The sequence below is a fragment of the Mesocricetus auratus genome, unplaced genomic scaffold (assembly GCF_017639785.1).
Source record: "Mesocricetus auratus isolate SY011 unplaced genomic scaffold, BCM_Maur_2.0 Super-Scaffold_100028, whole genome shotgun sequence".
Classification (NCBI taxonomy): Eukaryota; Metazoa; Chordata; class Mammalia; order Rodentia; family Cricetidae; genus Mesocricetus; species Mesocricetus auratus.
The window spans coordinates 1,469,098-1,580,791 of record NW_024429209.1 but is presented as its reverse complement, the minus strand read 5'-3'; the positions used below and the strand labels follow the sequence as shown (position 1 = coordinate 1,580,791).

At 40.2% G+C, this 111,694-nt stretch overlaps 2 protein-coding genes and 1 pseudogene across 3 annotated transcripts in view; 1 reads left to right on the top strand and 2 right to left on the bottom strand.

Moving 5' to 3' along the window:
* Dynlrb1 (dynein light chain roadblock-type 1) overlaps positions 1-16,029 on the bottom strand; it is a 19,173-nt gene extending 3,144 nt beyond the window's left edge. Inside the window, exons 1-3 of the mRNA XM_005084637.4 lie at positions 15,887-16,029; positions 8,815-8,890; positions 1,661-1,828 (exon numbers count right to left, since the gene is read on the bottom strand). Coding sequence (XP_005084694.1) covers positions 1,661-1,828; positions 8,815-8,890; positions 15,887-15,889 — 247 coding nt within the window. The 5' untranslated portion in view covers positions 15,890-16,029. The remainder of the gene's footprint in view (positions 1-1,660; positions 1,829-8,814; positions 8,891-15,886) is intronic.
* Positions 16,030-19,151: 3,122 nt separating this feature from the next.
* Positions 19,152-108,325, bottom strand: Itch (itchy E3 ubiquitin protein ligase). Of its 2 annotated transcripts, XM_040732621.1 has the most exons (25): positions 108,203-108,325; positions 103,148-103,224; positions 92,636-92,726; positions 84,749-84,890; positions 80,024-80,148; positions 78,693-78,830; positions 66,840-66,885; positions 60,071-60,228; positions 58,416-58,617; positions 55,504-55,599; positions 53,508-53,682; positions 50,637-50,706; positions 47,830-47,914; positions 46,630-46,758; positions 42,389-42,461; positions 41,396-41,467; positions 38,833-38,921; positions 35,442-35,601; positions 34,494-34,627; positions 34,035-34,175; positions 32,234-32,354; positions 31,575-31,679; positions 26,751-26,847; positions 24,498-24,570; positions 19,152-22,228 (listed from the first exon to the last, which is right to left on the bottom strand). In XM_040732621.1, the coding sequence occupies exons 3-25, from the start codon at positions 92,703-92,705 to the stop codon at positions 22,129-22,131; spliced, it is 2,601 nt and encodes an 866-aa protein (XP_040588555.1). In that variant the 5' UTR covers positions 92,706-92,726; positions 103,148-103,224; positions 108,203-108,325; the 3' UTR covers positions 19,152-22,128. The 2 variants fall into 2 exon arrangements, with proteins under 2 accessions (XP_040588555.1, XP_040588556.1); XM_040732622.1 differs by lacking the exons at positions 103,148-103,224; positions 108,203-108,325 and adding an exon at positions 94,655-94,678.
* On the top strand, positions 68,135-68,397 carry LOC121134487 (annotated as a pseudogene).
* Positions 108,326-111,694: the final 3,369 nt, after the last annotated feature.

Genomic DNA, 111,694 nt, shown 5'->3' with positions numbered 1-111,694 from the left:
GGAATTGCAGCAGTGTGGTAGCTCCAAGAAACACCACTGTTTATGGTTAACGTGTCACACAACCTTTAGCATAACTTGAGTGTGAGTGTGTGAGACATACTGACTGCCAGCCAGGTCACAGCCAGCACGTGTACTCCTTGTACCTCTCCGTATGCTGCCCACGTGAGGGTCTGGCCATTTATCTCCACTGATGAGACTATTGGAACCACTGAGCCCATGAACCCAATGAGATCTCAAGCACCAACCACCCTCAGGGGTGCTGAATGTCCGTGAGTCCCCAAGGACAAACTGGAGGTGCTATTACACTGAGCTAAGACCTGCATGATCAGGACTTCAGACATCTATGGAGCTTTAAGTGGAGAGACACTGTTTACCAAGTGTTTGTCTCCATGACACCGTGTCATCTGTCCTTTATACTGAGTTTCTAGGTGTCCCACTGATTACTAAATGGAAAGATGATTCCCAATACCAGTTTTAGGGACATGGAGCAGGAAAGCTGTCCTGGAGCTCACTTTGTAGACCAGGCTGGCCTCCAACTCAGAGATCCCCCTGCCTCTGCCTCCCAAGTTCTGGAATTAAAGGTGTGCGCCACTACCACCCTGCACTCCAACTCCTAATCATCACTTCCTGCCCTAAGCACCTCTACTCCCAGGATCAGATCCACATAGCTGAGTTTCGAGTTTGAGGCTCCTTCTAAGTTGGACCCAAGACTCATTTCTCACACCCTCCTTCATGGACAAGCTGTTCACAACCCGAGGCACCACCATGTGAGACTTCATGCATGTCCCAGCCATGGCTTGGCTGAAAAGACAGGGAGGGTGGTAACTAAAGAAAAAATAGTCTTGAAGCCGGGCGTTGGTGGCGCACACCTTTAATCCCAGCACTCGGGAGGCAGAGGCAGGTGGATCTCTGTGAGTTCGAGACCAGCCTGGACTACCAAGTGAGTTCCAGGACAGCCTCCAAAGCCACAGAGAAACCCTGTCTCGAAAAACCAAAAAAAAAAAGAAAAAATAGTCTTGTAGAACCTGTCAGTCACTCTAGTCTATGAGTTTGAGTTAGATCAGGCAGAGTAGGAGGCAACCCTATGCTTTCCCCTCTGCAGTTCTCATCCTTCTGGGCTCCTCCAAGAGTGAGCATCTCATTATATTGAGAATGATCCTAAGGTCTAAACACAGGCATATTTGTATTGCCCCGACAAACTTTTCACCGATGAGACAAAACAGCAATCTGTTCCAGTGCTGGTGGGGAGTTGGCTGCATGGGTTGGAAACAGGACTATAAATTCTTTTTCATATACAAATAACTTTTCCACCCCTATGACTCATTTTCCTGGCCCTTAAGATTCAGCTCTAACATCCTGCTTCTGAGAAATCTTTGTTGATTGCCCAGGCAGACCTGATCAACCCTTCCATATCCCAAATTCTTAAGGAATTCTCACCAAGTTGAGAATGATTCAGTGTTAATGTGTCTTTCTCCCTCATGAAGCTACAATTCCCATGTGAGGCCTGCTGAAAATCTGGTGGTGGATACCACCTAGACACTCTTCCCACCCCCACGGCCTACCTTGAAGCTGTGGAGATAATGTGCCACACTTTCCAGATAAGCCACCAGGGAACCTGCTATTGTTCTGAAACTAAACATGGAGGTGCAAGAGCCCTTACCTGGTGCAACCATAATTTCGTTTTTCTTGGAGCGAATTCGAAGGAAGGTTAGGTCATTCTGGGGGTCAATTTCACGCACAGTGCTCCTTGCCTTCAAGATGAAGTTGTGCATGAGGTTGGCATATTGTGTAGTAGTGGGGTTGTCCATGGTGCTCTTGATGGGAATGCCTGTGGGAAGACAAAATGGAAGCCAAGCAATTTATGAGAGCCTCTTTCTATTCAGGGTCTCACCTCACATCCCTATTTCTAGAATATTGGGCTGGCAGTTAACAACCAATGCTACTATTTACAGAAGGCTTGTTATATGATAGGCACAGTGCTGACCTTGTATGCCATTGTAAGGCCCAGAGCCTCTGTGGATGGTATCACCATCTTCATTGGCTACCAGGTAACAGGAGAACTGAATAATGGGGTGACCTGCCTATAGGTACACAAATGATAAGGATTTAAGTGTAGGCTTGGTTCAACTCTATGCTCCTTTCCCAGGACCACCCTGCCTGACTGGGTTCAAGCAATAAAAGGAGAGGTGTGCAACTCTTAAAAGCTTGAACTCAGTCATCACTTGGGAAGCAAAGTCAAGCAGATCCCTGGGTTCAAGGCTGACTAGGGCTACACAGTGAGACCCTGTCTCAAAAAGAAGAGACTGAAAAGGAGGAAGAAAAAGAGGTCAGCTTGTGCCCGATATACCAGACACATTATTGTTCTTAGCGGGGCGGACTTGGTGCTCAGCTGTAACCGTGTATACATGAAGATGCCTCCCCACTCCAGTGGTTTTTTTGTTTGTTTGTTTTTTTGGTTTTTTTTTTTTTTTTTTTTTTTGGTTTTTCGAGACAGGGTTTCTCTGTGGCTTTGGAAGCTGTCCTGGAACTTACTTTGTAGACCAGGCTGGCCTCAAACTCACAGAGATCCGCCTGCCTCTGCCTCCCGAGTGCTGGGATTAAAGGTGTGCACCACCAACGCCCGGCTTCCAGTGGGTTTTTAATCTAAGCAACACTGCTGTCTTTGAAAGAGCCCACTAAGGTGTTGGAGGTATAGTCCAGTGATAGAGTACTTAGTGTGTCTGAGACCTGGGTCCAGTACATAGCACAACACAACAAAATACAGAGTCCATGAAGTAAGACAGTCCCTAGATTCAACATTCCCCTATTGCCAGATGCTTAGGCTAGGATTTACTGGTATAATTACCCAGCCAATGACCATCATTGTGTATCAAGTTTCTTTTTGAAGATTGAACAATTAAATGGACATTACTAGGTGTCCTACTATCATGGAGGTGAGGAATGTGGCCTAATCTGATGACCACATTGGGTCATCAGGTGCCTGGAATTGGCTGTGACCTGTCAGAAGGCTCCATCCAAGAGAAGTCTGGAGGTGACTGTGACACTTAAGAATGTGGTATAAGTAACTCTTCACATCCAAGTAGCAAGACATGGGCCCAGGATTCTGAATCTGGCCAACAAGTGACCAGCTTAGAGATTAGTCAAAGACAGGCATTCAACCTACTTTATTAGGGCACCAGACACATGTGAAGCAGCGGAGCAGGAAAGACTTTTTGTAAGTCAAGTAAAGCCACAAGAATGAGTTACAGTAGTCATTTACCTTTAGGGTGATGATGTGGGGCCTAAGTGCTGTGCTGCTATTTGGGTCCTAGATGGCAACAATGTGCACACCCGAGCCCCATGAGGCCTCTTCACAGCTGCACCTTTCTGAGGGTGATAGTGTGACTGCTACCTACTATAACTGTATAATCTGTCCACAATTGGATGATCCTAGAGGAAGGACCCTCAAGTCTGATGACATCCCAGTACCATGTATTTTGTTCTTTAGAGTAGTTATAATCCCAACACCACATTATTAGGAAAGTAGACATTTTACCCACAGTAAGTTCCCTTGGAGCATGACCTAGTCTCATTTGCTCACTAGCATCTGTAGTTAACATGTTAAGCATCTACTGATGTTGTTATTTTAGTTGCTTCTGGGGTTTATTTACTTTTAGTGGCTCAGGTAACAATGAGTTTGGTTATATATAAAGTAGGCAAATGTAAAGGGGCCAGCAAACTTAACCAATAGTGGCTCACTCAGAGAAAGAGAGAGAGAGAGAGAGAGAGAGAAAGGAGGGAGGGAGGGAGGGAGGGAGGGAGGGAGGGAGGGCAAGAACCAAGATTCAGAAGAATTTCAAACAAGGACAAAAGTCCATACTCCTTACAGATGGCCTATTAGTATTAGGCAACTTCATTCAACCTAGGTACATCACTTAGTCAGCCTGACCCACACCGCCCCTGTTTTTCGGAGCCCCAGGTTTCAATTCAGGCTGTCCTTAGACTCACCATGTAGCTGATGATGACTCTCTTGGGCTACTATCTACCAAGTGCTGGGATTACAGGCTGGTGCTACCATGCCAGGTGCCTGCTTGATCTCTATCTCAACTTTCTTGTCGGTAAAATGGGTTATGGTTTAAAAAATTGCCTACCACAGCTCACCCCCCAACTCTTTGAACCAGGGTCTCATTATATACCTTGACTGACCTACAACTCATAATGTGAACTGGAATAGCTTGGAATTTGCTATGATCCTCCTCTTGAATACAGACATTGCAGATAATACTAGCACAATGGATAAGGATTTTTGCTGCTGCTTTTTCTAAAATATTTATGTTTATGTGCATATTCCTGAGTGTGTGCACATGTGTCTGTGTGTGTGTAATATGCACCGTGTACATGCAGGAGCCTGTGGAGGTTAAAAGAGGGATCAGATCCCCCAGAACCAGAGTTACAGGTGGTTGTAAACTACCATGGGTCCTCTCCAAACAGCAGTAAGTACTCTTAACTGCTGAGCCATCTCTCCAGTCCTAGAACTTAGCTTCTTCAAAGATGAGAATCTGAGTTGGTCTTGGAAGGAGGGTGACACTAGGAACAGTAGAAGGTGCATACTAAGTAGGGGTAAAAACATACCTAAGGTCAAAGAATAAACTTAAATGATGCAAGACTGTCAGCTGTAGCCATCTCAGCAGCCAACTCCTTGGCCTACTCACACCTAGAAGCTGTTTGCAGCCTTGGCACACTGGGGTCTGATGCCCTAGTCTGTCAGCTAGCCACCTGTCTACACAATACAGAGGCCAGAGCTGGGCCTACGAGACTCTGCTGGAGCTCTCCCCACTGTCTTTTGGATAGGTTCTTGAAGCTCTCTCCAAGACTGGCTCCTGATTTCAGGAGGTATTGATACTCCATTCACACATAGCTGTTCAAGTGCAATGGTAACTAGAAACCTACTCTTTCCCACCATGCTATTAGAGTGACATTACCATGATTAGTAATGGAAGGAAAAGGGAAGCAAACGTGTTCAAAGTTTGCTTTTTCCTCTAGTAGGCTATCTCAGAACATATTCGTCAGTGTGGAATTTTCAAATCCAGGCTAATGTTACCACTGGTTGAGCCTTTTCATTTAACAAACACCATTGCCTCCAGTTGAGTGCCTGTGCTGGATGGACAGCAAGAGTTCCAGTAGTGACTCAGACAAGATCTTGCCTTCATGGTCCTTTCACAGCTGAACTGCTGATTCAGCAGCAATGCCTGTCTTGGTAGATACTTACCTTTTCCCAGCCCTAAAGAATGGTTTGTATTATTTTTGTATTTGCTAGCAGGTTAGTTTTAATTTTTGTCTTTTGGCCTTTTTTTGGTAAGGTTTTGTTGTGTTTTTGAGATGGGGTTTTACTGTGTAGTCCTGGCTAGCCTAGTACTTACTACCTGGAACATGTTGGCCTTTAATTCAGAGATTTGCCTGCTTCTGCCACTTGAGTACTGAGGTTAAGGTTGTGTGCCACCATGCCTAGCTTTTTGTTTTAAAATTGAATGATAGCGTCAGCTGGGATTACATGTTGTGTCACCTTACCCACTATATTTGTTGCTAGGAGTTGCACTCAATGTTTCCTGAATGTTAGGCAAGCACTCAATCAACTGAGCTACATCTCTAGTCCCAAGCTGTAGATTTTAAAACAAGAGTTTTAAATGCATGCCAGGCAAGATGTGTCTACTGGTGTTAATAGTGGCATGGAGATTATGGGGATAACCATTTTCTGCTTAGATCTGAGGCCTGCTCCACACAAGGAAATTCATGTTTGGTACTACAAATCTGCTCAAAAATGCATGGTTTGGGAGATTGTAAACCTTAGGTAAGATATTACTATGTTTATTTTGCTAACTGAACATGTTGCCAAACTGCCTTCTAAATATTTGTTTATACCCACAGACTAGTGCTCCTCTCAGCCTTGACCAAAAAAACCTTTCTACAGTGGGCAGCATTGTAGATAACCAGCTTGTCAAGTGCTGAGCATATGTGGCTGTTGAGTGCTCAGGGTACATCAGGGAAGACGGGTAGACAGGATGCGGAGAGCCGGAGCTGTCAAGACTGCTGTGGAATGCCGCCCTCGGGACGTGACATGGCCATTGCACTTACTAGCTCACTACTGCTCTGGTCACCTGCGCAGGTCCAAGCCTTTAAGGGCAGGCAACAACATTCCAGTAGACAGTGCTAGTTAGACTCAGTGGGTTACAAAACAAAAATTTTAAAAGTACATGAGATGTGAGGGGAGATAGTCAGTGGTGTTGGGGGTTGGGGATGGGAAGGACATAGCTGGACATGGGTACAATCAAGACACACTGAACACATGAAATTGTCAATAGATAAAAGACAGACGCACACCTTTAATCCCAGCACTCAGGAGGCAGAGGCAGGCAGATTCTCTGTGAGTTCAGGCCAGTCTGCTCTACCAAGTGAGTTACAGGAAAACCCGGCTACACAGTGAAACCTTGTCTGAAAAACAAAAACAAACAAAAAAGTTTAAAAACAAACAAAATCTCTAAAATGACAAGAGTTGTGGCCCACACCTGGAATCTTACACTAGCACTTGGAAGGTAGAAGAAGCTTACAGATTAAGTTCAAAACCAATTGGGCTACCTGAAACCTTGTCTCCAAACACTGTGTGTATGTGTGTGTGTGTGTGAGAGAGAGAGAGACAGAGAGAGAGAGAGAGAAAGAGAGAGCGAGCAAAGCCAGCGTGGGCTACCTGAAACTCTCTCTCCAAACCCTGTGAGTGATGACTCATGCAAATATGGCAATCTGTGTTTGCTCCCCTGTGTTTGCACATAATGGTGGACTAGTGTGCACATACAACAAATGAAAGCATCAAGAATAAACAATTAGTTTGGGAAACACTGTGGCCTAGAGGCATGAAGCATATGGTGGCTGCCTTCAAACCCAGCAAAGTAACCTGTCTAGGTAAGAACTTTACCTAAGCAAGTGCTGTAGGGGTCAGCAATGAGGGTGACAATGGAGTGTAAGGTACTTTACACTGCTCAGTTTGAGTTAATCTTTACAACCATGTATACAGACATATAGGTTTACAGGTGTAAGTGAATTGCTGAGGCTATCCTTGCAGGCAGGCAGGGAGAAGCAGGACAGAGGCTCAGAAAGCACAGCCTTTGCCATGGTCAGCAGACCACTCAGGTCCACTCACTTAGGTTTATATCCTGGCTCTGCAGACTAGAGAGAGACGGCTCTTCCAGAAGTCCTGGGTTCGAGTCCCAGCACCAACATGGCAGTTCACAACCTTCTGTAACTAGAGTTCTAGGGGATCTAACACTCTCTTCTGGCCTCATGCACTGAACACACATGGTACATACTTATATGCAGGCAAAACCCTCATTCAGAAAATAAAAATAAATCTTAGAAAAGGTCTTGGCTTTGAAATAAGAAGCAATCATTAAATTTCTAAATTCCAATTTCATCACTAAATAGAGACAATAGGTTGCTTGAAAGAATAAAGCACCTGTCCTCAGATTTGGTACAATGCAGGTGTTTTCTGCTAGTTCCCTTCACACACCTCTTGTGCAGGTACAATCACCATCCGCATCTTACTAGCCATTCAAGTAAGCTCATTCCCTAAAAGAGCTCTGGGCACAGAGAAACCAACTGATAATTACCTACAAAAACAGCAGAATTAACACAGATGGACGCACAACACCCATTTAGTGAGCACACAAGAGTAGCAACAACATAGATTAATCAGCACCGCACCTAGTTGGTCATGGTGACTCAAGTTTGTAACCCGAGCAAAGACAGACTCAAGTAGAAGGAATGCCATAAATTCTAGCCGCCCTGGGCTACAAAATGAGTTCTAGGATAGTCCAAACTACAAAGGAAGATACTGCCTCAAAAAATATTAAATAAATTGTACTGGCACTTTTGCTTGAAGGGGCTGAAGGAGAATTTCAGTGGTAAAGTACTTCTTAGTGGGTATGAAGCCTGGGTTCAATTCTTTGTGCTTAAAAAAAAAGTTTTTGCTTAAGTGAAATCTGCAAAACAAAACCTCAAGATAAACATGTTTTAAAAGCGTTAACAACAGTCAGGTGTGATGGAAAACACTTTTTTTTTGTGATTTTTTTTTCTGAGACAGTTGTCCTGGAACTATGTAGCCTAGGCTGGCCTTAAACACAGTGATCCTGGTTCTGACAGTGCACACTTTAATCCCAGCACCCAGAAAGCAAAGGAATCTCTGTGAATTGAGGACAATGAGACTTTATTTCAAAAACAAAAGTAAATGATTGTCACATGAGAAATAGATTTTTCACAAGGGCTGAAAACAGCATGGATTCCTGGCAGCTGTGACCTGTCAGTGCAGTGAAACTGAGAAAAAAAAATTCCTATTTACTAAATTAAGATTTTTTTGTTTTTCGAGATGGGGTTTTTCTCTGTAACTTTGGAGTCTTTCCTGGAACTCGATTTGTAGACCGGACTGGCCTCGAACTCACAGAGATCCTACCTCTGCCTCCCAAGTGCTGGGATTAAAGGTACACTCCACCACCACCTGGCTTAAATTAAGATTTCTATGACAAGTGGTGCATGCCTATAACTCTAGCATGTGAGAGGTGGAAGCAGGAGCATCGTTGAGTGCCAGGACAACTTAGATTACACAGCAAGACCTCTCAAAAGAGAGGGGAGGAAAAAATCCCAAGAATAGTACCAGAACTTTGGAAATGTTTAAGACAAGACTAGAATGAATCTGGTTATGAAGGTACCGAGGACGGGCAATGCCATGTGTGGTGTGGAGCTGTTTTCTGGAGGCCTTCCTGAGTGTAGGCCATGGATTGAGGGGCCTACCTTCTGTGTTCACCACGATGATTCCTTGCACTCCCTTCTGGCTCTGAAGTCTCTTGAGTGTTTCCTCCACCTCTGCCTGCCAGAAAAAGGAGACCAAAATTAGGTCTTTATATCCCAGCAAATGAATGACACATTCATCTAACAAGCAAGTAACACCCAAACATTTGGCACTGCCCCAAAGCTACCCAGGCAAAGACCATGTAGAGTACTCCTTAGGCCCCACTAGCATCTAGAGCTTCAGCCCCAGCTGTGAGGAGCACTGCTCTTTACCCTCCCTGCCTATCAGCTATTTGAGAACAGACTACAAACACTATTTCTGGAGTACAGACACCCGTGACTCACACACATGGTACAGTCCTCTGATTTGAAAAACAAAACAAAACAAAACCCTAAATAGTTTCTAACAGGAAAGAGGCACTTTGTTACTTGTGGCTCAAACATCACAAATGAAAATATTTCAAAGGAGCAAAATAAGTCCACAATAAACCTGGTGACTTAATCTGTCATCCTAGACAGAGTAACATTTGGCATATAGGCACAGAAAATGTGCCTTAGGAAGGAGCTTACTAATTCTGATTATCCAAAAACTGCTCAAGGTAGGATGTCCTAGCACATGGAACTTGCCAACACTGTCTAGACTCTTTGTCATACATGCTTCTAACTTGTCACTTCTAGACTTTACCTTCCCATCTACTCTCCATCTGCACAGTCACATCTCTTGTCTATATTTTTTGTTGTTTTTGAGACAGGGTCTCTACATAGCTCTGGCTTTCCTGGAACTCACTACGTAGTTCAGGCTAGCCTCAAACTCAGAGATTGCCTTCCTCCTGAGTGCTGGGATTAAAGGTGTGCACCACCACATCTGGCTCTCCCCAACCCACTTTAAAAAAGGAAACCAAAATCTTACAAGACTTCTTCTTGAAATCCAATAGTCTTCCAGGCCAACTAAGACATTGCCTCTTCTATGAACCCTATGATCAATGATCTTGCTCCAACTCTTCAAGCCCTTGACTGCTTCTGTGAGATATGTATCAGGTACTGTGTCTAATTACTCAGTCTCCATAGTGGTCAGCAGAGGAGGGCCCATAAACAGAAGCCTAACTGTCCTTCCTCGCCCCATGGCTGGGAACCTGGTCTTGTACACTTTCTCTCAGGGCACCTTCTCCAGAGGTTCAAAATCTAACCAAGCTCCTCAAAAGCAGAGTGTTGGGCCTGGCATGTGTATCTCTGTGAATCCAAGGCCCACCTGATCTACATGTCTTAAAAACAAACAAACAAACAAAAAAACCAGATGGTCTTTAGAAACAGGGGTGCCATTCGCAGAAAGAACTGTTTCCTGTTTCCTGGGGCAAAAGGGCTAGGGCTGGGGGCTCCTGAACAACTGAAGATAGCACAATGGATTGTTTTGTTTTTCTGGAAAGCACAGGCTGACAATCCAGTCACTATCACCCACTTCCTGTAAGAATAGTGCCAGATGCTGCAGGGATGGGCAGAGGCTCCCTCTACAAAGTGGCAAGTAGCCTGATACCTCCAAGATCTAGAACCTGTGTAAAGGGCAGGGCTGGGTCTGTGGAGGACAGTACAATCAGGGTGACATGCATGTCTGAGATCCTGGTCATTTCAGACTTACTGACCTCCTACTACATGCTAGGTGCTGTTCTGGATATGACAGAGAAACATTATAGGTGGGTCCTAGTCACCCTACCGGGAATCCATCCTATGGAAACAACCTCGAAGAACAAAAGGAATGCTACAAGACTTCTGCTGCAGTGCCACCTGCAAAAGCAGACATAGAAGAGAAATGTCCAAGAAAGGGCAAGAAAGGGCAAGAAAGACACCAAACATCCACTGCAAGTGATGTTTCTCATTAGCTGAGAGACTAGGCCATGAAAACACCTCCAAAGTCTGAGATGATATTCCACAAAAACAACTAAGATGCAAAAAGTGTTTTCCATGTGGCTACAACTTCCTAGAAACAAGAAATCTTGAGATTATGAAAACAAAGCCACTTAGAACATGGAATTATAAACTGGATTTATTTTTTCAAGACAGTCATTTTTGCTGGCCATTGTGGGTTCCACCTATAAACACCAGCATTTGAAAGCCAGATGCAGGAAAAAAAATGAATAAACAAACATCTAGTCAGCCAATTGTGCTATAGGTCTGTAATCCCAGCACTTGCAGAGGACCTACATTCAGTTCCCAGCACTCAAATGGCAATTCACAACTACCTGTAACACAAGTCCCATATTCATACTTTTCTGGCATCCTTGGGTACCAGGCACACATGTGATTCTCATACATACAGGCAGGTAAATACAAATGTTAGCTTCATTCCCTGAGAGGTCACTACTATGGGGGCTGTGGAACTCAGTATCGTTGTTTTTCAAGACAGGTTTTTTTTTTTTTTTGTTTTGTTTTGTTTTGCATAGCCCTGGCTGGCCTAGAACTCCCTCTGTAGACCAGGCTGACCTTGAACTCACAGAGATCCACCTGCCTCTGCCTCCCCCTAACATCATACTCAACATCTGACGTCTGGCACCCTCTTCTGGCTTGCAGGCATACATGTAGATAGAACACTATACATAATAATAGGTAACATGTTTATGTGGTGGCTTGAATTAAAATTGGCCCCATGGGCTGTTATGTGTGAATATTTGGCCCCTTGTTGGTGAAACTTTTTCAGGAGTATTTGGATGTATAATCTTATAGGAAGAAGTTTCAAGAGACTCAGGCCGGGGCTAGAAAGATGGCTCAGTGGTTAAGAGCACTGGCTGCTCTTCCAGAGTACCGAGGTTGAATTCCCAGCAAACACATGGCAGCTCACAACTGTCAAGAGATTCAGGCCACTCCTAGTCTCTCTGCCTCCAATTTGCAGGTGAAGACACAAGCTCACAGTTGTTCCTGCTGCCATGCCTGTGCATTGCCATCACGGACTCTAACCCTCTGAAACCATAAGCCCAAATGAAACACTTTGATAAGTTGCTGTAGTTAGTTGAATCCTTGATTTCCACGGTGGTGGACTGTTGGGAAGGATTAAGAGGTGTGAACTTGTTGGATAAAGTGTGTCACTGCAGGCAGCACATGCCAGGCCCTCTGTTTGTCTTGGCATCAGGCCCCTTGGAGCTGTCTGAAATTAAAGGTATCTGTGAACTGCCCAACACAAGTGCTAGTATTCAAAGATTAGTCCTCATGATTAAGCAGCAAGTACTTTTAACTACTAAGTCCATCTCTATCTCCCCCGATTAAGCTAAATCATGTGAAAGAAATGTACTCTATGCAGAGGTGAAGAGGAGACAACGCTATGTGTTCTCTAGATGTGTGTGCATCAATAAAGATCCAGGGCTTGTGGGGTCTGGTGCCACCACGCCTGGTATCTCAGTATCTTAGCGTTTAGGAAAATTGATGAGGTTCAGGCCAATCTGAGCTACACAGTGCACTGAAGGTCTACCCGAGCTACATAAATAAGGTGGCTGTCTCAAAACAAAGGTAGATGACAGAACATATATATGTCCAGCATGCATGAGACCTTGAGTTCTATCTTTAGCATAGCAAAATTTAACAGAAAAATAACTTTAAAAAATCATACAAAATGATTAAGGAAAATAACATGTTCAATGAGAGGTAGAAAATAAATCTAAGATAAATTACAAACACCTAAAAGATCATCATTCCTTGTAAATGAAAAGTTATAACAATGTGGCACTATTTTAATGCTGGTCTCATTAAGGCAAAGCTCTTAAGGTGAATAGCCTCCCAGGGAAGCAATACAATACAGTGTAAGAACTTTAAGGACTGGGTCCTTTTGCCTCCATTTTGAAAATTATCATTATAAGGAAATAATCTAATAAATTTTTAAAAAACCAAGCAAAAATTATGACTTTGACTTAAGAACTGGAAACAACTTAGCTTGTACACCAGAGAAATCATTAGCCAAATTATAGTACAACCATGGCTGGGCATGGTGGTGCACACATTTAATCCCAGCACTCAGGACGCAGAGCTAGTAAAACTTTGTGAGTTCAAGGTTGGCTTGGCCTCTATAGCAAGTTCCTGGACAGCTAGTCCTCCACACTGAGACCCTGTCAACACACACACACATAACACACACTTTACCAACTATTATATAGTAAATAAAAGTAATTTATCATAAAGATGATATAATGACATGATTAAATGCTTTTGGACATTAAATAAGAACCAAACACGAACATCCTGAAAGATACACATGTGACAAAAGAACAGGAAAGGGGGAAAAACAGCTACATAGTGGAGAAAAAAAGAACAAAAAGTGTGCATGATTTTATGTAATTGTGCTAACGAGGAGTTTCCACCAATATACACTATACTGTAGAAACACTGGCATCAATGTCGAAACAAGGGCAGTTTACTACAGCACTGGAGAAGAAACTGTAAAGTAAATGTATACATGGCCATAGGGTACTATGCAGCCTTAAAATGAAGTAGGCTTGGAATAAGTATGAGTGTATGATCCTAGGGTTCAAATCCAATCTCTTGTAATGAGTTTTTGTTGTTGTTGTTGTTGTTGAGACAGGGTTTTTCTGTGTAACAGCCCTGGATGTCTGGGAACTGGCTTTATAGACCAGGCTGATCCTCAAACTCACAGAGATCCACCTGCCTCTGCCTGACTTTTTTCATTAAGACAGGGCCTTACTATGTAGATCAGGCTAGCATTGAACTCAGAGACCCATCTGCCTCTGCTTCCCAAGTGCTGGTAATAAAGATGTGAACTACCATGCCTGGCAAGGGTAGATATTTTTAAGTGAACAGAAGAATAAATGAATGAAAATATATGAATATATGTATATGTCATATATAATTATTATTTTGTAATGATGTCTATATGTGTGTAGGTTTGTACACATGAGTACCTTAGGGCAAACATGCATAAATTGTTCCAGTCTTGTGCAATAAACAGCTTATCTATAAATACAAAAATATTGCTGGGTATAACCAAAATCCTAGCACTTAAGAGGTAGACAAAGGATTGGGAGTTCAAGGTCATCCTTGGTATGGCAAATTGAAGTAGCTTGGGCTATAAAAGGGACAAAATAAAATAGCCCCTACAATACCAAACAAATCCAGAAGGAAACATACCCAACTGTCAACAGTATTTAGCTTGGGAGAGTAAGAAGGCAGCCACATGCACTTCTTAAAGACTGTATATCAGCCGGGCGTTGGTGGCGCCCAGCACTTGGGAGGCAGAAGCAGGTGGATCTCTGTGAGTTCGAGGCCAGCCTGGTCTACAAGAGCTAGTTCCAGGACAGCCTCCAAAGCCACAGAGAAACCCTGTCTCGAAAAACCAAAAAAAAAAAAAAGACTGTATATCACAGTGCTACATGAGTGCATTTGTTAATCTAAGTCTGTAACAATTCTGAGTGCAAACAACAGCACAGTAGTGATTATAGAAAGCTACCACTTCAGTATAAAAACAGGGCACACACATGCTTGTATAAATATACAAGAAACTGGCTGTTCCTCAGGAGACTGAAGCTGGAGTTGGTAATGGATGAGAAACATATTTTCCACTTAGATCCATTTCTTAAAACTGTGAATATACTACTAAAATTTTAAATTATGTATTGTGTGTGTGTGTGCGTGCACGCGCGCTAAAGTGTACACATATGTGACATGTAGGAGCCTGCAGAAGCCAGAAGAGAGTATTACATCTGGAATTGGAGTTGCAGACCACTGTAAGCCGACATGTGGGTGCTGGGAACTGAACCCGTCTTTGGCAAGAACAACAAATGCTCTTAATGGCTGAGCCCATCTTTCCAGCACCTTATTAAAAGGTTTTACAGTTAGTGTTGTGAAGACAGCAATACTGTTTGGGATGATGTGGAGACATTACGGCATAACGAGTAATGTAGAACCCCCAATTGAATAGTTGGTGACGGCTCCAGCAAATAAAAACAATAAGCAATGTGCCTAAGTAGTTGCCTCTAGGTCAATGGTTCTCAACCTTCCTAATGTTTCAACCTTTTAATACAGTTCTCATGTTGTGTGACCCCCCAACCACAAAATTATTTTCATTGCTACTTCATAACTAATGTTGCTACTGTTATGAACTGTAATGCGGATATCTGATATGCGACCTCAAAGGGTCTCAACCCACAGGTTGAGAAACGTGCTCTAAGTGATGTCTTTCTGTTTTCCTTCTCGGTTTCCTGCGTATTTAATAGTTTTCTGGGAGATGAAGAGATGGCTCAGTACTTAAAAAGCATTGAACGCTTTCCCAAAAGACCCTAATTTGACTCCCAGCACCCAATATGGTGGCTCACAGTCACCGGTCAATCCAGTTCCAAAGGATCCGACCCCTTCTTATGCATCTGCCAGCTCCAGACACCCTAATGGCGCAGAGACATATACATGCAGGCAAAACAATTATTCATACACATAAAACTAAACAAAGTTTCTATGACAGTTTTTGTTTTGCGACAGGGACTCGTGTCAGCTCAGGCTGGCCTTGGAGTGCAAATCTCAGCCTTCCCAGAGCTGGGGCCCAGTTCAGGAGTGCACCATCATGCCAGTCCTAAGATTGAGGTTTGCTTTAACTCTGGAAACGGCCTTTTAACTAATTACTACCGTGAGGATGGAAAGCACCACTCTGTAAAGGTGGGCAGACGGCTTTGGAATCCCGCAGGGTGGACCCGCCAGTCCCTGACCGCACACCAAACTGAGCCCGCGGGCGGCAGTCAAGCTGGGGTCCCAGACGACGGCCTCTGGACTCCAAGTGTGAAGACGGAGGGGGGAAGCGCCTACGGTGCCTGCAGTCTACAGGACCCCAGGAAACCTCCAGGCTGGCTGGGGTCGCCCAACAATGCTAGGCTACCGGCGAACGAGAGGGCGGGCCTCCGGGGCGGCCCCTCAACAGACCGGCTTCCGGTCGAGGGCCTGTGGCATCCGGTCGCTCGGCCTCGGCCGGGACCAGAGGCCCACACTGCGGGTCCCGTGAGGCGACGCCCAGCGCCCGGGACCCTGGCTGGAGAAGGACGCGCGCCTCTCGCGGGGTGGCCGCCGCCGCCGCGGCCCTGGGTGGACGGACACTCACCATCTCGGACCGATCCAGCAGCTCCGAGTCGCCGACGCCCAGCGAGTTCCCCGCCCTTCTGAGCCTGCGCACGGTTCTTTACCGAGACGGACAGCTCGGGCAGCCTATCAGGAGCCAGTGGGGGATGAGGCGGGCTGACGTGAGTCAGCGGGGCAGGGACTCTTCCCTAGGAAAGGCGAGAGCTGCTGTGGAGAATTCCTCTCCAGCTGTGCGGAAGAGGCACCGGGTCGCCAGGTCTGTTTTCAATATTCAACCGAGGTCCCTGGGCGGAGGCCGACCGTTGCTGAAACTCCCTTTGGCCCAGACTGATGCAGAGATAAAAACCCAAATGAGCTGAGAACACGGGCAGCCCCGAAGTTGTGCGTCTCAGGAGCAAGCTCTGGGGTAAACTGGACAGGACTGCCCTGCGCGTGTAAGATTTAGGATTGCGGACTCCCCGCACTCCTGTGTTTCTTTGGAGAATATTCTTGACATCTCTGCCTTACTATTAATCCACCTGTAAAATGGGACCCATTTCCCTCCAGAGTCTTGTCTTGTCCTCTGCCTCTTTAAGTTTACTCTTGCAGGTTTCTAGAATCTTAGGTTAAAACACTGGCATGTAGTGATGATCCTGGAGTCAGGTTCTGATCCCTTCATGAACTCAGATAACAATCAAATGTCTCAAACAAAAGGTTAACTGTCACAAAAGGTAGCATACAAAAGTCAGTTAAAAGTCTAGATGCAAGCAAGGGAGAGCTGTCCCTTCTAGGCATCTGACACATGGCATGCATCATGGGCAGAGAAGAGATGCCCTCCCCGTCAACCCAACCATCAAGGCCTGAGACAGGGAGACAGTCCCTTCCCCTCACTAGCTTCAACACTTAGGAGAGTGGCCCCGTCGCACCAGCTGCAGCACTTAGGAGAGTGGCCCCTTCACCTGGTCTGGGCAACACAGAAGAACTGGCCCTGATGATGGTCCAAGTTGGGGCATGAAAGTAGAACTTGCCCCACCCCTAGCTCACTGCTTCAAGGGTGAATTAGCCAGGGCAATGCTGGAGAGCCCACCCTGGTGGTGAGGCCCGGGAGAACTGGTGGTCAGACCAACCCTGCAGCTGCCCAGAACCAGAACCAGGGTTAGGACTTAGCTGGAGCACGTAAAGGGACCTGATCTGCAGACCCAAAGCTGTGGGATCTCCACAACACAGGGCAACAACAGGTATCCAAGAAGACTCCCAGTAAGGGTCAGCATTGATAGTGTAGTGGAAACCAGAGGCCTGGAACCAAACCAGTGACTGCAATGAACACTTGCCAAGTAAAGATACACAGACAAAGGGGTTTACTGTGTGTCACACTGTGGCTTCCAGGATGAGATTTTTAATTTTTTCCTTTTCGTTTTGTTAGGAAGTGCTCTTGCCTAAAGCCACCCTTGGCTGAGCAAACAACAGACCTCCTAACAACCAGGGTCTAGGAGGGGTCTGTAGTTTCTGCTCACTTTCTGAAGTTTCCCTCTGCTGGTTCAGGTTTTAAAAGAAGACACAACCGTCCTCTGTCTTCTTTCATAAAACAGTTGTGTGGTTTTATGCTGAGGGTGTGTGTGTGGAGGCCGGAGCACAATCTGTGGGATTCATTCGTTCTGTCTGCCTTTTCCATGGCTCCAAGTTGAAATCAGGGTTGTGTGGCAACTATCTTTACCCAAAGGCAGTTTGCCAAACTTATCCGTGTTTTTCTAAACATTTTGTCTGTATATATGTGGGCTTCTGCAAGCCACAAGACAAGCCTGTGGCAGACAGAGAGGACAATTTTGGGGAATAATTCTCTCCTCACACTCAGTTGCCCTGTGATTAATCTCAGATCTGTAGGCTTGCTTGGAGGCAAGTCCTCTACCCTCAATCATTTCACCAAAGCTCACGTCTGAATTTTTCTTTTTGTGGGGAGGTTTTCGAGGCAGGGTTTCTCTGTGGTTTTGGAGGCTGTCCTGGAACTAGCTCTTGTAGACCAGGCTGGTCTTGAACTCACAGAGATCCCACTGCCTCTGCCTCCCTTGTGCTGGGATTAAAGGCGTGTGCCACTAACACCTGGCTCACACTTGGATTTCTAATGAGGTATTCTTAAGTGGGCGAGGAGGCAGACTTGTGGAGAATGGTCAGTCTTTTTTAGGAAAAAAAAAAAAGATTGATTTATGAATGTTTTAACCTTGTGGGCAGTGGTGGCAGAGGCAGGTGGATCTCTGTGAGTTCGAGGCCAGCCTGGTCTACAGATTGAGTTCCAGGAGATCCAGAGCTGCTACACAGAGAAATCCTATCTTGAAAAAAATCAACAATCAATAAATGAATGTTTAACTAGCATGTATGCATGTAAGTGCACCATGTGCACACCTAGTCTCATGGAGGTCAGAAGAAAGTCTCAGATCTCTTTGAACTAGAGTTGTAGGTGACAGGAAGCTGCACTGGAGTCTGAATTTTGATCCTGTGGTAAAGTAGTAAGCACCTTTTCTTTTTTCTTTTTTTGGTTTTTCAAGACAGGATTTTTCTCTGTGTAGTCCCAGCTGGCCTCAAACTCAGATCCACCACTGGGATGCAAGCACTCTTAACCACTGAGCTTATCTCTCCAGCTGGTTGGTTTTTGTTTGTTTCTAAGACAAGGCATATAATCCCGCTGTCTTGGAACTCATAGAGGTTGCTAGTTTCTACCTCTCCAGTGCGGGAATTAAAGGCACGAACCACCAAGTCTGGCTCCTCCTTAAAAACTTACTGGCAGTTTCATGCACAGATACAGTGCAGTCTGCTCACACCCATCCCACCCTCTCCATCCCACTGTCATGTCTTAAGTGTTTGCTTTGTGACCCAATGGTTTGAACCAGAACCTTGTGTGTTGTCATGAGTGTGACACTACCCACCGTAACTCAGCCGTGGGTGTGTTTTGTCTTTTTTGAGACAGAGTCTCAATGGACCTGGAGTTTATCTAGTCAGCTGGGCTGTCTAGCTGGCCAGAGGCTTGCAGAATCTGCCTGTCTTTGCTGTCCTAGTGCTGCACACCACTGCTCCAGGCCTCCATCATGCTTGTGCAGCAAGCACTTTACTGACTGAGCCCTCTTCCTCAGACCACTTCTGCTGCAGGAAGAGGCAATTCAGATGGAGGCCTCTGTGACCTTGCAGATGGCCTCACCCAGCTGTATCTGAGGAGCAGATCTGCATTTCCTACACACAGCCAGGCTGTCAACATGCAACTCAATAAAAGGCTTTCCTATATGCCATTTTCCTAACAAAAACCAGGAAAGTGTGCAAAATGAAGGACTCAAAAACTTTAATTTTTATAAACAGTCTTACATCTTTTAAAGGAATCCAAGGGAGACAACCTCCTTCCTGTGATGTGTAGTTACATGAGCATTTTAAATCAGTCTAAGAAAGCGAAGGGACAGGCAAGTATGCCAGTCCCTGGTTGACTTGATGGAAGCATATACAAACACTTGAAAGTCCAAAAGAAAAACAGAAGGGCGTGGTGGCTGGAAATGCCAATGATACCCCACTGAAGTAGTGAAAGAAATTTAGACCACAAACATGAGTTACCCTGAAAACATTTCAGGTAATTTCACCAGGTAAGTAAAAAAGTGACAAGGGCTTGACTGAAACAGTCATTTAGAGTGACACCTGGTAAGCAGATGAGCGGATCCTTTGGTGACAAAAGTACCTGAATTTTAAAGAGTTATTTAAATAACTTCTAAACATAAATGCTTCTAGACCACAGGTCCCTGCTATCAATTGCTCAGTTGGCTTTAAATTACTTCGTCTCATCAAATACCCAAGCCCCTTCCCTATTGACCCTGCTGTGGAACCCACCAAAGAGCAACAGAAAAGGCAAATGCTCACTGTACTGTTTTTATTTCAATGTAACATGCAGTAAGAAAAAAACTTAACAGGATTGATTAGCATTTACAATGCTTACAGAGAAAAAGGTCTTAAAAGCAACTTAGTCTGGATTTAAGAAAAAGCACTAATTAAACACAATAAATCAATTTCCAAATACTCACTTTGAACCAAAATGTGAGAGCATTTGGTAAATATTTATGTCTGCTGTCTAGTTGCATTATTTTATATAATCTCTGATTCTTGGGATATCCAGCCCCATTTTCCTAACACAGCAGGGAAGACATATACATGTGATCAATTAAATTAAAGGAAGAAATGGAGTTGGGAGACCCCAGGGCTGCAAAAATATATACAAGCATTTACCTTTTCCAGAACTAAACATTTCTTCCATAAAAATATTAAATAGCCAAGCCCTATAGAACTAGGGCCAGGACTACTTCAAATATAACTTCTGTATTTTAAAAATATAGGGCAGAAAGCCTTTTGGGTAATATTTATACATTTTCACATAATATCTCTAGGTCCCTAAATGAATCATGAAGCATTATGCAGAATCAACAAAGCCTATTTTCTTACATTATTTCTTAATTTAATCTCATAAATCTCTAGTGGATATGGTAGATGACTACATTTCAGTACAAGAATTTGATCCAATGGGAGGTCTTTGTAGAAGGCTTAGTATTTATAGCCATATATTAAAGTCCAAGCCTATGTAGTAAATGGGTAGTTGGCAGACATTCGCTCTGTAAGACAAAGCAATAGCATATATATTTTTTAACCCTACCAACAAAAAGGCAGAGAGTTCCTACTTAGGAGATAACTAGGGCTTCTAGAGATGATGTATTTCCTGTGGTATACAGGGTAAAAAAGAGGGCTGGGAGAAGCTGGGCTTCCCTTCACTGATGGTTTCTAGATGAGGCAACTCTTCCTCAGTCACGCGAGTCTCCGCTGACCATCAATGGCAGTGTTAGAGTACAGCCGCACAAGTTCAGAATGTTCCAGGGTGAGAACAAGAAGAGCAGCTAGGGACAGAGAACATTTTCTTTCCTATGGAACAGGGGTTTGTCACTCTCTGTGTACTCTTGGCTTCATGCTTCATGTTCATGCTATGCTAACGACATGTGTCCAAAAGTCCCTGCTGGAGTTATAAGGCTGTTTTGGGGATTTGGCTATAATAGGGACTGACATGGCTGAGGCTTCATTTCATTGCTCATGAAGTCTTATCTACGGCAGCAGCCATCCTGACAGTCTAAGCGAAGCCAAGGAAACTGAGTACAGAGAAAGTCAAAGTGCATTCATCAGCTACTAAAGGAGCAGTCTAAAATGAACGAGTCATGAAGAAAAAAGCAAAATCTAATGTTTTTAGGGGTGAGAAAAATATTGCAGATCAGGACCATGTGAGAAGACGGGAACGCCTGCTCCTGTGTGTGGCAGAAGTGTAAAACAGCACAAATGTGCTGTTGGACACTGTCCTTTTGCTGATATTGTCCTGATTTCAAAGACTGCACCACTGACCTTTATTTGGATTAGAAATGTAACTGGGGTGTTGGATTATGATAAAACCATAAAGCTTCTATTTATGTGTAAGACTTAAAAATCAAGAATGATCTTAGATGAATTCAGAAAAATTAATTTTAATTTTAGGTTAACTTCTAAAATGTAAAGGAACCACAGTGCTAATACTGCTTGTAAAGTTTAGTATTTGCAAGGCAATAAAATAATTATAAACTGAAGAGAGGTATGAAGTCATATGTCGGCGGGGACCAAGTTTTTTCCCTGAATTCAATAGACAAAAACTACTTTGTAGAAAGATGTGAGTCCTGCGTCACTTCCAGGAATAACGTGAGAATGACGCACTGATTCATGCTCCAGAGATGAAACCAACAGTCAGGCCAGGCTGAAATGAGAGGGAGAGCACAAGCGACAGTTGCTCAAGTGCCGACGCGGGGCTGAGCTTGCACTGTTGTCGAGCACCTCCTAGCTAGAGGCTTTACCAGGAAGACCTTGTGTATTGCAGCTTTGGAGATGTCCCTGCGTGTCTGCAGAATTTTTACAACAGCCACCAAGAGACCTACTCCCAAGTGGGACCTTGACACCACAGAAAATTGTTGTTAAGGGAACAATCTAGTGGAATAAGACAAGGGAGATTTTATCGCTGTGTTAAATCTCATGTTAAGTAAGTTTCTGACTACTGTTTGTAGATCTGCTTTCTGGAGATGCTGAGTAGAAATCCAGAATCACTGGAAGATAAATCTCAAGGATAACATTAATCTACTTACACTCAGATAGCTCTCTAGTCACAGTCCAAGTTTACAATAAGGTGTGCAACAGGCAGAGAAGGAAGGGGCAGGCACTGTAGATGAGTCCCTGTCCTCTGATGGCCTAAGGTCTCAATAGTTACTCTTGTCCAAATCCTTCTGTTTCTTCAATGGCAAATAACAGCTTTTCCTTCAGTTGCTCGTAGCTCTTGTAGGGTGGGAGGTCCAGGCGGTTAAAACTGAAAATAAGAATTGTTGGCTTAAGGAAAGGAAGGATACAAAGACAGAAGTGGGCAGTGTCCTGCAGCAACAGTGTTCTGACAATGGGGGCTTGAATGAGGGCCTTTGAAGAGCTGCTTTCAACCTTTCCTAGACTCACTCAAGTACCTTCTCTGGTAAACCAGACAGCAACACCCACCCCTGTGGTAGAGTCGGAGCCACACACAGCTCAGTGCCAATGTTCAGCAGACATTCAGCAAATGCTGCCCCAACTACCACTCTAGATCAGTGGTCATCAAACTTACTGTAAATGGCCAAAAAGAAATACTTTTAGGCTTTGCAGGCTATAAAAAGTTTTAGGTGTATCATGTTAGAATAAGAAATGATAGGCCAGGTTTAATCCCAGCACTCAGGAGGCAGAGGCAGGTGGATCTCTATGAGTTTGATGTCACTTGGTTTACACAGTGAGACCCTGTCTCAACATAAATACAAACAAACATAAGAAAACGACTCTCTAATACTTTGCTCTCTCTACATTTCTCTGTTCCAGTCTTCCAGCTTTAAAATTTGTAAGCAGTGTCTTTTTTATTTGTGTTCTTACAGGTGTGAGACAAAAATAAACAATTCCACAAACAAACAAAAAACCCCAAGGAACTATTTACATTATTGTCAAATATAAATTATTTTATTTTTTACGTGTGTGCTTTGTTTACCTGTATATCTACGAACTGCATGTGTGCCTAGTGCCCGTGGAGGCCAAAAGAGTGAATCAGATCTTTTGGATCTGGATTTATAGTTGGTTGTGAGCCATCATGTGGGTGCTGGGAATTGAACCCATGTCCTCTGTAAGAGCACATAGGTCCATAAATAGTTGGACATGATACTCTATGTCTATAATTTCAGTATTTGGGCATTAGAGGCAGGATGAACAGGAATTCAAAGCTAGCCTAGGCTTCATAAGACCTAGTCTCAGAAAACCAAGACACATAAGGAATATGTACAATTATTTTGTGTCAATTAAAAGTAATGGGGAGGCTGGAGCTGTGGCTCAACAAAATGTTAGTCTAACAAAAATGTAAGGTATTGATTTTGTTTCCTAATGCCACACAAAACACACAATCGGTCAAATAAAAGGAAGAAAAAAGTGATATGTCCTATAACACATGATTTGAAGTAAAATAAGTCAGGCAGAGAAGGACCTGATTCTATACTGAGAAAGGACCTGAATTAATCAAAAGTCTTACTAAAGACAAAAAGAATGTTGGTCACCAAGAGCTGAAGAATGCAAGTATGTGTTTAGTGACACATGTCAGTCGACATATGACAGGGATGCCCTCATAACCATGTGAATCCATTTAACAACACTGAACTACATACACCTGGAAAAGGTTAAAATCCAAATGCAATTACCACAAATTGAATTCCAACATGAACTGTATTTGAGGTTAACACTGGTTGCTTTTTAGTTTGGTGCATTTTGGGAAATGAGGTTAAACTGCATTTTAAACCAGAAAACAAGATCTGGGGATATAGCTCTGTTATAGAGGGCTGCCTGGTATGTGAAAGGCTCTGGCTAAGCTCAATTCCCGGTACTGCAAAAAGGAAATCAAAAAGAGCAATAATTCTATTCACATTACTAAGTAGGGCACAAGTATTCTAAAATCCCACGTTAACACTTTAAGAGGCAGGAAGGGCGTGAATGGTAATGGGCACAATGGGAATCATCTTAAGTTGAAGGCAAGGCTCTAAAACAACTTCAGGCAAACCTGTATCACGGATCAAAACGGGTCAATCTGGTGGCTTGTAATCCCAGCACTTGGGAAGTAGCGGCAGGAAGATCAGGTATTCAAGGGCAGCTTGGGCTATGAGATCATGTCTCAGTAAAAGGGGGGGGGGGGTGGGTCTGAGCTATGATTTGGCTCAGGTGACTCACAACATCTGTAAATTACACATGGTGCACATACACTCATGCAGTGACATATACAAAGAAAATTAACCTTTTTTTTTTTTTTTTTTTTTTTGGTTTTTCACGAGACAGGGTTTCTCTGTATTGTTTTGGAGGCTGTCGGTCCAGCCCGGCCTCAAACTCACAGAGATCCGCCTGCCTCTGTCTCCCGAGTGCTGGAGAAAATTAACCATTTTTTAAAAGGGGGGAAGGGAATTTATTTTGTGAGACATAAATTCTGCCTCATAAAACTGTTAAGATATGGAGAAATTATTCAATTTCTAACAAGTAGCCAGAGGCTAAGTTGATAAAAATTTATTTTCTGCATTTCTGATTTTGCTTACCAGGTATGGCTTCTGGGTAACCAATTTTCTTTCCCAACTTTCTCGATGCAGAACTTCTGTGGTCCATTACTCCCTAAAGCACAGTAAAAGCATAAAGAAATTGATTTAAAAATTCTTCAATTATGCATCCCAATTCAGCATCAGCATTGCGATTCAGATTCCCAGACGCATAGACTCGTCCAAACCTACTGTAAGAAAAGAGAGGAAGAGAAAGAGATGGGAAAGAATCTAATTGTAAAAGTAACATACTTGAATTGTTTTGGGTTTTGTTTGGTTTTTTGTTTTGTTTTGTTTTTTCGAGACAGGGTTTCTCTGTATTGTTTGGAGCCTGTCTGGAACTCACTCTGTAGACCAGGCTGACCTCGAACTCACAGAGATCCTCCTGCCTTTGTCTCTCGAGTGCTGGGATTAAAGGCGTGTGCTGGGGCTGGAGAGATGGCTCGTAGGTTAAGAGCCTGGCTGGTCTTCCAGAGGTCCTGAATTCAATTCCCAGCAACCACATGGTGGCTGACAGCCATCTACAATTCAATATGGTGCCCTCTTCTGGTATGTAGGCAGAACACTGTATATGTAATAAATAAATAACTCTTTAAAAAAAAATAAAAAAATAAAGGCGTGCGCCACCACCGCCTGGCACTTGAATTGTTTTTAGGTAGCCTCTAGCTTTTACTCTTACCTGACATTATCCCTTAATTATATAACTTCCATGTAGACTCCTACATTTACAGTTCTATTTTTTAATTTTATTTTTTTATATTTTTAATAATTTAACTTTATTTTATGTGCATGGTGTGAAGGTATCAGATCCCCTAGAACTGGAGTTATGGACAGTTACGGACAGTTGTAAGCTGCCATGTGGGTGCTGGGAATTGAACCCTGGTCTTCCAGAAGAACAGCCAGTGCTCTTAACAATGGAGCCTTCTCTCAAGCACTTGCACATTCCTATTTTTAGTCACTTTTTAAAAAAAATATTTTTAATGATTTATTATTTTTGTGCATTAGTGTTTTGCCTGCATTTATGTCTGCATGAGGGTATCAGATTTTCTGGAACTAGAGCTAGAGACAGTGGTGAGCTGCCATGTGGGTTCTGGGAATTGAACCAGGTTTCCTGGAAGAGCAGCCAGAGCTCTTAACCACTAAGTCACCTCTCCAGCCCCTAAGAAGATATGTTTTGACACTAGTTTACTTACTTTTAGGGACAAAATCCAGGATCTCATGCATGTTCAGCAAGGGCTATACCATCAGCCTGATGCTACACTTTTAAATAAGGTCCATTTTTATTTTTCCTCAAATTGATCTTTTATACTTTAGTTGGCAAGTGTATTACTATCCTACTGGATTTAGCTTATTCCTTTTTCTTTCTTTTTTTTCTTTTTTGTTTTACAAGACAGGCTTCCTCTGTGTAAAACCTGAGTTGTCCTGGAATTCACTCAGTAGACCAGGTTGGCCTTGAACTCACACTTTGCTTCTTTTATTTTGAAGCTGGGTATTATGTAGTTCAGAATGGCCTCAATCATGCTATGTAGCTAAGGTAGTTAAGGATGACTTGACTCCTGATCCTTCTACCTACACTTCCCAAGTTATGGGATTACAGGCATTTGCCAACACATCCAGCTATTTCTCATTTTTTCTATATGCTTTATGATTTTCCAGTGCTTAGAGAAGATTTACTTTCTTAAACTCAAATATATTCTTTAAAAAGGGAACAAGTGGGGCTGAAGAGATGGTTCAGTGGTTAAGAGCACTGGCTGTTCTTCTAAAGGAACAGAGTTCAATTCCCAGTACTGGCATGGTAGCTCACAACTGTAACTCCAGTTCCAAGATATGACACCCTCACACAGGTATACATGCAGGCAAAACAAACACATAAAAAAATAAAAGAAAAAAAAGTAGTCCTCCCCCCACCCAAAAATAGGAACAGGTATTTGTCTATTTAAATATATCTTCTACCATAGCACTTTATCAAACATACATATGGAGGCAGGAGGCTAGGAATTCAGGGTTACCCTTGGCTACATAGTGAATCTGAAGCCAGTCTAGGGGACATGAGACCCTGTCTTAAAAAACAGGGGAAAAAAAAAATACACTGGGGCAAGAACTAAAAAGCCAACTGCAAGTCCACAAAATGCAGGTCCACTGTGGATGGCTAAGAACAAAGACACCTGTCTGTCGCTCCTGATAAGTTGCACACACAGTCATCCAAGGGCAGCAAGGTCAACAGCCTTCTTTACAGAAAAGGACCTTGATACACACCCATGAGGTCAGCAAATCCTCCCACTGGCAATCGGCAGGTTCCAGTAACGAACTGCAGAAGTCTCATCCTCTTCTCGTTATCAATCTCTTTAACAAACTGTTAACATCACATTCAAGGAGAGATGTTAAGTTATGTTATATACAGCTCACTGAACAACAGAGAAAAATGATCACTTCAAATCTTAAATGAACTCGGGATGTCAGCAACACTAGACAGTAAATTTATCCATACCCGTCAAAGCCTCAGCAGCCTCCTTTACTAGACCTCAGGATAGGATCTCTAAAAGCTCTTGGCTCTGTTTTTCTAGGGCAGTCTTTCCTGTTCCCCGGAGACGTGTCTGTCCTACAGCACATTCCTGTGGTTACTCAGGACACAAAACTCTAGTATGAATAAATCTCTTGGTTTCATGAACAAATCAAATAAAGCTTATGAAATGCAACAACCCCTTTCCTCAGTATCTTAAGGTATTTGTAGCCACAAGTAGCCAGACATATAAGGTTTCTAGCAGATGTTTATATCCTGCAGCTTATTTTGGCTGAGCAACATATGTTCTTGTAAGAAGTATGTCCCCTTATTTACTGTCAATTACTTATTTAGTTATTTTTTGAAAAAAGGATCTTATGAGCCAGGTTGTGGTGGCACACACCTTTAATACCAGCACTTGGAAGGCAAAGGCAGGTGGATCTGTGTGAGTTCACAGCCAGTCTGTAGTCCAGGCTGCCCTCAAGCTTGCTATATAGTTGAGACTGTCCTTACACTCCAAAATCACTGTTTTAGCCTCCTAATTATGCTAGGATTATAGGCATGAGCCACCAATCCGGTTTCTTGTTAATTATTTCAGTTCATCTTTGTGTTTCTTTCCTTTTTTTTGGTGGGGGGAGGATTCAAGACAGGGTTTTTGAGTGCCTCTCTGTAGATCAGGCTGTCCTTGAACTCAGATCTGCCTGCCTCTCCCTCCCAAGTGCTGGGATTAAAGTTGTGTGCCACCATGCCCAGCTTCATCTTTGTGTTTCTTAATACGAATTTTGTTACATATATAGAGGACATTTTAAATTCTATTTTAAAAATTGTGTTAAATGACCAGTTAGATGGCTGAGTGGACAAGGTGCTTGGCAACAAGCCTGATGATCAAGTTCAATCCTCAGAAGCCACTTGACAGTTGTTCTCTGAGTCCATATGCAAACCATGCCATATATGTACACACAAAAAACAAACAAATAGATATAATACTTAGGGAAAATATATCTAACAAAATCTGCCCTGTTATTTTTGTGGGGGTATGTATATATATACTTGACATATGAATATGTACATACATGTTCAGATGCAAATGTTTATGTGTGGAGCTGGAAGTCTATCCTAGGTGTCTTCCTCAATGGCTCTCCACCTTATCTTGTGTTATTTTTTCAAACAGTCTCTCATGGAACCTGCAGCTTGTCCTTTCAGCTACACTAGATGGCTGGCACACCTTAGGGATGCTCCTGTCTCTGCCTTCCCAGCTCCGGCATCAAGGTGTATGCTGCTGTGTCCAGCTTTCTTTGATTACAAGCACATTATAGACTCAGCCCTATTCCGAGCTCCCCATGTTAATAATTCTAAGTGTATAATACAGCAGCATTATATACATCCACACTATTAATTAACTATCTTGAGAATTTTTTCACATCCTAAATAAAACTCTCTCCCTATAAAATGTTACCTCAATCCTACATTCTACTTCAATAAATTTATCCACCTAAAGTAGAATAACACATGTGCTTTCTGCATATAGCTTTTCAATTACTGAAAAATTGACACATGCCTATGCACCTGGGAGGTAGAAAGCAGAAGGGTGATAGGTCAGAGCTCATTACATAGACTGGGCTGGCCTGGAACTTACAGTGGTCCTCCAGCTTCCTGAGGATTGAGATTAGAGATGTGTGCCACCAAGCCAGGTCTTAAAACTCGCTTTTTTTCCTCAGGACAGGGAATTGAACCAGGGCCTGTGCACACTAGGCAAGTGCTCTATATCAGAGCTATGTCACCAGCCCCTGATGATTTCTTGAACATCCCTCCCTCAGCCTCAGTGTTTATGATTGGATTTGGGGCCTGGAGCATGTTAAGTCAACTATACCTCCAGCACAAAATTCATGTTTTTCCTGTTTCTGAGACAGATGGCTAAGTAACCTAGGCTTCTCTTGAATTTATAATCCTTCTGTTTTATCCTCTAGGACAGTGGTTCTCAATCTGTGAGCCACAACCCCTTGTTAACCCTTCATCTCCAAAAATACTTACATTACAATTCATAACAGTAGCAAAACTAATTAAGAAATAGCAATGAAAATAGTTTTATGGGGTCACCACAACATGAGGAACTGTATAAAGGGTAGCAGAGTTAGGAAGGTTGAGAACCACTGGGCTAAGACCTGTAATTACAAGCGTGAGATACCATGCCCAGCTCAAAATTCACACTGCTTTACAGCCTTATGCTGAACTACACATCAAAAGTTTCATTCATTTTCAGGGCTAATTTCTATTAATGTACACACCACTTTTTGTTTGCTTATCCATTAAAATGCAGGTAGGTTTATGGTATGGAAATGAATACTTGGTATGGGTATGGTTTTTCATTTATTGATAAAAATCCAAGGTCAATTTTGTGATGTGTATATTTCTCCTCTTGATTAAGTATTGTGCTTATACTGATCTTTTAAAACATAATGCATAATTGAATACAGACTATAGATAGTTACTTATAATAGAATTTTTAGTTAGGTAAGTTAGGTTTACTAGATATACAGAAATATATTTGAGATAGATAGTCTTCAAACCTTTCAAAGACCTTCAGAAAATGGCATTTAAAATGGTTTAGGATTTTTCTTGACAATGAGATATGTCTGCCCCTGGCACACCAATTACGTCTGGGAGGAAGATGGGCATCGAAGAAACTCGTTGTGGAGTTTGCTTTCAACATGGCAAGATTGGCCATTTGGGCAAGAAACTGCTCTTGCCTGGACTGCTGGACTGTTGCTGTATAAACTGGACATGTAGGATCCACAGGAAAGTGACTGCTGAACTCAAACAATCCTTCAGGGTTCCTGCTTCATGGAAGAGTCTACTAGACTTTGTACAGGACACAGAAAAATGACTGACAGATTGCCAATGCAGATGGACAGTTTGAAATCTCCTGCTTTGCTGAGAAGTCTTCTGGACACATTGTGGCCTATGGGCTGAAGATGAATGCCCCAACGTTACAGAGGAACTTCAGGTGACTGTCCAGGTAGCGAGATGTCTCTGTCAATCCTAGTGTTTATATATTGTCCTTCTGTGGTCTTTGATGGAGTTGAAGACAGATAATTATAGTTTTCCTTAGTTATGATAAAAGATAAGCTACATATAGAACTTTGGACTCACAAGGATGGGATGAATCATATTTTCTTTAAATCTTGCTGAATGTTGATAAACAAAATATTTTTAACTGTGTTCTTACTTGATAACTGTTCTGTTATATATAATTTGACTATGTTAAAGTTAAGACCTTTTTTTTTGTTTAGACAGAAAAGAGGAGATGATGGGGAAGTCCTGTGTATATGTCAATAAAGCACTGTTGGCCAATAGGGAAGCAAGATAGGTGGGACTAGGAGTCCAGGAGGACTCTGGGTAGGAGAAACACGGGAGTCACGATGTAGCCCGCCAGAGAAGTAAGATGTCTGGAACTTTTCTCCGATAAGAGAAATACTTAGATTAACAATTATGGGATAAATACTTAAGTCAGAGCTAGTAAGAAACAAGCAAGGCCAACAGCTTCATAATTAATACAGCGTCTTGTGTGTTATTTGGGGACTACAATGCAGCAGAGCCCAGGCGACTGGTGGGGAAAAACCAAAGCTGCTGGTAAGGAAAAGGCTCTCTCTACATAGGTTAACTTTGCCTTTGGGTGAGCTGGAACAACATTGCTATAATTACTGGCATGCAGCAATATCTGCTGCGGTCTCTGGATTTAATTCTTTTCCGGTGAAACCAGTAAATCATGTATGTTAACTGTATATTTAAACTATTCTTGTTTTGTTTGGTTTTTGTTTGTTTTAATTGGGGGGGACTCAATACAAGGTTTGTGTAGCTCTGGCTGCCTTAGAACTCATTCTGTAAACCAGTTGGCCTTAAACTCAGAAATCCATCTGCCTCTGTCTCCTGAGCACTGGGAATGAAGGCATGCATGTGCCACTACTGCTGGGCTCTTGTTTTAAAGACAAGATCTCTTTATTGGCTGAACAGCCCAGACAGCAGGCATTTTTTGAGAGTTCTCCCTATAACCCTAGCCCTGATCTTCTAAATCTGCCATTCAAACATTACATAATTCTTAATGAAGTAGCAATGATAAAAGCCATACTTTATAGTTCCGTAAAATTACAAAATTATTGATGTCAAATATAAATGAATCTTTCTTTTTATAATTTTTTAGACTTACTTATTGTATGTGCAGGAGGGGTTTACCTGCACGTGTGTATGTGGATGGTTGTGAGTCACTGTGTGGGTGCTGGGAACCCTGCAAAAACAGGTGCTCTTTACTAGCGAGCTCTCTCTAACCCTAATGAGTGAGTCACATACTCTGGCATTAACTTGTACTCTGGCAAAGGTACAAGGTAAGTGTTACTCAGTAACAGTCTTCTGAGGATTCTGTAAAAAATCATACTCACTTGTTATAACATATTACTGTAATGCACACACAGCATAAAACAAAAATTCACAGTTTGTTGTGTCACTTATTTTGGTAAATTCTAAAAAAATAAAATAAAATAAAATGTATGCTGTGTCTGTCCATAAAAATAAATTTAGAAACAAACCTGCCAAAACCACATGATTTGTTTGCTTGTCCTAGTGTAGTGACGATAGATGGCATGTCTCTGCCAGTCATTCAAATCAATCTCTTGCATTCCACACAAAAGGACCTATACAAACAAAAAAACAAAAAACAAGTTGTTACTTTAGGTAACCAAAAATGTTTTACATAAATAAGACTAACATGAAACATAGCGATTGAAGCAAACCTCAGTAAGCCCTACACCCTGAGTCCTGTCCATGTGACTCAGACTCCTAGTCTCATGACTCAAGAAGGGCAGCTCCCATGTATGAGGTAACACATTGAGGAAAATGGTTACTGAATTGCAGAAAAACCTAATATCGAGACTTTTTAAACAGAGTTTTTAAAAAATATTATTGACTTATATACATGTATGGATGTCTGTCTACATATGTTTATGCACTTCTAGACAGCCGGGCACCCTCAGATCTGGGAACTGAATTTAGGTCCTCTGGAAGAGCAACAGTGCACACAACAGCTTTTTTCAGGTAATGTTCTTTTTTGTTTCAGTATAAATTAAGGGTGTTTCAAATACCTGTTACCATAAAAAAATACAAATTCCACTAGACAGATGAAAATTGGTTTTAAAATAGATACCCGAGGGCATTTGCTAGTGCGTTGGAGTACAGAAAAACTCATTACCTCTAACTCCTTTGCATCAAAATATTGTAAATATTGCTGGGGAAGAATTTCATTAAAGCCCTCAAAGAAAGCTTGTGTCTGTTCTTCAACACCTCGAGACAATCTCCACTCAGCTACCATCCTGGCAAACAAGAATAGAAATTGTATTAGGAAGTTAAAATTTTAATTTTAAGTTCTGCATATAAAAATAAAAATGTAAATGATATTCTAAAACCCTGAAATATACATAAAAATTAGAGTAACATGAACGCCTTTTTGTAAAAGAGGGTCTCATAACGTAACCCAGGCTGTCCTGTAACTCATTATGCAGCCCAGCCTGGCTTCAAGCTCAAGGCAATCCTCCTGCCTTCGCTTCAGAATGGCTAGGATAACAAGTATGCACTACGATGCCATATTTGAAAATATTTTTTTAGGGAATTACTTTCTTTAAACTCTTCTTTACCAAAAAAAATTGCAGCTTTCAACAGTTAAAATCATATAGAAATTTTACTTTGTTTCAGAATATTTTCTTTAAAAAAAATTTTAACAAGCAAACAAATGTATATATTTTAGGTATCTGAGTTCTTGACAACAACTAACCCAACAATAGAAGCACATATGTGCAAAAGACAGACCATATACTGGTTTAAACAAGTTTCAAAACAGAATGTCATTTTAAAGAATGTTCTCTGACCAAAAATTATCAAGTTAGAAAAACAAGAGAAAAAAAAAGCAATTGGGTCAAGGTGGTTGATTGGCACTTTAAGGACTCACTTTTGTTTTTTGATCTATTTGATCTATTATGAGGCTCCCCCAACACACACACACACACAGAGAGAGAGAGAGAGAGAGACAGAGACACAGGGAGAGAGGCCTAGAGAGAGATAGAGAGAAGCCTAGTGAGCTTTGCTTGTTTCAGACAGGCTCTCTCCTAGTTCAGGCTTGCCTAGAATTTGCTCTATGGACAAAGATGACTTTGAACTTTGTCTCTCTGTCTTGTTAACAAGTGCTAGGACTGCAGATATATACCATGATGCCTGGAACAAGTTAAATCTCTTAGAAAACAAAAAATGATCCTGTGATGGTGGTTCATTCCTTTGATCTCAATCACTCAGGAGGCAGAGGCAGGAGGATCTCTGAGTTTGAAGTTGGCCTGGTCTACAGAGTGAGTTTCAGGAAAACCAGAGCTACACAGAGAAACACTGTCCAGAAAAACCAAAAGTAAAAACAAAAAATGCTAGTAAAAGAGGATATCCATGCTAGGAGTGGTGGTGCTGGCCTTTAATCCCAGCACTGGGAAAGCTGGAGTGGGTAGATTTCCACAAGTTTGAGACCAGCCTGAACTGCAAATAAGGTCCAGGCTAGCCATGGCTACATAGACCCTATCGCAAATAAATAAATAAATAAATGATTCACCATGACTTTCTACTTTTAAAATCCTATTTTAAGGTTGACACTAGAAATGAAAAATAATTGTTTACACAAATGTGTTTACCATAAAAGCAAACAATATTTTAAAACTGTCACCTTTTAACTACTATCAGATAATCATTAACAAAAAGGCTAAACTCTGTCAAAGGAACATTGGCTCATTTTCTAAAAAAGACGAATATTTATTGTGTATATGCCACATGTGTTAGTGTCCAGAGGACAGGAAAGTGTTGATGCCCTGGAGCTCCAGTTCCAGATGGTTGAGAGCAGTCTGAAAAGGGTACTGTGAACAAACTTAGGGTCCTCTGGCAGAGAAGCAAGTACTGTTCACTGTTGAGTCATTCCCCCTAGCACCCCTTTCGTTCCTCCTTTTAGGGATACTGCCTCTTACCTGATGTATTCCTCCTTATTTTCTTCTGTCACAAGAATATTGCCACCATTGGGTTTCAAATCATGACTCTTAATTTCACCTAGAATTTCTTTATCAACAGAGAAGTACATTTCCAAACCACATTCTTCAATATTGTTTTCTCTGCACAAATGAAATTGGCATTATTTGTTATACATACAGATTGATCATAATTCAAAAGTTTTAATTAAATTCACCTTTTGAATTTAAGTAATAAGTCTTAAATTATGACAACAAATTCAAAGAAACAAAATATTATAATCATATTACCTAAGACTTTGGGTACACTTCTATAAAATTATCATACTGAACATGAGAAGATCTGATGTCATATCATTTAAATTCAGTAAAACAATGACATGATTATAAAGTGGAAAACTTTGCTAGCACCATAATGAAAGCACACCGACTGTATTTTAATAAATGTAAAAAGAAACTTACTTAACCCAGATGAGAGAATTGTAAAATTCTGGATCAATAGATTCCAAATCCTTAAGTCCAACTGGTTTGTTCAAGATACGTTTATAGAATGGTAAAGAAAATCCGGTATCTATAAATTTTCCATGGAATAGAGCCTATACAGAAAGGAAGCAATACTGTTTAAGATACCTGTATAAAAGTCATTAAACATCAAAACATTAGATACATTTTCCATTCAAAAAATTGTTGAGGCTGGGCATGGTGGCACATGTCTTTAATAGCACTCCAAGACAAAGGTAGGCAGATCTCAATGAACTGGAGACCAACCTGGTCTACAGAGTGATAGTGAAGCCAGGCAAGGCTATATAGTGAGGCACTCCCTCAAAAACAAAACAAACAAACACATATGTGTGTGCACACACACACGCACAAACAAACACATATACACAGACACACACACACAGAGACGATGAAGACCTCACTTCTCTAAAACCTTTATTGTAAGAGGCTCAGCAGTTGAGAGCACTTGCTGCTCTTCCAGAGGACCAGGTTTAATTCCCAGCACCCTCATGGTGACTCATTATTGTATGTAACTCAGGTACCAGAGGATCTTATTTCCTCTCCTGGCCTCCACAGGCATCAGGCACGTACATGGTGCTCAGACATACACACAGGCAAAAGACCCAGACAGATAAAATAAATAAAATTATAAATTCTGTCACGACGGGTAGAAGTGGCACATGCCTTTATTCCCAGCTCAGGAGGCAGAGGTAGATGGATCCCTATGAGTTCAAGGCCGGCCTGGACTACAGAATGAGTTCTAGGACAGCCAGGGCTATACAGAGAAACCCTGTCTCAAAAAATTAAAAGGAAAATGTGGGGGGGGGGGATTCTCTCACATGATCTGTTATACTACACAAAAATTTAGTATTGCTGAATGAGTAAGTGCAGTTTTGTACCTGTACTTACCATGGCAATAAATCTGCCAATAAATCGGAAATATTTCAGGTGGTCTGGATTGATGTAAGAAGCGGGGTTTATCTGCAGACAGTAGTTATCCTTCCCTGCATATTCAAACAGGCAATACATTGGGTTCAACACTTCATGTGACAAAAGAAAGAACCATTCTCTGAAATCAAAAGAAAACTCAGGATGAAAAGTCTTGTAGGAAACCAAGTCAACAAATCACAAAGCAGCAATACATTAGAGTTGTCAGGAACCTGCCTGCCTCAACTGCAATGCTTTCCTAATTTCTTGTTGGTTTTTCTTGGCTCTGTTCAAACTACATTATGTTACATGGGATATTTATATGCTCTCAAATTTCAAATGATCGGCTGGGCGGTGGTGGCGCACGCCTTTAGTCCCAGCACTCAGGAGGCAGAGGCAGGCGGATCTCTGTGAGTTCGAGGCCGGGCTGGATCGATAGCCTCCTAAACAATACAGAGAAACCCTGTCTCGTAAAAACAAAAACAACAACAACAACAACAACAAAAAATCAAATGATCTTATATATCATTAACTTTAAGGACCCTTACTTGATTGACTATTTTCTACCCTAGCTTTTCAAAGATATTAAAATGTGGAAACTGCTAGTTGATATAATTTTATACAGACAAGTTTAAAAATTACTATTGTCCCAGGTAATTAGAGCAGCTGAATTACAATTCCCAATTCCATCTTCAATTAAGTCTCATTTTCACAGGGAAAATATGTATTCTAGCCACTCATCTATTAGAATAATGCCCTGAGAAGTTTACTCTTGCTGTGACAGAGATGGAAGGATTTGGGGGGTGGGGGGCACAGGCACGTAAATTCAGAAGTCAAAGTTGGTCCTCCTTCTACATTATGTGGGTTCTCGGGACTGAACTCTGGTCAGCAGGTTTGTGCAATAATCATTTCACCAGTCTCCCTGAAGCTCTACTCTAAGTGACTTGAGAACACCAAGATTATGGTCACTGTGTAAAATGGAGGGGCCCATCTGGCCCAGTATACTGTGCCATCAGCATGTATCCTAGACCTCTTGTCCGGTTAGTGCACAACCTTTGGTGAGAATGTGGCAAATGTAAATACTGCTGGGCATTCTTCTGATTATGTCAGTGATTTGGCTGTCTCCAGAATGATCTAAGTGTCTGCAATATTTATTAATTCAGATTACTTCATGTATTTTCAAAGAGTTTAACTGCATTTTAGAATTTATTAAGCTATAAAAAAATTACTCAGGCTAGAGAAGGCTCAGCGGTTAAGCACAGAAACTGCTCTTCCAGAGGACTGGAGTACAGCTCCCAACACCCTATTAGGCAGCTGATATCTGGCTGCAACTCTTGCCCAAGGGATCTGATGCTGTTTTCTGGACTCTTCAAGCACAGCATTCATATGTATAAGCAGCCACCCCACACACCCATACATACATAATTACAAGTAAAATCTTTAAAAAAAAAAAAAGTGACTAGTAAGATGTACTCACCAGTTAGCATACACAAAGATTTATTTAAAAAATTCTTTAAGTCATTAAAAAAACAGTATTTTCAGTCAGGCATGGCGGCTCACGCCTTTAATCCCGGCACTCAAAAGGATCAGGCAGAGACAGGAGGATCTCTGTGAATTCAAGACAATCAGAGCTATCTCTCTACTGGCTGCTCTTTCAGAGGACATGGGTTTGGTTCCCAGTACCCACACGGTGGCTCACAACTGTCTGTAACTCCAGTTCTAGGAAAACAACCCCCTTTTCTGACCTCCAAGGGCACTAGGCAAACACATCATGCAGGCAAAAACTCATGCACATAAAAAATATAAACTGGGTGTTGATGGTGGACACCTTTAATCCCAGCACTCGGGAGGCAGAGGTAGGCAGATCTCTGTGAGTTTGAGACCAGCCTGGTCTACAAGTGCTAATTCCAGGACAGCCTCCAAAGCCACAGAGAAACTCTGTCTCAAAAAACAAAACAAAAAACCTAAAATAAAAAAATAAATATATAAATAAATCTAAAGAATTTAAAAAACAAAACAAAAAACCCAAAATATTTCTACCCTTCATAATAATCCTAGAAATACAGATATTTGCTCAAAATAACTAAAATATTCAAAATATTCAAGCTGTCTTTCTTTAAAATTCTTGCCCTTCCACATTGCTACTGCTTTGTGATTTATTTTTATTTATTTTATGTGAGAAAAGGTCTCGTGTAGCCCAAGCTAAACTTGAACTCTAGATCCTCCCTACTCCTACCTCCAAAGTGCTGGGATTAGTCATGTGCCTAAAATTATTAACTACTTAGTTTTTGTTTGTTTGTTTCTCTGTATTGTTTTAGAGGCTGTCCTGGAACTCGCTCTGTAGACCAGGCCGGCCTCCAATTCACAGAGATCCGTCTGCCTCTGCCTCCTGAGTGCTGGGATTAAAGGCGTGCGCCACCAACACCTGGCACCTACTTAGTTTTAAATATGTATTTCTTTTATTGTTTATTATCATATATGTGCTGTGTGTGTGTGTGTGTGCATGTGGTGGTCACACAACAGTTTTGGGAAGCTAGATTCTCTCCTTCTCTTGTAGGTTTTGGTAACTACACTCAGATTGCCAGGTTGTATAGAAAGCACTTTTATCCCCCGAGCCATCTTATGGCCCTAGTTAATAATTTTTTAATTTTTAATTTTTTGGTTTTTTGAGACAGGGTTTCTTTGTAGCTTTGGAGTCTGTTCAAGAATTTACTCTGTAGAGCAGACTGGCCTGGAACTCACAGAGATCCGCTTGCACCTTCCTCCCCAGTCCTGGGATTAAAGACGTGCACCACTTCTGCCTGGCCCTTGTTTAAAATTTTAAACTGGTGTAATACTGTCGTGGGATGAGCAAAACTATCTCTTGCTCAAGGACGTCGTCTAGAGTCTGAATGAATAGAGTCCAAAATGAATAGAGGAAAACCAAGGCATTCAGCTCTTTTCTCATAGTCCTCTGTGTTCTCAACACTAAGTTAATCCTAGGTAGGAACTGAGTCACCATCAACTTTCTCAGTACCCTAGTGAGGAGGAAATGACTGACACTAGCTACTGGTCAGAAAATGAAAACTTACATCTGGCTACAACTTATGTGCCCTAGATGAAGTCTTTAAAGCCCATCATCTGTAAAATCCTATCCCGTAGGGTTACTCTGAGGACAATGTGAATGATGTAGGTGCCATCAACTAGCAGTTCTTAGAAAATGGGCACTAAGCTAATGTTTGTTGAAATTCTGTAGTTGCAGCATAATAAAGCTACATTAATTTTCTATATGTCATTTCCCTGGAACATTAGATTGAGAAAATAACACTGTGAACAAAGTGTAATGATACCTTTGGAGGAAAGGACTAAGTTCTGAGTATTCATATATCACTACCTTGCTACACCTCCATAATCTAAACCTTCTTCTCCTGGGAAAATCACCCACAAACGTCTTCTCAGATCTTGCGGGCTGAAGCTCATTATCTACAAAAAATAAAGTGAGAGAACTGTAACTGCAATTGTGGAAACATCACTGTCACTTCCCACTTACTCCATTATAGGTAACTTAAATTCCACATGAAATAGAATGTTTACTATCTAATTAACAGTACAGATATAGAAATACATTATAGTAAAGTTTCATATACTTACTATATGCATCTATTTTTATATACGTTATACACTTCTACATGAAACTTACGAGTTGTTCTGTCAATTGTGTAGTGTACAAAGTAACTCTAGGCATGGTCAGGAACTGGGTGTTTTCCTCCCCTTCCTCCAGTAATGTTGGGAAGAACAGTAGGAGTAGTTATATTTCGTTTTGTTTCACAGTCAATCAAAAGATACATATCCTAACTGTCTAAAAGTGGCTGTAGACTCACTTATCTTTGGAAATACACACAGAGGGTGTCTATAAGTCTACAGAAAAACTACTCCTTTGCCTCACCCAATGGGTGGATAACAGTGTCATCTTCAGATGTGAAGTGCAGCAGTGTTACAAAGCTACAGTAGATAGGCCAATCTGTTTCTCCCTCAGTAAAATTATTTAATTACTTCTGCTTAGGAGAATCCCACAGGGGCCTGCAAGGGATACTTCGATATGATGTCTATAATTTCATCACGTGTTAAGAATAAACTGTTAATAAATATCCAAAGAAGATTGGTAAGTTCTCTCAGTTCCCTATAAAAGAGACACAGATACTCAAAACAGCACAGCCAGTTCTAACAAAATGTGGAGTGGTTGTGACTGCATGGTTATGATAAACACCCTACACGTGCCATGAGCTAGGCACTCAGCTACAAACTTGAGAGACATCACAAGGTTACAACTAGTTTGAACAATTCCCTTTACCAAGTGCTAATGAGAAGGGACTTTTTTCTTCTACACATTTCACCATAAACAGTTTTACTATGCTAATAAAAAACACCGTTTAAAGCAATTTTATCCAACATCTACGAAGAAAGCCTGTTGCTAACTTTTAAATTATGTCTTATTTTGATATCAGATTTGTTATCTTTAAGCAACCATGTTTTCTCTTACATTATAACTGCCCATTGATTTGGTATATGTCAAATATAACATGAGTTGTAAAGGTTTTAGCACATCATCATGTCACTGCAAAGCCTTTAGTTGTAAGAGCATGAAAATAAAAGGCTTGTTTAATCACGGTCTGTATCTTGTCACTAAAGCTACTAGAGAGTTATAATTTTAAAAAAAGTGACAAAAGAATAATCATGAGTATGAAGACTAGGAATGAGTAAACGCTGGGCTGAGGATGGCCATGGAGGCTTACATCAGGCCATGGGTATAAACAGAATTCTCTTAAGTGCCTCAGTTAATCGCCAAGACCCACTCTCTGTTCCTATGTCGCAGGATGCCAACTGACTTTTCTCTTTATAATAACTGAGGCTCCATTCAAAAAAGAACAAAACTCTTCCTCTGAACTCAGTTCAGCGCTAAGGAAACCACCTATCACAATATATTGCAGAAGCTTGAAAACCATCATTTCCACATCTAGTAATAAGACAAAGACCAGCAAGATCCTTTAAAAAAAAGCTCCATCCAGAGAATTTTTTTTATTCTAACACGATCTTCTAAACTTAAGTGCAATTGGCCTAATAGTGATGTCTACAGTATAGAGATAGTAAACTGACTCACTCACTGATGGAAATGAAAATTTAGACACCAATGGCTAATTTCTTTCCTACTTAAAATACATTACTTCTAAAAGAAATGTTTATCATAAAAATTCAAAGTACTACAAAAGTATAAAAACAAAATCTTTCCTCTTCTCCCTACTCATCACACATTCACATGGCTATTTCCAGGCCTCTTTCTATGACAGATTATATTTCTACCTGGGTATCATTTCAGGTCACACACTTAGCAGCTTAGACACAGAACTTGAAACTCAGTAATCATTTACACTGAAATGCAGCAAAACACTGTACGAGGACATTTGCACACTCTCACTGCAATGTACTAAGGTAGCTGGCAACACAATTAAACTGAAAAATCAAGAATAGGGGCTGGGGAGATGGCTCAGGAGTAAGTACTTCCTGTGCAAGCTTGAGGATCTATGGTCAAATCTCCAGCAACCCATGCAGAAGCTTGGTGTGACAGTGCATGCCTGCAACCCCCTGCAACCCCAGCACCAGAGGGGCAAAGACAGACAGATCCTAAGGGTTTGCTGGCTAGCTGCTCTAGCCCAAATTCAGCTACACAGGTTCAGTGAGGTGTCTTCTCTCAAAATACAAGGTAGACAATGATGGGACGAGACACCTGAAGTGCATCTCTGGCCTCCACACTTGTACTTGCATGCATGAGAGTGTCTCTCTCTGTCTCTCTGTCCCCCCCCACCCCCTTAAGCTCTAAACTTAAGAAGTTAAAAGCTAAACTATTGAGAGCCAACCATCAGTACCAGAAGGTAGTCATTATTGAGTGAACAAGACAATACCTGTTGAAAGGAATCCTCAAACAATGTTTTTCTTGTCACTGTGATCTTTATATGCTGTGGCATGGCCAGTTGCTGAAATGTAAGAACAATTTTAAAAAGTTGTTTTTATTTGAAAAAAATTATTTTACATACCAGCCCCAGTTCCCCTTCCCTACCCCTCTCCCCCATGTAAGAACAATTTAAGTCAACTCTCACCATTAAAATGGCCTAGCTAAAACCCAGAAGGAAATTTTTATTTACTTTTATCTTTGCAAATGAAAACAGATTTTGAATATGAATTTATACCATGACTGCCAACACAACTGTCAGCATTCATGCTGATTCTTTTTGATGGGAGTAAAAAGAAAATCAGACCTCATATGTAAAGTATTTATTAAAGGACTCAAGTAAGTCTTTAATTTTCAAATTTTAATTCAGAATTATGTTTCCCAGTTAATTATAAAATTTGAATTTAAGTATTTAACATAATAGTTAAATTAATGCACTCATTTTATTTAGAGCCCACACAGAAAATGATTTATTTAAACATCAGAAAAAATATTGAATATATATTTGTATGTAAATGATCACTTATCAAAGACATTTCATCAAATATTCAACATGGGGAGTTATGCCAGAGGCAAACACCTATAATTGCAGCAGTCAGGAGTCCAAGGCAGGAGGATTTAAGTTCAAAGTCACTGTGGGCTATTTAGAACACACACACACACACCATACTAGATAAGTGGCCAATTGCAACTTGTTTATCAGAAAATATTTTGGTCCTGGATTTATGCAACTTGAAAACAATAGTACTGATGAAAAAAGTCACATGTTCTCATTCAAATGACTTCTAGCTCAATCTTTTGGACAACAGAAGATACAATTATCTAATTGAAAAATATATTTCATTGTCCTAATGACTCCAATGCTTCTCATATTTGCAGAACCGCTGTATAACATAAGCAATATAAAAAAAGGAATGAGATACAGAGACACAGAGCCAACACTAACCTGACACCAGAACCGGAAATACTGAACCTTTGCCTTGAAGTCTCGCACATAGGCTATCTGAGGTCCATTGTCTCTGAAAAACAAAAGATTAACATGACATATGCAATTGCTTGTAAAAGAAATGCTACAGGAAAGCAAACACAGACACTCCCCCACCCCTGTTGCAACCCATTACTCAGCAGACAAATACAAAGGCACCAGGCAGAGCATATTCCTAATACAACTCATTTCTTTTTTGTTTTGAATGTTTCCTCAGGACTATTTTTAAGTAAAATCGTGTTGAGGTCACTGCTAGGGGAGCGTTTTCTATGTGCAGGAGAATATAATAGGGCTGGACAAAAGAGCTCCTACATAAAAATGTCACCCATCACACCTACTACTCCATCCTTTTTTCTTAACTGAAAATCATGGTCAACCAAGTGGATGCTACCTAGCACAGACATTTCCTAGTGTGTTTGTGAGACTTCAGGTCTGTCTAAGGAGCTCTAATGATAAGTCTGTAGAGGCTTTCAACAAGTCAATTTTTAAAAGAGAAAAGATATTGGCTCGGGGTGTTGCTGTTCCCCATTCCAGTGCGGCCTTTCTCAAAGTGGCAAGCACAATGAGGATGGAAGCCATGCCCTAGGGCTGTAGAACAAGAACACCAGATCGCTGGAAGCCAATGTTTGGCTGTTTCAATGTAGGATTCCATCTGATTCTGTACCCTGCAATCTTGGAAAGTTTATTAGCTCTAGTAGTTTTCTCTATATTTCTTATTATTTTAACTACATATGATTCTTAAAAACAGCCTTACTTCCTCCTCTACAGTCTGTCTCTTCTATACTTGAGATTGCCAGCACGATGCTGAGTGGCAGTAATGCTGATACATACTCTTGCTCTTGTGGAGGAATTACTTCATCATTAAGTGTGATGCTGACTGAGGCTTTTGTCTGTAATGTTGTAGGTAAGAACATTTCCAAAGCAGGGGAAAGCGGATCATAAAATGATCCTGACTTATTTTAAAAGATTCATTTATTTGTGTGTGTGTGTGTGTATGTGTGTGTGTGTGTGTGTGTGTGTGTGTGTGTGTGTGTGTTGGCCTGGATGTGTGTCTATGTACCATGTGAGTGCCCAATGCCCAATGAAGGCTGAGAAGGCACTGGATACCCTGGAACTGAATTTACAGATTGCTGTTCCATGCCATGTAAATGACAGAAACTGAGCTAGAATCCTCTCCAAGAGGAAAAAGTGTTCTTAACTACTGAGACATTGCTCCAGCCACTGATTATACCATTTCTCTCCGCTAGTCTATTTTTATGGTTATATATTTTTTAATTTAATTTAATTATCTAGGGGAGGGAGTATGTGCCAGAGGAGGCTAGAAGAGAGTACTGAATCTCACAGAGCTTGAGTTACAGGTGGTTATGATTATAGGCAAACATCATTATCTGGTTCCGGTTATCTTTAAATAATGCAGAAAAATATACTACTATTCAAATATAAGGTATTATTGTTGTAGGACTTTCTGCTATATATACCCAATCTTAATTGTAACTGTATTACTTACTTATAATTTACTGCCACAGCTCGATTATCTCTATAATTTTCCATTGGTGCCTAATTGAACTGAATTCTCAGTTTCTGTATAAACACTCAAGCTTTTAATATGCAGAAATATAAAATTCTCAGTCAAATACTATTAGCTGCCAGATGGTGGTGACATATACCTTTAATCCCAGCACTCAAGAGGCAGAGGCAGACAGATCTCTGTGAGTTTGAAACCAGCCTGTTCTACAGAGCTAGTTCCAGGACAGCCAGAGCTATTACACAGAGAAACCCTGCCTTGAAAAACCAAAATTAATTAATTTTTAAAAATGTATGTATATATGTATACACACACATATATATATATTAGCAAAAGGATTCTGACAGAATATTAAAGGATTTATGTTTTAATCCTTTTTATCACATACTGCATGGATTCTGTTAGAATGGAAGGATAGTTCAACATATGAAATCATGTAACAATCAAGTCTATATAAACATAACAAAGAGGGCCAGAGATGGCTCAGCAATTAAGAAGTTACTGTTCTATCAGAGGACCAGAGCTCGGATCATAATACACTAGGTAGTTTACAAATGTTTGTAAATCCAGCTCCACAGTCTCCTCTCTCTCTCTCTCTCTCTCTCTCTCTCTCTCTCTCTCTCTCTCTCTCTCTCTCACACACACACACACACACATACACACACACACACAAGTTTTTTTGAGGCAGGATCTTTCTCTGTAGTCTTACATGTCCTGGAACTGGCTATATAAACCAAGTTGGCTCACAAAGATCTGCCTGCCTCTGCCTCCCAAATGCTGGGATTAAAGGTGTGCAACACCACACAAAGTGAAAATATTTTTTAGTTAAAACAAAGGAGAAAAATATAAAAAGAATATCACAACTAATAGTTAAGGAATGAAAATCTCTCTAAGATTAGGTCAGAAGCTATGCAAGGATGTCTAGAATTGGAAATTAAAGCTAGAATAACCAGACAAGAAAGACAAAGGCAGACTGGGAATAAATAATGATTTGTTTTCAGATAATAAAACCTTATATGCAGAAATTGAAGATTAATTACCTTAAGAAACAAATTCAACAAATTATCAGAATATGTTAACACATTATCAGTTATATTTCTACACGTTAACAATGAATCTGAAAAAGAAATGAAGAAAACCATCTAATTGGCTGCAGGGAAGTACTCTTGTTACTGAGTGGGATCTTTTTGTACTTTTGGTTTGAGACCCATATAGGCTGGCCTTAATATTTGATCTATCTCCATCTCCCAAATGCTGGTATTATAGGCATGTGCCACCATGCCAGGCTGCATGTGCTACTAGAGACTGAACTCAGGGCTTCATGTATGTAGACAAGCACTATTCCAACTGAGTTACACCTTTAATCCCTTCGTTACTAATTAGTCACTGGTAGTGTACTCAGTCAATTCATTTTCTTCCAATAAAAGGAAAAAAAAATTCAATCTGCTTATTTACCAACTGAACTATAGTCCCATCTCTAACTCTCTTTAACACATTTATTACATTTATTATTTATTTATTTATTCATTGTGTGTGTGTGTGTGTGTGTGTGTGTGTGTGTGTGTGTGTGTGTGTGTGTGTGTGTGTGTGTGTGTGTGGTCATGCTGATGCCACAGTGCTCCAGTGTCAGGGGACAACTTATAGGAGTCAGTTATCTCCTTCAACCATGTGGATCCCAGATATCAAACTCAGGTCCTGAGGCTTGGCAATAGGTGCCTTTACTCACTGAGTCATTTTTGTGTCATCTCTTGCACACCCACTGCGAGATATATATGCCCTGAGACAGGGTTTCTCTGTATAACAGTCCTGTCTGTCCGGGAACTCACTATGTAGACCAGGCTGGCCTTGAACTTACAGATCCATCCACTTGCCTTTGCCTCCCTAGTGCTGGTATTAAAGGCATGCACCCCTATATCTGGCTTAGTGCCCCATTTTCAATAATTATTTTAGAGTATACTTCTACTAGCATAAAAAGTTCAGCCAAGTATGATGACATGCACTTTTTTATTCCCAGCACTTATGCAGCAGAGGCAGATACCTCTGTAAATTCAAGGCCAACCTGGCCTACACTGCCAGATTTACATAGTCAGACTATCTGATTATGTAAACAGCCATATTATACAGGCTAAACATTACACACTTTGTGCTTACTATATATCTGGACTGCATATTTTTTTTTTCAGTGCTTTATTTAATCTTGTGTTTGGTTCATCATGATTTTAGGAATACTAGGTCATACCTAGGCAAAGTGTACATGACATATAGTCTAGGCATATAGCAGGCTTAATCCATTAGGCTTGTGAAAGCATAGTCTTCAATGCTCACACAGTGATGCATTTCTCATAATGGATCAAGTGACTCCTGTTAATATATAAAGAACTCCTAAGCTGAGCATAGTGTTACACCTCTTTAATACCAGTAAAAGCAAAAGCAGATGATTTCTGTAAGTTCAAGGCCAGCTTGGTCTACAGAGTGAATTCTAGGTCAATCAGAGCTATAAGATGAGAACTTGTTCCCTACCCTGCCCCGCACCCAAATAAACAAAACCAGTAGGAATTGGTATTCAGAGACCTAAGGACAAGCCTTCACAAGTATACCTCATCTTTGCTTACTAAAATCTTTGTTAAAATCCAAGAAATTAGTTGTGCTTTTAACTAGCAATGTTTAGAAAACTTACAGGGCAGACTTTCCTGTACGTGGATCTATGTAAGTGGTTGTTCTTTTATTGTGGTCCACAAAATACGGAATTCCATCCACTGTAAATCTCATTTCCCAGCCTTCTGGTAATGGTTTTTCATTTAATTGACTATAAAATACAGAAGAAAATAGAAACAAAATATATTAAAGACTTGCTTCTTTGCCAAAAACAGAAACTATAAATAACCTGTAAACAGAATAAAATCTTTCAGAAAACCTACATGGTCCTATAGTTTCAGATAATAGATATCTCTACCCAGGCAGTCTACAAACATATTAAAGTCATCATCAACAACATTAAAAATGAATCATCATATTACTCTTCCATCTACTTAATAACTCACCTCAAACAGCCATGGTACCCAAGCTCCCCCAATTCTGCCATTGAAGTCTTTCTATTCAACCCTTATCTTTGATTCCCACCATTACTCTGGTCTTCTTCATCTAAACTTTCCAAACAGATACCTACATGGTTCTGCTGCTGTTAGTCTCATTCAGGCCTACATACCGATCTTGTAAACAAAGCATCTCCCTAAAACAAATCTCTCGTCAACTCAGTCTCTCTTCTAGACTCCCACGCAGATTTCTCCAGTGATCATGTTCCTAAACAAGTATATCTGTAACAGTTCTGCATGACATCTTCCCCCATTGACAAATCTATTTTCTCTGTTAAGGCAACTTAAAAGTTTTTTATGAAATATCCCTATATGCTTCATTAACATCTATCTATATACCCTGAAAACTCTGGGATGCCTTCTTTAAACTTCAGGCTTTTTATCCATAAAATGCAGGCAACAGCCAGATGTGGTGGTGCATGCCTTTAATCTCAGTACCCAGGAGGCAGAAGCGGGGGCACGGGGCCCAGGGGGCCAGGGAGATTAGGCAAAGTGAGGCAGAGAGAGAGGCAGAGGGAGTCAGAGAGAGAGGGGCAGAGACACATGGGTGGAGAAGGGCAGAAGCAGAGGCCAAGGCAGAGGCAGAGGCCAAGCTATTAACTGAGCTATAACACACCTTCCTACTCCTCCACCCCCGTTATCCCCACCCCACTCCCCGTTTGGAAGTTTCTTCTTCCAAAGTATGTAGATGATTAGTGTTTGAGGTTGCTGAGGAAAGAATACATAAAATGAGTCGAAAGTAGGTAGGCAATCTCTAGAAGCCACACATACAATGAAGTTCTTACCCTTGACTTCTGGGGTCTTCCCACTGTGTAATTCGAGTGTTGTGGTTGACAAAATACACTCTGCCATTGCTATCAGTTCTCTTCTCTTTATTAAACAAAATGAAAAACACAATATTAATGTTGGAATAGTCTTTTCCCCTCAAACTAAGATTAAAAAAAAAATCTGACCATTTAGTGACTACTGATTTTATAATTTCTGTATCATATCACACACACAAAAGCTTAGTGCTTGAACATATGACTTTCTTCCATCTCATTAGCTCATTCACACTTTTGAGAGTGCTTTCTCTTTCTTAATGAAGCTATTAAATATTATTTCTGAGTTGGGAAAGATGGCTTAGCAGTTAACAACACTTACGCTCTTCTAGAGGACCCAAGTTCAGTTCCCAGCACCCACATCAGATGGTTCACAACCATCTGTAACTCAAGGGCACCTGAACTTATGTGCACAAATCCACATACAGACACACATAATTAAAAACCATTATTTTACAAATTAAGTAAAATTTCTAAGATGATAGAAAGATTTAAATCATAATGCCCTGCCCATGTAGACACCTCTCAGCTATTTAGCTTTTCACAAATAACATTTGGGTTTGTTTGTTAAATTAGGTATGACTTAGGGTATTATGAGTACTAGGTAAGCAATTTGTGCCTGAGGTAATTCCTTAGCTCTACCTCACATAAATACAGAAGGTAAAGGCAGCTTTTGCAGGCAAGCTTTGCTATAACAGTGACAAACCCCACAAGTCAAACTTTTGAGACCAAGAAGTGGTTTTTCCCTACAACTGCTTCAAGAGTAAAAATAGTCTGTTAACAATCATCTCCATAAAAATAAGTCATAGTTCTTTTGCCATAAAATGAAGGGTGAGGGCAGGAAAGATGGCTTAGTGGTTAAGAGTACTGGCTACTATTACGAAGGTCCCATGTGGTGGCTCACAACTGCTCGTAACTCTAGTTCCAGATCTGATGCCCTCTTGTGTGGGGACCAGGCACGTACATAGTATACAGATACATATGCAGGCAGAACACCCATATACATAGAATAAAAATACACATAATCTTAAAAAACAAAGTGAGGACAGGGTATAAATGTATAACCTTCTAAATTCTTTTAGTGAATGTCTATGCAAAACATACACAGAATAATTGTAGAAACAAAGCACACAATCTATGTCTAGGAATTCAATCTGACAGGTTAGGTTCAACACCTAAAGGCCATATACCCTTCTCTAAAGCATTTTGTTTTGTTGTCTTGTTCTGTTTTGAATCAACCATACTCTAACCCTTCTACTACCCTGACCACCAAAACTCCACTTCTGGACTACCAGGCTTTGGTGAAGATAGGAACAACTTTCATATGACCTCTCTTTGTTACAAGAAAATGATGACAAGCTCCAAGTACAGCCTAACATATTTTGCTTTAACCTTCTTTATTTTGTTTCTTGTGGGTGTATATACATGCATATGGAGCCCAGAAGACAACCTCAGGAGTGTTCCTTCTCAGGCACTATTTACCTTGGTTTTTTTGAGACAAGAGTCTCTCACTGACCTAGGACTTACTTGATTCAGCTAGTTAGCCTGGTCAGCTAGTAAACTCCAGGGATCCTCTCAAATATCTCCAAGATTATGAGTGTCTGGCAACACACAGTAAACTCAGCTTCTCATGCTTGAACAGCAACAAATTTATGACTATCCCTTTGTCTTTATTTGGTTGAGTCAGATTTTCTGACAGTTTTGGTCGGTTTTAAACTCATTGTATAGCCAAGGTTGACCCAGAACTCCTGATCCTTTAAAACTCCCAGGCCCTTGGATTACAGGCATGTACAAGCCATCATAATGGGCTATCACCAACATGTTTTGAGTAGTGCTGTGGAATAACCCTCCTGTACACTGTGAAGATGTGCTGTCCTCATTGTTAATAAAAAGATGATTGGCCAATGGCTAGGCAGAATTTTGCGGACAGAGAGGATGCTGGGGAGGAGAAGCCATGAGATGCACAGCAAACAAGATGAAAAGTACACAGATGAGGTAAACAAGCCTCAGGGCAGCATATAGATCAATAGAAATGGGTTAATTTAAGTTATAAGAGCTAGCTAAAAAAAACTCAAGCCTGCATTTCAGCCAAGCATTTATAATTAATAAGTCTCTGTGTGCTTATTTGGGGAGCAGCTGGTGGGACAGAGCTGATCAGCAGTCTAGATGAAAAACTCTGCCTACATAGTATACATGATTTTAAGGAAAAAACAATGGGATTTTTCATAATGGATTATTATATGCCACCATGTCTGGATTCCCTAAGTTTTTGAGACAAGTCTCCCTGAACTTGAAGGTCATCAATCTGACTAGGCTAACTGACCAAATGAGTTTCAGGGATCTGCTGGTATCCTCAGCCCACGTGAGATTGCAGACTTGTGCTACCACACCTGGCTTTTTACCTGAGTTCTGGGAATTCAGTTTAAGATCTTCCTGTTTGCATGGCCAACATCTTTCCAACTTGAGCCATTTCCCCAACATAGCCTCTTTTCATTATAAAGGATCTTGCCTCAAGTATTTGGTGATAGTAATAGAAACTGGAGCCGCAAGAGTAATATGATTGTTGCGATCTTGTGAAATTGGTTATCTTCTCTAAGCACCAGCATCACTGAGGTCCTTCCAGATTGTTGTATCAATGATGTTTCTTTTCACTTTGCAGTGCTAGTGACTCAACCCAGAACCCTGCCATGCTTCACGAACATTCTATCTATCTACTGAGCAGCCTTCTATCTTCTAAATAACAGACTTTAAATTAAAACTGATGTGCTTACCCCATCCAGGGGGCAGAGGACCAAGGGGATCAAATTCTTTATTTTGTGATGTAGCAAACAAATCTTGATTCTATAAAGAATAAAAAAATGAAAAATTAGACAAATAATCCACAACAAATACATCATTTCAGAACAAATATATTCACATAGGAAAGTTCTATTTTTGGTTAAAAAAAAACTTTGAAAACTATGTAATATAACACTTGAAGTTATGTAAAATTAGGATAGCATATAAACTATATAAATTCTTACCTGCAAATTACTAGTTTTTCCCTTGTGCTACAGAGTTTCCTCTACTAGGAACCTAAAAATTGCACTTATAAACCCAGTACCACTTATAAAACCAGTACCTGGAATGATCAGATAGCTGAGAAAAGTCTTGCATGTGTACTCAAAACCAAAAGTTCACACACACACAGACAGAAGAGAGTTGGGAGTAGAGAGACAACAACAAAATGCCATCAAGGCAATGAAGTACATGTCTATTTCACTTAAAAGGTAAATGAGGTTAAGTAGATCATCCAAAATTACTCAAAGTAATTGTGGATAGGAACCAGATGTACCTGACTCCACAGCCATTGGAGATTCATGTAGAACTAGGGTTGGAAAAGGGGGGCAAGTTAAGGAACCATGCCTACAAGAAATTTGCCTATAATAATTTAGACAAAAACTAAAATGTTAAACAACAGACAGACCTAAAAAGAAAATGGACAGGATACGTCTGATACAAACATATAATCCTAGCTATTTAGAAGGCTTAGCAAAGAAGATCTCACGTTGAAGGCCAGCCTGGGAATTTAGTGAAATCATGTCTCAAAATAAAATGTAAAAAGACTAGGGCAGCCAGGAGAGTCTTGAAGAGCAGCAACAACGTCTCTACACTACCCCCATGGCCGTGGGCCCTAACAGATAGAAGAAGGTGATAAAGAATAGAAGGCTGAGGCATGGCCAGTGCTGTGGACACCTCACCAAGCACACATTTGTGTGGTACATAATTTGGAGGATATGTGGCTTTGTGCCTATGAGCAGTGCACCATGTCAGTGCTACAGAGGTTGCTACGGCCAAGTAAGGGCTACACATCCATGCCCAGAGGAAGTGCAACAAGCTGAGTAGAGTGTTGGCAGCCACAAGAACAGCAGATGCCACGGTCTAAGTCTACATATCCTCTCTCAATAATCACCCCTGATGAAAGCATTCTCTCTCTCTCTCTCTCTCTCTCTCTCTCTCTCTCTCTCTCTCTCTCTCTCTCTCTCTCTCTCTCTCTCTCTCTCTCTCACACACACACACACACACACACCACATATACATGACAAAACCTAATTTAACCGCTAAAACTAGGAAGGGCAATACAGGGACATGTTTCCATAAGCAGTGGTGGGAAAAACACTTATTGGAGTGAAAGGTGTCTTGATCGTAACAAAGCAGTGAAGAGCTGATAAAGATGGATTTGCCACATCAGTAATTGGTAACTATTCTAACAATGAGATCCCAGGAAACTGCAGGAGAGTCTGTAGTGACGGCTAACGATTAAGAACACTGGTCACTCTCACAGAGGACCCAGGTTCTATAACTAGCATCCACATGGCAGCTTCACAACCAGCTGTAATTTCACTCCAATCCTATGGGATCTCACACCCTCTGCCGACGGCATGTATGTGGTGCACAGACATACATTCAGGCACTCACACACATAAAATAAAAATAAAAACTTAAATAAAAGAAAAAGCAGGAAAATGGAGGAAAGGTAATGTCTAAGGAAGAAAAGTAAAGATGTTATTACTCTGGTGCATTCTAAAGAGAAGATCACGACACTGAAGTGATTGCAATGGAACGTGTCGGGTCTCCAGGCCCCTGGCAGCACTGGTTTTCTTTGGTTTAAGTTCTAAATGCTATGCCAATAAACCAACTCATTTTGGCATGGACTATTTTACTTTTCTCAGACAGATCTGTGATACATCATAACTTGAGATTATAAAATTTCCATATCACACAGCAAGAAAAGCACTAATATATTTATTTATCACTGTTTTTGAATTATCAGTCTGAAAGAAATTATGTATTTAATGTATTTGTTTGTATATAGGAAAGGTGCTTTTGTTTTTTGTCTATCTCCACCCTACTCTGCCCCATCCTGGCTGACCTGGAACTCACAATATAGGCCAGGATGGCCTAGAATTCGGGGATCCAAATGCCTCTGCCTCCCGAGTCTCCTGAGTGCTAGAATTAAAGTTATTTACCACCATGTCTGGGTAGTTTATTTTATTTTTTTTTTATCTTTATGTTTTGTTTTTGAGTTGTGTCTTGCATTCTCTGGACTGGTCTTGAACTCGAGCTCAATTGAATCATCTGCCTCAACTTCCCAAATACTGAGGTAATAGATGAACACTATCACATCCAGTTTTGAAAAGAAAATACTTTATAAACATGTATGGTATAAACATGTATAGTGTGTCACTATAAGGAATGAACACTCTTCAGTAGAGTAACACGCCAAAGAATTTAGTCGGTAGTTTCATCAGTAAGTGTTCAGTGATCCAAGTCCACTGCCATTTCTCTGCAATCACTTAAGGTGGGTTCCCTGATCCTGGAGCATTCAAATTCTCAAGTTACAGGCAGTTCTACATTTAGAATTGTTTCAATTCTTTCCAGACATGTCCATGAATTTTAAATTGTTCTAAACTTGCTTTTTGTTTATTTTTAACTCCTACAGAAAGACACAACTTACAAGATCAATACCTATGTACAGCAGCAACTGGCTCACCACTCTACTCTGTCATCTTTTTAGTGCTTTACATGACACATGCAGGCAGTTCTTAAAAACTGAAGATTTTTGTTAGTTACAATAATCAATAAACCAATAGGCTGCTTACCCCATAGATGAATCTCTGGTTAAACTGTTGCATTGCTCCCTGAAGCTGACTGCGCTGCAGCTGCCACTGCTCATAGTTCCTGACAGATTCCAGTGTTGGCCTCTGCCACGTTGTTGTTCTTGTGAAATGGTCAACATAATAAATACGTCCCATATTGTCCACACGCCGTTCCCAACTAAACCACAAAAGAAGAAACTAATTTAAGAAATATCTGTGAAAAGCACGTGAGACAAATTTTGCCTTAAGAAACCACTAAGTTTTTCTCTATGTACTTAGGACCAAATCCTGGGCCTTGCACATGCTAATCTATCACTGAGCAGCATCCTTAGCTCTTTCTGATATATCTGAACTCATTCATTCATTCACGTTTAAAAACTGGACTTCAATGCTTTTAAAACTTTGTCCTGTAAAAGCCTGTAACACAAATCAGTAAAATCTTTTAAATGTAATATATATTCAGAGAGTCTCAAAGGAAAAAGTTTTCTTCCCCTCCCCACAGTGACCTTTTCACTCCTGCAAGAATGACTAGAGACATCAGTTGTATACAGAATTTTTCACAGATGAAAAAGCAATCTGTACTACCTTTTTACTTATTTGCAGTAAAATGATAACTTCAAGATAACAAAGTTTTTTCTTCAAATTATTTCATAATGTAAAATTACCAAGTATATATATATATGTATTGATATATATAGATTGATATACATATATATTCATCTATATCTATCTGGAAAGATTTTTATAGTAGGATCAAATTACACTATTGTCAGCATTACTATGGTTAGAGTTCCTTCTCAACACTTAATATTACCTGCTAACTTAACAAGTCAAACCACACTTTTTGGGTATGTATTTCTTTAAGGGTTAGTTAATGCTAGTTAATAGCTAGCAAGATTAATATTTTTCTTTTCTTTTCTGTTTCAGATTTTTGAGACAGAGTTTCTCTGTGTAGCCTTGGCTGTCCTAGAACTTGCTTTGTAAACCAGTCTGGGCACTAACTCAAAAGATATGTCTACCTCTGCCTCCCAAGGGCTAGGATTAAAGATGTGTACCACCACTGCCTGACAATATTTGTCTAAAGATTTTTATTTATATGTGTATGTATGTGTTTGTGTGTGTGTGTGTGTGTGTGTACACATGTGTGCTGGTGACCACAGAGGTGTGGGTACTGAGAACCAAACTCACAATCCCTAGAAGAGCAGCAAACACCTTAACCATTGAGGAATCTTCAATCTCAGAGTAGACTACACCCACCATGTTTGCTATATATTCCCTTTGGGTTAAAAAAGTATATAAATAAGCATTTATATACTAAATGCTTAATACCATAGTTACCAACATTTCCTTACCTTTCTCAACGATTTGCAATGATTTTAATATATATTAGCTTCAATAACAGAGACTTTGTCTTCATATATAATAGGCACTGTAACTCTTGCCCTGGGGTGGAGGGTTGAGATAAGTCTCAACACAGGCTGGCCTTTAACATGGCCTCCTGATGCTCCAGCCTCTACCTCCCAAATGCTGACTGCAGGCAAGTGCCAACATGTTTGGTTATTATAACTCTTATTTAGTTAAATGATTCTTCTTAAAGAAACTAATTTAAAATTCTGTGGTTCTTAGCTGGGAAAACAGCCCAGATAGGAAAATGCAACTAATAAGAACTGTGGGTCAGCTCTTTAAATTAGAAATGTTAAAAGTAAAAATCATCCATCACGGTATGGAGGATAGGTGTGTACCTCAGAACTTGCAAGGCTGAAAGGTTGTTGGGATATGCAGTGACACTCTTGTCTTCAAAAACAAAATCAGTCACAACAGCAAGCCCCCCTCCCCCTTCAGCATGCTGGGAGTCAGTTTTCTATCTCTCTTCTTTCTAGTCTGGGTCTAACATAAAGCAAAACAGAGAGAAGAGGGAGAAAAGGACTGCAGGGAACACTGGGTATGGATACAATTTGTCCTTCTGGATAAACTTTTGTTTTTAAATGTACACACTTACCCAGGAGGTAGAGGTTCTGGTCTATCCCATGTTGTTCGTTTTTCAACATGGTCTACATAGTAAACACGCCCATGCTGGTCTACTCTCTGCTCCCACCTTAAATACAAATCAAAGACTAGTAAGGGCATTTTATATTAGTTTGGCTTTTTAATCCTGTCTACATCTTTTCACTTTAAATGACCATCTTATGTAACTAAGGAAAGTTAGCCTGTTAGTCTATAAAGAAAAAAAAGCAGAATTAAAATATAGACAACCGTTATCACCTAAAAAGAGAGGAGAAAGCCCCAAGACTGACATACCCCACAGGGAATGAGGTTTCTTTTTTTTTCTTTTTTTTTTTTTTTGGTTTTACGAGACAGGGTTTCTCTGTTTTGGAGGCTGTTGGTCCAGCCTGGCCTCTAACTCACAGAGATCCGCCTGCCTCTGCCTCCTGAGTGCTGGGATTAAAGGCATGCGCCACCAACGCCCGGCGAGGTTTCTTTTTCCTAAGTGTTTGCTCTGAAAATAACTTGCATTTTAAAGTCAGTCCAGCCACCCAGAAGACAAAGTTTCTCAATCTGATCAAACTGCACTAAGAACTTGAGAGGAAGAGAAAGCATCAATGCCCTGAAACTTGAATAACTTAGCTAAATGAAAGACAACATTCTGATTACATTCTAGAAAAACTGAAATCAAAGCATGTCATTGTCAGACATTACAGGAAGAGAGTTACAGACTGGCCACTGTCAGTATTCTAGTCTTCTGGGCAGGTCTGTTGCCAAAGAGAAGAGAATAGCAGCAAACCCTCACAGCTTATTATTTTAACCATTACTTGATTATCTAGTTTTATGTGTATGGGTACTTTGACTGCATGTATACATGTATACTATATGTGTACCTAATAACCATGAAGCCAGAAGAGGGCATCAGATCCCCTAAGAGAGGAGGTAGAGACAACATTAAGCAGCTATGTAGGTGCTGAGAATCAAAACCAGGTCATCTGAAGAGCAGCCAGGGTTCTTAACTGATAAGCCATTGTTCCACAACTTAAAATCTTTTTATTTTATTTATTTGTTTGTTTGTTTATTGGTTTTTCTGTAGCTTTGAAGGCTATCCTGGAAGTAGCTCTTGTAGACCAGGCTGGTCTCGAACTCACAGAGATCCGCCTACCTTTGCCTCCCGAGTGCTGGGATAAAAGGCGTGCGCCACCACCGCCTGGCAAAATCTTTTTATTTTTAATTTTATTTTTCTTACATTTATTTTATTGAATGTGTATCAGTATTTTGCCTGCATGTATATGTGCACCATGTACATGCCTGGTACCCGCAGAGGTCAGAAGAAGGCACAGAATCCCCTGGAACTGAAGTTACAGGTGGTTGCGAGCCACCCGTGTAGGTGGAAGCTGAATCCAACCCTCTGCAAGAGTAGCAAGGGCTAACTCTCAGGCCTAGATCATCTGTTTTTAAGCACAATCTTTTAAATTAGCTTGCCATGTAGTGTAGTTTGGATATAAACTGTTCCTGTCTTGCAACCACACCTACTATACCTGCTCATCACTTTGAATACTTGGTCCCCAAATAGTAGTATTCTTTTGGAAGGTTGTGGAACCTTTAGGATACAGATTCTACCTAGAGGAAGAGGGTTGCTAGAGTAAGGGCTATAACCATGCTGGCTTCTACTTAAGCTCTGCTTTCAAACTGCCACAGTGATAAGACCAGTTCCCAACAAAAGAGACCAAGTCAAAATCTCTCCCTCAAGTGGCGTTGTCAGGTTCTGTAACACTGCTGAGTACAGTAACTAAAAGACCACATACGCTTTCCAAAAGGAAAATGGCCTAGTTACCAACAAGTATAATCTGTGTAAGTAGTTTAAATGTTCACTAGGAGTTTATTACCTTATCAGTCAGCCAAATAACTTTGGCTGGCATTCTGAGCCCTGAACATGAGTTTTTGTTTTGATTTATGTATATGGCACTGAAGGTAGAACTTGGAACTTCACACATACTAGACATGCTCTACCTCTAAGCTAAACCTTTAGCCCTGACTGAGCTTTCAATTTGATCAAAGTATTAATGTTAAAAATAGGGGTTGGGGAGATGGCTCAGTAGTTAAGAACACTTGCTATTCTTACAGAGGACTCAGGCTCAATATCCAGAACCCAATTAGATGGATCAGAACTGCCTTTAACTCAAGTTCAGGGGTTCCAATATCCTCCTCTACACTACAGGCACTGTCCACATGTGGTACACATACAGATAAGGCAAGTAGATACACACACACACGCACACACACACACACAATTTTTAAAAAAATTTCAGTACAAATTAAAATGGGATTATGAAGCTAATTTATCAGTTTAAATTATTAATTGCTGTGATGATTTTATAATAAAAATATTTTATTACTTGACTTTAATTAACTTTCTATGGGTTTTAGTAGGGGTCCTTCAATAGTTGTTTTGTTTTCCAGGTGTAATGGTACACACCTGTAATCCATACTTGAGAAATAGATAGCAGAAGGATCAGTAGTTCAAGGCTATCCTCATCTACACAGTGAGTTTGAGGTCAGTGAGGGCTATATAACACTCTGCCTTGAAACACACACACACACACACACACACAAAATCCTGTTTTTGAGACAGAGTCTCATGTTGTAGCCTAAGCTGATCTGGATCTCACAATAATCCTCCTGCCTCAAACTTTCAAGTGAAGAGATTTATAGGCATGTGCTAATATACCCAGCTCAATCTTTTTTCTACTTCCCAAAAAAAGAAGAGGTAGTATTATTTAAAATATGGTAAACTTTCTTGGATTCTATACTTACCCAAATCAATTACAATTACTTAAAAGACAATTAATGAAAGAATATAGTATGACCTTTTTTAAATTAATGAACGCATGCAAAAGCTGAACGCAAATGTTAGCAGTTACTTACCCAGGTGGCAGAGGAGCTTGACTTACAGTATTCAGTGGCCTAGGGCCTGAGCCTCCAGATATAGTTAGAGGAATTATTAACCCAGATGTTGCTCCTTCAGATGTACTTGTGCTTGTGTTTACATTTGTATTTGTTGGTGGCAAAGAGCCTGTACTAGATCCGTCACTTTCAGAATTGATGGATGGTGAACCATTGACAGATGCTATGAAAGATTTAGGGAAAATATTAGAAGCTTTTGCTTTCTGAAATCTAAAATCATGATCAAATTTTAATTTAAGAATTTAAAAGTCCATAGCAAGTAAAACCTATGATGTGGATACACAGGTCTCATCAAATTACATAGCATATATAATTGTCAATATGTAAACATGCAAACTAACTACTCAGTTGTTTGATTCTTGTGGTGCAAGGTCACCATGCACGATAGGCAAGTACTCTGACTGACCTTCAACTCCTAGCCCAGTAAAAATTTATAGAATAGGAAACTATGGGTACTACCACCTTCCAGATCCTTAAAACTGCCTTCTCTGTGTGACCCTGAAGGTCTAAGACTAATTTCTGATGTTGTTAATAAGTATACTAATGCTACTGATCAGAAAACGGATATTCTATATAAATGCTCCTATATAATGTTTATATTGTTACTACATGAAATATGTTCATTTAATGACTTTTTGTTTAAAAACTGATCATCATTTACCAGAAAGCTTTAAAAAAAAATTTATCATGAGGGCTGGAGAGATGGCTCAGAGATTAAGAGCACTGGCTGCTCTTCCAAAGGTCCTGAGTTCAACTCCCAGGAGACTCACAACCATCTGTAATGAGATGGTTGCATGCAGGCAGAACACTGCATACACAATAAATAAATCTTTTAAAAAATTATCACATTTATTCACTTATATTTTGTCTCTGGCCTGCACATATGTCTGTGCACCACACGTGTGCCTGGTACCTGCAAAGATCAGAAGAGGAAACAGGAGTTATGGATGGTAGTGAACCACCATGTGGGTGACAGGAATTTAAGGCAGTTATTGCTCTTAACAGCTGAGTCCTTTTCTTCAGGCCCCCAATCAGTTTTTTTAAAGATAAAATGGACTAAGCAACCAAATTTTTAACTATAAGCTATGTCACAGTTACCAACCATTCAAAGAAGTTTCACTCTAACTGTACTGTATTGCTTATACTTTATATAATACATATTATTTTCATTCATAATAATAAAGCACTCCCATATGGAACTTCATTCCTGGAAGGAAAACTTAAAGAAAAAGCAATTTTAGTCATCTATGGAAAGATCATTCTTGGTCAAGTTTTAAATATAAAAACAAAGCTAGAAGCCAGACATGGTGGGTCACACCTGCAACCCCAGCACTTAAGAGGGCTGAAACAGAAGGATTTCTAGGTTTGAGGCCAGCCTATGTTACAGAGAAAAATTCTACTTAAACAAAACACCAACGACCTGATACTTAGCTGTCAATCAGTTCCCAAACAGAACATTATTTAAGAACACTAGGCATGGTAGTACACACTCATGATCCCAGGCTAAGGAAGAAAGCATTTGAGGCTAACATGGGCAACTTCTGGAGACTGTGCTGTCAACCCTTCCTACCAAAGGAACATATTTTAAAAACAGCACTGAAAGCTGGAATACATACCTGGTCTTCGTGGGGTGGGTGGAGGTGGTCTCGAAGGTCTTGGAGGTCTAGAAGGCTTAAAACCACCATTTGAAAGGGATGGAGAGTTGTTCCCATTTGCCCTCTTGTTTTCCCCCAACACTGCAACCTCCGGGTCATCTGATCCATTTGTGCTCACTCTGGATAAGAAGGGCAAGGAGGAGAGAGAAAAAGGGAACAAAACAAATGCTCCTTATTTATTTAAGAACACCAAGAAACCCAAAATGTATTATTTTAACAATTTGAGAAATAGTCTTTTTTTCTTTCTTTCTAATGTCAGGTCATGGTCATAGGTTAAAGTCGTATCTATTCCTTGGGATGGTGTGAATGAGAATTGCCCCACAGGCTCCTATGTTTGATTGCTTAGTCACCAGAAGTGGAACTACCTGAGAAAGATTAGAAGGTGTGGTCTTATTGAAGTAGGTGTGACACTGAAGGTGGGCCTTGAAGTTTCAAAACCCACGCCAGGCCCAGTCTCTCTCCCTGGCTGCCTCAGCTCCTGCTCCAGTGTCATATGACGCCTGCCTGCTCCCTACCAGTAACATAACTAACCCTCTGAAACTGTAAGCAAGCCCCAATTAAATTCTTTCTTTCTTAAGACTTGCCTTGGTCACAGTGTTTCTTCACAGCAATAGAAGAGTAACATCCTGACAGACAGTGAGGAGTCACTCAAGGGTCAGACTTGAGCCCATTCGAAATTACTAGGTGTGGCTGCAGAAAGGCTTCAGAATGCCTTGTATAAGCAGGAATTAAATCAAGTTCTTCAAAATTCTATTGCCTATAGGCATATGAGCACCCCTCTACATTTCCTACTAGGAAAGCCACAATCTATAAGAATGCCAAATAATCTAGCACACTGATGTGAAAGGGCTTCTCCTTTTTGCTTTCAATACTATATATACACATATACAATATTTATATTATATATTTATGGTATTTATATATAATTAATATAAATTATATATATATATCTTTGTTTATTTATTTTGGTTTTTCAGGCCACAGTTTCTCTGGATGCCTGAGCTGCCCTGGAATTTGCTCTGTAGACCAGGATGACCTCAAACTCACAGACATCCACCTTCTGAATACTGGGATTAAATGCATGCACCACAGCCTGACTTCATGCTAATATTTTTAAATATTTAAGTTTCATATTTCCATGTAACTAAATTAATTCAACAATGAACTAGCCACATTTTCTTCATTTTTTGAAATCTATTTAAAAATCAACTTGGAATTTCCTCTTGTCTTTGAATAAAGGCAGTAGCTAGATTTTTCTTTCGCCAGATATCCAGCTTTCCTAGACTATTAACTAACCTATGATCATAATGACTTCTGCAGCATTTAACAATATTCATTAATACTCTTGGCTTTTTGTTGCTCTTATTGTTACTGGTTTTTTGTTGTTGTTGTTTTTGGTTTTTCGAAACAGGGTTTCTCTGTGGCTCTGTTTGTAACTATGAGTTGTACCACATTGTTCCCCTCTTGTCCCTAAATCTAAAGTACGTAACTCATAAACAACCTTATAGGTTTATTTTAAAAGAGTTCTTAAGATGAGAGAAATGTGTGAACCAGTGCATATATTTTTATTTAATTAAAGGATTTTAAATTATATTATTGCTGTGTGCGTACAACATGTGGGGAGAGGTGCATCCAAGCCATGGGGCATTGTGTGGGGGATACATCCAAGCCATGGGGCATGTGGGAAGGGATACGTTTGAGCCATGGGGCATGTGTGTGGAGGTCAGAGGACAACATTATAGAATGAGTTCTCTTCTTCCTATTTTATCCAGGTTCTAGGAAGCAAATTCAAGTCTTCAGAGTAAACACACCAAATATTTCTCACCTGTCAAGTCATCTAGCTGCCCTAATTTTTAAACTTTATTTAAATTTTAAGTTTTGCTGATTTTTAAACCTTGTTAATAAGTTACATACTTTGAGGAATGAGACTTGGAAAACCACCGGATCATATACAAAGCTACTGTAAAGACATGTAAGCATAACTCTCTCTCAAGAAATCCATAATCACATCTTGGAGTTACATTCTGTTCCTATTCCTGTATGTCTAAGCACTTGCGAACTAACTCCACTTCAACCTGGCTCATTCTGAAACTCCTTATGCTTAGGGTGGGGCCTCAACTGTGTAGAAGTCACTAAAAGAAAAAAGAACTCTTGAAGTAGCTAGTGGCATATGGGGGTATCTCCCTGGTGTTGTTGCTGACACACTCATAACACAAACTACACTACATACCATTGCCAAATAAAATTAATTTTCTTGCAGAATTCTGATTATATCAATCCCAGTCAAGTATTTTTTGAGACATCCCCCAAGGGGGTATCTTTAAACCTCTATTTAGCCATGTAACAATCTACCTAATACTTAAAACAAATGATATTCAGGATGGGAAGATGGCTGGGTTGGTAAAGGGCTTTCTGAGCAAACTTGAGGAACTGAGTTTAGGTCCCCAGCATCCACAAAAAACATAATAAGCCAGGCACAGTAGTTGACACCTATAGTGAGTGCTAGGAAGGCAGAGACAGGAAGGTGCCTGGGGCTTGCTGGCCAGCCAGTCCGGCCACATCAGTGTGCTCCAGTTTAGTGAAAAATCCTGTCTCTAACAACTAAGGTGGAGAAGGGATTGAGTAATAATACACACATAAAATAAAAATTACAATACATAACAATTAGACATAGTAGTGCATATCTTTAATTCTAGCACTCAAGAGAAAAAGGGAGGGGGCTTCTGAGTTGCAGGCCAGTTTCAGCTACATAGTTAGACCATATCTTAATAAACGAAAAACAATAAAAGGGTTCACATGTAATAATGACTAAACATTTGCTTATGCAATATTACTCCAGCTTTAGGTGGTAGTAAAGCATGATAGTTATGAGTTCAGGCTCTGAAGATTAGGCAGTTCCCATATTCAACTACACTACATACACTACAAATTCAGGAAAGTTCCTTCCTCTTTCAGAACCTCTGTATTTTTCATCACTTTCAGCATAGTAGATAGCACATAAGAAACAATGTTGCTGGGCAGTGGTGGTTTACGCCTTTAATCCCAGCACTCGGGAGGCAGAGGCAGGCGGATCTGTGAGTTTGAGGCTGGGCTGGTCCCACAGCCTCCAAAACAATACAGAGAAACCCTGTCTGGTAAAACCAAAAAAAAAAAAAAAAAAAAAAAAAAAAGAAACAATGTTAACTCCAATTCTACTCTGAAACTGACCAACCGCATTTTTCTTTTAAATATCTTAGTTAGGGTTTCTATTGCTGTGAATAGACAAAACACCATAATCACGGCAACTCTTATAAAGGAAAAAATTTAACTGGGGCTGGCTTACAGTTTCAGAGGTTTTGTTCATTAGCATCATGACAGAACATGGCGGCATGCAAGCAGACATGGTGCTGGAGAAGGAGCATATGAGCCCTTAAAGTCCACCCCCATAGTGACAAATTTACTACAACAAGGTCACACCTCCTAATATTGCCACTCACAATAGGGCAAGTATTCAAACGCATGAGTCTATGTCTATATCTATTCAAACCACCTCATACCATATCTTCAGTCAAACAGTGATCAAACATTCACTATTAAAAAGTCAGTTTCTTTCCACCTCCATGCTATTTTTCCTTCCTCCAAATTAGAATTCCTTCCTTCTCCATAATTCCTCTTAGATGTGCATGTCTATATCATATTCAAGTTTATAATCTTATATCAAATGTTATTTTTCCTTGATGACTACACATTTTAATGTTAATACTACTTCATTTAAACCTTTTAAGATTGTATGCATTTTCTAATAAACATAAATTTCAAAAGACAAATAAGATTCAACTAGCTTGGAAAAAAAGAGGATAAGATTAAAATGAGTAACATTTCCAGTAAACTAGGGCTTCTACGAAATGGACTGGATTATGTAGCTGTAAAACTTCTAGAACAGCTGTAATCTCAAAGCTTATGTAAATTCAGTCTAGCCTAACAGCATTAACATTATCTGAAAACTTGTTGAAATATGAAAAATTTGTCCCACCCAAGTAGTGAATCAGAGAATGAGAATGAGACCTAGCAATTTGTGCTTTATCAAGCCTGGGGGTTAGTCTGAGAGCCTGAGTTGTATCCTTGGAATTCACAGGGTGGAACAAGAGGATCATTCCCGATAGACACATAGACACACACAGACACAGACACAGACACACACACAGACACAGACACAGACACACACACACAGACACACACACACACACACACACACACACACACACACACACACACACACACCACTTGAAGATCTCTGAAAGCAAGCCCAAAAACCCAGTAGGCACTGTACCCAGTTACTGTGATAATGATTACTGACCTAGGAAGACAGAAAGAACTGACTAAACAAATGACATGAGCTGGAGCTAGAGTGGTTTCACAAGTGTAAGAAAAGACATGTAAACAAGATGTTTACAGCCAAAACAAACGTATAACTTTATATGACTCCTTCTTACACTTTCTGATTTAAGGTTTTATCTTTTTAAATTCTCTTTTAGTATTTTAATGTATACATGTTTTGTCTGCACATACATGTGTGCACCACATGGTGCTTGGTGCCTGCAGCAGCCAGAAGTGGGTGCTGGATCTCGGGTATTGGAGTTACAGACCATTGTGAATCACCATATGGATACTGGGAATTGAACCTGGGTAATCTAGAAAAGCAGTCAGTACTTGTAACGGCTGAGTCCTCTCTCCAGCCTCCTACAGTTTTCTCTTACCACCTTTAATGAAAGGCCAATGCTCTTTAGAAACCACCTTATGAAGTCATTTATTAAAAAGTTCCCGCCAGGTGTTGGTGGCTCATGCCTTTAATCCTAGCACTCAGGAGGCAGAGGCAGGTGGAGCTCTGTGAGTTCGAGACCAGCCTGGTCTACAGAGCGAGTTCCAGGACAGGCTCCAAAGCTACACAGAGAAATCCTGTCTCAAAAAACAACAACAAAACAAAAGCAAAAACAAACAAACAAAAAACCCAAAAGTTCCCATAGTGAACCTTTAAACAAGGTAACTTCTGAACTTCTGAAGGCACCAAAATCATGTGATATTATGATTGGGTGTGTACTGGCCTTTTCCTAAGTGACTCTTTCCCTTAATGTTAGGCTTCCATCTATGCTAAAAACCTTTTCTAGGGGTTGTAGAGATGGCTCAGAGGTTAAGCGCACTGATTACCCTTCTAGAAGTCTGAGTTCAATTCCAGGAACCACATGGTGGCTCACAACTATCTGTGATGAGATTTGGTGCCCTCTTCTGGTGTGCAGACATACATGCAGGCAGAACACTGTATACATAATAAATAAATAAACCAGTCTTTTAAAAAAACCCTTTTCTAGCCAGGCAGGGTTACACATGCCTGGAAACACAGCACTCAGGAAGTGGAAACAGGAGAATTAGGGGATTTAAGATCAGTCTCGACTACAAATAAAATTTAAGGACAGAGAAAGTACATGAAATTAAAACTACTTTTCCATTATAAATAATTGTTCTCAGTAAGGAGTTACTTAAGAGTATACTTGTAAATTAATATACTGTGATTCAAAGAAGGTAGAGTTCTATTTGCATTGACAGAACATTATGACTTTGGTTTTACTGAAGATTTTAACAAACTGTGTGTCATTTGTTTTTGCCCTTTTGGGAATGGAATCCATGGCTTTGGGCACACTGGAAAAGGGTTCTAACACTGCCCTTTAAAATATTTTTATTATGAAAATTTCCACACATTACAGATGTAAATAGGTAATGTGGGAGCTTATACTAGTCTGCCCAACTTCCAAACCATAATATGAAGCTCTATTTCCCTTTACATAGCACAGGCTAGTCTTAAATTCAAGCAGTCAAAGTTGGTCTTTGATCCCTGACCCTCCTGACTCTACCTCCCAAGTACTGGGATTCCAGGTATGTTCCATGCTTGCTTCTAAGTTATCTGTTCTCCTCTACGGCAATGTAATAATATGGCATGCACTTTTTCTGGATGATTTTCTCTTATGATCTGTGACACTGCTTTTTTGGTTCTCCCAATGATATTTTTAAGAGATTTGTTTTATTTTATTAATTATATGTATATTTGTGTCTATGTGTAGGCACATACATTTATTTAGGTACCCACAGAGGCCAAAGAGGTGTTGGATCCCGGGAACTGGAGTTACAGGTAGTTTATGAGCCACCTAACATGTGCACTGGCACAACTTGGGTCTTCTGGAAGAGCAGTGTGTACTCTTTATTGTTGAGCCATCTCTAGCACCCCTCATGCTTTTTTTGAGACTGCATTTCACATAACTCAAGCCGGTTTTTCATTCCTAATCTTATCTTCTCCAAAATGCTAGCTACAGGTGTGCACTAACACCCCCAACTTTTTAATGAAATTTTTGTAGCCCAGGCTAGCCCAAATCTACATGGCATGCAGCCCAAGCTGGCTTTAAATTCACAAATAGCCTCCTGCCTTAACCACCCAAACTCTGGGATCACATAGGTAAGTCTGCACACTTGGCCCACAATTTATCAATCTGAACCTGAAAATCAGTAATTATTTATTCATGTGTATGAATGCCTGTGTGCATGTGTGTATGTACAGATGTGTACGCATGAGTGTCTGTGAAAGCCAGAAGACATCAGAGCTCCTGAGTCAACTTTCCAACCCCTAAACCTGAAGTTAAATGAACTAACACAGGTTAATTCTTTTTTGTCTGCATTCTGTGATAAGCAATCAGTGAACTCCTACCTTGTTTCATCTTTGGGTCTGCAGCCATCATCATTCTGTGAAGTACCTTTAACAATAAATTTAAACAAAATGAGATTCAAGAGAGTAATTTTCAACTGAAACTAAAAAACAAAAAGCTTTATACTAAAACTATTATACCTTTCTAGTACAGAATATATATCCAAACATAAATTTTAAAGGGAAAATAAAATGATGTTCAAATTCAATTCTATGCATACTGTTATTCAATGAGAGATTAGCTAAGATGCATTACTCATACCCTACTGCATTTTTTTTTGAGGTATGTTTTTTACTCTAATTCAAACACAGTATTTAGCCATTTTCCCAAAGCTCAGGCTGGCACTGAACTCCTCACATTCGTGCCTCAGTCTCGTTGTACACCCTCATACACACCTTTTAACTACTTACTCTATCTGAAATATGGGAGAACATTACTACTCAATAACAGAACAGTCAATATAAAACAACTCTGAAATAGCAAAGCCAATAATAACTCTTTCTTTATATAAAGGAACTGGAAAAAAAACTCAGAAAATAAAAGATACAAAGAATTCTCTGAAAAGAAGACTCTGTCTGGAAAAAAAAAAGCCAAATAAGTTTCAAAGAGGTCCAAATAAATGCCATAATATTCGTGTATTCTTCCAATTTTATTCACAGAAAGAGGAGGAAAACTGAAAATTGCATAAAAACTCAAGTTGAACAGTCTAGGCACAACTAGCAAAAGAACAAAACTCCCAAGACACAGCCACGGTTTCAGTAGTAAAATCACAGTACACTACACCACAGCACATAACCATATTATGCCACAGCTAGCAAGGGTTGTAGACGTCTACAGTTTTTCTTTTTTAAGTACTGGGGATCATAAAAATATACATTTAAAAAATGATAGTGGAATGGGTAAAACATAGAGTTGCTTTATAATTGAAACTATTAAAATCTACAGTATTTAAAACAAATTAACAAAACCTGTTACCTCAAAAATATGTTAACCGTGGGCAGGCAAGATGACAGGGAAAGGTGATTGCTACAAACATGATGACCTGAGTTTGATTCCTGGAACCCATCTGATCAAAAGAGAGAACCAACTTACAGAAGCTGGCCTCTAACCTCCATACTCTCACTATATTCATACACCTACATACATACAAACAAATGTAATAAATATAGTAACAATTTATATAAAGAAACATTAACTACACATTTGAAATGGTGACCCTTATGACATATGAAATGTACTCTAATAAAGTATTAAAGTGGTCTCTAAAAACATGACATAGTGTTGGTCTAAGAGTGCTATGGAAGTTGGAGGTAAGGGGTTGAGTGACCTCCACAGAGCAATCACACAGTACAAACAAATTTACCATGTGGATAGATACAGTTCAAGTACCAGCATGTTAGTTTGCCCAAGGACACAGCAATGCTGGTTCCTAGAACCCATGTGATGTCTGAATCTGACCGGTGAGATCTTGGCATTCAGCAATCAGGATGGGTAACTCATGAACAAGAACCTCACATCTTACTGTTTGCGCAGCCATTATCCAAAAAATCAAAGAAATGAAGCTATGAGCCACCTCTCAGCCTCAAGCTTTACACAGCTGTCCTTACTAACATCCTTCTGACAGCGTGATTATGTTGCTTTTCTTTTCACTTCGACATTTAGAGGACATTCAATCCACTGTTTGAATGTGCTGGGACCAGCCTTGCTTCATGAGTCAAGCCAACAATGTTACAGTCCTATCAGAAGTGTGTGACCCCAAAGTCATAGTGTAGTCCATATCCAGCAGGCCACATCTGCAACACTGAGGAAGTGTCTAGATCATTCATGGCTGTTACAGGGAAAGTATGAATTTGTTGTTGTGGTTTTCCTGTTTTGGGTATTGCATTTATGGTGACTTACGGATTTATGTTTCAATATATTGGAAACTTTCCATTTATCTGCCAAATCTGTTGCATATTACAAGCTTGATTAAAGAGTTTTATAATCTTAAAGAAAAAAAAGAGCCAAACCAAAACAGAGTTGAGGATAAAACTCACTTGGTAGATTGTTTAAAACTCACTTGGTGCCGCATGCCTTTAATCCCAGAACTCGGGAGGTAGAAGCAGGCTGATCTCTATGAGTTCAAGATCAACCTGGTCTACAAGAGCTAGTTCTAGGACAGGCTCCAAAGCTACACTGGGAAACCCTGTCTCAAACAAACAAACAAACAAACAAACAAACAAAAACCCTCACATGGTAAAATAAAATGCTTGTTTAAAATGCACAAACCCCTGACTCGAGTCCCAGCACTGCACACACCAGGTGTGAAAGTTCACATCAGTCATCTCTCAAAGATACTGCCATGAATCTAGGGTCAGTCTGGGACACACAGTAAGATTACAAGTCAGTCTGAGCTCCAGTGTGAAACTGTCTCAAAATAAAATGAAACAATGTTTTTTATGTATATTATATTTTCTTACAACGATTGATATATGGGACATAAGTGGAATGAGAAAACTATACCAAAAAACTGTATATATAACATTAAATACTAAATCAAATAGGTATTCCATTTCTCTCATAAATAAAAAAGCCACTAGGAATGGGGGTGGAGGGTAGCTTAGCAGGTAAAAGCATTTGCCAAGCCTCACAACCTGAGTTCAATTCTGGAACCTGAATGAAAAATCAAGACACAGTAGTGTGCATCCATAATCCAGCACTCCTAGAGCACAATGGGAGGCAGACAGAAATGGTTAGAATTTCTCAGGCCAGCTTTCTGGAGTGTACAGCATAGCAGCTAAAAGAAGAGGACCTGTCTCATCTAGGTAGAAGGTGAAACCAATTCCAAAAATTGTCTTCTACACCACTTACCTCTACACATGCACTGCAGCATATGGGTGCCTTAACCATACATATATTACACACACATGATAGATGATAGATGATAGATAGATAGATAGATAGATAGATAGATAGATAGATAGTCAGTCACTTGGAGAAGGGCAAGGTGACAAGAAAACCATATCAAAATTCTAAATGAACATGTTTTACCCACAGGAAAATGTGGAAAAACTACAAAGATTTCACCTCAGTGAGCTAAATTACAAGAGCACTCCCACCATAAAATAACTAGTTTCTAAAGAAGTTTAACATACTTCATATTCCTTGGCTGCCAAGCAATCTCGAAACTGAACAAAAACTTGGTCTGATTTACCAAACTAGAAGCAGAATGCAGCTTGGAAACATCTTCATCTTGTGACAGTCACCAGATCTCAGAAAGCCTCAGCCCAACAGCAAGGTGGGGAGTGCTGAACTAGACACTGAATATTATGCTAGGAATCGCAGAAAATAGATAAAACGTTTTTAGGTTGCAGCAAACCCTGGCACTACCTAAAGCAAAAGACATTTTCTCTAAAGCAAAGAATTCCCAAATTAGGCCTTTAAAATTCTGGTAGACTAAGATAAAATGGAAATTTGCAATCAAAGAACATAAAATAAAAATCAAAATGAGCCCTAATAAGAGAAAGGCAAGCTGGGCGTTGGTGGCGCACGCCTTTAGTCCCAGCACTCGGGAGGCAGAGGCAGGCAGATCTCTGTGAGTTCGAGGCCGGGCTGGACTGACAGCCTCCAAAACAATACAGAGAAACCCTGTCTCGTAAAACCAAAAAAAAAAAAAAAAAAAAAAAAAGAGAGAGAGAGAGAAAGAGAGAGAAAGGCAAGATCATTTCTATGTCAACATGGTGGTGCATGCCTGTAATTTTTAGCAATCGGCACTCAAGAGGCAGATTCAAGAAAACGATTGCAAACTTGAGGTCATCTTGGTAAGTGAGCTTCAGGCCAGTCAGTATTATATATCAAGGCTCTGAAAACACCAAAAACTTTTAAGATCATTTAGATCCCCACAGGTTTTAGGTAGTAGAATTATTAAACGAAAAATAGAGGAAAATCATGCATTAAAAGACAATGCATGGAGCATGGTAGCAAATTATTATAATCCTAGTACTTGAGAATCAGAGACAGGGTGCTGAATTTGAGACTAGTCTGGGCTACTTAGGGAGAACCTATCCCCAAAAAACTGAAGGGCTGGGAGTAGAGTTAAGAACGCTTGCCCAGCATGCAGGCAGCCCTTGGCCTGATGTCTAGCATCCCCAGCACATGAATCGAGAATGGTGGCACACTCACCTTAATCCTGGCATTTGGGAAGTGAGGCATAGTATTAAAAAGTCAAGGTAATCCTTAGTTTACATAGTGAATATGAGGCTTGTGCTACATGAGACTCTATCTAAAAACTAAATAAAGCTTTCAACATCCTCACATAAAGCCAGAAAATATGAAGCTAGCAACATAAGCATCAACAATTCCACTCACAAGTATATACCAGGAGATATTAAAACATCACAGAGAAAAATTTCCTGAAAGTTAACAGCATTAGTTATAATTCATACTAGCTAAATCCATCAGTAGATGGGTAAATTGTAGTGTGCATATACAATGGAATATTAGTCTGCTTCAAAAAGGTACTGATACACACTACAACTTAACCACTAGTCAACTACAGGACTCAGAGGAGAAGTGTAAATATGCGAAGTATGTTAAGTAAGTAAGTGAAGTATGTGAAATTTCTTTAGAAACTAGTTATTTTGTGGTGGGAGTGCTCTTGTAATTTAGCTCACTGAGAAGTGTAAGGACTGTTGCTCAGAACCTAACACTCACATAAAAAGCCATATGTGATCCATTATATGCCTATACCACAGCACTGAGGGTGGAGAAGACAGGAATTAGTGTGTAGTTTGCTGGTGGTCAGTTGGCCAAAATACCAGAGCTCCAAGTGTAACAGAAGACCTTGCCTCAAAGAACAAGACAAGACGATAGAGGAAAAACACTGCTGCCCCCTCGCTGCCATGTGCACAGTTGGACACACTGACATGGATATGTACACACATCACATACACTCACAAAAATTCAGTTATGATTTAATATGATGCAACAGTTACTTTTCATTGTCAACTTAACTGGATTAAGAAATGCCTATGAGGTTAGTAAAGCACACCTCTGATGGCATTTCCAAAGATGACGAGCTCATCTGACTTAGTGAAGTGATTAATCCCTTGATAGATATACAGCTTTATTCAGAGGTGGCAGGAAGCAGGTAATGGGGACTAGATGAACAAGGTAGGTTATGGAGCACAGGGGTTCTTGGGATAATGTGCTTCCTTGGCTTTTTCCTATTTTCCTTTCTCTTTAATTCCTGACTCCCATAATATAAGTTACTCTGTTCTATCATAGTCTTCCCTCTTCTGATGGGCAAATACTTCTGAAACCAGAAGCTAAAATAAGAAAATCCTCCTTTAAATTGTTTATGACAAGCATTCTGTCAATAGTCATGAGAAAAGTAAATAATATGTATAATATATTCCATTAATGTTGAAATCCAGAGACAAAAAACTGATGAGTAACGTTACTAGGGGCTGGGTAGAGAAGAAAGCACAGTATTGTTCTAGGGTTCCAGTTTTCAATGTACAGAGATGCTGAACATACTCTCTTGATAATGGTAACTACATGACATAAATTTCACCTAATTTAAAAATACCTAAACAATAAAAAGGAACATACCTGAGGAAGCAATAAGTACTGTAAGCGGTAAATGAACAAAGCAGGTCATTCTACTTACCATTAACCCTGAAAGTTTTACTAAGGATACAATCTCCATGAAAGCTTGTCAACAGATATGCAAGAAGCATCCATTATACCACTGTCTGTAACAGCAATACTTAAAAACCCAAACATAATCTGACATAAAACTCTAGCATGTTTACCTAACAAAATTTTATAAAATAGGAAAAATAAATGAGCACAGAAACAACAATATGAATAAAACTCAAAAAATAATATTGATATCATATATAACTCAAGAAAAACTTAGGTGTGGTGGCAACCACCTATAACGCCAGAATGTAGGCAGTGAAGGCAGGAAGAGAACCAATTTGAACCAACTTCAGCTATAATAGTGATTTTGAAGCCAAGCCTGAATTACTTGAGATGTAGTCTCAAAAAACAAGCAAACAACAGATCTTTGTGAGTTTGAGACCAGCCTGGTCTACAAGAGCTAGTTCCAGGACAGCCTCCAAAGCCACAGAGAAACCTTGTCTCAAAAAAAAACAAAACAAGCAAAACAAAACAAGCAAACAAACAAAAACAGAGCATCAAGCAAACAAAAGAAACAAGATTAAAAAACCACAAGTAATATATTGCTTATTTTTAATTCATAATTCAGAAAAATTATTACTAAAAAACATAAGGAATGATACAGAAGGAGAAATACAGATAGATGCAATGACACTGTTTATGTCTTTAATATATAGACTGTGTGGTAGTTTTCATGAGTGTTTATATTGTAATGTGGGCTTAGACCTCAAACACATACTAAATAGGGAAATTCAAATCCAAGAGCTTCGTAAACTGAAAAAAATTAATGAATACAGTAAAAGTCCTATTTAAAAAAATATGACCACAGCCTAACTGCTTCAATTTTTAAAGTGCCACTCATCATGTCAAACAAAAACAAACACAGGGGCAGGAATACTGACTCAGCAGTTTAGAGCACATATTGTTTCTACAAAGGACCTGAGTTCAATTCCTAGTACCAACATGGTAGCTCTAGTTCCAACACCCTCTGCTGATCTCTGTTGAAACTAAACACACGCAGGTGCACATATACACATGCAGGAAGAACACTTACACATAAAATAAAATAAGTAACAATGACAAAGGAATTTTGCTGGCCTTTGGTGGAGGGCAAGTTAGCTAATATTTTGAGCACATAAAAATATTGAAACATAAGTCAATTTAAAAAAAATACTTCAGGGCAGTGGTGGTGCACACCTTTAGTCCCAGTACTTGGGAGGCAGAGGCAGGCAGATCTCTGTGAGTTCAAGACCAGCCTGGTCTACAGAGCGAGTTCTAGGACAGCCAGCTTCAAAGCCACAGAGAAACCCTGTCTCGAAAAAATAAAATAAAATAAAATAAAAAAAATACTATAGGACCAGTGTGTAGTCCCAGTACTCAGGAGGCAGAGGCATGGGGATCTCTGAGTTAGAGGATAGTCTGGTCTACTTAGTGAGTTCCAGGGCAGCCAAGAGAGACTCTGTCTTGAAAAATATAAACAAAGACTAAAGGGGCTAGAAAGGTGGCTTAGTGGTTAAGAACCTGGGCTTGATTCCCAACACCTACATGGCAACTCACAAGAGCTTTTACCTTCCAGTTTCAGACATGATATCCTCTCTGGCCTCTAGAGGCACCAGGCACACATATAGTACACATATATATAGACAAGCAAAATAAAATGAGTAATGAAGCAGGGCAGTGGTGGTGCATACCGCTAATCCTAGCACTTGGGAGGCAGAGGTAGGTGGATCTCTGTAAATTCAAGGCCAGTCTGTTCTACAAAGCTAGTTCCAGGAGAGGTTCCAAGGCTACACAGAGAAACCCTATCTCAAAAAAAAAAAAAAAAAATTAAACTATAAACCAAAATTTCTCTATGTATAAATGGTTGGTGCCCTTTTGAGATTTTTGTAAGTTGAAGTAATATTTGGTGAAGTAAAGAATTTAGGCTGGCTGGTTCCTTAGAACTTACTACCCTGGTAAGAAGTACTAATAATACACTTAGACTGATATAACTGCTTACCGGAAGTTTAATGGAACCACAAAAACTAAAGACTAATCCAAGAGTCTACATTTAAAAGCAGTGAGGCTGATTACATAAGCCGAGATTTCATCTTACTTTTTTATTTGTTGAGAAGAGTCTCACTATGTATACTAGCTAGCCTAGAATTCACTGTATAGACCAGTCTGGGCTTAAACCCAACAGAGATCTACCAGCTTCTGTCTCCTGAACGCTGAGGTTAAAGGTGTGTACTACCACATTGTTATTTAGTAGAAGCCAAGCTTCCAGCTTATTTTATTTTTATTTACTGTGTGTGTATTCCATGCTATATGTGGACATGAAAGATAAGTTTTGGAAGTTCTTTCCACCTTTTCATGGGTTCTGGGGGTTAAATTCAGGTCCTCAGGCTAAGCTATCTCACCAGCCTTCCCTAAACTAATTTTAAATACATGCAGAGTATATACAGCAAAGATAAAGATCTTGAGCCAGAACTGGGTATAACAACTCATGTGTGTAATTCCAGCACTGAGGAGGCCACACAAAAGGACTATTTCAGGACCGTGAGATGGCTCAGTGGGTAAAGATGATTACTACCAAGCCTGATGGCCTGAGTTTGATCCCCAGGATCTACATGGTAGAAGGAAAGAACTAACTCTTGCAAGCTGTCCTTGGACCTCTACATTGGAACTGTGGCATGTGAATGCATCCACACATTCAAATAAATAAATGTAATAAAACCTTTTTTTAAAAAAGAGAACTGTGACCGGCAGTGGTTGTGCACGCCTTTAATCCCAGCACTCAGGAGGCAGAGGCAGGCGGATCTCTGTGAGTTCAAGATCAGCCTGGTCTACAAGAGCTAGTTCCAGGACAGTCTCCAAAGCCACAGAGAAACCCTATCTCGAAAAACCAGATAGATAGATAGATAGATAGATAGATAGATAGATAGATAGATAGATGATAGGTAGGTAGATAGATAGATAGATAGATAGATAGATAGATAGATAGATAGATAGTAAAGAGAACTGTGGGGAGAGATGGTTCAGTGATTAAGAACACTGGCTGCTCTTCCAGAGGACCAGGGTTAAATCCCAGCACCCACATGGCAGCTCACAACTGTTCTCTTCTAGGGGATCTGATTCCCCCATACAGACATACTTGCAGGAAGACACCAATGTATACAAAATAGAAAAATATTATTTAAAAAAGAGAACTGCTTTAAATTCAAGACCAATACAAGGCACAAAGAAAGTTCAAGGTCACACAATGAGACCTTTCTCAAAAACCAAAATAGTAACAGAGACCTAAATCAGACCGGGCAGTTCACACCTTTAGACTTCACTCTAAAATATAAGACTCAAAAGCATTACTTTTGCATGCAAGTGCCAGCCACTGAGAGTCTGACAATGTAACTATTATAGATCCTGTGAACAACATTCAACTGAAGTTCAATTCAGAAGCAGTATAATCATTTCTGCATTTTCCTTCCCCTTTGCAATTTCTTAATAAAAAAAGAGAGGAAGGACACAAGTTGGCTTAGTTCATTCAGGTACCTGCCATCAAGCCCAATGAGCTGAGTTCAATGCTGGGGACCATCATGGTAGAAGCAAAGAACTGACTCTCAGGCTTTGTCCTCTGATCTCCATATGTATGCTGTGGCACAAGTACTCCTACACGTGCACACACACAAAATAAATGAAAAAATGTCATTTAAAAACAGTGTAGAAAATTCTTCAGAACTATCTTCAAGTTCCTGCTATGAAAACAGTTGTGCTAACGAGGAAGTCCTCCACCAATGAAGCAACAGAGGGCCACACTGGAGCTACTTCATAATTCAGTTCTAAGTAAACAAGTCTTTCTCAGAACAAACACCACAACTGTTCATTTAGAGTTCTAAAAATAGAGTGGTGACACACACTTTTAATCCCAGCCCTCAGGAGGCAGGGGCAGGTGGATCTCTGTGAGTTCAAGGCCAGCCTGATCTACATAGTAAGTTCCAGGACAGCTATAAAGTGAGACCTTGTCAATAAAAAAAAAAAAGAAAAATATAGCGTGGGGAGAGGAAGCAGGAAAACTGCTAAAATTTATAAATGGTGAAATAATTTAGTATATTTCTAAACGAGAGAAATATCTGTTAAGAATAAACTGGAGAGGCAGGAGAGATGACTCAGAGGTTAGAGCACTGGCTGCTCTTCCAGAGGTCCTGAGTTCAATTCTGAGCAACCACATGGTGGCTCACAACTATCTACAATGACACCTGGCACCCTCTTCTGGAGTGCAGGCATACCTGCAGGCAGAACACTACATAATAAATAAACAAATCTAAAAAAATTGTTAAAAAAAACTGGAAAGAAGTTTTACTAAAGACAATACCAGATGATGTGTCACTATAAACTTCTTTACTGTGGTTAACTCCTCTTTAACTCAAACCAGTATACCCTACAAATTGTAAAATGTACCAGCACACAGACAATGAATCAGGTTTTTAGCTATAATAACACAGAAGATATGCCTGTGAAGGGTGGCTCACTGAATGGGAGTAGAAACGGCAAATGGATTCCAGCTTGTATTGACTGTCTAGTACTACAGGACCTGAAGTCATTTCAACTCAAGCAGCCACTGCTATAGGTGGTAACATATATCCACCATTGGCAGTGGAGGGAGTGACCATATTAGCTGATATGAATAGCATTTAGGATATACTTTATCAATCAGTTCAATAGTTACAGGTCAACTGTGGTTCAACTTTTTTTAATGATTTATTTTTATTTTTTATGTACACTGGTGTTTTGCCTGCATGTATGTCTGTGTGAGGGTGTAGGATTCCCCAGAACTGGAGTTACAAACAGTTGTGAGCTATCATATAGGTGCTGAGAATTAAATTTAGATCCTCTGGATGAGTAGCCAGTGCTCTTAACCACTGGACCATGTATCCAACCCAAAAATATTTTACCCAGGATTCTGGTTTTTTGTTGTTGTTATTTTGTTTTTCAAAACAGGGTAGCCCTGGCTGTTCTGGAACTGACTCTGTAGACCAGGCTTCCTCGAACTCCAAGATATGCCTGCCTCTGTCTCCTGAGTGCTGGGATTAAAGGCATACAATACCACTGTCCAGTGTGATTCAACTTTTATTTATACAGCTTTTTAACTTGCAACATTTTTTTAATTTATAAACATTGCAACAAAACAAAGTATTTAATATGATTGGTGTCTTTTTATTATTTATTTTATTATGATACTGGAAATTGAATTTAGGGTCATACACATGCTAGGCAAACACTCTACCACTAAACTATATTCCTAGACGAATACCTTTTTAAAAAGAAAATAAACACTTTTTTTCTGGAGAAAAGAACAGTAATAACAATAATTACAAATACCACACTAGCTATTGTTTGCCAGAAGAATCACAAGAGACCTTAACCACAAAGTAGTAACTGAACTGGGCATGCTGGCCTATCTCTGCCTATAATCCCAGCACTTGGAAGGCCAAGGCAAGAAGATGGGAGCTCAAGATCAACCTAGTACTAGGGAGATGCTCAGTGGGTAAGGAGTTTGCTGTATGAGCACGGAGACCCAGGTTCAGATCCTTAGCAACCATATAGGTACCTGGTGAGGCAGCACATGCTTATAATCCCAGCTCTCTGGTTAGACACCCTAGACAAACTGGAAGATTATAAGAAATCCTGTCTCAAAAAAAAAAAAAAAAAAAACCACAGCAGAAAGGTGCTGGAGAGAGGGCTTGGTAGTTAAGAACAAATATTGCTCTTGTAAGGACCAAAGTTAGAGTTCCAGCATCCACGTCAGGTAGTTCACAGCCACCTAGCTCCACCAGATTGTCCAGGAAACACACACACATGGCATACCACACTTACATGCCATTAAAATATATATTTTTTAAAGGCAGACAAGTGACTGAGGGAGACATTCTGATGTCAACCTTTGGGATCCACTGATGTATGCACAAGTAAGTGTACTACCACCACCACTCATCACACACAAGAGACACAGAGAGAGATGCCAGCCTCGTCTACACAGTATATTATTATCTTTAAAAAAGAAGGGGGAAATGTAACCACTTAGCCAGGCAGAGGCAGGCAGATTTCTGAGTTGAGGTCAGCCTCGTCTACAGAGCAAGTTCCAGGACAGCCAGGGCTACACAGAGAAACCCTGTCATGAAAAAACAAAAACAAACAAACAAAAAGTAATCACTTACTTTCTGAGCATGAAGTTTCACCATTAGTGACAACTTCAGCTTCTACTTGCAGTCCATCAAGACAAACTGACAAATCTCCCATTGTCTCTGTTGGCTCTTTGTCACCTAAAAGCTGCAAAGTCATAACTACTTCTTCAACTGAAAAAGAACAAAAATTGCACAAGAAACATCATTCTTTCAATTATGTGTAAACTTTTTGGTGTACAAAGGTCAAAGGACTTTTGAGACCAGAACATTACTTTTTAAAAAGAAAATAAACTTTATCAATATATATACTATTTAATAGAACATATATATTACAAAATATTAAATAATCCAAATTATTTGTTATAGTCATCCCCCCTTGAAAAAGCAATAGTATAAATCACATTAGCATGAAAACAAAGATATAAACTTAAGCTATATTGAATGAAAACATAATTTAAGAATGTATTATATATCATAAAGATCTAAATAAGGAAAAAAGTTCTTAGAATTATGTCAAGGGATAGAAAAACAATTCACATTTAAAATATGAGATCTAACTAAAATGAGTTATGATTCTATAAATGAAAATAAAACAACCACCTAAAATAAGGAAACTTCAAAATTAAGCAGTAGAAACAAACACTGAGTAATCTACCTACACCTTTAACAGCACATGTCTCTCTGAGGTATATTTTTCCTTCATGTCTGCTTTAAATCTTTTAGTTTCTCTATAATTTACTATGTATTGCTTTATTAATATTTATTAAGGAAATATTTACTAAAATAGTATCTCCAAAATGAGTGACCAAACCAAGATTATTCGGAATGCTTTAATAGTTTTAACACTTTTTCTGTCACTCCTTATAACCTCATAGGTATTTGTTGTAGTTGTTTTGTTTTGCTGCAATCTCACAATGTAGACCTGGCTGGCCTAGAACTCAATATATAGAGATCCATCTGCCTGTGCTTCCTGGGTGCTACAATCAACTGTATCAACCACCCCCAGCTCAATAATCATTTAAATTTAAGGACAAATCATGACGTGAGCTGTTCCACATGTTTAACAAAAGAATTTCTCCCAGCCAGCCGTTGGTGGCACACGCCTTTAATCCCAGCACTCGGGAGGCAGAGGCAGGTGGATCTCTGTGAGTTTGAGGCCAGCCTGGTCTACAGAGCGAGTTCCAGGACAGCCTCCAAAACAATACAGAGAAACCCTGTCTCGAAAAAACAAAAAACAAAAAAACAAAAAAAAAAAAAAAAAAGAATTCCTCCCAAAAAACAACAAAATACATTTTATGTTACTCTTACATACATTTCTTCCAAAAAGCAGCACAGTACATTTTATGTAACTCTTACATACATACGTTTCATATTGTTTGACTTTAATGTTTCATAAATATCTAATGCAGCAGTTCCCAACAAAACATCAGATTTCAGGGTCTGGTGACTCCACACACGAAAATGTAATTTACTTGTAGGGGTAACAATACTGAAAATAAAAAAGGAGGGAAATATTTTCATTAAACATCACAATGAGATCCTTAATAGGTTACAATCAAGCTTTAATGTCTAAAATCTTTGCATTGTACCTCTTTATCTTAAATTAAAACAAATTATGTTTATCTATTTAGCTGGATATGGAGGTCAAAGGACAACTTGCAGGAGTTTGGTTCTCGCCTTTCACCAAGTGGGTCTCAGGGAGCCACCTACTGAGCTATGTAGGCAGTCCCTCTCTGGGCCTCCTAAAGTTTACCATTAGCCAGGTGGTCTATGCTCTGAAATCTCATAAAATTTGTATTTGAATGCAACTGGACTGTAAGATCAAACACACACACACACACACACACACACACACGAAACAAAACTGCTTATAAGGCAAACTACTATTAAAGGAGTAGATTTACTAAAACAATAAAATATACCCAAGAAAAATACATAATTTTACTTGTCAATTTTAAAAGGCATTTTTTGAAATAGTGAATTTACAAATTAAATTCCTGAATTTCACTGAATTTGAGGTAATTTCATTAATCCCCACAGTAAGTGTATCATATGAGATTAATATTAAAAATGATGCCCCTCAGCCGGGCGTTGGTGGCGCACGCCTTTAATCCCAGCACTCGGATCACTGTGAGTTCGAGACCAGCCTGGTCTACCGAGCGAGTTCCAGGACAGCCTCCAAAGCCACAGAGAAACCCTGTTTCAAAAAAAAAAACAAAAAACAAAAAACAAAAAAAAAAAAAAAAATGATGCCCCTCAGAGAAGTTGAGCAAACTGACAAGGTCATCTAGCTAGTAAGCTAGTTGAAGTTTGAACTAAAGTCTACTCTAATACACCACATTCATTTTGAAAGTTGTAACAGATACAAAAAGTTTCACAGAGCCAGAGACAAAGTCACCAGGATAACCATCACATATAGCTGTGCAAGACTGAACAACACAATGAGACCCTGTCTCAAAACAGAAGTTTATACTTCATGCTTGATAAAAGCATACAATAAAAAAATGTACTCTATAATGCTGTTTCCAAGGCAATAGAAATTAAAAGATCAGAAAAATTCTGCAAATGAAATCTAAACTAATCTTCAGTAAGTTCTTATTAATTCAATTTTATTTTTATCTCTTTTGTCTTTTTTTTTTTTTTTTTTTTTTTTTTTTGGTTTTTTACGAGACAGGGTTTCTCTGTTTTGGAGGTTGTCGATCCAGCCTGGCCTTGAACTCACAGAGATCCGCCTGCCTCTGCCTCCCGAGTGCTGGGATTAAAGGTGTGCACCACCAATGCTCGGCTCTTTTGTCTTTCAAGACAGGGTCCAACTTACATAACCCTGGCTGGTCTAGAACTCACTATGTAGACCAGGCTGGTCTGAAATCAGAAATCCTCCTAAGAGCTAGGATCATATGCACGTAATTTTTAAATTTCATTTATTTTCTTAAAAGTATCATTAGACACATCAAAATGATCCTAAGACTTCAGACATTCATATTATAGGTATATCAAATGGTTTGACATTTACTGGGAATAAATATAACCAAATAATGTTTATTGTTTGAAGAGAAAACCTTATAGTTTCTCATCCTGACATTTAAATGAACATCTTTTTTTCCTAGTCATTGGTTTAATTATTTAAGTGAAACAAAATCAAGAGGTGCAAATATCAGGTAATAAAAATAATTTGTAGGGTCAGGCGTTGGTGGCACACACCTTTAATCCCAGCACTCGGGAGGCAGAGGCAGGTGGATCACTGTGAGTTGGAAGTCAGCCTGGTCTACAGAGTGAGCTCCAGGACTGGCTCCAAAGTAATACAGAGAAACCCTGTCTCAAAAAACCAAAAAACAAACAAACAAAAAATTGTATTTTTGTTGTTGTTACTAATGTTTTGTTTTTTGAAACAAGGTTCCTCTGTATAGTCCTAGCAGTACTGGAACTCGGTCTGTAGTCCAGGCTGGCTGCGAACTCACAGAGATCTGCCTGCCTCTGGCTCCCAAGTGTTAGGATTAAAGGTGTACAACACCATCACCCAGTACTTTGTATTTTATACTGAAACAATCATTACATTCTGATCCACATTTTAATCTATGCTCCCCAAATCCTATGTGCTACATTATTCTAAAGTCTATTCACTGGCAAATAATGCTTTTCCTTTTAATTTTAAAAATTACAGTCCTTTCAATGAGTGCTCAAATGTCTCAGGTTGTACTACCAATATCTGACATTTTGCCAGTAAGTATTCAAAGTGAGTGCTATCTTATTTTCATGAATTTATACAGCAGATAAAAATTATCAACATGCATGCACATGCATAGATATACAGTATACAAACCTAGTACTTTAACATTAGCAGGTATTAGAAAACAACTATTATAGGAGAGAAACTGCATAGCTACATAAAGGATATTAGGCACGTATACACTCAGATGCGAGTGTTACCATGATATGATTATTTTTTTTAAAGATTTATTTATTGTGAACACAACATCTTGCTTCCATTATGTCTGAACACCAGAAGAGGACACCAGATCTCATTACAGATGGCTGTGAGCCACCATGTGGTTGCTGGGAATTGAACTCAGGACCTCTGGAAGGGCAGTCAGTGCTTCTAATCTCTGAGCCATCTCTCCAGCCCAGATATGATTATTAAGTATAAAAACAGAGTTACAGGAGCTGGAAAGATGGCAAAGAATGTAAAATGCAAAGGGACCTCTGAGTTCAGTTCCTAGAACCTACAAAGAAAAATTTGGCTGCACAAAGTTGTTCCCTAACTTCATGAATACCACAGCATGCACCCCCTCATAAACAAACACAAAATAATAATAAATTAATTTAAAGAAATTAAAATAAGGGCCGGAGGGTTAGCTAAGTGCTTAAAGCACTAAACATACTTCCAAAGGACCAGAGTTTGATTCCACCTCCAGGGGATCTATGGCTCTCTTCTAGCCTCCGAGGTTACCCACACACACGTGCATACAGAGATGCATACACACATGAATAAAAAAATTAAAATAAAGTATTTTTAAAATAAAAATAAATAAAAGCAATGCTATAGCATAAAATATATGATATAACTTTTTGTCATAACATATAAATAATATTTTAAAATATAAAAAAACTGAATTTTGGTTTGCAGGGGCACTATGATTAAAAAATACAAAACTATTCCTTTTTTTTAAGATTTATTTATTTCTGGGGGTTGGTGACACACGACTTTAACCCCAGCACTCGGAAGGCAGAAGCAGGCGAATCTCTGGGAGTTCGAGGCCAGTCTGGTCTACCGAGTGAGTTCCAGGACAGGCTCCAAAACAATAGAGAAATCCTGTCTTGAAAAACCAAAAAAGATTTATTTATTATGTATACAATATTCTGTCTGCATGTATGAATGCATGCCAGAAGAGGACGCCAATGTCATTATATATGGTTGTGAGATACCATGTGGTTGCTGGGAATTGAACTCAGGATCTTTGCAAGAGCAGCCAGTGCTCTTAACCACTGAGCCATTTCTCCAGTCCCACAAGACTATTTCTTTAAATGGTGTTTTGCAATGTGATCCAGTATGCCTAATACTTGTAATCCCTCTATCTTAGTCTAAGAAGATCTGGGATTGTATGCATGTTCCACCACACCCAACATATACATACACACAAACCCTAATTTTAAAAATAGAATTGTGGGGATGGTGGCACACACCTTTAATCCCAGCACTTGGGAGACAGAGGTAGGTAGATCTCTTAAGTTTGAGGCCAGCCTGGTCTAAAGAGTGAGTTTTAGGACAGCCAGTGCTATGAAGAAAATCCTGTCTCAAAAAGGAAAACAGAAATAATTAAGTGCTGTGCATAGAAGCACATACCAATAGTACATGCATTCAGGAGGCTTGAGGTTAAAGGGATAAAGAATTTAAGGCTAGTCTGAGCTACATAGCAAGCTCCAGGCAAACTTGAACTATGTAGCAAGACCCTGTCTCAATACAGAACAAAACAAAAGGTTTTTTTTTTTTTTAAAGTGAGTTAATCTCTGAACCTGATTCAGCCCCAATTTAAAAAAAGAGCTACTAGGACGAGAAAGCTGGCTCAGGGATTAAGAGCACTTACTAATTTTTGCAGAGGAATTGGATTATCTTCCTAGAATACTCATGGTGGCTAACAACCATTTGTAACTCCAGTTCCAAGCTATCTGACACCTTCTTCTGACCTCCTTGGTCACTATACACATTTGGTGCTTAGCCACATACACAGGCAAAACACACATACACATAAAATAAAATCTTTCTTAAAGGCTATTATAATAATGTAAAAATACTAATTAATGTATAAAATTTTTAGAACTAAAATTAAAAGAGACAGCTATCTTTTATAAAGAGTCCTTTCCACTTTTCTTCAATGGCTACAGTGATACCATCATCAACTAAACTGTGGAGAAGATGAAGACAGACCAGAACAGACAAGAAACCATCTAAAGAGAAACAAAAAGGAAATTAGAGGAAAGACTCCTAGGAGCATGTGGGAAAGGTGCAAAAGAAAAGGGAATTCAAAGAAACAGGCATATTAGAGTCACATCTCTACTCATGTATAAACAAGTATTACACTACTGGAACTTACACTGTAAGGGGTTGCTTCCATTTGGGACTGTTTGTGTTGTTACATTTTTCTGTCTTCTTTGACTGCCCATCTACTGTGACTTCTACATAAGGACTTGGTCCAAACCAATTCTTTTTATTTTCTTTAAGTTTGGCTGAGATGACTGTAAAAGAAAAGAGAAAATACTTTAACATTTGAAATATTAGTTTACTCCTTGATCAATGCCATTTCATTGAAGATTTAGCTGGTTATTTTGATTTAGAAGCAGCTGTTTTCTAAAATATTTATTAATTTTATTTAATATTTATATTTCTTATATTTTCCTATCTTAGTAAATACACACATATATGCAGGCCTTCTACACATCATACACTCAAAAAACTACCAAGAGACCCACCCCCTCCATAGCCAGTGCCAGGATCATGGGCATGGCTACCATGCCTGGCCAAAATGAATTTATAGCCCAGCTCTCCAAGCAGTACAACATGTACTCTAGCATCTAGGACCTGAGCAAACACAGGCCCAAGGGAGGGCCATAAATCTCTGACTTCCCACAGATCAAATCATTTTCTAGCATGACTTTGGCCAAATCGTTTCTTGTTTTCCTCTAATATGTGTGTATGTATGTATGTGTATATATTCAAACACAAACACACACACACACACACACACACACAAAGCTGGCATGGAGCATGGTATGGTGGTTTTAATAAAAATGGCCTCCACAGATTCATATATTTGAATGCTTAGTCACCAGGGAGTGGCACTATTTGAAAGGATTAGAAGGATTAGAAGGTATGCCCTTGTTGGAGGAAGTGTGTCACTGGGGGCAGGCTATGAGGTTTCAAAGCCCATGTCAGGGCCAGGCTCTCTCTCTCTCTACCTGCAGATCTGAATACAGAACTCTCAGCTATTTCCCCAGCACCATGTCTGCCTGTGTGCCACTATGCTCCCTACGCCCCACTATGATGACAATGGAACTAACCTCTGAAACTGTAAGCAAATCCCAAATAAATGCTTTCCTTTATAAGAATTTCCATGATCAAGTGGGGATGGTGGTGCACACCTTTAATTCCAGCACTAGGGAGGAAAAGACAGGTAGATCTCTGAGTTCCAAGCCAGCCTGATCTACAGGAGGAGTTCCAGGCCAGCCAGGGCTACACAAAAAAAGAAAGAAAAAAAATTTACCATGGTCATGGTGTCTCTTTGCAGCAACAGAAACCCTAACTAAGACAGTAGGATTTAAAACCCGTGTGGTGCGTGCGTGCGTGCGTGCGTGCGTGTGTGTGTGTGTGTGTGTGTATGCATGTACATTTATTTATAGTTCACATATATTTTTTTCATTTTACATTATATTTATTTTATTCATTGGAAGGAGTGCTTGTGCCACGGTGCAAATGTGAAGGCCAGAGCACAACTTGAGGGAGATAGTTCTCTCCTTCCACCATGTGGGTTCTAGAGACTAAACTCAGATCACCAGGCTTCATGGCCAAGTGCCTTTACCCACTAAGCCATCACTGGCTCAATCCACTTCTTTTAAGTTCATTATATCAGGTATTTGTTACAGTATCAGAAAGCTGACAAATACATGATATATTTGCTGAAAATAATTTTTATCTATTGTTTTTGTTTTTCCATTTTTCTTATATGTATGTGGTATGTGCATGTGTCTAAGCATAAATCTTTGCATGTATATATGAATGCATTGAAGGCTCAAGGTTGATGCTGGGAATCATCCTTGATTGTGCCTCTATTTTATGCATTAAAGGAAGGTCTCTCAATTAAACCTACAGCTGGCTGATATGGCTGCTCTTGCTAACTCCTCCACCTTCCAAGGCTTGAATTACAGGCAGGCCACCACAGCATTTACTTGGATTTCTAGGGAAAAGAACTCCAGAGTCTTCATATTTGCATAGCAAACACTTTTACCACTGAGCCGTATTGCCAGTCCATTATTATATCTGTTTGCTTGTTCATTTTTTAACTGTATTTGAATGTAGCAATTAAAATATGTGTTGGAGGCCACACACATATACACACAATTTTTAAAAAAGGATATGGTTTATGGCCTGACGCATTCACAATCTAGAAGATGATATAAACCAGGAATAGCAGAAACTAACTAATACAACAAATGTCAAAGGTAAAGAGACTGGGGATCACTGTGTAATAAAGCTATAGGTACCTACCATGCCTTAAAAAAAAAAAATCTAGCAACTCGGAGCTGGGGAGATGGCTCAGAGGTTAAGAGCACTGACTACTCTTCGAGAGGTCCTAAGTTCAATTCCCAGCAACCACATGATGGCTCACAACCATCTATAATTCAATCTGGTGCCCTCTTCTGGCATGTAGGCAGAACACTGTATATGTAATAAATAAATCTTAAAAAAAAAATCTAGCAACTCATCTTGACCACATAGAGCTACAGTGTAGAAAATCTTAGCTAAGACTAAAAAACTTCTACACCTCAATGAAAAGAAGCAATACATGTTAAACTTAAAATGATGCAAAGTTGCAAAGTATGGCTAAAGGGATAAACAAAGATTAAGATGTTACTTAACAGGAACCAAAAGATTTTAATAGCCATTTTCCCAAAACAGATATAAAAGTAGCCAACAAATGCACAAAAACTTGCTGAACATCATTAGCTATCAGGAAAACAAAACCACAGCTAGCAGGATGAGTACAAAATGATAGACAACAAGCATTGGGAAGAGATGGAGAAATTAGAAACCTATTATGTTGCTGAAGAAATTACATAATGGTGCATCTGCTTTGAAAAATAACCTAGAATTCTCAAAATGTTAAACATGAATACTATATGAACAAACAATTCAACTCCTACAAACACATCCAAGTAAGCAGAAAGCACACAACCTCACAAAAACTGTACAAATGTTCATAAAATTATTTATAGAGCATTATCCATAATGGATAAAAAAAATTGAACTCTAGCAAGATGGCTCAGAGAACACAGGTATCTACTGAGGACTTTAGCTTGATCCAAAGAACCTCATGGTAGAAGGAGAGAACCATTGTCCACTGGCTCCCATACACTTGCATGTGCATAGAAATGAACACACACACACACACACACATAAAATGTAAAAATGTAAATAAATATAAATAAATAAAAGCAGAAACCATCCAAACATCCATCAAGTAAGAAATACATAGACATTAACATAATGGAATGTTGTTACTTGGCAATAAAAAGAAGTGAAGTACTGATGTATATTACAATGTGAATAAAAAGAAGAAGTACTGATGTATGTTACAATGTGAATGAGCCTTGAAAACATGCTAAGTGAAAGAAGACACAAAAGATCACAAATTGTATTAAGAGACATCCAAATCCACAAAAAGTGTGTAAGTGGCTGCCTAGCTATGTGGTTACTATTCACAGAGTAAATGGTTTGTGATGCTAATGGATATAAGGATTCTTTCTGGAGAGACAAAAATCATTCTAAAATGGTTAAAGCAGGCTTGGCAGCATGTCCGCAATCCCAGAACTCAAGAGGGAAGCAAGAGATCCCCTGTCCAAGGTCATCCTTGGCTGCAAACCATATTTGGTACCAGACTGAGCTAGGAGACCTTGTCTAAGAAAACAAAACAAAACACAAAGTAAATAAATAATAACAGCATGACACATCAAATGGACCTAACATATCTACAGAATATTCTACGTAACACCAAAGAACATGATCTCAGGAGTCCATGGACACTTCTTTAAAATAGACCACTCAGAGGAGATAAAACAAATCCTGCCGAGCGTTGGTGGCACACGCCTTTAATCCCAGCATTCGGGAGGCAGAGGCAGGAAGATTTCTGTGAGTTCGAGACAAGCCTGGTCTACAAGAGCTAGTTCCAGGACAGCCTCCAAAGCCACAGAGAAACCCTGTCTTGGAAAAAAAAAAATCCTAACAAATTCAGAAAAACTGAAACAACTCTGTGGATACTATCTGACTATAATGCAATAAAGCTTAAAATAAACCACAAGTGATTCTCTAGCAATTACATACATTCATGGAGATTAAACAGATTACTGAATGATTAATCAGTCAAAGAAACAGGTTAGGAAGAAAGAAATAAAAATGTCCTCAAATGAAAAAGAAAACACAACAAAACCTTTTTGGGACACATTAAAAGTAGTTCTAAGAGGGAAGTTTATAGCTCTAAGCACCCATGTTGAAAAACGGATCAAGCCAGGAGTTGGTGGCAAAAGCCTTTAATCCCAGCACTCTTGGGAAGCAGAGGCAGGCTTATCTCCATGAGTACGAGGCCAGCCTGGTCTACAGAGTAACAGCCAGGACAGCCAGGGTTACACAGAAAAACCCTCTTTTGAAAAAGGAAAAAACAAAACAAAACAAATGGATCAAAGACTGTAATGCTGTGAATGAAGCCTAACACACTGAAACTGCTGAAAGACAACATGGAGCAGTACCTACAAGATGAAGATATAGCAAAGGACTTTCTGATTTGTCCCTGAATTAAGTGAGGCCAACAACTGATAAATGGGACTTGATAAAACTAAGTCTTCTGTACAGCAATGGAAACAATCAACTAACAGAAGAGGAAGAGAATTTTTGCCAACTATTGCTGAGAAATAATCCTCTGTACACTGTAAAGATTTGTCACTCAAATTGGTTTAATAAAACGCTAATTGGCCAATAGCCAGGCAGGGAGAACAAACTAAGGATGATGGAAAGGAGAAAGGCAGAATCAGGAAACACTGGCCAGACAAGGAGAGAGCAAGATGGGCATGCCTTACTGAGAAAAGGTGCTGCCATATGGCAGATAGTAAATAAGGGATATGGGCTTACTTAAAATGTAAGCATCAGATAATAATAAACCTAAGTTACTAGTCAAGCATTTACAAATAATATTAAGCCTCTGTGTAGTAATTTGGGAAGTGGCTACTGGCTATTTGGGACCAAACGGCTCCGAGACAGGAAAATTCCACCTACAAACTATAGATCTGATAAAGGATTAATATTCAGTATAAATGAAGAACTCAAAGCTATGGGTCTAAACAGAGTTCTCAAATAAAAATGGCTAAGAAATACCCTTAAAAGTGTTCAGCATTGCCCGGCAGTGGTGAAACACATCTTTAATCCCAGCAACTGGGAGGCAGAGTCAAGCGAATCTCTGTGAATTCAAGGCCAGCCTGATCTGTAAAGTGTGGGCCAGGATAGGCTCCAAAGCTACAGAGAAACCCTTTCTCGAAAAACACAAAAAGAAAGAAAGGAGAGAGGGAGGGAGGCAGGGAAGTTCAGATCATCAGCAATTTAGGAAACAAAAACTAAAACCACTCTGAGATTTCTACTTACCCCAATCACAATGACTAAGATAAAACAAAAACAAATAAATAAACTGGTAACAAATGCTAGGGAAGATGTGGGTAAAGAGGAATTTTCATTGTTGGTAGAACTGCAAACTGGTGCCACCACTATGAAAATCAGTACAGAGAATTCTCTAAAAACTAAAAAGTAGATATACCATAGGACCAAGCTATATTATCCCTTGGCATATGCACAAAGGATTCGACAAACTACTTTCCAGATACTTGCTAAGCCATCACCATTCACAATACCAAGAAAATGGAGATAATCTAAATGTTCAACTTATTAATGGATAATGAAAATGTTGTACATTTATACAACAGAATTCTATTCACTGTAAAGAAAAGTGAAATCACCCAATTTGCAAGTAAATGGATAGAACTTGAAACAATCATCCTGAGTGAGCTGACCCAGACCCAGAAAGGTGACAGCTACATGTTCTCTCTTACTTGTGGATCCCATCTCTGAATCTTTAGATATAAGAGTATATAATTTTTGGTGTAGCTGCAGAAACAAAGAAAGTAAAAGGGATCATGGGGTGGAATGGAAGGAAGAGCTCTAAAGAGGAGAAGAGTAGGACATGGGTTCTATGAAGCGGGAAATGAGAGAAAAAAGATGGGCAAAGCACTTTAACTAGGGAAGGGGAAGGTAATACAGAGAAAGAGGGAGGGAGAGGAGGGATGAATAACACCAAGGAGATTTGTAAGGGAACATTTTATGCTGACTTAATATATATACCATATATAACTAAGCACTTACATACAGCTCATATGTACATTATATATAAGTGTATGTACACACATATACATATTTTTAAATGCAATTATGCCATTTAGGGTGATAATGCTCCCCCTAAGAGCAACAGACATCTAACAAAAGCCTCAGACCAGACATAGAAAACCTCCTTTTCAGCTGTTGGTCAGGAAAGTCCAAGGGACTCCCAAACAGTGCAGGCTGTTGCCATTGATCTAACTGGCCTCTTAGAACTTGAAGACAAGACCCTATTGCTAAAGATACCACTCCCACTCACTTTGGACACAGAACTTGGAAGAATCAAGCTGGAACTGACCTAGAAGTCTCTTCCCTGTGGACTACCTCTTACAGTATCAAAAGGTGCTATGCCAACTGCTAGGAGAGAAAAGCAATCAATAGCCCTACCCTGATGTAAAGCCTATGAACCATAACAATGACCAGCACAGCCAGATACACACAAGGCTACAATAGTGACACTTACATCTTAGGGGTAACTAACAGCCGTTTAATTTAAGACCCACACAATTGAAGAGAATTCATAGCTGCTACCACAAACCTAGCCAACTACCTGTGGTTAGTGAGGTCATAGACCCTAGAGGAAACCTACTAGTGTAACTTTCCTAAAGCAGTGTTATTCCATATTGTGTTCTAGGTACTTATTTATCCTTATATCCAGATAAATGTATTTTTCACCCTTCAACAAAGTAGCTTCAGGTGGGTAGTGGTGGGGCATGACTTTAATTCCAGCACTTGGGAGGCAGAGGCAGGCAGAATCTCTCTGAGTTCGAGGCCCGTCTGGTTTACAAAGCTACAAAGAGAAACCCTGTTTCAAAAAACAAAACAAACAAAAAAACAAACAAACCAAAAAAAGTAGCTTCCTTTTGTAGCACATAGGGACCATCACAGAAATCCACAACTGGTCAAAATTCAGAGAATAATTAATCACAGGGTGCCCAACTCCAATTGCTACATCTACAACTCAACCTTATACCTAAGACTCAAGGAACAACGCAGAAAAGGGAGCAGAAAATTTTGAAAAGCCAGAAGAGTGAACATCAGCTGCAAGACAGTGTCTTCTATATATGACATGGAAATTGTACCCATGAAATCTCAATAATATTGTCCCCTAAATAAGACCTGCACAATGACAGTATCAGCCAACACCAACGTGGTTTGGAGAAAATCTTCTAAGACCCACCCCTAGATGAAGAGCCATAGACAATTAATGACCTAAGAGAGGGAGAATCAGTCTTCTCTAGAAATGAGCACCCTGTTAAATTTCCAACTCCAAGTAGTCAGCCCTAAACACACACACCACCAACAACAAAACACTAAGTGGACTCAGTAGAGTGTGGGGTGTGTGTGTGTGTGTGTGTGTGTGTGTGTGTGTGTGTGTGTGTGTGTGTGTGTGTGTAAAACAACATAACTAAAGAAGAGGTCAGACATTTGAGTAAGGAAAAACACAGGAGTTAGAGGGGGGAGGGATGGAAATGATAGAAATGCAGTACTTATGTATGAAATTCTCAAAATTAAAAATTTAAAAGGGTAAATAAAATTGGTTGTGGTGATAATGGCTCAATTCTGTTTATAACTCAATAAAATTATTAATAACCAACAGTAATTACCTAGATACCAGTTTAATGAAGGAGAATAAATCTATAAAAATGATTTTTATGTATCTCAACATTCTGCTCATATATTCATTCATCAAATACTGATTTGATGCCTATAATGTAACAGTCCACTAAAGATTTTGTTCTCATATTTTAAAAAAGGAAATTTTAAATTTTTAAAATAAAAAAAAAAACCTTACCAGTGATCTGAAGTTGTGATTTCATGGTCAAGCTACCCACTGAATGAAGCTGTGATCCACTGTCAGACATACCATCAATAAGACAGCAAACCTGAAAACAAGACAAATGAGATGCTATTAACATCAAAATTTTCCATTTAAAAATATGTAAATAGCTATAGTCTGGCCTTTCATACTAAAGGCTTCATAATAATCAATGGTATTCACATTGCTAAACACAATTTTCAATTCTAGTATTCATTCTACTATCAGTAAAATTTAAATTTCTTCCTCTAGTACAAACAACAATCTTCCCTTAAGTTCCCAAGACACATTTTCTAGGTCTATGGTCTTTTGGTTAATTTCTTTTCGGTCTCTTTAAAGATTCCTTTTCTTGGGGTTAAAGAGATTGTTCTGTGCTTAAGAACACTTTCTGCTTTTACTGAGGACCCCAGTTCAGGTCTCAGCACCCATATGGAGGCTCAGAACCATCTGCACTTCCAGTTCCAGGTGACCTAATGCCCTTTTTCCTCCTTGGACACCAGGTACACAAGAACATACAAGTACAAGCAGGCAAAACACTCAACTCATACACATAAAAGAAAATAATTTTTCTAGATGTCTTTTTCTTCTCTCTGCTCCTAATGCTCCTAATGCTGGCTTATACAGGCTCAATTACTGGTTTTCTCTAGATTCATTCCCTTGAGGACACTATCAGGTCTTAAGGCTTTAAACTGCATCTATATAAAAACATGACCCAACCAACTAAATCTCTGGCCCAGATCTTACTCCTAAAGCCTAAAAAACTTCACTTGGTTATCTAAGACACCCCATAGTGAAGATATCCCAACTCAACTCCTGATCTTTTCTATAGACCTCTACTCTCTGAATACATTCACCAGTGGTCTCGATTCTAACTTCTAGATGTTCGAATTAAAAACTTTGTAGTCATTCTTGACAACTTTCCTTATATTTGCTTCCACCTACCTACAAATTAAGTATCTCTACTGATACAGCCCTTTCATTCTGAATATATCTCATAAAATCATTAGTAGTCACCTAAGTTAAAGAGAAATGAGATAATGTAAGAGTTTCAACTCTGCATTGTATGATGCTATTATCTGATTCCCAAAGGAACCTCAGAAACATACCATCATTCTGCAGTTTGTTACCTAGTCCTCAATATCCAAAGGCATATTTTACACAGATCTATGACACCCCCCCAAAAAAAATCAGGAAATACAGAAGCACTCAAGAAACAAAGGTCCTTGAGATCTTAAAAATTAAGACAGGTGGGAATAGGTAGAAAATCCTGTAATTTAAATTTTATTTCTTCATTTTATTCATTACTATTCCCTTCATATGATGCCTTATTTTATATGACTCTTCTTAAGCTACTATTATAGTTCAACATTCCTCATGAAAAAAAAAAAAACAAGGCAATGGAACAGAAAAAAAAAAAGAACTGAGGTCAAGAGTGTAGCTCAGGTATAGCAGAGTACATGGATAGCATATATAAAGCCCTGGATTCAGGCCCAGCACTGCATAAAACTTGGGCATGGTGATTCATGACTGTAATCCCAAGACCCCAAAAGTGAAAGCAGAAGAATCAAAAGTTCAAGGTTATCCTTAGCTATGTAACCAGTTAGAAGCTAGCCTGAGCTAGAGCTACATGAAACTCTAGTCTCAAAAAGAAAAAAATTAATAAAAATAAAAGTCAACTATAAACTATAGCCAGAGCTATAAAGAAAAACCCTGTCTCAAAAAACAAAAAAAAAACAAAAACAAAAACAAAAAAAAAAAATCAATGGAGGAGGAAGAGATGGCTCAGTAGTTGAGATTCTGTTGCTTTGACAGACATTAGAGTTCAGTTGCTAGCATCTTTTTCAGATAGGTAGCTCACAACTACCTATAATGGACATCTTCTTCTGGCCTCTGAGGGCACCCAAATGCATATACATGCCACAAATACACACAGACAAACTAAATCCTTTAAAAAAATAAGTAAATAAAAATCAGCCAGGTGGTGGTGGTGCACACCTTTAATTCCAGAACTCGGGAGGCAAAGGCAGGCGGATTTCTTCAAGTTCCAGCCCAGCCTGGTTTACAGAGCAAATTCCCGGACAGGCTCCAAAGCTACAGAGAAACTGTGTCTTGAAAAAAATAAAACACACAAATAAATAAATCAATGAAGGGCAGGTGAGATGGCTCAGCAGGTTAAGATACTTGCTGCCCAGCCTTACAACTTGAATTTGATCCTGAAGCCCACATGGTGAAAGGAGAGAACACACACTCTCACATGTTGTCTTCTGTTTTCTTCATATGCAGAGTAGAACATGGGTGCCCATAACACGGTAGGTAGGTAAGTAGGTAGGTAGGCAGGCAGGCAGGCAGGCAGGCAGGCACGTAAATAAAATAAGAGTGAATGGAATGAATGAGCTCTTGTTCTATCACTAGTAATACATAATAGAAACAAACTATGAGCTGGGCAGTGGTAGTGCACACCTTGAATCCCAGCACTTGGGAGGCAGATGGAGCTTTGTGAGTTGAGGCTACAAAGTGAGTTCCAGACAGCTAGGACTGTCTCAAAACAGTAAAAAATAAAGTTAAAAAATAAAGTATGAAACAAACAATATCAGTATCTTCCTAAAAACTAAGAAATTCTATAAAGCTAAAAACAACCTAGAAAGAGCTGGAGAGATGGCTCAGTGGTTAAGAGCACTGACTGTTCTTCCAGAGGTCCTGAGTTCAATTCCCAGCAACCACATGGTGGCTCACAACCACTTTGAATGAGATCTGGTGTCCTCTGCTGGCCTGCAGGCAGAAAGCTGTATACACAATAAATAAATAAAATATAAAAAAATATATAAAAATTTAAAAAAAACTAGAAAACTGACCAGTATCATTGACAAAATGAAAAGTAGGAAATCTTGTAAGTGAAAATTAAAACAAACAACGCTTTATTTAAGAAGCCAAATCTCAGGCTGCTCAGCAGTTGAGAGTATATACCACTACTAAGAGGACATGCCTGACTGCTAAATTAATTTATACTTTCCAAAATTCTTTTCATTCTATTTATTTATTTACGTATTTATTTTCATTTTATTTGTTTATTTTTAAGGCAGGGTTTCTCTGTGTAGCCCTGGCTATTCTAGAACTCACGCTATAGCCAGGCTGGGCTTGAACTCACAGAGATCCACCTACCTCTGCTGCCCAAGTGCTGGGATTAACAGTATGCACCACCACTGCCTGGCTAGCGGAAGCATTCCTGACTGATTTTTTTAATAAAGTATTATTTCTATTTTTATTTATGGGCATTTTACCTGCATGTATGTATACACTTCATGTATACCTTATGGCCAAGCAAAGTAGTTTGCCTAAATGTAGACAACAGATAAAGATGCTTGCTGCCAAACCCGACAATTCAAGTTTGATCCCCAAAACTTACATGGTGGAAGAGAAAAGTGACTCCTGCAAATTACACTATGACCTCTACACACTCACTGTAACGCATGCACACACTCATGCACACAAATAAATTCATGTAATAAAAAAAGTTTTGCCAGGCAATGGTGGTGTACACCTTTAATCCCAGCAGACACAAGAGGATCTCTGAATTCGAGGTCAGCCTAGTCTACAGGGTGAGTTCCAGGATGGCTAGGATTGTTTCACAGAGAAACCCTGTCTCAGGATAAAAAGAGTTTTCTTTCATAAAATGTGAAACCCAATAAAATATTATCTATTTCCTCAGAAAACAACTTTATTGTGGGGCTGAAGAATGGTTTAGTGGATAAAACACTTGCTGTGCAGAAGCATGAATGAGAAACTGAGTTCAAACCCAAGCACCCACATAAAGAGCCAGGCATGACCATGCCTCAAATACCAGTGTCATGAGGAGCACAAGCAAGAGGACAGCTGGGACTTTCCAGTAGCCAGCCTAGCTCTAAGTTTTGTGAGAGATCTATGTCAGGGGCATAAGGTGCAGAGTGATACAACACCAGATGTCCTTTGAGTATAGGCACACACATGTGCACATTCACCATACACAAACACACACAAAAACAACAACAAAAAACAGAAAGAGAGCGAGCCGCTGTTAGTCTTTCTGTGGCTAAGCTCAATATTGCTCAATAAGTGGTAGGGTATGAAATGCTGCTCTTTTCTGGAATAGAAAAATATCTAAATATTGGAGGAACATTTCTAGATGTGGGAATTGCAAGTTTCTTCCTAGCAAACACTGCTTTTTCCTCTTGCTTATCTCTCTTCCTTTCCTCTCTTGAGAAGGGCCTCATGGAGACCCAGGAGGCTCAAACTTAACTGAAAATGACCATGAATTTCTGACCTCCTGAGGGCTAGGATCAACTGCCATCTTGCAGGCAGAACCAAAGGCTTTGTGAATGCTCAGTGGTCCTCCACCTCCACCCCTCACCCACACCTCACAATGCTCGGTGGTCCTCCACCTACACCCCCAGACCTACACCTCACTTTTTTTTTTAAATATAGCCCAGTATGGTACTTACAGAATGGCACTTAAAATATATTCAGTTATTTTAAAGAAACCAGGAAAATGAGATAAACATCTTAAATTTCAATATCAGGCAAAATTTTAATAATATTTACTATATTGAAGTGTGACTGCTGGCAAGTAGCTTTGTTATCCTGAACAACAACAAGAAAAAAAAAAACACAAAAACTGACAAAGTTCTTAAAGCAGGAGGACCCTTGGGACCTAATACAGAAGCAGTTCAACAAACACTTGCTAAGTATTATCAATTTAAACCAGTGTTGTGGTCCATGTCTATAATTCCAGCACCGGGAGGCTCATGAGAACAGGAACACATCAACTACATAGCAACTTAGAGGCCAGCCTGGGTTACATGAAACCCTCTTTCAAAAAAATAACAAAACCCACTAACATTGTTATGTTTTATTTCCTTCTAGTCTTTGTGCCAAAGCAGAAGACAGCGTGACCTCTCTTTTTTTTTTTAAGGCAGGGTTGGTGATATACTATTTATGATTTATTAAAGCTTGCCTGAGGATTCAGAAAGCAAAGTCAGCCACAAGCTATAGAGGTCAGACAGTGGTGATGTACACCTTTAAGCCCAGCAGCCATAGAGCTAGGAGGTGGTGGTACACACCTTTAATCCCAGGACTCAGGATTAAGAGGTAGACTGATCTCTGTTAGTTTAAGGCCACAATGACTACATAAAATTGATTCAGTCCTAAAAGAAACAGCTCACACAAAGGTGATCTCAACACCTGGGATCACATGCCTTTAATCCCAGCACTAGGGAGGTAGAGTAAGGAGTAATGTGGCTGGGGGAGAAAGAAATAAAAGGCAGTGAGAGACAGGATCTAAGAACCTTTTGCCGCGGGAGGCAGAGGCAGGTGGATCTCTGTGTCTCTGTGAGTTCGAGGCCAGCCTGGTCTACAAGAGTTAGTTCCAGGACAGCCTCCAAAGCCACAGAGAAACCCTGTCTCGAAAAACCAAAAAAAAAAAAAAAAAAAAAAAAAAGAACCTTTTGCGGCTAAGGATTTGTGGAGACAGGACTGCCATTTCAGCTAGGTAGAGGCAAGATCTCCTGGTTTGGCTGCTTTGCTTCTCCGATCTTCAGCTTGAAGCTTGAACCCCAATATTTGTCTTTTACTTTTTGTGCTACAACAGGGTTTCTCTATGTAGACCACGGAGACCAGGTTAGCCTCAAACTCAAAGCTATCTACCTGCCTCTGCCTCCAAGTGCTAGAATTACAGCTGGCTCTGGCTCCTCATTTGTAAAACAGTAAATACTAGAAAAATCTTATGTGACTGTTACTAGTAGTATACCACGAGGTCAACAAAGCATTAAAAAGGTAGTAACTCAGTCAGGCGGTGGTGGCACATGCCTTTAATCCCAGCATTCAGGAGGCAGAGGCAAGCAAATCTGTGTGAGTTCAAGGCCAGGCTAGTCTACAAAGCTACATAGAGAAACCCTGTCTCAGGAAAAAAAAAACAAAAAACAAAAGTAATGAATCAGCACATAAAACACAAAGTATAATCAAAGAGTGGACAAGAAGGCATCTGAGAGGTCTCACGCAAACATGCTGTAGACAGGAGTAGAGTGGGGCACCTTTGGAATCCCAGCACTTGGGAGGATCAAACTTCAAGGTATTCCTTAGCTACAGTGAGCTTAAGGCCAGCTTCAGCTACCCCATCTTTTCTTTTCTTTTTTTTGGGGGGGGATATGAGGGGGAATATAAGACTCTGAGAGATTAAAATCAACTTCCCAAGATTAAGAATACAAAAACTACAACACAAGTCTCCCAGATATCTTTCCAAAAGAATTACTTTGGGAACTGGGGTAAAATGGCCACTCTGAGGAACATTTTGAAGATACTTGGAAACAGAAACAATCTTTCCCAGTACATTTCTTTTTGAGGAAATATCTTTATTTCTGGTAAGATAGGCCATCATTGAAGGAATGGAGGCTGATTTGCTTCTTTATTGCAGATAACAGCTTCTTTTCCCCCCTTTTAAAGTCTACATATTTCATTTTCGTACCTTCTAACAATCTGAAACAACTTTGCAATCTCATTTAACTACTCTCCCCTGTACTCATTTCCCTTCTATTATCTTTCACAAATCACATCACCATCTCCTTCCTTTCTCTCCATAACTATCAAAAAGAGCACAGTTAAGTAAGCATCTGATTAAAGCAAATGAGACTCCAAGGCCTTGTTCTGTCTTAAGCATTTATAGGGCAACTAGCTAACGCAAACACAAACTAAATCAAAAGGTCACACAGGCCGGGCGTTGGTGGCGCACGCCTTTAATCCCAGCACTTGGGAGGCAGAGGCAGGCGGATCTCTGTGAGTTCGAGGCCAGCCTGGTCTACAAGAGCTAGTTCCAGGACAGCCTCCAAAGCGACAGAGAAACCCTGTCTTGAAAAACCAAAAAAACAAAAAAACAAATAAAAGGTCACACAGTTGAGAGAATAATAAACATTAATGCTCACAGTGGAGACTAAGTATGACTAAGTTTGCCAAAAGACATAGTGATGATGGTGACTGGCAACTAATAGTCTCAAGTTTATGGTTAGGCACTGATCCTCAGAACAGATTTTCTTTTCCATTCTTTCTCTCTTTCTTTCCTTCTTCCTTTCTTTCTCTCTCTCTCTTTCTTTTGTGTGTGTGTGTACATGTGTGTCTTTTTGAGACAAGGTCTCGGGTAGCCCAGACTACCTCAAATTTGCTATATACACAAGTATAACCTTATACTCTGTATCCTCCTACTTTGGTTGTCCTACAACTCACTAGGTAGACCTTGAACTCACAAAACTCTGCCAGCGTCTGCCTCCCATGTGCTGGGATTAAAGGAAGGAGTATGTTACAACACCCAGCTTTTCTACTGGAAAAAAAAAGTATTATTGTGCATATAGTGGTCAGAGGACAACTTCTCAGAGTCAGTTCTCTCCTTCCACCCTGGGTTCTAGGAATCTAACTCAGGTCATCTGGTTGTTCAACAAGGGCTTATTATTTGCTGCCCCATCTCACTGGTAGCACACTCTCTCTTCGTGTGTGTGTGTGTGTGTGTGTGTGTGTGTGCGTGCGTGTGTGTGTGTGTGTGTGATCACTTGTGCATGAATGTGGTGTATGATATATGTACTTTGTGTACATGTGTATAAAGGCTAGAAGGTAGACAGATGTCAGCTTGCTTGCTTGCTTTCTATCTTTAAAACTGAGGGCAATTTTATTAGAATTTAAAAAGAAAAATTCCTGAACAAGCTGCAAATTTCAGCATCTGTCAAAAGGGAAATGACAAAGCAGAAGAGAAAAGCCATGCCATTTAAACCAACATGTTCAGCAATGGAGATTAGCCATGTCGTGGACAATCAACAGCATGGATAAAATCAGGGAAGGAGTTGTAACTTTTAAAAAAAGAAGGGAGGGAAGGAGAGAGGGAGGGAGGGAGGGAGGGAGGGAAGAAGGAAGGAAGAAAAAGAGTGAGAAAGTCCAGAGTATCAGGAAAAGTATGCTTTAGAAGGAGACAGACGAAAAGGAAGGACTCAGAGAGGAGGGCACATTTAACACAGCTACATGGCTTTAGCTCCATAAGCAACTGCCCAGCTCGCTCCTCAGTTTTACACCTTTAGGTTTGAGACAGGGTCTGTCTCTCATTGATTTTCTTTTTTTTTTTTTTTTTTTTTTTTTTTTGGTTTTTCGAGACAGGGTTTCTCTGTATTATTTTGGAGGCTGTCCTGGAACTCACTTTGTAGACCAGGCTGGCCTCGAACTCACAGAGATCCACCTGCCTCTGCCTCCCAAGTGCTGGGATTAAAGGTGTGTGCCACCAACGCCCGGCCTCTCATTGATTTCTAGGCAGACTAGTGAATGAGTTTAGAAATTTGTCTCTCTGCTCCGCACGCCCCACTGGGGGGTTATAGGCACATGCCACTGTGCCTGGCTTCTTAGGTGGGTTCTGGTGACCCAAACTCAGGTCCTCATGCTTGTAAGGCAGATACTATACCAAACAAGCCACTTCCATAGCTCAAATTTTACTATTTTAGTGAATTTCAAGTCCCTTATTGTTACTGGGTTTTGAAGGGGATAAGGGGATAGAAAGCCTTGCCAAGTAGCCCAGGCTAACCTCCAACTCACAAGCTTCCTACTTTAGTCTTACAAGAGCTGGGATTACAGTTATTAGCCACTATGCCCAACAGGTTTCTAAATCTTATTCATTTTCTAATTCTAAGTTTGTATCCTTTGACCAACATCTCCCCATTTTCTGTACCTAATTCTTGGGAGCACCCTTCTCTCCATTTCTAAGAGTGAATCTATTTTATATATGAGAACGTGCATTTGTCTGTGCACTAATTTACATGACATAATGTCTTTCAGGTTCATCTATGCTATCCCAAATGGGCAGATTTCCTTCTATTTTAAGGCCAAGTAGTACTTCCTATTACACAGATACATCACATTGTGTGTGTGTGTGTGTGTGTGTGTGTGTGTGTACAAAATATAAATACAGTTCACATTTATCCATTTACTTATCAACAAACATGTCTGTTTCTATTATCTTGGCTATTGTAAATAATACTGTAACAAAGCTATAGCAATGCAGTTTATTTCTCAGAGGTAGTGACTATAATTCCTTTCAGTTTCCTTACCTAATAGTTCAGTTTCACATGCACTACTTCAGAGTGTGTGTGTGTGTGTGTGTGTGTGTGTGTGTGTGTGTGTGTGTGTGTGTGTGTATGACTGGCCCACTAATCTTTCTCTGCTGTTTTGTTGTTTTTAAAGAGATAGGGTCTAACTATGCCACACTGGTTGACCTGGAGCTTGTTATGTAACTAGGCAGCTTCAAATTCACAGAGATCTACCTGCCTTTACCTCTGGAATTAAAGGCTTGTGCCACTATCCACACAGCTCTACTCTTTCTTGGCCTCTCTTTTTTTTTTTAAGATTTATTTCTTTATAATGTATTTAGTGTTCTGCTTGCACGTATGTCTGCATGCCATGAGGGCACCAGATTTCATCATATATGGTTGTGAGTCATCATGTGGTTGCTGGGAATTGAACTCAAGACTTCTGGAAGAACAGCCAGTGCTCTTAACCTCTGAACCATCTCTCCAGTTCTTTTCTTGGACTCTTAAACTGAGCCCATCTTGTAATGTTTTCCTTATAATAACAGTACCAATTTATCCTACCTTACAGATCTAGATGTCTTAAACTATGAATTCATTTTCTTTCTTTCCTTTTTATGCAGACAAGGTCTCACATGTAACCCAGGATGGCCTCAAATTCACTATGTAGTCAAGGACAACCTTGAACTGCTGATGGTCCTGAGATAACAGGCTTGTGCCACTACACCCAATTAATTTAGCACTAGGGATTGAATTTAGGGCTTCATGTATGTTAGGCAAGCAAGTGAACTACATTTTCCACCCCTTATTTTCAATTCTAAAGATTTAATACGTATTGTTTTATTTGATTCTCACAATAACCCCAGGGAGGTAGAAAAGAATTAATATATCTATATAGAAGAAAGATAACCTGAGGCCAACAGGTAACATAGACTGTCAGTGCAAAATCAAATCAGAGTCCAGATCTTTCTTTCATTTTCTACACTATACTATGCTGTATTCTTATGAATTCTACTTTTTTTTCCTCCCTAGAGATAGGGATATACAGTTTCTCTGTATAACCCTGGCTGTCATGAAACTCACTCTGTAGACCATGCTGACCTTGAACTCAGAGATCCACCTGCCTCTGCCTTTCTGAGCACTGGGATTAAAGGTGTGCACTGCTGCCACCGCCTGCGCTGCTGCCACCACCACCACCCAGCAATTTCTTTACTTCTTAACCATCACATGTATATGTTTGGACATGTTTAAGGAGATAAATACTTATAACACAGCACAAATGAAAAAGCCAATTGATGTAGCCAGTAACTAACATCCTCTCCCACACAACTCTCCACAGCAGCTTTGTGATCAGGACTTGCCCTCTGTTCCATACTGCCCCCAAATGTCTCTGACAGGTTTGTCACCACACCTGAAGTTCTCACTGGTTGAGTCACTTCTTTGGGTTAAGGCGATGTTTCCAGAAGGCCACTGTGAAATGCATGTTATCTGAAAGAGAAGAAGGGCCCATACTCAGGTTAAACAGATCCGTGATAACCTTGGGAATCCCCCCCCCAAAAAAAGTCTTTATTTGCCTTCCCCCCCCCAAAAAAAAAAAGAATCCACAAGAAAGAAAGACATTTTATACAGAACAGATAAGATAAAAAAAACTTCTGGGGAAATGACTCCTGCACAGTATGGGATAATATCCACTTGGATATGATGGACATTTGCAAAATAAGGATAACCATATATACACATATTCTTTCCATAAGGGTCACTGTAAAGTATATTCCTACAAGTCAGATACTCCTAGAGACTGGAACACAGGCTGGGGGAAGCACTGAGTATCTGAGTTAAAAAAGCAACAAAAGTTAAAGCTGGCAGCAGCTTTCCAACAAAGGTCACTAGTAGATTGGAGGAGGGCGAGGTCAGGGACAGCTTCTCATTAGTACTACTACTCATTAGAAAAAAGCTGCAACTTAGTATTTTCAGATGAGGACACCTCTCAACCAGGGAAGGCCCCTTACTGATCTATATTGACTAAAAATCAGTATCATTTACAGCACAAAAGTTGGCATATCTTTACTGAATGCTTTTTATGAACCCATAATTTGCTAAGCACCATAAATACAGTAAGAAAAAACAAAATTTTACCTTAGTTCTATTAACCAATCCCCAAACTAAGAGAGGTAAGGCCCAAGAAAGGAAAGGGAGCCTTGAGACTGGCAGTTTCCTGTTAGTACTAACTCAATTTCCTGAGTCAAAAGGAGTACACTAAACTCCTTTCTAGGCTAAAATTCATTACCCTCTTGTCTATACAATAAATAGGCATAGGTAGAAGTATTTTTTTTCTAATATGACAACAGTTTGTATAGTAGCATACACTCACTTCAGTAAACCGGAGAGTACGAGAGTTATAGCATTTGCTTCTAGTTCTAGCTCTAACTCTAACTAGTTTTAGATAAAGTATCTTTTTTTTTTCTTCTCCTCCTTCTTCTTCTGAGACAAACTCTCACTATGTACATCTGGCTCACCTGGAACTAGCTATGTAGGCCAGACATATGGATCTCTGTGAGTTCAAGATCAGCTTGTCTTCAAAAACAAAAACAGAAAGCTAAGAGACTAGGCCAGTGTAATAGTATATATGTGGCATATGCATGTGTGTGCATGCACACATACACAGACTACCTACTAGATAACTGTTCACTAGAGATATCAGTCATCAATCATAACATACTTCCCCAGAGAACTAATACAACCAGAATCCACTTTTCTTGGTGGGGGTTGGAGGTGAGGACCTCACACTGAAGCATAGATTGGCCTGGATCCTCCCTAACAGTAAGTACTTCCAGAAGCTATTTCCAACCAAAGTTGGCCTGCAACCTAAAACATATTTGCCACTATAAAATAGACAATCTCTTCCAATTGTAAAGCTCAAGTACCAAGTTTCTATGACTAGAAGGAAAACACACTGAGCAATATGGATTGATGTGCTGACAGTCACATAGTCCAAAACTCAAGCTCAGTTCCTGATTGTATATGATCTAGCTCTAATTTCTCAAAGATGCTAATGACTATATTCTAAGAGAAAGGGAACCCTTTAGCCAGACAGCCCTAAAACAATCCTATCAAAAAACATGGCAACCCCTTATTCAGTTCCTCCTCCAAGACCAACCTCGGTCACTTACAAGGCAGACTTCTGCAAGTCACTTTCACCCTTTCGCTTTTATCCCAGAGTCATCTTTTTAAAACAAGCGCCAACTTACATCACTTCCTTTCCCAAAAACCTTTATCTCTGTGGACATTGGTGGTGCACGCCTTTAATGCCAGCACTTGGGAGGCAGAGGCAGGCAGATCTCTGTGAGCTCGAGAGGCCAGCCTGATCTACAGAGCGAGATCCAGGACAGCCTACAAAACAATACAGAGAAACCCTGTCTCAGAAAAAAAACAAAAAGCCTTTATCTCAAACAACATAAAACTAAAAACTACTAGCCTTGTACAGAGAAGTTTTCTAGAATCGCTCCTTTTACCTTTCTGGCCTTAAGTCCCACAACGCTGTTCTCCACTGTGCTTCCTGCTGAACTCTTTTTCTCCCAGTCTGCCTGATTGACACAGCCTTGAGACATTAAGGTATTTCCTTTCTGCACTGCCTTCCCTTTCCTCGCCTCTGTCACATTCCTACTTATCCTTTAGAGCAGTGGTTCTCAACCTTCCTAATGCTTCAACCCTTTAACACAGTTCCTCATGTCATGGTGACCCCCCTACACCAACCATAAAACTGTCTTTGCTACTTCCTAACTATAATTTTGCTACTGTTATGAACCATAATGTAAATATTTCTGGAGACAGAGGTTTGTCAAAGGGGTTGAAAGCCAATGCCCTACACAGAACTCGGTTGTTTAGGCTTTTTTTTTTTTTTTTACGAGACAGGGTTTCTCTATATTGTTTTGGAGGCTATCGGTCTAGCCCGGCCTCAAATTCACAGAGATCCGCCTGCCTCTGCCTCCCGAGTGCTGGGATTAAAGGCATGTGCCACCACCGCCCGGCCTGTTTAGGCTTTTTTTTTTTCCAGACTGGGTCTTACTATGTAGCTCTGGTGGGCCTGGAACTCACTACGTCGACCGGGCTAACCTTGAGTTGGTACACCACCAAGCCTAGTCCTCACTGACCAGTCTTGCCACTTCCTTCAATAATTCCCACACTAGTCACTTCTACTTCCTTTCCTAGCTGAAAACTTTTTGAGCTGTCCTTGGTATAGCCACACTACTGTTTGCCTCAGTAGCTCCCAAGACCACCCAATTACTTGAGATGTATTTTCAAATAAACTGGTAGAAGCCAATCCTGACCTACAATTCAATCTCAAAAATGAAACCTGAGAACATCTCTGTTTTTCCAAAAGGGACTCACCTCCCAGTGCTACTGAGGTGTAAACTCTGGGTTTTGTGTGTGGTAAACAAGTGCTCTACCAACTGAGCAGCATCCTCTACTTTTAAAATCTCTCCTGAGCTGTGCACTGGTGGTTCACCCCTTTAATCCCAGCACTCAGGAGGCAGAGACAGGCAGATTGATGAGAGTTCAAGGTCAGCCTCACTACGGAGTGAGTTCCAGAACAGCCAGGGCTACACAGAGAAACCCTGCAACCCCCTCCCCCAAAAAAGTTCTGGTTCAGCAGAATAGCTCATTAAGTAAAGACATTTGCTATGAAAGCCTGATGACCCAAGTTTGATCCCTGGAACCCACAGAGTAGAAGGAGGAAACACTCTTAAGGGCTATCTTCTGACCTCCTACTCAAGTCCTGGCATACACACACACACACACACACACACACACACACACACACACACACCAACAAATCTAAAAATTCCTTCTGTACCCATAGTGTACCTACAACTCCAGCACTTGGAGGCAGAGACAGGAAGACACAATTAAGTGTGATGCCAGTCTAAGTTTACACAGGGTATTCCAGAGCTATATAGCAAGATCACGTCTCAAAACAAAAGAAAAACAAAAAGATTAGAAGGTCTTATAGTTATGCCAATGAAGAAACTTTGGGACCATGGGTCAGTCTTCCTCTTAATGAATGTAAAGCTATTTTTAAAAGAATGTAGAATTTATTCACTCTACAATAGTTGCTTTTGGTTTCATTATATCCTTGTTGACATCTATTCTAAAGTCTGAATTCATGAGCTCACACACACAAAGTACACTCAGTGTTCAAAGGAGAATTTCCTCTTTTCTAAAACCTGAAAATTTTTTAAAAAACTGGAAAAATTAAGCCTTAAATAAACCTGTGATACACAAGGCTGAATCTCATCAAATTTGCCCCCCCAAAAAAAAAAACAAACTTTATTTCAGACGAGAACCAAGCCGGCTGCCAACCCTGAGAGTGGACATACACGGCCTTTATCTATTTTCATAAGATCTCTCGGGTCCAGGAGAAACACCGCACTTAGGAGCACAATGATGGGTGGCTAGGTTGTGTTCTGTAACTTTGAAGGAAAAAAATCCAAAACTCTCACTCTTTCCTCCCCACTTCTCCCTTCAGACAAGTTCACTACAACTGTTAGAGTGAAGCAGAAAATTCAACAAGATTAGGATTTTACTAACACAACCAAGAAAACAAGTGACTAGGGAACCGTCGGTTTCGGGTACTCCGAAAGTTCACCTGGTCACATATCTAACTTTAGGCCCAACGCCTACCTCGGGTGCACTGACCCTTACATATTTTCTCTTTTGAAGTTGCAGCCCGAAACCACGTCTCAAAACTCGAGTCTTCTACTTTAAAGTCATGTCTTCATCAGGCTTCGACCCCTCACATGCGCTCACCTCTACTTTTTTCTTTGCTAAAGAAAAGTACGCTCTCGAAAGGAAGGACAGTGACAGCTCCACGTCCTCAAAAGTCGGCGGCGCCGGCCTGGGCCGGGACCACCATAAGTGGGGACAATGGAAGGAGGAGGGGAGTGAAAGACTGGAAGGGGAGGCAGCCACGGGAGAAGGTCCTCCGCGAGTGGGAGCTTGGAAAAGTCTCGGGAGAGCTTGCCAGGTGGCAGGTGGGCCCGGCCGCCGCCCCTCGAAGGGCCACGTCGCTCGGGCGGGCCGCTGCCACCGGGCCCCGCGCGTAGGCCGGGCCGCGGGAGAGGAGCCCCCCGGCGCGACAGCGGGGCTCGGCGCTGGACCCTGCCCACGTCCGCCTCGGCTCGGCTCTCTTCCAACTTGGGGTTCGCGGGGCCACCGGCTCGGGCCTAGGCCAGGCACTAGCAGCTCGGCTCGTCCCGCAGACCCACCCTCCGCCCGGCTTGGGCCACCAGCCGGAGCTCCGGGCGCCCCCCACGGACACCGGCTGCGGGAAGAGCAGCCTCGGCTCTGGGTCCGGACTCGCACGCCGCGCTCCTCTACCGCTCGCACTCTCCATGCCTTTCCCCATGCCAAGCTCCCTCCTAACTACAGAACTGCCCCCAGCTCCCAGCCCCCAGCGGGTGTTTACCGGGACTCGGGGCGGCGACGACTCCTCAGTCCCTCCACTAAGATGGCAGCCGGTCCCGAGCCCCGACTACAGCGACTAGAGCGAGTTCGCATCCAGTGCGCAGGCGCGTCCCCTAAGGCGCAGTCGGGACTACATGCCCCAGCAGGCCTTGCGCGCCAGCCTGCTGTATCATTTTCTTCACCTCCAGGTGAAGTGGACCCAGTCTTGTTCTCTACATTTCCAGAGCTTTTTTATTTTCTTCCTTCTTTTTCTTCCCCTCTTCCTTTTTTCCTTCCTTTCTTCCTTTTTTTAACACTTCTCCTCACCACCCCCTATCCCACTCCCACTCCCCACCCCCGCCAAAACCTCTGAAGACTGTTACCAAACTCTAGTGTGCCTTAGAATCCCTAGAACAGCTTATAAAAACAGACCTCTGAGCTCCCACCGCCAGTTTCTGACTCAGTAGATCTGGGATAGGGTGGGGAGTGTTTTATAATTTGCATTTTTAGCAAGTTCTCTAGTGATACTATTGACAGCAGGAATCACAATTTGGGAATCACTGAGCCAGTTTAATCCTTCTGGAATTACACTGATTGGGTTCAAATTCTCTTTTCTCCACCTTTTTGACAGGGTGTTCTTAGGAGGGTGACAGCTTGACAGTGCCAACGCGGCAGGAGTTCTAAAAAATGAAAAGCATACTTCTTGATGCTTACCACAAAACTATGAGAAAAATGTCATTTGTTACCGTTTTCAGACGCTTAAACTGAGCAGCATGTAGGATAAGAAACCCAAGCAAGTGCATCTAAGCCTATCCTCAACCTCCCTTGGAAGTGTTTGTGAGAATTGATAGGCTGTACAAACAGAAGCACTATTTAAGCACTTGATAATTATCCGTCTTTTCCACTATTGTTTAGCCTGTCTCCTCGTAAGGAAACCGTCTAGCGAGTCACTTACACTTTTTGCAGTACCTTTGAAACTGCTGTACTCTGCATGATGTGATAGGAGAGTTTGTTAAAAAATAAAGACTCTGGGCTGGTAAGACGGCTCAGTAAGTATTTGCCATGCAAGCACAGGACTTGAATTGAATCCGCAGGGTCCATATAAAAGCTGACGTAGACCCTCCCCTAGCACTGGGGGCGGAGACACAAGCTCCCTAGTTAACCAACCAAGATCAACGTTCAGGTTCAGTGAGAAGACAAAGACAGCTGGATCTCAGAGTTCACAATTAGCCAGGTCTAAATAGAGAGTTCTAGTGGTTACATAGTGAAATCCTGAGTTTCAGGGTGTTTGGTTTGGTTTTGAAGTATTTAAAAGTTCTTCTGCTCTTCCAACCAATGTTTGCCCCGTTAGGAATTATGTTGTAAGAGTAGGGATGTAAGCCGGGCGGTGGTGGCGCACGCCTTTAATCCCAGCACTCGGGAGGCAGAGGCAGGCGGATCTCTGTGAGTTCGAGGCCGGGCTGGACCGATAGCCTCCGAAACAATACAGAGAAACTCTGTCTCGTAAAAACCAAAAAAAAAAAAAAAAAAAAAAAAAAGAGTAGGGATGTAGCTCACTGGTAGAGCACTTACCTAGCATTGGTGAGGCCCAAGATCCTATTCCCAGTATGGAGAGGGTGGGGTGCTCTAGGGGAATCCGGGTTTTTTAACTAGCATCCCGATGACTCATATCACCAGGCATACTATAAAATATTAAGTGTTCTACTACTTTATACAGAGGGAAAAAAAAATGAGTATGAAGGAACTGGCCCAAGATCACTAAGAAAAGAGTCAACTATCTCCTTCCAGATAGTCTTTGTCTACAACTGTTCTTTGTTTTGGGGACAAATTTTCACTGTGTAGCTGAAGCTGGCCTCAAACCCAGGCTTCTTCACCCTCAGCCTTCCCAGTACTGGAATTGATTACAAGCATGAATTACCACACTCAACTTGTCTGCATGCTTATTTTCAGTTCTGTTTCATTGATTAGTGTGGACTCAGAGAACTTTCAGAGACTGACTCTCTCCTCCCATTGTGGGATCCAGATATCAAGCAAGAATGGAACTCAAGGAGTCAGATTTGTAGATTACTTGGCCAGCCCCACAATTTTAAGATTCTATAATAGGTAAAATTAAAGTGTTGGAAATCAAAAGCTATACTCCAAACCTCCCCCAAGAATGTCTTTTTTCTTATTATTGTTCTGGGGGTTTATGTAGGACATGGACATTCTAGGTGTGTGTTGTGTCCCTGAGCTGTACACAACCCCTAGATGCTCTTAGAAAGTTCTAGAATGAGACCAGGAATGGGCATTTCTAACACATTTGCAGATGATGCTGACCCCTAGAAGTCATATTTTGTGACCATTGAACTGTGCTGCCTTAAGCTTCTTACCAGTGTCAACAGGGCAAACTAGCCCTGATGTATGAGGCAGGAACTGACAAGAGTTAATAATGTGGATTTCGGAGAAATATAAAAATCCAGTCCTTCTACCAATAAATTACTGAGCCCATGTCCAACCGCTTGCCACTGAATGTCAGTCCTCCTCTAGAGGTGGGAGACTGGGTAAAAAGGAAGTCAGTTTTATTCAGAGTCTGATGTTCTGAGGAGATGGGGCCTATTGCCTCAGAAGCCCATCCCGGGTAACGGGAAATTTGGGAGCACAAATTGTGAGGTATGTGTGTGTGTGCACGCATTCGTGTGTGCATGGGTGTCTATCTGTCTGTCTGTGTGTGTCTTTGGGGAGGGGAACACAGAGGGTAGAGGTTGATGCCAAGTGTCCTCCACTACTTTTGGAGGCGGGGCCACTTACTAAACCAAGAGCTCACTGACTCAGCTAGTCTGTCTGGCCAACAAACCCAAGGATTCTCCCCTCTTTGCTTCCCCAGTGCTGGGATTACAGGTGTGTACCACCAAGGCCAGTTTTTCACAAGCGTTCTGAGAATCATAACCTCGTACTTGAGCAGTAAGCGCTCTACCTACTAAGCTATCTCCCCAGCCCAATGAAAGACTTTTCTAAGAAGGGGAAGGAAGGGAGGTAGCAATGGGCAGGCCTCCTAGAACAAACACTACTCTCTACAAGTTAAACATCATAGCAACTTACATGTTCTATGCTATCTGATGCCCAGAATCAAAGAATAGGGAATGGCAGCACACATTCTGATGTTATAGGCAGGTCAAGGTTCTGTAAATCTAAGGTAAGATTACTTAAAAGTTATCATCTTAATCATCCAAGGAAAACTGGGAATTTGGAATGAGAACTTAGAATACTCAGCAAAAGGAGGGGAACAAAAAGTAACTGAGCCAAGGGAAGACGCTCAAGTGAGCAGCCAATGTCACTTTGCTTTCAAAGTCACAGACACCGTCATCTGAGCCCCCACAACCAAATCAACATATGAAAATATTAGATCCTGTAACAGAGATGTGTGTGCCAGAGCCAGGGCCTGACAGTGCTGACAAGCTGGGCTGGTCCATCTATCCCTCAACAAGCTAACAAAAGAGACAAAATAATACTGACAAGCAGAAAAAGGAGATTTGGG

Excerpts from the sequence above, each read along its gene's own strand:
- Itch (XM_040732621.1), bottom strand. The coding sequence starts at position 92,705 with ATGTCTGACAGTGGATCACAGCTTCATTCAGTGGGTAGCTTGACCATG. Across the intron at positions 80,149-84,748 it reads TGGAAGCAACCCCTTACAGT|TATTGTTACCCCTACAAGTA; the intron begins GTAAGTTCCAGT and ends TTTTATTTTCAG. Across the intron at positions 50,707-53,507 it reads ACCAGAGATTCATCTATGGG|AATCAAGATTTGTTTGCTAC; the intron begins GTAAGCAGCCTA and ends TATTCTTTATAG.